The sequence below is a fragment of the Elgaria multicarinata genome, chromosome 3 (assembly GCF_023053635.1).
Source record: "Elgaria multicarinata webbii isolate HBS135686 ecotype San Diego chromosome 3, rElgMul1.1.pri, whole genome shotgun sequence".
NCBI lineage: Eukaryota > Metazoa > Chordata > Lepidosauria > Squamata > Anguidae > Elgaria > Elgaria multicarinata.
Genome location: NC_086173.1, coordinates 53,938,208 through 54,082,111, shown reverse-complemented (window position 1 = coordinate 54,082,111; position 143,904 = coordinate 53,938,208). Strand labels below are relative to the sequence as shown.

At 43.8% G+C, this 143,904-nt stretch overlaps 2 protein-coding genes across 4 annotated transcripts; both read left to right on the top strand.

Annotated features, from left to right (window-relative positions):
- The first annotated feature begins 22,396 nt into the window (after positions 1 to 22,396).
- Positions 22,397 to 60,287, top strand: PRPSAP1 (phosphoribosyl pyrophosphate synthetase associated protein 1). 3 transcript variants are annotated; one of them, XM_063120334.1, is made up of 11 exons: positions 22,397 to 22,554; positions 24,075 to 24,186; positions 28,826 to 28,878; positions 32,490 to 32,556; positions 37,526 to 37,698; positions 39,734 to 39,849; positions 41,456 to 41,511; positions 42,278 to 42,423; positions 46,786 to 46,856; positions 48,107 to 48,253; positions 50,399 to 51,768. In XM_063120334.1, exons 2-11 carry the CDS (start codon positions 24,104 to 24,106, stop codon positions 50,555 to 50,557), a joined length of 1,071 nt encoding a protein of 356 aa, XP_062976404.1. In that variant the 5' UTR covers positions 22,397 to 22,554; positions 24,075 to 24,103; the 3' UTR covers positions 50,558 to 51,768. The 3 variants fall into 3 exon arrangements, 2 of the variants coding, with proteins under 2 accessions (XP_062976404.1, XP_062976403.1); XR_010025193.1 differs by lacking the exon at positions 22,397 to 22,554 and adding an exon at positions 60,032 to 60,287 and having other exon boundaries at positions 22,659 to 24,186; positions 50,399 to 51,249; XM_063120333.1 differs by lacking the exon at positions 22,397 to 22,554 and having other exon boundaries at positions 22,659 to 24,186.
- A 19,582-nt stretch (positions 60,288 to 79,869) lies between these two features.
- Positions 79,870 to 119,442, top strand: QRICH2 (glutamine rich 2). The gene is made up of 21 exons (XM_063120339.1): positions 79,870 to 79,971; positions 80,551 to 80,622; positions 81,904 to 82,017; positions 87,418 to 87,725; positions 87,870 to 88,248; positions 88,363 to 89,518; positions 90,355 to 90,449; positions 92,602 to 92,705; positions 94,749 to 94,863; positions 95,869 to 96,117; positions 98,999 to 99,121; positions 101,020 to 101,094; positions 101,746 to 101,910; positions 103,410 to 103,531; positions 107,507 to 107,572; positions 107,850 to 107,951; positions 109,325 to 109,528; positions 112,052 to 112,220; positions 114,241 to 114,328; positions 114,898 to 115,023; positions 119,146 to 119,442. The coding sequence occupies exons 1-21, from the start codon at positions 79,870 to 79,872 to the stop codon at positions 119,262 to 119,264; spliced, it is 4,053 nt and encodes a 1,350-aa protein (XP_062976409.1). The 3' UTR covers positions 119,265 to 119,442.
- The last annotated feature ends 24,462 nt before the right edge of the window (positions 119,443 to 143,904 follow it).

Below are 143,904 nucleotides of genomic sequence, written 5' to 3'. Positions count from 1 at the left end.
GCTTCACAGTTACAACCTGTTTGTTCATTTGGCTTTTGTTCTGGCAGTGGTAATGAGAAGGAGGAGCAGTAGATGCCATTTCCTACTTGCTTGCTGGCTCTCTGCCTGTCAAGCAATCAAGTGGCAGCAATGGTGAGGAGGAGTAAGAACAGCCTGGTGACAATGACAGGGAGAAGGTGGACTCACTGAGGAAGGGGGGCCACTGAGGGTGTCTTGCCCAAGGAACCTCAAAAATCTGGAGTCGCCACTCGCTATTCTCACCTGTGAAGCTGGGTCCATTCACTAACTGATATTAATACTAATTTTGAGGACCTTATCCCCACCTCCATTCCTTGTACCGTTTGGGAGCTGACAAGGAACTGAGAGAGAGGCTGGATAACTAAGTGAAGCATGCACTTGAACTTTATTATCATCAAGGGAATAAAGGCTTTTTTTAGTGTCAGGAGAAGACCATGTTTTCCCAGGTCTTTTAACCACTGACATTGTTTTTATGCTATGGATCTGATGTGTTGTGGTGGTGGTGATGGTTTATATTTGTTGTTTTAAGATTTTATTGTTTTGTTTTGTTTTATTACATTTACTAATGTAAGCCACTCTGGAAACACTTGTATTGAAGTGCAAGGTATACACTTATAAAACACATAAAAAGGTTTCCATTCTTCCATTCAAACTCAACAAAAACAGAGAAACAAGTATAATAGAAAATATTCTCCCTGTCATAAAAGAATGAAAACAATTAGAACAATTGTTTATAGGTGCATTTTAAAAGTTTGAAGAAAGAATGCCAGAGAAGACTGGTGATAATGAAAACAGATGCAAGAAGGATATATTAGTGAGATTAAAGCAATTAGAACAAAATAAAGGTAAAATAATAGAAAGTATAAGAAATATTTTGGAAATAAAAATATCAGCTCAACCTACCTCACAGGGTTGTTGTGAGGACAAATGAAGAGGAGAAAGAGGATTACGTATGCTGCCTTGGGTTTCTTGGAGGGGAAAAAGGCAGGATATAAATAGAATGTAAGCCTATGCGGCAGGGTCTTGCTATTTACTGTTTTACTCTGTACAGCACCATGTACATTGATGGTGCTATATAAATAAATAATAATGATAATAATAATAATAATAATAATAATAATAAATAAATAAATAAAATAAATAACGAGATTTTAGAGAAGTTTGTCACTAGAAACCAATGCAAGAGTTAATGAGGTTGCATGTGTAAAAAAAAAAAAAAAAGAGTATGTGATCTTCTGGAAAATTAAATAGAAGACCTAGATAGTAAATGTCAGAAAGCTTATTTAAAGACAAGAGGATTAAATGAGACAACTTCCAGCTTGATTCTAAATATGTTTACTCTGAAGTGAAGTCCCACAATGTTCAGTGGTGCTTACTCTGAATAAGTGGGCACAGGATTACAAACTAAGTTACTTTAGGTGATGGATTTGGGGGTGGGGGGAAGGTTTCAATGAACAGATGTAAATTGATATAGGACATAGAATCAAATTAAAAATTGCTAGCATAAAATGATGTAAATATATTATTTTGTCTTGTGGTATGCATATTCATAATCTCATACATGATTTATAGAAATCCTGGCTTAAAGACAGAAAAAAAGAGAGAAAGAAATCCTGGTTTTTCTCAAGCTGTTTCTCTTTAAGTTATAGAACTAAAGAAATTTTTACAGTTGGAACAAGAAATGAAAATATGCAGTATGAATTAGGTGTTCCTTTTAAGCTAAGTGTCTGACATAGCAAGAAAAGCATTCCATTTCTTAGCCTTATTGTACTGCCAACATGGATAAATTAGATTACAGCTATCTATACATCCCTAAAACAAGACTTCTCATGAGCAGTTACACTTCATGTCACTAGATGTGACATGAATTATGTGAAAGTGACTAAAGTCCAGGCTTAAAAATATGCAAACCACAGATGCAGGTACTTCCAAACCGCTGTGTGTCATGTCCCACCACCTAAGCTTTATTCAACCATTCTTCTTGTGGGTAAACTCTACATGTGAAAGCTTCGGCTATTGGCCGATATAGAAATGCAATAAATAAATAAAATGTATGGAGGGGGAGCAGAGATGAGCATTAGATCTCTCCCGTCCCACCCACTGTTCTTGTCATTCTCTGTGTGGAGGGTGACCATCCGCAGAGAAGACCTTCCTTTATCCATGGAAACTCTCGCACGTCCCACTCCCCACTGCTTCAAGATTTTGGATCCCTGGAAAATCAGGATTCTCCAGGGTAAATTTCTCATTATATACATACTAGTGTAAAGCCCATGTCACCATGGGTACTAGTAGTCCTGCTCCTTTTCATGTCACTGGCAGAGGGGCTGCCCTGCCTGCTTGGCGTGGAGGAAATTAATTGCTATTAAAGTTCGAGCTTAGAACTTTTTCGAAGATTCAACATTTTCTGCACATCGTCTATACTGCTCAAGCATCAGTTTAAAACAAAAATGAGAAAAACCGTTCTGGTAGATCTCCAGTAATAAGTCTTATGCTACTGCATACAGATGATTTTCTATAACTTCAGTTTACAGTAGATACTTGATTGCCCTTGATGTCTCTGCATTGAGCAAGACTTCTGAAAAGGGAATCTACAGATATACAAATGGCACATAGGCACTCCGCGCTAATTGTGCTCTCAGTTGCTGAAGAGGTCTAAACCACGTTGAGTGCCTACATATGCTAAGGTGGCCACTTAGTGAATCGCCAAATGCATCGCCAAGAGACTAATTTGCGTAAAATTAGCATATACTAACTTATATGTAAAGATGCAATTTTGAAATAATTATAATTTAAATAGAAATACAGTAAATCAAAATGTCATGATAGTGTGGAAGACTGTAACCAGACTGTAACCTGTGTGTCTTGCTTTGTCTGCTGTCCAGGTGCTGTTGGTGAGCAACTTCAAGGCCCAGGTCTTCCTTCTGATGGTTCCTTACCTTTAAACTGGACAGCTCTTCAAACAGAGGATGCCTTCAAAATAGAAGGGAGACCTCTGGCAGCCCATCAAATAGAGGACTGTGCTTTGTAAAAGAGGACACCTGGCAATGTGTGCCTAAGTGCATAGGCACTCCTCTTCAGAAGTACTGCTGAAACACATTGCTTTTGGGGGGTGATGTTGAGGATGGAGCCAACTGGGTGTAATCCTGCCCCCGCCCTGCACACATTTAGTATACACATGAAGGCACATAAGCCAAGAGGGTTGTGGTCTCTCACCATTAGCTTCAGAACAGAGACACACAAGTTGGATCAGCATTTAGTTAGCTGTGAGTAAGCATAATATATATTGCTATGAAGATCTTATTCCCAGCAATGATGTCATCTCTTAGGAAGAGGCTATTCACTAAGAAGGGAGGAAATATCAATATTTTCAAAACTGCCATTTTCTGTACTTGGGAGGAAAAGCAATATTCTTAGAGAAGATAGAGGAATTGAAGTGCTTATAAATTCAGGCATTTGAAGGATTTATTATAGTTTGTTGCATATTGAATGTAAAAGTATTAAATCTTTATGGAGAACAAGTGTTCAGCATGGAATATCTCTGGAAGTTTGGGCTTCTATTTTAAAAAGTGTCTTTATTTTCAAATAGCTTCAGTATCAGAGAAAATCGCACAGTGATATCTCAGGACCTAACTATATATGACAGGGGAGATCCATGATCAGCCATCTTTCTCATTGGTTAACAGAAGCTCTCAGGACAAGGGGAATTTGGAGCATGACTATGATGCTGGGTCAGGTGTTGCAAGGTTCAAATGGAGTAGTATTTAATACCTGGATGATATTTTCATCACTGGGGAAAATATGGAATGTCTAGGAAATCTTGAAAATGCGTTGGACAGGTGACAGAAATAATGGGTTTAAGATAAATACAGAGCAGTGTGTGTTGTTTCTGAAGGAGGTTTCTTATATAGGGCATTGTATACATGGAGAATGTATACATCTCATAAAGAAAAAAAAATGGAAGCAATTGACAATGTTCTAGTGCCCCCAAAGTAATTGTTAGCTAGGCTCAATTATGTACAGTTCATTCCAAACTTGGCAAATTTAATCAGTCCGCTGACAGATTTACAATGCAAAAATATAAAATGGGCATGGACAGAAAGTGGTGCACTGTCATGCCATCCAAATGCTTTGAACTACAACTTCCATCAGCCCCAGCCAATATTTCTAATGCAGTGGTAATGCGAGTTAATGTCCAGACTGCACCACAGTGGGGAAGGTGGTGTTTACAGCAAAACAAGTGGCTCTGAAAATGCAAGAAGATCCTCTTTGGACCAAAGTAATGCAATGAAACTTTACAAGATGGCCTGTCCCCACACCACACCATGTGCCTGCTGTACAGTTTTGCCATATCTTTGTATTTCTTATTTTATTTAATACATTTATACTTTGCTTTTGGGGGTAAAAACCCTCTCAAAGTGGATCATAAGTGGAAAATTGAATTGTCTGTGGACAACGGGTGCCTCTTCTGGGGATTACAGGTGATCATTCCAAAATGTTTATGAGGCAGTCCCCTAGCACAGCTACATGAACAGCACTAAGGAATAGTGGAAATTAAAGATCTAGCTAGGTGTTATTTTTAGTAGCCAGGCCTTGATCAGGATGTAGAACTAGAATGTGAGATATGTAATTGCCACCAGAATATGCCAGAAAAGGCTTCATGTCAGTCATGGAAATGGTCTATGCAGCCTTGGCAAAGAACTACATCTATTTTTTGCTGAAAAGATCCAGCATATCTATCTGCTGGTGATTAATACATATTCCAGGTAGCCTGAAGTACTTTCTATAGCAAACTACCACAGCTTTCCATTCTGCTCCTTATGGGTTACCTATGGATATAGTTTTAGATAGTGGCCCAGAGTTCATTTCTGAGGACCTCCAATATTTTCTTGCCCAAATACTGTGCAGCACATTAAATCTGTGGCATAACACCCAGCTTCAAATAGGGTGGTGGAGCTTTTTGTCCGGACCCTGAAAAGACCCTTAGATAAAAATGATGGCAGGACTTTGTCAGATTGCCTTGATTTCCCCCCCTCACTGATCAGTCTACCCTGTATGCTGTCACACAGAAACAGCAGGGTTATTTTTAAGATACAGATTTGCCAGCTGCATACAGATGGTGGAGGATGGGCAGAGGCACTTCCCTACATCACACAAATAATCAGCCAAATAAGGCATAGCCTCCATGCAAGCTGCCACACTCACCTAGGTTATCTGCATGGTTCTTCCCCATGCTATTGGCTCCTGGTGTACATTTAAGCAGGGGCTTCATACTGGATCTCTGCACCTTGATCTCTGGCTTTTGGCTCTCTTTGATCATTCTGACATTTTTGTCTTTACCTCTCATAACTCTATGACACCCTTGGACTGATTCGTAGTGACATAATTGGCAGCAGTTCAGCAGGTGGAGTTTTTCTCACCACTGCAAATCTAGGCCTCAAATCCAGCCTGACTTGATGACATTGTTGGACTGATTAACAGTAACATAGTTGGCAGCAGTTCAACAGGTGCAGCTTTTCTCACCATTGCTGTCAAAGACTGCATCTCCCAGTATTGCCAATTGTACAGCAATTGAAAACACTGGGCTTCTGTCAGGAAAAAAAGTAGCAACCTTACAAAGGGTTGCTCTCTGGGTGTAACTATTATAAATGAGCTAGTATTGTGGAATCTGCCTCTATGATACATAGAAACATATTATTGACAGACTTTCTCCATACATTTGGTGAAGACAGAATTGTGTATCCAACACAGACTTCTATCACTTCTGCCTTCAGTTTCAATTTTTATTGATTATGTTGCTTGAGACAGAATAAATTTTAGGGGGTATAGAGAGTGAGCTTTAAAAACAAATAAAAAAACAAAACAAAACCCAACACATAATGAATGAGGCTAAATTGATTTATAGAAAAATATATAGGGTTTTCTTGTTTATCATGCCCATTTTGAATATGGAAATTACTATGCAGAATAATAATGACCAATGATTTAACTCTATATTTAATAATAAAAACAAAGCAACCCAAACTTCTGTAATTATATCATGACTGCTATACATTATTTTCTTTTTTGCCCCATTGGTGAGGTAAATTGCCAGCTCGTCCATAATTTACTAAGTTAAAAGGTGGTAACCCCAAAACCTACTCATGGCTCAGGCTGCTTCTTGGGAATTTCTTCTGTCCAGCTTGTACCATGAGCCAGCATCAGATAGAGGCTACAGTGTGGGTGGGGAATCTCACGGAAACATGTAAGTAAATAATGTTGTTACCTGCCTGCAACTGATATTAATGCAGAGGGACCTCCATGCAGCCACATGGTGTTATGAATCAGTCGGTTGGATGCTGTTAGCAGTCCTTTTCTGGAACATTCTAAAAGGCAATATCTGTTGAGTGGAGTGCTACTTCCTCACAATTCTGTATGACCTGGGAGTGCGACTGAAAAAAGAGATGCAACCACCTGTTTGGATTTGAAAACATGGGCAATACCAAAGTAAGGGAGTAAGTAGAATGTTATCACATCAGAGGTAATCAAAGGCTTCAATTTTTAAGCAAATGTAAATCTCAGTGATCTCAGTGGGACATTCCTCTGAATAAATATGCTTAAGAGTGTATTTTAGGATTAGTTTGACCCCAACAGTTGTAGAAAGTGATGTATGAAGATTATGTAGGTTTGTGAGAAATTACGGGTGTTAGGAGCATGTATTATCTGTGGTGCAGATAATTTAGATATGAAAACAGAACTATCAAGCAAATTTGTGGGTTGAACCCTAATTTCATGATACAAGAGATCACTTCTCTTCTCACAAAACATGAAACTAGAAACGTAAAATTAATACCAAAGCCAGAAACTCCACAATCACTCCTCATGGTGTAAATGTAGGTAAGTTTCATGCTATTTTCAAATTAGATTTTGTTCTTTGTTTTTGTATCATATATAAAATGCATAAATGCCTGAAGAAATAAACCCATTTTGTATCTGTTGAAGAAGGTGGTAAATATCAGGAGAGATGATGAAGAGACTAGGGAACTGATAGTATGGGGACACCATTTAGGCATTTACACTTTCCATATTAGGGACTACAAAGTCACAATTTTATACAGAATGTGTTTTAAAATGAATTTATTACCCCTCATTAAATTATAAAATCCAAAAGTTGTGAAAAACCTCAGTTCTGTCGTAGTGCAGAATCTGGATTACATTTTTCCTCTCAATTTCAGTTACAAATTGCTACTTAATTTCAGTTACATGTTGCTACTATGAAGTATTGCATAGAAAACTTTGTATTTGACATTTTATGTATTAAAAAAGGTTGCTGCATATAAAAATTGAATTTTAGATTTTGAACACATTTAATTCTAGCAAATTTTGCCTTTATGCTTTCTCCAAATTTGGCAGAAGTTATTGTTGCTATGATTATGTGTTCCTCCTAGATCATGAGGCCTTGAGTAATGAAATAAAGCTGGTAAAAGGAACAGAAAGATCAGCTTCTTCTCCTCAGTTATTAAATGGTTGTCTTTAAGCTAAAGATTCAGAACTACAGTATGCATGACACACTGAATAAAACAACTACCAGTAACCACAATGTTCCTTGATGAACATGATGATTTATAGGTCACTCTATGGTGAATAATTTTGGGGGTTAAGACTCACAATCCTCCATCAAGAAACAATGACTTTGCTTTAGCATTTTTAGTGACTGTGTCCTTTTATGGCACTTTACAAAAACCGAATGTAAGCTTTCTCATGCTGCTTTCCCAACCCACTCCTCTACTCATATTTCCAAAGAAAACAGCTCGAAGGAGGCATAATGAGGGTATGATACATCCCTAAGATGCAAAGCTCACTCTCTTTCCTGATCCCTATTTGTGTACTTAAAGTACCCCCAGTGGTATTCCTCTGATATATTCTGCTCTCTGCCTGTCAAGAGACTGGTGTGTGTGGCTTAGTACTGGACTCAGATCTGAGTAACTGCTAGATTTTAGATTTTTTTATATATATAAAAAAGGGCAAACATCTATTATTGTTTCTTTGTCCAAGCAGCCTTGATGCAACTTGAAATCTGTTTTACACCAAACTGGATCTAATCCAATTAAATCTGCTTAACACACTATGCACTCTATCTGAAGGCTGTTGCAAAATGCAGATTTGAGGGCTGTAATACTTGCATGTTTAAGGTTTAAAAGAAGGTTTAAAAATAGTGTGGTTATTCACAGCTGTGCAGTTTTGTAGGTACACAGTGAAAAATTGCCAGGGGGTGGGAATCATGGAGGAGGAGGAGGAGGAGGACAAGGACAAGGACAAGGACAAGGACAAGGACATGGGGGGAGGGGGAAAGAGGGTAGGTTGGTCATGGTACCATTTTTATAATTGTTTTTAAAGTCCAGTAATTGCATGTGTACCTTCATAGCTGCACAGAATGGATTAAAAATAAATTGTGTGGTTATTCACAGCTGCTCAGCTTTGTAGATGCACAGTGAAAAATAGCTGCCAAAAAATAATAATCACAGATTACCTGACCGCAAATTCCATGAAAATCAGTGCAAGGAAAGAGCAAGGGAATGAGAAGAGGATGACAACAAAGATATGGGAGGGAGGGAAGACAGAGTAAATGTTGCAAAATTAGTTCTACAGCTTTAAAAACACTCCCACCAGTAAGAGTAATATTACCACCTCATTTAAACGTGTTTTTTTTTAGCGCTTGGAAACCCCAAGCACCAATTTTTTTTTACAAAAATAGTTTGGGAAAATAGAGAATATTGAGAGTGACATAACGTTAGCGGAATGGATGGGGTATCATGTATTCTGCGCATGAGCCAGATGTTAAACTACCAGGATAACTGCTTAGAGATATCAAGTGGTATATAAGTAATTTCAATAAAATAATTTGCTAGTGTAGATCGGCTCTCTGGGTATGTATCTTCTCCAGTACTCATTGAATCTAAGACCAACTTTATTGGGCATTTTGCCCACAGAACACACAAACCTGCCTGAGAAACCAGGAAGCAATTTTACTATGCAGGCTGGCTCTACCATTAGGCAGAGTGAAGCAGCCACCTCAGGCAGGGAAATGACATAGCTGTCTGTGTTATATGGGTCACCCTTCACTCCCTAAAATCACTTGCTGTCCTCAGATATGTATATAAAGGACACTGCCCCATCACCAGTGTTGAAATAAGATTCAACTACCAGTCTGGTTGGGTTTTGTACCTGGATTGTGGGGGAAGATGCCATCTAGTCCATTGCTTCAGGTAGCAAAATGGTTTTGGCTAGCCCTGCCTGAACCCTGTGTTATTAAATTCCTACAGCCTGCTTTTCCTCTCCCTTCTGTTGTTCCTGTATCCAGGTCTACAGCTTTGTTCCTCTTTCATTTTGGTTCTTGTTTTAATGTAGTCTATCTTCCTGCTGCCCTCATACTGTTTTCATGTTTAATTTCCTCTGTGCACCTGATTTCACTTTCATCCTTACAATACTTCCTTACCCTGCTTCCTTTTGTCCACAGCCCCAGCTGTTTCCCTTGTCTTGGTAACCATATGAATTGCAAACATGCATGTGCTTTCACTTACAAATGAACTTGACTTTAGGACACTGGCATGTACCTCTGAGGCCCCATTTCTAGATAAAGACACATTTACATTTCTTTTCTAGATGAAGATAGTCTCCATGAGTGGAAAAAGATATGTCCAGCATATTGTTATTTTACTGTTGATATCACACCAGTAACTTACACAGTATTTTAAAGCATAGGAGAACGTCCCTGCCCCTAGGAGCTTAGTCTAAGCCTGTAATCCAATGCATTGGTATTAATAAAATATGTGTTGTACATGAAGCGAGGGCCTGCCCTCCCATAAAGTAGAGTGAGGCACCTGCATCAAGCAGCAGAGTGGGAGGAGTGTTGAAATGCACTGCTCCCCCCCTGACCCCCCTTCAAGAGGTCCCACTATTGCTACTGCCACCCCACCACTTCCAACAGCTGCTCTGGAGAGACCTGCCAGATGCTTCCCCACCATGGTATTTGCTGCAGCGAGAGAGCGGCCAGAGGGGTTCTCTAGACCAGCCGCCTGTCCTCTGTTTGCCTCATCATGCAGAGAGCTGCACAGCCAGAAGAAGCAATGGTGGCACTCTCGTGAGTGATTGCCTGGATCTCACAAGAGTTTGTCTGGGACTTGTGAGAACATTACAGCTATGCAGTTCTCCGTGTGATGAGGCAAACAGAGATTAAGCAACAGTGGCCAAGTTAAGAGGGGAGGGTGATGTGGCAGTGGGAAGGGTCATGATGGAAGGATGCATGTTCTCTCCTGCCTCAGGCAACAAGACAGCTTGCACCAGGGCTGTATGAGGCTGTCTTTGAAGAAGGTCTGGAAACTCCAGCTACTGCACAACATGGCCGTAATGGTTTTAACCAGGACCAGGCATTATGAAAATATTACAATAGTCCTGTCTTACCTTCCCTGGCTTCCAGTTCATTCCTGGGCCCAACTTAAAGTGCTAAAAGAGTTATATGATCATGTTGCAAGGACAAATGCTCACCTCCCATAATGCAATGGATTGAGAACTTAACGCTATCAACATTTGAATGGGTGTTTATTATTATTTATTTATTTATATAGCACCATTAATGTACATGGTGCTGTACAGAGTAAAACAATAAATAGCAAGACCCTGCCACGTAGGCTTACATTCTAATAAAATCATAATAAAGCAATAAGGAGGGGAAGAGAATGCACCAAACAGGCAGTATAAAAGTCAGAACAATTCAAGTTTTAAAAGCTTTCGGAAAAAGAAAAGTTTTTAGCTGTGCTTTAAAAGCTGTGATTGAACTTGTAGTTCTCAAATGTTCTGGAAGAGCGTTCCAGGCGTAAGGGGCAGCCGAAGAAAATGGATGAAGCCGAGCAAGGGAAGTGGAGACCCTTGGGCAGGTGAGAAACATGACATCAGAGGAGCGAAGAGCACGAGCGGGGCAATAGTGTGAGATGAGAGAGGAAAGATAGACAGTGAAAAGCTTTGTAGGTCAACAGGAGAAGTTTATATTGGATTCTGAAGTGAACTGGAAGCCAATGAAGAGATTTCAGAAGTGGAGTAACATGGTCAGAGCTGCGAGCCAAGAAGATGATCTTAGCAGCAGAGTGGTGTTATATAGCCATGACTTGCGAGTGGATAAGTACATGGATATTTGGTCTGTTTTTCTTGAAACCTTTGTATAACTCTCTCCCCTTTTTTTAATGAACGGTATACCTGATGGAAAATTTTATAATATTTTATATATGTAATATTTCTTTGTTTTTGTTTTTCATGATTTATTTTTTGTTCTGTTTTGTTAATATACACAATAAAAAAGAGGGGGGAATTATATAAAGTGCTGGTTTTGAAATATGAGGCTCTATACATCTAGGGATCTTGAACTCTTGAAGGAACACCTCCTTCCCTTTGTAGGGGCACCCATGGACCGGGGCCCAGCAGGGCTAGCCATGCACACCCAGCCTCTATTGGATACTAGTACCCATAGAGTTTAATCTCTCTGTGTAGAAAAACTTTGGAAGTATGAATTGGCCCTGAGTATCAGCCTGTAGCTGGATGCAGCTGAAATCCTGTGGTAGTTAATTAATTTAGAGCCATTCTGAAATTTTATCACAGAATTGGCACGTGTGAAGTTTGCCACAGTTTTCACATTTCTTTTTTTTTCCCTTGAAAAGAAGTCTTTATGCAATTGTGCAATCGCATCAGGATTCACTGAGATTTATTCAATGTGCATATGCCCAGGTACACATTGGTAACCCTATGAGAAAGAAAGAGGCAGACTGAAAACTGTGGCACGCTGGGCCTGCTTAGCTGATCAGAATAAAGTCCAGAAATCAAAAGAGGAATGACAGATCACTACAGAATTTCTGGGAGCAAATTGGTTTCAGCTCTGACTTCTTTCCACTGCCAAGAAAAAACGTTTCTATTTAGAATGGTGTTTCAGTGGTGATTAAGTTGTTACTTTGTTCTATTTATAGCCTACTGCGGCTGAGATGGTGATTTTTATTTAATGTTACATTAGGTTCCATTGCAGTTGTCATCCTTCGCTATGGAAGTTTGCATGGGGATATCAATGATTAAGACTGTAGTCCTGCTGACTAAAACTCAGGACCCTCTGATTTTATGGATTTTCTAGGATGCCCATCATGGATTCAATGGAATTTGATCAGCCATATCACAGTCGGCCAGGGGTCCCCACACCATGGCACCAGCAGGAACTTCTAACAGTGCCTGCAAAGCTCTCCACTCCCGGCCCCTTCAAAAAAAAAAATTGTTTCATAAAAAAACTTGGAAAATGTTAGGACACCAGGTTCTCCTTCCTGTTCCTGAACCTCCTGCTGATTAACTGTTGGCAGGAAGAGAAGGAAAGAGTTGCTTCCTGCCCCACTCAATCATCTTCAACCCACACAGGCTTTTCTCCTTTGTTCTCTCTCCATCTCTCCACTCCCAGCCCCCTGGCCTTGCTCTTTCTCGCCACCCAGCTCCTTTCTTCTCTCTTTCTCTCCTTTCCACCCCTGACCTTATTCTTTCTCTCTCTTCCTACCCCAAGCCTTGCTCTTTCTCTCTCGCTCACCCATTTGTCTTCCTGCTTCTCTCCACTCCCAGTCTTTAGCCTTGCTATTTCTCTCCCCCTGACACCATCTCTTTTACTTTGCTATTGCTTCTCCCTCCTAGCCTTGCTATATCTCTCCTCTCTATCCCTTTGCTTGCCATTCCCCCCCTTCCAGCCTCTAGCGTCACTGTTTCTCCCCGCCACCTCTTTTGACTAGCCAAGCCTCCACAGCAGCTATTACGGGACTAGACACATTCTCCACGGAAGCCATTTTGTGGTGACACCCACAGCAACTTCTCAAATTCCCCAGTGTGCCCACCCTTCCAAAAAGGTTGGGGACCTCTGCTGTAGGCCTTATTAACTATGGTTAAGAATCCATGGTAACTTAACTATGGTTAAGAATCCATGGTAACCAGCATGTGCCAGCAAACACTGCAACTTTTTTAAGGCTATTTAAGCCATGGTGGCTTGTTTCATCATGTGACCAGGCCGTTTGTAGGTTCAGATGTAATGGTAAACAATTGAAACAAAAGCCTCTGAATTCACTCAAAGCTGCGCTGAGAAGGGGTTATGCAAAAGACTGAGGCTTGCCTAGGCTCATTCCTAACCTGATAATCCATGGTTTATCCTGACATCTGAACACAGCCGTTGTCTCTTAGCATTCACTTTCTGAGTAGGGGGGATACAGGGCTGACATGATCACAAGCATGGTGTACTTGTGCCTATGCGTTTCATCTCGCACAGGCTTTGCGGCCTCAGGGAATGTTCCCTGGGCTGAGCCAGAAGAGGTCATTAGTGGGTCCCTCTGTCTCTTTCAAGCCCTGAATAATTATAGCAATGGTCATGGCATTGTTTTTGACCCAAATTCCCACAGCCATTGCGTCTCTCATTCTAGTAAAAAGAGCCAGAAAACAGCAGTGAAGCAAGTGAGGCATTCTCTACTTTTGGAGGGGCAGCATGTACATCCCCAGGTCAATCTGCTAATCAGCATGGCACACTTCCTCACACAGCTATTGATGGAGCTTTCATGTAGACCACACTTGAGTGGGAATAGGGCAGTGGGGAGATCTATTCCTTCCATTAAACCATCAAAAACAAAAGGCAACAGCAATTTGATCTGAGACACAGGCTGGCACCTCACCCTGTAGGTCTGACGCACAAATATAACTACAAGTTAATGATCTCCTTGCTTTATTTCTGAAACTAGGGAAAGGTTACTTCCTCCAACTAGCTGCCTTTCATAAATTAACCAGTTCTCCCATTTTCACTGAGCCTTATCAAGCTTGTGTGTGTGTTCAGTGGCTTAGTTTGGAGATATCTGCTGCCCCCTTGAGGAGGATCTCTCAGCCTGCAAGTTCAGGCACCCGGTTGGGCACTGAGATGTGAGAAGTAGTTTGCAGTACTGCTAACGACTGGACTCAGAGGAGGGGCTGCTGCATCCTTCAATGGGATGTGATCTTGCGCACATCTGGAAGAAGGCAGCTGTCTAAAAGAGGTCATGCACAAAACCTTCTTAGTCTTGTTTCTCATTTGCGTTGCTATAAATAACTTTTTCTCATCTCGCCCTCGGGCCTTTTTTCATTTGAAGGTCAAAAATTACAAGGCACACACATTCTTTAATGACAGTATCTCACACACAAGGAAAATCCCCAATAGCGGTAGGAGGAGAGAGCTCTGTTAAGTCGTAAAGGAACATGGATTTCTAGAGGGGGGGTTAATGAGGGCATTTGCTGCTATTGTAGAACGAATCCACAGAAGCTTCTCTGTTCCAAACAGGCGACAATGCTGGCGACAATGCTGAAGGATCTAGAGAGGACGGCAAGTGCTGTGAGCTGACAAGCTTAGAGCACAGCAATTCATGCTAGATGCAAGGGTTATCATTGCTTGTCGCCCTAAAGCCCCAATCAGTGTGGGATGCCTGGCTGCATTAGAAAAGTTATTATCCTGATTTCTCCTTCCAGGCAGCTGGCAAATATGGGCAGCTGATCCCATTGGTGTTTGCTTTTTCTTTAAAAAAACAAAACAAAAACCTAAAACAGATCAGCAAGTGCAGGGAGTTGAGTTTTTTCATGCCCCTGTGAAACAGATAAATACATGGGGAAATAAACAGGAAAAATATGAACCACTCAGATCAAGGAATGCATGCGTGAAGGAATGCATGAATAAAAACAAAACCTCCAAAGAATATGGGCATAGGAATAAAAAGGGGGCATTCCCTCTAAGTAAGCCAGGTCACACAAAAGCAGAAGCTCTGAAATTCTGTGCTGAAAATCCAAAGAAGTCTAAATCCTGTAATCCCAAAATCCCAAATCTGTGACTGGAATGGGTTATACAAACATATCATTTGTAAAGATTCACTATATTTGCATGTTTATTTATTTATTACATTTATATACTGCCCCACAGCCGAAGCTCTCTGGGCAGTTCACAAAGGTTAAAACAGTAAACATTAAAAAGTATACAAAATTTAAAAACCATCAGAAACATAATGTGGATTTCCATGTATTTTATCTAGTGGACCTGTTTCTAGGGGAAGAGAAAAGGAGAACGTCTGAAAATGGTTTCATGTTCGACCCCTCAATTACCGATTTGTCTCAAGTCCTAACATCATGTTTTCAGATTCTTTCCTGCCCCCGGGAACCATGAAGGATAAAATCATGCTTTAAACAAAAGCTAGATTGCAAATTTTCTCTTAAATCAGCTAAATGCTGCATTAAGATGCTGTATTGTCAAAGAATGGAATTAGCTGTGTCTTCTCATGAGCAGTACTGTTTAATATTCATTGTTATTGTAACTTGTATGGCTGGATAATTGTTTTTTCAATAGGCATCAACAGTAATCAAAGCAGTAAAAGGACAAAAAGTCCACAAGTGCATATTCTTACCCTTTTCTAAGAAATGCCTTGTGTAGCTCAAGCTTAGGCATGTTTTCTCAGAATTAAGTCCCACTAATTCAATGGGATTTACTCCTAGGTAAGTCTGCCAAAGATTGCAGTCTTCCCTAAAACGTCCTCTGAAAACCTGTAAAACGTGTTAGTAGCATACCTTTGAGAAACAGAGAGAGAAAACTGTTGACTTGTGACTGTTTATTTGTGCTCTGTAAAAATTTGGAGACATCCTGTTTCCTCCAAGAGGCTGGGACAGATACTGCCAACTGCTGGATATCACAATATGCAGCGTGATTGCACTCGGGGCATTCTCCAGACTCATCAAGTCATATATCATTAACAATTTGTACGTTTAGAATGCAACACTTCTCATTTAGAATACATTACTGATCATTCCTTGTCTTTTAATCATTTCCAAAATCAGTCACTTCACTCTGCAAGCCTTAAACGAGGGTCCCCTTTGGTGGTACCTTTCACCATTAATTTTTGTAAAACAAGAGGGAGTTTTTTTGTTTTTGTTATTTTATGTATTCATTATTTACATTTATAAGCTGCTTTATAATTAGAAAAAAATTCCTAAATGGTGAACAGTAATAAAAAATGGCAAAATACAAAAAAAATGGAAACACATAAAATACAATTGTGGTCTTTCAGAAAAGATTTGCTTAAAGATGAATGTCTTTAACAAATGTCAACAATGGAGCAGTGTCAGTACCTGCCTGACATCACTTGGCATGGAATTCCACAGAGAGGAAGCCAATACATTAAAAGCTCTACTATGAGTGGACTCTAAATGGACCTCAGTCCCATGCCGAACCAATATTCTGTTCCATCAGAGCATCTTATTGCACACTCGTTTCTGGGCACTCATGGATTTTTGTGGGTCCCTCTCACAGCGTTGTCTGCCTCCTGCCCCTTTTAGCCTTCTTCACGCCACAAAGAAACACCCTGGTAAGTCTGACTTATTTTTAAAGATGGAAGTTGCCACTACCTCCTGCTGAGTGCAGGAGAAGCAGCGGGATCAAAACAGCCTACTGCATGGGCTATGTGCAGATTGTTTACTTCCTCTTTCAAAAGAGGAAGTAATGAGGGACAAACGTGCAGGCAGAGAAGCAATGATAAGCAAACATGATTTCCCCCCATGCGATGACATTCATAAAATTGTTTGTTATATTGCCTTCTTGAGAGGATGTAAACTGGAATTGAGAAATCTCAGCAAAACAGCTGTTATAGTCAGATTCCAGCAGATGGCATTAAAAAACGAAAGACAGCACAGTCACCGTCCTTCCCTGTGGGAAAATGGCAAGAGGACAAAGTTTTGCCCTAAAGCTGTGGCTTTCCCTGCCAACCAAGACAATTTTCCTGAGTTGTCTGCTTGCACTCATCTGCTTATCAACTGTATGTTCATTCTAATACATGTCAATTAAAGTAAGGTTTTCTACCCTTTAAAATAAAATATTACCTGAATAAGAATTCTGCCTTCATTTTAAAGAATTGCTTCTTCAACTGAATGTTGTTTATCTCATGTGAACAAAATCTAAGCTATTATAAATAGGGACTGTTTAACTCAGCTTTCATCCACTGGAATTATCTCATACCGAGCAGCAGCAGCAGAGGACTCTGTAGTACTATAGCAAACTTGTACCATTTTGTGGTTGTGCCCCACAAAGCCAAATGCAGCTCACCCACCCATGCACTGTAGCCATACCGGTGTTTTAACAACCTTCTAGTTTTTGCAGTTTGCAGCACCAGAAATGTGGAAGGAGTGGTGGCAGCTATTGTGTTCCTGCTGGGCTGTCATATGCAATTCATGAGCCAAGTTCAGCTTGATGGATCACACAAATCATGCAGGCCTTCACTACAGGGATATTTTCCATTTACTGGTGATATCTATTTCAGTGTTATTTCAGCCTGGTGGTTCTTGCCCACACAGGAATTGCTAACTTGCCTACTTTATGAGACAGATTGCTAGATGGAGACAGTCTGTCCTATTTACTATGATCATATGGAAGACCCAAAACAAGTAGCGCTGTAAGTGAAGAGACAATTGGAATTCAGAGATGTATGTGGTATTCACTCCTAAAGTGTCACAAGATAGCCAAAGCTCTCCAAGCAGAGAGCCGGAGTAGTATAGTGGTTAACGTACCTGACCCAGATCAGGGAAGACATGGGTTCAAATCCTCATTCAGCTATGAGATTCACTGGGTGATTTTAGGCCAGTCACAATCTCTCAGTCTAACCTCCTTCGCAGGGTTGTTGTGAGGCTAAAAGGGCGACCATGTATGGCACCTATCTAAGGAAAGGACAGGATACAAATGTAATAAATTAACACTGTAGTATGTGCTTACTACAATGGACTAAATCTTAGAGTGCTTTTTTACAGCTTCAGTACTACATATATTATAGTAAGGAAGATAAACTTCCACTCTGCTAGTCTGGCCCTTTATTGCAGGACTTTCTAACTTTGCTGAGTTGGAGCAGATTCAGGATAAACTACCATTTCTTGAAGCCTTGCAGTGTCATCTTGTTGAGTATGAAACAGCTAGTCACTATTTCAGACATAATTTCCCCTATGGATCTTGGTTTCCCTTCTTCAAAGTATGGAGTAACAAGGACTCTTCACTGCAGTCTTTTTTCCCCTTTCTTTCTCAAGCAACGCAATTTTTTTTGTGTTCCCAGAATAAACAACACATGAAAAAATAATTACAAAAAATAGAAAAATAATTAAGCCCTTTATTTCAGGTTTGCAATAATAGTCTCCAAAGTACATAACCTTGCAGCAGTACAAACATGCTATGGTCAGCAATAGAGCAGAAATGAACACATTTTTTTAATAAATAAATCAGTGGGCAGTATCCAGTAGTGTCATTCCACAAACTCAAATAACACTGAATCCTTTCATTGTACAAGAGGTTGCCCATTACCCTTGTGCAACCACTTGCACAATGGATTGCACAAGAGTTATGCACAACTGATTGCACAAGCCTAATGCACAAGAGCCTGTGCAACCATGGGTTGCATAAAGCATAGCTATAGTTATATTCTTCTCTTACGCATAGTTCAGAACCTAGTTTCCACTAGCGCAACATTGTTTGCGCTAACAGAATGGCAGTTGGATACTGCCCAGTAGTTTCAGAGTTCAAATTCAACTTTACAATTCACCAAGTTGAATTTGAATTCTGAAATTACTGAATTTGAGACACCCAGATTTTGCATTTTAAACTTGACTTTAAAGGATCTTTTTTTTAAAAAAACTTAAGTCATGTTGACTCACACTATATTCTAAAACTACCTCATCTAACGCTATCCATAATTGTGATTTTTTTCAATTCAATTTTTTTGCAACAAAACTCAGTGCTTGAGAATTTTTACCCCACAACAGGTAGCCTATTCTCTAATTTCTGTCTCTGCAATTTAATCAGTGTTAAGGAGACTTTTTTGGTTCTTTGGCTTGCTGTTACTTCTTAGTGACTCTTCAGATTTGATGCTAAAAATTGATTTGGTGAGGGATTAATAATGAAATTTATTAGTCTATTAAATCAAGGCCACAAGTCATTTTTTTCAGCCGCCAGAGGTCAGAAGGAATAAAACTTGTTCTTCTGTCTAAAAATCCATAGGATTGCTCCCTTAAAAGACTAAAATGCAACAGAACAATTAAAAATATAAAATACAAATATTTAAAAAGATACAATACAATGTAAAACAAAAAATGTCAGGAATTGATAAAAGAACTATACCATCTATAACTAGGGGTAGTATGCAATGTCCTACCTAGAGTAAACCAACTGAAATGAATAATATTTAAGTTAGACATGACTAACTACAGCTCTATTAATTTCAATGGGCCTAGCCTCGTGTGGTGCAGAGCGGTAAAGCAGCAGTTTCTGCAGCTGAAACTCTCCCCACGGCCTGAGTTCGATCCCAGCGGAAGCTGGTTTCAGGCAGCCGGCTCGGGTCGACTCAGCCTTCCATCCTCCCGAGGTTGGTAAAATGAGTACCCAGCTAGTTGGGGGAAAGGTAATAATGGCCAGGGAAGGCAACGGCAAACCACCCCGCTATAAGGCCTGCCAAGAAAACGTCAGCGAAAGCTGGCGTCCCTCCAAGAGTCAGCAATGACTCAGTGCTTGCACGAGAGGTTCATTTCCTCCTACTCTACATAGAACTAACATTGGATACTACCACTAGGTGTCTAAAATGCCTGGGAGAAAAAAGAGGGTTTGCCTGGCGTTCAAAAGATAATGTACATTCCATAAGTGAGTTGCCACAACTGAGAAGGCCCTCTCTCTTGTAGCCACCCATCTTGCTTCCTTCAGTGGGGGCATTCGGAGGACCTCTGAAGATGACCTATGGGTCAAAGCAGGTGCATGTGGGAGGAGACATTCCTTTACATGTCAAGACTTGTCCAAACTAGAATTATGCTTTAACATGAAATAGAAATTTAAATTTTTAGGCCGTAGCTAGACCTAAGGTTTATCCCAGGATCAACCCAGGTTCATCCCTGCCTGAGCGCTGGATGCCCTGTGTGGCACTTAGATGAACAGGTTTGACCCCAGGACAATCCTGGGATAAGCCATAGGTCTAGCTACGACCTCAATGTATTGTATTTTCAGTCAACAATGTTTGATAGCACTCATTTTATGAATTCATGTTTTAATGTGCTGGTGTACTTTCCCTTTCTTCTCTGTCTTCATGAGGTCATAAAAAGAGTCAAGTACGCAGTGGTTTATCTATGATTTCTCCATACATTTAGGCCACATGAAGTAAATTTTATCTGCTCAGCTCTCCTCAGTTGTGAACAAGCATGTATGCCTTGTGGCAGGTGAAAAGTAGGCAGCTTACAATTCTGATGAAAGATATATTCTCTTTCATTTCCGGATTTCAGCCAGGATGTTTCTACATTTCTATGCAGTTCATGCACACAACTTTATTTGGATCAGCACCTGACATCCTCGGACACTTCTTTTTAAAAAAATAATAATTATGGCCCAGCACAAGGATCCCTAGTCACTATTTAAATTTTCCACAATATAGAGTAGCTCTAAGGAAGTGAGAAATTTAAATAGTGGCTTTTTGGGGAGCTGTTACCTGCTGTCTAATAAGCCAGCCAGGGCCCAGGGAGCCTACCAAAGAGCAGTTTGCCCAGGGACCCCTGTTGTCAGCAACCAAATCCCTTTCACACCTGTGATGTTAATAAAAAGATATATGGTTGTCATGAAGAAAGCACAGAATAGTATCTTCAGCCAAAAATAAAACTAATTGAGGCATTTGGTAAGCATTTAATGGATGCAACATGTTCAAATTGGAGTCCTGTGTGTCTAATGCTAAGGTGGATTGCCATCCTGGTCAGCTCATTCATTGCCTTTAATTCCAACATGTCCAGGAAGACAGATTAAGGAGACATTATCCAATAATTCTAGGTTATTTCACACACCAAGAAATAGAGCACATATTGGAAGACTGCAGGGGGCTCAATTTCAAGAAATGTGCAATCAGTAAACAAGGAGCAAGCTGGCAATGAAATAGGGGGAACTTGCACTTGACTTCCCAGAGTAAAGAGCCAAGAATACACTTTTCCAGTACTTGATATCCTGGTATCTGATTAAGAACACACACACACACACATCAGATTTTAATCCTCTTTGCTTGAAACAATTATTACAAGAGCAAGATTTTAGGATCACTTCTGTTCTTCCTGCTGCTTGAAATCCAACATTATGAGAAGTAAAAACTGTTCCCACTCGAGATTTCTATGCCTTGTTTCGGGAAGGGGAAAATATATCCCTAGGTTCTGTCCATTAGATTTGTTGTTTTATAGCTAAACGTTTAGTGTTCTTTGTTAGCCTGCTATTCCATTTTAGATAATGGAATGCTCTAAGAGTCTAAGACGTCTATAAATTGATACCCATATTTATTGACTTACAACTTCACCTATCTCAGAGACCAACAATTAGACTGCCACCCACTAAATACTTATAGTAATAGTTGAAAACTTTGCAATGCTACCAGGAGGAGGGCCTTCTTTGCTGCGGCACTCCAGCTGTGGAATGAGTTCCCTAAAGAGGTTCACCTCTTTTAGATGCCAGATGAAGACTTTTTTATTTTCTCAGCTTTTTAACAGTCTAGCAACTTAATTTTAACCTTGCTGTTTTAAATTTGTATTTTAAATCTGTATTAATTTCTGCATTGCTGCTTGATTTTATCCTGGCTGTGTTTTTATACTGTATTTTATATTATGCTTTTATACTGTTTTTTTTTTTAAAAAAAATTGAATGCTTTTCATGGTTTTAATTTTTGTAAACTGCCCAGAGAGCTTTGGCTATTGGGCAGTATAAAATGCAATAAAATAAATAAATAAATGCAGGGAGAGCAGTAGGGAGTAGGAAGAGGAAGAGGGGGTAGATAGTGCTGGAACATTCAAGGATTAGCTCAACCTCACTGTATAGCTGTAATTCCCATTATGAGGAAGTGCAAGAGAGCTACTACTGTTGCTCTCTTGCAGGCACCTGCTGGTTCATACAATGAAAGAGAATCAAATTGTATGCTCGAATTCAAAATATAGGACACGCCCTTCACTCCCAAACTCTTTCACCGGTTATATCAGCGTTCTCCAACCTGGTGCTCTCCAGTTACTTCGGACTACAATTCCCAGCAGCCCCAGCCAACTTGGCTAAGGAACAGGAATTATGGGATTTGTAGTCGAAACATTTGGAGGGCACCAGGCTGGAGATATATTTAAATAACACACACATATATACACATGCACACACAATATAATCCTGCATACTAGTGTTGAGGTGATCCCCCTTTTCTAACACATCCCTGCCACTTTCTGCTCGCGCCTTCTCCTGCCCTTCTCAATTCTGGCTCCGCCCATTTCCTTTGAAGCGGAGATTAGACTGATTCTAGAGCTTCCCACCTAACCGTTGGTTGGTCCTCCAAAGGAAGCAGCCATCTTTGTTCCGGGAAAAGAAACCTCCGCGATCTTAAGACGTGAAAGAAGTCGCCCGCTGAGTTGCATTAGGGTTTTTAAAAAGACATTCGACCAAAGTCTCCCCGTGTGTTAGCGGAAGGAAATAAGGGGAAAGCGGTAAGTAATGATAAAGCCAACCGTCTTCCCCGCTGCCCTCACTCAACATGTCTGCTCGATGCAGGCGAGGACTGCAGTCTTTCTACGAGCTGAGGGGGAGGTTGCTTGTACAAAATGGCCGCCGAGAGCAGAAGGTGGCGCTCTAGCGCGGCGTCTCTATGGCTACTCGCATGCTGGTGGAGCTGAGACTAGCTGAGTTGGGGGCTGGAGAGTGAGCGGGCCCGAAAGAGTCAAAACGAGGAGGAAAGGATCGGCGGCAGCTGCTGCAGCGCGACAGGCACGAGCGAAATCAGTGCAGTGGCCGCCTCGGTTACTCCTGCCCCGAGCCTCCTGCCCTGCCTCTTTAGGGGGGGGCTTCTGTTCTGATCTGTTCTGCTCATCCGTCCTCCTCTCACTTTCAATCTTACACTTTTCCTCCACCAGGATCCTCGTCCTGTTGCTCCTTCTCTGCTGCAACCCCTTCGCCCCGTCTCCATTCCTATTTCCTCAGATTCCTCCACCACTCCAGGCTACCCTGTTGCCCCTTTCCCTACCTTTCCATCCTCTAAATTTCTCTCCGGCCCGACGTCCCCTTATCCTAAAAGGCATCGTAGCACCCCACCCCACCCCACCCCGTGTACCCTCGTCTGCCAGCCCCTTGTGCTCCTCTCGGCTCTTTCACCTGCCCCTACCCCGTCTGCTGATTCCTTCAGCTCTAGGTGGAGATCGCAGGCACCCCTTCACCAGGTTTCTGAATCCTTATTCTGAACGTCCCGTCCTGTTTCCTCAGCTCCTTACATTTCAATCCTCCCTCCATTGATAGGTAGACTCTCGCCTCCCACTTCTTTTCCGTTCCCCACACGGATCCTCCGTCCCTTCCTCCCTCTCTGCCTCACACACACACACCGTTGCTTTATTCTTGGGAGTGTTCCTGAGCTGTGTTATTCCCTTCCCTGATTCTTCTCTTCTCGCTTTAACCTAGGAGGGCTCTGCCCTGCCTACCCCCCAACACAACTTTCTCTGCTGCTGATTCTCTGCCCCTAGGAGCGTTCAAGCCCCCCCTCTCTCTCTGGCTCCCCTTTCCCCCCTTGTACGTAAACAAGTTTCATTGTTTGCTTGCGCTTTCGTTTCTTGGGTGCCCTGCCTCCCTACTGCAGCCTGACTTAGCAATAATTCCCCCATCCCCTTGTAACAATTTCCTGGACACTTAAGTTTCCTTTTTCCCTCTTGCTTGCTTCTGATCCTTAACCCTCACGCTAAAGCTTTCTGGCTGCTTGCTTTTTGACCTCTTTAGGCAAACAGATAATATCTCTTCTCCTGCAGGCAGCTTTTTCTTTCTTTTAAGGAAACATGTAAAGCACTGAATCCAAGCTAACTTTTAATGCTTCTGTACTTCTTGTTGTTGCTGTTATAATTGGGTTTGGAAAGATCTGAGTGGTAAACTGCTCTGTAAGTGTGGAAATCGTATTTGGAGAGGCTGAAGAGGAGGATGCCAAGGAAACTGCTGTTACCTTATAAATCTGTGTTTTCTCACTCTCGAGTTCCAAGGGGTTTGCATGATTCCTTGGCAATGAATGCAGCCAGAAGTGGCTACCGAGTCTTCTCGGCAAATTCCACAGCAGCCTGCACAGAGCTGGCGAAGAGAATCACTGAGTGAGTGTCTCACACTTTTTTAAGCATTGTGTCTCTCTGTATTAATTACTTTCATCATTTGGTTGGTGCCCAGGCAGCAACTATATGCAGCATGTGATAGGGAAAATAAGTCATGTGTGTTCAAATACACTTCTGGCGAAGGGGGCGGTTTGCCACAGATTTGCAATGAATTAATTAACCTTGAGTGAGATATTTTTGTTAAGCCTAGTTCTAGAATGTATGACCCATCCAAGTGCTGTAGCATTACTTTTGAGAATTCATATTTTAAAAATCTTGATTATTTTACTTCAAATACTTGGGGCTTTAAGCAATGATTGACTGGTGCAATCAATGTTAGTAATCAGTTTTAAATATTTTAAATAGGATTTTACTAGGCCTTATGCAAAATGAGTGTTCATAATGTAGCATAAACAGTGTTTGCTCATGTCTTGATTCAAAGACATGAGCTACAGCTCCCATTAACCCTTATCATTGGCTATGCTGACTAGGGCTGATGGGATTTGTAGGCCAAAACTTTTGGAGGGCCACTGGAATTACATGAGTAATTCCACTGACCTCAATGGTACCTACCTGCTCCATCTGGACTGTGTGAGTGGCTCCTGGGTGACTTACAAATTTCCATTTGAAATAAGTAGCTGGAAGCTCCCCCCAGTTTGAAAAGGTTCCATTGATAAGCATTCTTTGAGTAAGATTTTGTAGCCAACTATGAATCCACCTAATAGTTGTTCCACCTAGCCCACTTAACAAACTAGTTAAAAGTGGGCTAGATGGAACAACTATTAGGTAGATCCACAGTTGGCTACAGAATCAGACTCAAAGAATGCTTATCAACAGTACCTTCTCAAACTGGGGGGAGGTAACGAGTCGGTACCGCTGGGCTCAGTCCTGGGCCCAGTGTTCTTCAACATTGTTATTAATGATTTGGGTGAGGAGGTGCAGGGAACGCTGATCAAATTTGCAGATGACACAAAATTGGGTGGGATAGCTAATACCCTGGAAGACAGAAACAAACTTAAAAGTGATCTCGGTAGGCTTGTGCGCTGGGCTGAAAACAGAATGAATATTATTATTATTATTATTATTATTATTATTATTATTATTATTATTATTATTGGATGGCCCTGTTCCCCTTCTCCTCAGCTTGCTGGACTTGTTTAATTAACATCTGAGTATTGTATTGAAAAGTTTTTCTAGGGCTGTATAAATAGATTTTTTAGAACAGGTCATAATCAGCTCAGCTGATTATGAATACAGTAATGGGATAATAGCAAAACTCTACCAGGCAAACAGTAAAAACAGGATAATTTCCCTGTCCCTAGGATGTACATAGTGTAGACTCATCGTGTTGTCTTGATTTGATTAAACTAGGGGTGGGCTGAGATATGTAACTATCTGGAATAAAATTCACTCTTCCGCATGCCTTCCCCTGATCTGTAGTCCTACTTTGAGGAAAATCAACTGTGGGTTGGCCGCATATGGCTCAAGTGTCCTGCAAAAGGTTACAAGTTGAAACTCTCGCGATATAATCATTGTATCAACTTTCAAAAGCACTCTTTGTTGGTGCTGTTGTTCTCTGGGACTGTGCTGTCTCTAGTGAGTGAAGCAGAACCAATTTATAACAGAATTCTCTGCTCTGTTGACCATACTGAAGTTTAATCCTGGTTTATTCCCCCCCCCCCCCCATGAGGGCCATAAACCCTTTTTCATTATCATAACTTCCCAAACTTTGCAATTGTCCTTTGTATTTATTTATTTATTACAATTGTATTCCACACACTTCCTCCAAAAAGAAAGTCAGGGTGGCATACATGGTTGCCCTCTTTTATCCTTAGAACCACCCTGTAAAGTGACCGGCCCTGAGTCACCCATAAATTTCATGGCAGATTAGGGACTTTAACCGCAATCCCAGTACAACACTCTAATCACTAACCACATTGGGACTCCTAGTGCATAAATGGTGCAAAAGGATTTGAAAAAAAACACGTTTGTCCAGCCACTCATTCTTTCCCCCTCCCACTTAGTTGTTAGTTTTAAAATAGTCATTTTAAATGTTTTAATATTGGAATATATTTAATATATTTTAATTTTCATATATTTCTATTTATAGGTTTTAAATGTATATGTTTTAAATTTTGCAATGCCGCCTTGAGGCTCAGCATTGGACAAAAGGCGAGATGATATCATCATCATCGTTGTCTCTCTGTGTTTTTCAATGTTCCATGCCACTGAATTATGATTAGGCTGTTTGGATTATTCATCCCCTGCTACAGTTTTTGGTTAAGAATTTTCATACCCCTGCAAACCTTGGGGTTACCCTGAGTCTGCTGACACCTCTCTTTTGTGTGTGGATGATGTACTTTGGGGATACATTTACAAAAATATAGGAAAACTTGAATAGGTATTAGAAGGAATGATGTAAACTAGCTTTCTCCAGATGTTTTTGACTCCAACTCCCATCAGACCCTGCTAGCATAGTCTGGGATTATGGGAGATTTAATCCGGAACATTTAGAGGGTACCACATTAGGGAAGGTTGATGTAAACCCTTCACATATCATACTTTATAAGTTGTCTACTGTGTGTTTGTTTATACTCTTGAAGAAAGTGGGCTAACCATGTCTGTCTATAAGGATCTATGATTGCTAAGCAAAGCACTGGATTGCTAGAGTGAGTATCCTTTTGTAAATGGACAACATGGGAAGCTTCTGGGTTTATCGAATTCACTTGCTGCTTCCCCTTGTTCCTAGTCAGCTAAAGTATAAACAAAAGGATTTGTCAAAACATAGAAAATACATGTGTTCTCACTGAAGTGTTCAGGATCAACAATTCCAAACAAGCTGTGAAAATGGGGCGAAAAACCAAAGCTGTTAAAGCCTTTTGATGTGTGAAGTAAATGTAAATCAAATAAATGAGTCGGGTTAATGCAGCAGTTCTGTGTTAAAAAATTAATGTTTATGTTCTAACAAATCTCTGAGCATAATGTCTTAGTGAGGGGTAGAGAGCTTTTCAGTGTGGTTTCAAAGAGCTTCTGAAGTTAGCTATATTCGATATCTGCTTATCTTATAATTAATGCATCGATATTTGTTTAGACTGGCTTCTAATTAATAGCTGGTTCTCATTTAATGTAATTGGCATCCAAAGTGTAATGTGGCAGGGAACTGAACTAGGGCTGAAGTGGCTTATTAGGTCAATGCAAGGTCACAAGGAACAGGCAATCTTTTAGGATCTCATGTGCATGGTCAGAATCTTAAGATAAAATGTGGGAGGAGGCTGCAGACCTTGAAATTAGGCTGTAGCAGGAGATGGAATGGTTTCAGCTTACTGCTGGGACTATCCCAGAGAGTTCTGGCATGAAGAACCAAACAATGGTTGTTCCCCCACACCCCCAACATTGTGCAAGTTTTCGAGATCTCCTGCAGCAAACATAAGAGCCGCATAAAATACGAAGAGACCCAGCATATCTGTGGGTGGCATTTAGTTTCAATGTTTACTTTCATCTCAAAATGTTTATACTCAGCACAGCTGCAGTATTCACTAAGGTCTGAAAAAAGAGGGAGTATTTCTTGTCTTCTCAAACTTCGCCAGGGCAGTTCAGCCCAGTAGTGCTCTTGATCTCCTGCCCTGTTATTTCAAGTGATTTGCTGGCATCCCGGGAAACCATTGTGTTCCCGAGGCGAGGCAATATGTTGCTTGCTTTATTTGGACAGATGTAAAACTAGACTGGGAGTCGAACTTGAATACACCTACCTATTAGATATTCTGATTCAGGGGTGGGCAACTTGTGGCCCTCCAGATGTTCTGGCATACAATTTCCATCAGCTCTAGTTAGTGCAGCCAATGGGGAGGGATCATGGGAGTTGTAGGACAAAACATCTTGAGGGCCATTAATTGCTCACCCCTGTTCTAGCTGATACAGAACAATTCAACATCTCATTTGTGAATTGCCCTCCCAAGAGAGGCCCACTTGGCATCTTTGCTGCTTGCCTTTCAGTGGCCAACTAAGGTCTGGCTATTCAGTGGATATTTGGATTTTCTGTAAGCTGAATTGACATGGAGATGTTTCCTTTATGATTTTTTCACTGTAGATTGTTGCTATTTGTGGGGGTATGGTAACTGCTTTGGGTGTCTCTTTTTAATAAAACGCAAGATTAAATTGCTTAAATAGTAAACGTTGTATAGTGCTCTGGTAGGGATCAGAAAGAAGAACCTCTGCCACACGTGGCATAGTCAAACTATGGAATTTGCTACCACGGTATGTACTAGTGATGATCACCAACTTTGATGGCTGTTAAAGCGGATTAGACAAATTCATGGAGAATACTGCTGTCGATGGCTATGAGTCATGGTGGCTATGTGCTATCTCCCGGATCAGAGGAGCATGTTTTTAAATACCTGGTGCTGGGGAGCAGGAGAACGCAATTGCATTCATGTTCTGCTATGGACTTTTCATAGGCAACTAGGGAAAAAGAATGCTGGACTAGATGGGCAAGGCTTTTCTTCTATTATGTTTTGAGTTCGTCATTGTCATGTCTTTTAGTGCTGAGCTTTGCTGTTCTAGAGATTGCAGGATGAACAATTCCATGCTGGTAAGGTCCTCTTGAAGATCTAAATCTCCTTGCATCTCTCGCTGTCTTCCTTAGGCGTCTTGGTGCTGAGCTTGGAAAATCTGTGGTGTATCAAGAAACCAATGGAGGTAAATCAGGTTTTTTAAAATTATTATTTATTTTTATTTATTGCATTTGTGTACCGCCCCATAGCTGAAGCTCTCTGGGCGGTTTTACTTTCATTTTTATTTTATTTGGAAGTATCTGTAGGCTCCTTTTCAGCAAATGGTCTCAGAAAGGCACAGCTGTCAAACTAGAAGCAGTCAATGTATTTGGGAGCAAAAATGGGGGTAGCATGTTGGGCACCCTTAAGAAGAGGTGCTGAGGACTGGGGCAAGCGGGGATTCTTCGCAGGGCATCCCCAAGAGTTCAGGCAACCCTTTGCACCCTGCTGAGTGGGTGATATACACCCTGTTTCCCCACCTGTCAGCTATGCAAAGCTGTCAAAACAGTTCAAACATACAAGAGCCCAGACAAGACAAGCCTTTATGTTCTGAATAGCCGCAGTTGCGCAAGGGCTCTACTGCAAATAACCGAATAAAAAAAGAGGGAATTCCTAGCCCCATGTTTGCATAAAAATAAATAAATAAATAAGGGCTCCAACTGCAATTGGGATCACAATCGGAGCTGGGTTGGGGGACTTGGCAGTAGACAAAATGGTTATGCTGCCGAATCCACTAGGATGCCAGGTGGAACCAACTGGAAGACTGAGTAAGGAGGAGGAGGGTGAAACAACTAATGATGAGGCCAATCATTTATTCGGTGCATCAACCACACGCTGTGGGTTGTTTGCGAAACAACCCACAGTGCACAGCTTGTCACCTATCATGGGTTGGTGTGTCATGTGACTATGCCCACTGTGTCTAAACCATATGCTCTGCCCCCACTAATCACAACTTAGATATGAAGACTCTCCCTTCCTTCTTCATCCCTCGGAATAACGGGCTCAAGTTACAGGAAACCAGATTCTGTCTGGACATCAGGAAAAACTTCCTGACTGTTAGAGCAGTATGACAATGGAACCAATTACCTAGGGAGATCGTGAGCTCTCCCTCCTCCTCCTCCTCCTCCTCCTCCTCCTTCTGCCTTTTGCCCTATACTGGGCCTCAAGGCGGCCTTACAAAATTTAAAACATATACATTTTAAAACCTATGAAAAGAAATATACAAATGTAAAAAATATATTAAATATACTACAATTTTAAAACATTAAATATTTAAAATACATGACAATTTTAAAAGTCCTTAGCATAGACGGAGGCCCAGATTATTCGCCAAAGGCCTGCCGGAAGATTTTGCCTGCTTCCAAAAGCACATCAAAGAGGGAGCCAGTCTAGTTTCCCTGGAAAGAGAGTTCCAGAGCATTGGAGCAGCCACCAAGAAGGCCCTCTCCCACCAGGCATGCCTGTGAAGATGGTGGGACTGAAAGAAGGGCTTCCCCAGAAGATCTCAAAGCACGGACAGGCTCATGAGGGAGAATATGGTCTTTCAGATAACCTGGGCCAGAGCCACATAGGGCTTTATAGGTCATAACCAGCACTTTGAATTGTGCTTGGAAACAGACTGGAAGCCAGTGGAGCTGTTCTAACAGGGGAGTTGTATGCTCTCTGTAACTAGCCCAAGTCAACAATCTGGCTGCAGCTCTTTGAACCAGCTGAAGTTTCTGAACACTCCAGACCCACGTAGAGTGCATTACAGTAATCCAATCAGGATATAACTAAGGCATGTGTCACTGTCTGACATCTCAAGGAATGGACACAGTTGGCACACTAGCTTTAGCTGTGCAAATGCACTCCTGGCTACCGCCGAAATCTGGGCATCCAGGCTCAGGACTGAATCTAGAAGTACACCCAAGCTGTGGACCTGTGTCTTCAGGGGGAGTGTAACCACATCCAGCACAAGCTGAATCCCTATTCCCTGCTCTGCCTTTTGACTGACCAGGAGCACCTCTGTCTTGTCTGGATTAAGCTTCAATTTGTTCACGCACAACTAATCCTTTACTGCCGACAGACACCGGTTTAGCACAGAAACAGCTTCCTTGAAATTGGGTGGATAGGAGTGGTAGAGTTGGGTGTCATCAGCATACTGGTGGCACTGCACCCCAAAACTCTGGATAACCTCTCCCAATGGTTTCATGTATATGTTAAATAGCATGGGGGACAAAACAGAACCCTGAGGGACTCCACAGGCCAACGGCCAAGGAATCGAACAGGAGTTCCCCAGCACCACCTTCTGGGTCCATCCCTCCAGGAGGGAATAGAGCCACTGTAAAACAGTGCCTCCAAGTCACATCCCAGCAAGGCGGCCAAGAAGGATACCACGGTCGATGGTATCGAACGTCACTGAGAGGTCCAGCAGAACCAACAGGGACATACTCCCCCTGTCCAATTCCTGGCGTAGGTCATCCACCAAGGCGACCAAAGCTGTTTCTGTCCCATAACCAGGCCTGAAGCCAGATTGAAATGGATCTAGATAATCCGTCTCATCCAAGAATCCCTGGCATTGGGAGGCCACCACATGCTCCAATACTTTCCCCAAAAATGGAATATTGGAGAGGCATTCAAGAGGCAGCTGGACCATCTGTCAGGTATGCTTTAAGGTAGGGTGACCATATGAAAAGGAGGACAGGACTCCTGTATCTTTAACAGTTGTACTGAAAAGGAAATTTCAGCTGGTATCATTTGTATATATGGGGAACCTGGTGAAATTTCCTCTTCATCACAACAGTTAAAGCTGCAGGTGCCCTGCCCTCCTTTAAATCTGGGAATTTCACCAGGTTCTCCATATATACAAATGATACCTGCTGAAGTTCCCTTTCCTATGCAACTATTAAAGATACAGGAGCCCTGTCCTCCTTTTCATATGGTCAGCCTATTTAAGGTGGATTCCTGCATTGAGCAGAGGGTTGGACTTGATAGCCTTATAGGCCCCTTCCAACTCTACTATTTGTTTATTTATTCATTTATTGCATTTCCACACCACCCAATAGCCAAAGCTCTCTAAGCGGTTCACAAAAATTTAAACCATGGAGACAATTCAAAGTATAAAACAGTATAAAACATAGTATAAAAGCACAACTGGGATAAAACCGAGCAGCAGTGCAGAGATTAATATAAATTTAAAATACAGATTTAAAACAGCAAAGTTAAAAAAAACTAAGATGATAAACTGTTAAAAAGTTGAGAAAATAAAAAGGTCTTCACCTGGCGTCAAAAAGAGTATCTATCTATTTATTTATTTATTTATTTATTTATTTATTGCAATTTTATTCCGCCCAACAGCGAAGCTCCCTGGGCGGTTCACAAAAACTAAATGTAGGTGCCAGTCAAACCTCTCATTCCACAGCTGAGGTGCCACAGTGGAGAAAGCCCGCCTCCTGCTAGCCACCTGCCTCACTTTTTTTGGCAGGGGCTAACGGAGAAGGACCCCTGAGGATGATCTTAGGTTGCAGGCAGGTACATATGGCAGGTGCAATTCTATGATTCTTCCTCCTGACAAAATTCAAGTTATAAATGTCTTTAGTGCAACTTGAACTTTGGTGTGCTGAATTTAAAAACAGCAACCATATGTGAGAAAGTCTCTCTAGATCTAAGGCCATTAATTTCAAATATTGTCTTAGGAGTTGTTTGTAATAGTTTAATTGGAAGTTCAGACACCATTAGACTATCTTTCATCTTTAAATATCTGTGCCTCCTCTACAGAAACAAGGGTTGAAATCAAAGAATCAGTCCGAGGCCAGGATGTATTCATTATTCAGACAATCCCCAGGTAAGTTTTGTTTTTTCTGAATTTGCTTTGAATTATTTATTTATTTACATTTCTATTCTGCTCCATAGCCAAAGCTCTCTGGGTGGTTTATATAAGAATTGGGAAAGTTAAAAGCCCAGCTTCTTGCATATGTAGTGTGTGGATTTTTTCTGTTCATTTACAAGTGTAAATACACTTCCACCAGCCCTGCTGCCAATTTCTCTTTCCTTATTGGTGATCTTAATAAGGCCAGATAATCTCTTGCATCAAGAGTAGGGACTTTAAATCAGAAAGCTTAATGTGGCACTGAAAGTGACAGTAAGTGAAACCTGATAAGAATCCCTGGTCTGTGGAGATCTCCTGAAGACTCTTCCTTAATTAGTCTCTTGTTTCCCTGCTTTTTTAGGGTTGTTTTTTTAGGACTGTTCCTCCTTTTTTCAGACCCTTCTTTATAGCAGAACTAATAAACGAATCATAGAATAGTAGAGTTGAAAGGGGCCTCTAAGGCTATTGAGTCCAACCCCTACTCAAGCCACCTTAAAGCATCCCTGACAGATGCATCTTGAATGCATCTAGGGTGGGAGAGCCCACAACCTCTGTAGGTCATTGGTCCCATTGTTGTACAGTCAGGAATTTTTTCCTGATGTCCAGCCAGAATCTGGCTTCCTGTAACTTGAGGTTGTTACTCCGTGTCCTGCACTCTGGGATGATCGAAAAGAGATCCTGGCCCTCCTCTGTGTGACGAATCATCCCGATTTGAAACTATCTTTGCTGGTTACCAATTTGATTCTGGCCTTGATCCCAAAGTGTTGCTTTTCACCTTGAAAGCTCTGACTGGCTTGACTTCTACCTGTAAACAGTAAAATCTGCTTGATAGCCTTTACTGCAGTTTAGTTACAATATTTCTGCAGAGGAGTTTTCTGCCTTCCTGATCCTGTGCTTTAGTTCAAAAAGTAGAACCACATTACCTGGGGCTTTGCTGTATGCTTTCCCTATGGCGGAATACACCAGCTGCACTGAATTTGTCTTTTTTTAAAAAATCTACTCTACAGACTACTGATGGGACAACGAGGGCAGTGTATGAGTCCTGCTTGGTTTGGGGTTAGAGGCTTCGGTTAATTGCTTGTGGCACAGAAACAGTGTTAAACAAAAAATGAAATCAACTCTCTTATAGCTCATGCAGACTTTTCTGCCTGGTTGTCTTGAAGACAGTGCTGAGTTGCCACAGAGGCATAAGCTATTAGCTATTTACAGGGTTGGTATGATGGCTGTTGAACTTGCTTTGCAGTATGCACGAGTGGTGAGTGGAAATAATCCTCCATTACCTGCACCCATGATGCAAGAAAGGAAGAAGGTTGTTGTATACCAAAAGTGGTCAAATTAGGTGGGGAGGCAGGGAGGGCACTTACCAAAAGAAACCAGCTGTTTGCCAACAAATGTGACCAAAATATTGCTATGGAGACTTCAAATGGACATATGTAGCCTGCTTTCAAGCTAAATCTGTCCCATTTTAAGCCTCCATATTGGTTTGCTATCAAAATTCAGCAGTAAATAACTATATATATTAAAAAATATGCTGCTACATAGCTAAATTTCAGCAGCACCAGAGGCCCGGCGGGGAGTGGGTGCTGTATGCAGCCCATGCTGTATACCTTCCTCTTCTCATTCCATCTCCTATTTTTATCTTTTAGGGTGTTATGTCTGGGTGGGGCATGCTGGGAGTTGTAGGAGTTTTTTTCTGTCTAAACAAGCATAAGATTATGCCCTTAATAACTTTAATCATTAACATATAGAGGTACATGAACACATTGATCGTAGTTGGTGGTTATGAATTTTAGTTTAAAAACATAAAGGAGAAGTGGTTAACTTGTGAAATGGATGTCTGTGAAATGCATAGTCCTGGCAAACAACGGTCGTCCTTCCATAGCCTCTGCCACCTTAAGCCACAGAAGGGGAAAATGGCACATTGTTAAATTTTTGTCTTAATTGCTTGGAGGTGGGGATGGTTTTATGTAATTCTTGGCTGCTTCCTTAGTTGTGAACAAAGCTTTCTTGTGTGCAAAACAGCATATCAGTGCAGCGTGATGGAGGTATAAGACAGAACAAACCAATTTGGAGAACATTGGCAAATGTCACCAGATAAATAGGGATTTATTTTCTAAGGGAAATTTACAGTGAAAGATCGGGATCAGCTAGCTAGAACAGAAGCTGAATCAATGGCAAATCTTTGAGGCCCAGAATCCTCCCAAGGATGTCATTCCAGGTGACTGGGGGAGATTGTAGGTCCCAGACTGGGGGAATCTCCTGCAAATGATAGAGGAGTTGTAGCTTGATAAACTCTGGTGTCTGAGTGTTTATCTGTAGTTGTTTCCAGGCATAGAGCACCCCAGAATGCCCTCAGCAGGTGTAGGCAAATGATGAAACTTGTTTAGGCAACGATACAGCTTGGATTGACCACTGCAAAAGCCTATTGCCATCATTCTTTACAGCCCTTTGAAATTTGGTAACCAACTATACTGACAGTCAGGGCTTATCTCAAGAGGCAGCTGGACAACCATCTGGCAGGGATGCTTTAGGGTGGATTCCTGCATTGAGCAGGGGGTTGGACTCGATGGCCTTGTAGGCCTCTTCCAACTCTGCTATTCTATGATTCTATGATATAATTGTTAAACACACCCTTAAAAATCATACTGTCCCTCCCCTGTCTGTTACGGTGATTTTAGATTGTAAGCCATATGGCAGATTGTCGTGTTTTGTTTTATTCTGTACAGTGCCTTGAAAATTGATGGCGCTTTATAAATAAATGTTATTAATAATAATAATACTGGAGGAGCATACCAGTTGGTTCATGTTAATTGGATGGATGTTGATTAGAATGACTTTTGACATTGCTAGGAGCTAGCTTCCTGCCTTCTAACATACACTGGACTATCTCAGGGGCCTCCACCCCAGTGCCCATGGCCTATCACAGTGCCTCACAGTGATAGGCTGAGGCGCCTGCCAAGCTATTTTCTCCCCTGTCCAAGTGAATGCAGTGATTCCTTCATTCACTTGTATGGGTGGGGGGTGGGGGCCTCCTTGTCAAAAAGCCCTCCTTGTCAACAACAACAAAAATGGCTGGAAGTGGTGTGAAGTCCTCCCCCCACCAAGGACTCTTAGGAAACAGGATCCTTGGGGGGTGGGGTGCCTTCATACACACAAACACACACACACACACACACACACACACACACACACACACTGTCCAGCCACTTTTGGACAGGGAGGCTTTCCCCCTCCCTATTCAAGCCAATGGAGCAATTCCTCCATTATCTTAACTGGGGAGAGAAAAAGCCTCCTGCCAAAAATGCCTGGCGGGGGTGCAAAGACCACCCTGCCCTGCCAAGGACCCTTGGAGAAACTTTTTTTTTTTTTTGGTCGGGGTGGTGGTGGTCCTCACTCTATGGAAATGAATGGAGAAATTGCTCCAGTCACTTGCATGAGGATGGGGAGAGGGTGTGAGAAAGGAAGAGAGAAGGAGGAGCCAGAAAAAGTGTGTGGGGGGGGGGATAGAAAGAGGTAACACAGAGATAAAGGAAGAGAGATGAATAAAGTGGTTCCAGAGAGAAAGAAGGAAGGAAAGAGGAGTCAGAGAGGGATGAATGGATGGAAGGAAGGAAGGAAGAGAAAAGAGAAAGAGGGGAGGAAGGAAGGAAGGAAAAAGATAGAGATGAAAAGAAAGAGGGAGAGAGAGAGAAACTGCAGAAATTAGCACACACACAGAACCCAGATAAGGGGTCACACCCAATATATATATATATATATATATATATATATATATTCTTGATCAGCTTCCCACCACCCTACAGCACCCAATTTGTGGTTGTGCCCAGGGCACTTTTTCAAAATGCCAAATGTGCCTGCAGGTCCAGAAAGGTTGGAGACCCCTATGGTGTTGTTAACTATAGTAGGTATATATGATCCTTCCAATAGATTCTAAAATATGCCTTTACCCTTACTCAGTTTAATCATCTTTATCATCAGAATAGAACCAGAAAGAGAGGTGGTGGTAGTTCTATTTGAGCAATTTTAGTTGCAAGCTGGAAGCAATTAATGAGGCTTTGTCTTCCCAGCACATTACTTTAATGTGGCAATGCTGGGGGAAGATTGTTATGGGCGGGGTTCCTTTTTTAAGAGCAACCACATATTTTGTAAGCTGGTGGATGAGGGCAGCCCGTGTAATTAAATTTAGTCCTCTCTTCTCATAAGTGCATGAAGAAAATGTACTCTAGATATGTTGAGGCGGAACCCTTTCCCATCATACAAATTCTCTTGTCTCCAAACAGTGCTGCTGCTATGATTGATGCAGCTGAAATAAGAGGGGTTGCATCCCCACTCCCTCATAACAGTATGGCCAGGTTGTTTGAGCCCTGTGCAAACTAAAAGTGTATCTTAGAACTTGTCTCAAACTCTCCTGTGGCTGCCCCTTACGCCTGGAACGCTCTTCCAGAACATTTGAGAACTACAAGTTCAATCGCAGCTTTTAAAGCTCAGCTCAAAACTTTTCTTTTTCCTAAAGCTTTTAAAACTTGATTTTGCTCTGACTTTTATACTGCCTGTTTGGTGCATTCTCTTCCCCTCCTTATTGTTTTATTATGATTTTATTAGAATGTAAGCCTATGCGGCAGGGTCCTGCTATTTATTGTTTTACTCTGTACAGCACCATGTACATTGATGGTGCTATATAAATTAATTAATTAATTAATTAATAATAATAAGCATTGTAGACTTTTGGTAATGTGTACTAATTTTTTCTGGGCAATTTTTTTTATCATTACTGAGCTTTGCATTTGTGAGCCTCTGTCGTGTTTCTGCAGAACCCTGAAATAATCATTTTTTAAAAAAATCTGGTTATGGTATTTGGGCTGACAGTTGTTTTCATCTTGGCGGAAACTGTGACTCAAGCTTCATTAGCAGACGGAGGACTTATTCATGTTTGCAACTGTTTCAGAGATGTGAATACTGCGGTGATGGAACTCCTGATTATGGCTTATGCACTGAAGACGTCCTGTGCCAAAAATATCATTGGGGTAATTCCCTACTTCCCCTACAGCAAACAAAGCAAAATGAGGAAGAGAGGTTCCATCGTCTGCAAACTCCTTGCTTCCATGCTGGCCAAAGCAGGTGAGTGGGCTGGTTAGAGGCAACAAGAAGACGTTTTAATTTCCATAGTTGCGCTCAGCAATAATTAATCTGACCCTGAAGAAACAAGTGGCAAATGTGGTTGTCATTTCAGTGATCCCTCTTCCCGCTATAACAATACATTTCTCTTTGCAGAAAGAAGTACCAAAAATCATTTATAAAGCAAGCAGCATATTTGTTTGATGCACATAACAATGGTTTCTAGTCAAAATCTGAAAATATAACAACGTCCATCCTTAAACTAGTAGAATGTCTACTAGGTGACCTTGTGCCAACTGCTATTTTTCTTCCTCCCTAGATTTGCTGTAAGGATAAAAATAGGGGGGTGAAAACCATATATTCCATCCTGAATTCCTTGGACGAAGGGTGGGATAAAAATGAAATCAATAAAAATACGGATTTTGCTCACCTATACACTGACAGTGATGGGGAATATTCAGCCTACAAGCTGAATTCGGCCAATCTGGCCTGTCCCTCTTCCAGATCCTGCCCACCCCCCTGACTTCATCTCTGCCCCCCTTTATATTTCTCTATAGAGAGCCACAGAGCTCTCTATAGAGAAAGGGACTCAGATGGCACTTGGACGGGGGCAGGTAAAGTTGGGAGGGGCCAGGGGCCACTCCCTCCCCTGATACCATTTGGCCATGTTAGATTCCAGTATCAGAGGCAGTAAGCCTGTGTACACTAGTAACTGGGGAACATGGGTGGGAGGGTGCTGTTGCACTGTGTCCCGCTTGTGGGAACCTGGTCGACAGCTGGTTGGCCACTGTGTATCCAGTGCGTTGGGCCAGATGGACCCTTATTCTGATCCAGCATGGCTCTTCTTATGTTCTTATGATTGGTCTGGAGGAACAGTCCATCCCCTAGAGCAGTGGTTCCCAAACTTTTTCAGGTCACCGCCCCCTTGGTTCCACAAACTCATGCTCAGTGCCCCCTACCCTACACTATGAAAGTCATTATTCAGAATAGCGGTTTTCAACGACCCACTAAGGAAGATAATAACAATAAAATTCAAAACAACAATTGAATATTTATTCAAAATCCAATTACATTTTTTTAGTTTATTCAATTAAACATAGTTGATGAACTTGATCCAGTGATATCATCTTTTCAAAGTCTGATAGTCATTTAGCAAGAATATTAGATACCACATTTAGTAACTAGGGTAGAGTACCTCACTATTCTGTAAATTCTTAATGTGATGGATGGGCTTGATGAAGTGATACCAGTTTCCCAATGTCTGGTTTAAAGTCACTTAACATGAGTCTTAAATCACCACGTTTAGTAATCTGGAGTCGATTTCTTTGCTTGGGGAGAAGTAGGCAGACCACACTGAAACCACATTCCACCAAATATGATGTTGGAAATGCAACCAGGAGCTTCTGAACCACTCTCCATAGTGCAGGATAGCGCTCAGAAATTTCCATCTGTAACCAAAACTCCTGGTATGGAAAAGACCACCTCGAGCGCCCCCCCTGCCACCCCTTTGCCTCTTAATGCCCCCCTATGCAATCCCACCGCCCCCAAGGGGGCGGTGCCACCCACTTTGGGAACCACTGCCCTAGAGCAAAAAAAATGATCCTCACCCGTGCACAAAGATAACAGAGTTCAAAGAAGAGTCTGGAGCCTTGGTACCAGTCCTGTCTTTCTGTCTGTCTCTTTTTAAGAAAGCAAAACAATACAACACATTTCCAAGTATTTTAAGAAACCATTGGCAAAAAGCAATTTGTTTAAAACTTGTGCTTGCTCTGTTTTTACCTGCAGTTTTAGTGACATTCAAAGTCAGACATGAGCCAATATCCTGTATGATTAAAGTTCACCAGCATCTGAAACATAATGCACAAAAATGTGTAGCAAACATTGTAATTATCTCAACCTGAGAGATCAGATATCCCTTAGGAATTAATGGCAGCCACTCTGTGGGTCAAATTCTTTAAGCTCATTGTGCCTAGGAGAGTGATTATCTGCTGTGTGATTGGTATTTCAATTCACATTCAGACTGTGTTCTTCTTTTTAGGTTTATCCCACATCATCACTATGGATCTTCATCAGAAAGAAATCCAAGGCTTTTTCAGCTTTCCTGTTGATAACTTGAGGGCATCACCTTTTTTGCTTCAGTATATACAGGAAGAGGTGAATTTCAATCCATTAATAATTCAGTCTGATCAGAAATTTGGCATTGCTTCTCCTCAGACTTATTTAAAGCAACCTAAACAATATACAACTAATTTCTGTAGTGCTGGAGAGGCCTCTTTGCTAGCAGTTTAGTGATCCGACTATGCTATCAGTTTGGCCTGCCAGGAAGCATTTTCTGACGGTTAGGTTAATGTTGGCATTAATTTACTTCATATCAAAAGTAACTGTATACTTTTTCAAAGTATTTTTTCCATTTTATTTTGCCATATAACCCACCCACCCACACATTTGGTTTATTTTTAATCGACCTCTTACAAATTCTGAAATGGGTAGTGAGGGGGGGAAATGGGGGTTTTAAGTCCAAAGAAAAGCACGAGGCTCTTGGACTCCCTCAGTAGCTCTGAGGAAGTACTAAGTTATTGTATTCTATCATCCAGGGCATTATTAAGGTCAAAATACTAAAGCCTTCTGAAGAAAATGTTGAAAGGGGGTATTTCTGTGATGCAATTAGAATGAACACTTCTTCTTGATCAAGCTGGAAAGCATTGAATTCCTTGAAGCAGAGTTTGATTTTACTCTTTAATTCGTGATGCTTGTTGAGGCAATCTTCTTTATTTCAAGAACGTTGTATTTAAAACACCCCCACCCCCAAGATTAAGAATAAGACTACACAGAAAGGTGCAGAGAAATTTGGGGTCTTCATAGTCAAAGTCTCAGGCCTCTTGGAATTTGTCATTCCTTTCCTGGACAAATGGAATGCTGTATGTAAGACATTTAGGTACACTATTGGACAGGTAGACTGTGGTTCTCTCTTGGAATTTGCAAGATTTTCTTCCTAAGTAACAGTTGCCCCCTCTGGACCATGACTCCACCCAGAAGTGATGCAGGCTATTTCTCATCTAGAAAGAGCGCATTTCATGATATCTAAGGGCCAAAACTAGAGGTGACACAGGAGATCCACACAAGGGATCTTTCTGGGATTTTAAAAATGTTAATAGCAGCTGCAGGCATGGAGTGATGCAATTCAACACCATAGTGCTGTGGGAGCAGGTAAACAAAATTTTCTCCTCCAGTTATTTTCTTGATTAATATTATCCCTCTTCCCAAAGCTGCTATATGCCCTGGGTGATTCCTTTATGTTTTGCCCCTTAAGGCAAAGATTATGGGCGAGGGGGACAACTCTTAATCAAAGAAAAAGATAGGAGGATAATTGTTAAATCTGTGTACCTCCCCCAGCACTATGTTCCTTATCCAAATCAGCCCACACCTCCCTGTAGCTGCCTGTTAATAGAACCTATTCATGGATCCTGCTTTAGTTTGGACCTGAGCTAAAAGTAACCAGTTACATAAATGAGGTATAGAAATGTAAATACCCTGCAGCAGTGAATTCAGCAACTGAACAGAAGTAATTAAAAATCCATTTACATTAAATAAGTGCTTCCCGGTATTTTGGGAATGGTGACAGTATTTTTCTCAACCCTCATTCTGCAGTAACAAAAGGTTAATCTTGTGTATAGAATACTGGTTTATTCAAACTGTAATAAGATCATCAATGTCGGAGCTGTAGTGCTTTAAAATCTCATACCTTTTCTCTTGACTCCAGATTCCTGATTACAGAAATGCAGTAATTGTAGCCAAGAGTCCTGATGCTGCTAAGAGGTAACTGCTTTTTAGTTTTTGGCATGAATAAATCGTACAGAATCTGCAAAATACAGCTAATATTCAGTGCATCAGGGCAGACAAATGAGGACCTTTTAGCTCTAGAAATTGTAAGTGGTTGGTATGTAACGATTTAGAAAACTGATACAAGAGGATTTTGGTCTTTGTTTAATTGCTGAGAAAAGTGTCATTGGGCAGTATCCAGTGGTGACTGTCCACAAGTGGCCAGTCCCACCAGTTCCCTTGTGCTAGCAGTACCCACCGCTTGCACAATGGAGCTTTAGTTCTTCCGGGGGCAACCTGAAACGAGCGGAAACACTCATTTCTGGAACGGGGCAGTTCATTGGAGCTCACATAAGGGATCAGCAGGGCTGGCCACTTGCTCTGCTTGTAGCCGATCACAATTGGATACTCTATGCTAGGAAAGAGTACTGACCAACGTTTGTCACTCTTCCGGAATAAGTAGCATCTGGCTTTCATGTTAAGGTGGCAAGAGCTGAATGTGCATCAGGACTCTTTTGCCGAACTATTTCATTTTTCACCCTTGTTTTTTGAACTTCCTTTTGCTCAAAGGAAGTTCAAAAACAATTGTGAAAAGCAAAATTAATGAGCATTAACTTATATTTTCTTGAAAAGTAAACAGGTCCAGAAACTCCTTTCCTAGGCTGAATCCTGTTTGAATGAAGCACGTGGAAATGAACCAAAACAAAAGGCTTTTCAACGAGAAGGTCCTGCATCCCACTAATATGCTACTATGTTCTTGTAGGGCCCAATCTTATGCTGAGCGGCTGCGGCTGGGACTGGCGGTTATTCATGGGGAGGCTCAGTGCACAGAGCAGGACATGGATGACGGACGGCACTCTCCTCCAACAGTAAAAAATGCTACGCTGCACACTGGACTGGAGCTGCCCTGTACGTTGTTTCATTTTTCTGTCTTTTTGTTTCTTGTTTGTTTTGTTGGGCAAGACATTCTAACATGAAAGCTCATTTGAATCTTCTACTGAAGAAACAAAATCAATAAATTGCTACAATGCACTTTGACAATCTAAAGAGAGCTCAGTAGCCAAGCAAGATCAGAGCTTCTAAATTAGAAATGATGTACATACCAAGAGATAATCTTCCAGACATCAGTTGATACCTTTCCTTGGATACAGCTGAGGTATCAAGCATACTAAGACCTAGTTTCCAGTGAAGCATCTGCATTGTACCATTTCACTGCAGATGGGAGATTATGTGATGGAAAAAGTCCCTGTACATAGAAAAGTCGAAAGTCAAGAAGGGGCCTAGTTAGGCTCCACCTTTGCATCTAGGTTTCTATGTTCAGGGATAAAAATTGTATAGGAAAATCTTTCAATCATGTGAGCGCTGCCTTCAGCCTTGTACAGCCCAGACACAGGTTTGCTGCCTCAGTAGGGACTAGGTCTAAGAGAAGAGGATTTGGAGATAGGAACACAGACAGGTCTGAAAAGCAGTCAATCTGGGGTGGGTGGGTCTGGTACTATAGGCAATTTTAAAGTTGGCCCTTTTTCCTCTGCACAGCATTTAATTCTGTCTAACTAGGAATTTATTTATTTATTTATTTACTACATTTTTATACAGCCCAATAGCCAAAGCTCTCTGGGTGGTTCACAAAAATTAAAACCACAATAAAACAACCAACAGGTTAAAAGCACAAATACAAAATACAGTATAAAAAGCACAACCAGGATAAAACCACGCAGCAAAATTGATATAAGATTAAAATACAGAGTTAAAACAGTAAAATTTAAATTTAAGTTAAAATTAAGTGTTAAAATACTGAGTGAATAAAAAGGTCTTCAGCTGGCGACGAAAGGAGTACAGTGTAGGTGTCAGGCAGACCTCTCTGGAATGAGATGCTAAGCCAGGCAAAATTGGTTCTTCGCTTCTTTTGTCCTGGGTTTCATTATATGGATAAATATCTCATTGCGAAGTATCTATTATTTTGCTAAAGCTGAGGCTGTAGATAAGCCATGCCATATTAAAAGAACAACAGCTTGTAAGTGCATGGCAAATTAAAAGGACTAGAGCTAAGAAAGATGCAGGTAATGGTATTACGTCTGATGTCCCTAACATACACACTGTGCAACCTTCCAGAGTTTTCCTTCATTTGTCAAGAATGTTCTGGACGTGAATTATGAAGACAAAAAACCTATGAAGAGCGGCCATGCAAACATTCACTCAGAGAGCAAAAGTTGCAAGGAAATGATCCTGTGATCCTCTTTCTTTCGCACTTTTGTTATAGTGCAAAGGCACATTATATATACTGTTTTGCTTTGCTATAAAAATAGCATGCTGGAAATGCAGTGTTAACTGTACTTGACAAGTCAGATCTTTTTCTCCTGTGTTAAAATGAAGCTACATTTAACAAAAAACAAGAATCATGTGGTTTTCTTTTGTATGCTTAGTTCGGTTGATTTGTATTGGTTTTAATAATGATGTATTTATTTTCTGGGATACAGTCACATTCTGTTTACTCAAGTCCACCTGTGACTTGGCTAACTCCAATAAAATGTCGCAATCCTACTTCTTACTTTAAAATCTTTAGATAACATCTTATATTTTGAAGGGGCTGACCAGTGATTGCCTTTCCTTATTATTTAAGGAATAATAAAATGAAGTGTTAGGTGAAGTGATCTGGCCTCACATAACTTGTCTGCTGATGAAATCTGGGGAGCAGCATTTTCTTGCAAGGGTTAATTCTACTGAATAGTGTATTTGTCCCCATGTTCTGTTCATAGATTTTCATATTTTTGTGTTCTACAACTTCCTTAGTACAAAATCGTCAGTAAACTTCAGAATTTCCTGTGAATCGTAGCGTTGCATAAAACTAACTTTTAATACAAGAATTTCACAATATGATAAAATAATGTGCCCTATAGATTTATACAATTGTATAATACAAGGATTTCACAATATGATAAAATAATAAATGGTTGTATACATTTTTTTTTAATCAAAATTTAAAATTACTGATTTCAAGCTGTATGTGCACAGGTTCCCCACTCTCTTGTGAGATTGCACTTCCCTGTTGCATGAAAAGCCTACAGCTCCCCTTTCAAACATGCAGGTATCTGAGGAGAAGCCCACAGGGTTTGTGGGATGGCCTCCGCTCACCTTGGAAGTTTTTTCAGCCTCTCAGTTTGTTGGTCTGTTACGATGGTGATCTTTTCTGTTGTGTTGCATTTTCTATGAATAATGCTATTTATGGATCTTATATGCCATCCTGGAATCCAGCTGGGAGGAGGGTGATTTAAAATGTTTAAAAATAGCTAAATTAAATAAAATGTTGGGGGCAGGGCTGTTGGGTACGCCCCTGCCCCTCCTCTTCACTTGAGGGATATATGTGTGGAGGAGATTGTTTGAACAACCCTATTGTGACCTGCCCTTGGTCACCTATTGTACTTCCTGGTCAAGCAGTTATCTGAATCCAGGTCATTCACATTCAAATTGAATGCTTTCCCCCCTGCAGTCATGACCTCCCGAAGTTTCCTTAAGGGAGGCTCTACCAAACTTTTCCTGACTTTTCTCTAATAATCAGCACATTGCTGCTTGAGCTAAACATCCTGCAAATGGAGGGAGAATTTAATTGGTCAGATTGTCACATTATATATTCGAATGACTAATGTGGGTACACCTTTGGTGTTTGTAATGGGAACTTCATGAAACGTTATAAAGAGTTTCCCATATAACTGTGGTTACAATCTTTTAACTAGGGTTCTCTGAGTAGTGTTAGTGAGTTCAATCCATTCAGATAGAATCCACATTCCTGTTTTTTTTACATAAAGTCAAGGGGTTTCTACAGCCAAGACTTTTTTTTTTAACACTATATTGAGACGACCCAGGGAGAAAGAAACTAGCCATGTTGTAACTGGGATTTACCTCCTATTAGAGCAATGTGATTTTTCTTCTTCTTAAATGTTAGGTGAACAAAGGCTTGTTTCTTTTTTCTTTAGAGAAAATTGTTCAAGTAAGAGAGAAACTTAAAACCTGGTAGGTCTACACCCTTGACTTCTATTCCATTTCTTAAAAAGCACACATTTTAATAAGTTGGAAGAAATGGGTGTACTGCTTCTAATACTGGTGTCATTTCCTTTATAATTAAAAGTTCAGATTTAACTGTAAATGCTTTGTCTCGGTTTGTGGTAATAAGAGATTATCAGTTGAAGTAGCATTTATCAGAAAAATCATGCTGAATTTCTGTTGTTCAGCTGAGCTCAGTGCCCCAAGTGGTGGTCTCTCTCTTGTCCTTTTGATGAAAGCAGAATTTCTGTCTGAGTTGCCAAGTTAAGCTAGAAGCCACAAATAACACTTTAGGTGTTGGATAGTTCAGTGTCTCAACCAAGAGGCTTTTACTACTATCTATAAAAAAGAAGAAGCTAAATCTATGCTGGTAGGTAATGAAATGTTTATCTTTCAGAGTCTGATTCTGCTTTGATTAAGTCTGCAATCTTAAACACTTACTGAGGAGTAAGGTCCATTGAACACAGTAGAGCTTACTTACAACTAGATGTTACAAGGGTTGTGCTGTTCTGCTTACATAGAAAAGACATCCCATGAGCTCAGGACATTGGCAAGATGGCAAAAGAGAATTCTCATCAAGGGGCTGCTGAATTGGGATTGTTACCTGCATAAACTCTAGATATGATAATATGCAACATTGTTGGGGCATTACAAAATCAATTCCTTTGCTGAATGTCTGGATTATTTTGGCAGATTTCTTCTTAATACTGTTTGATGGCATTTACTCCTAAATGTGTGTATAGCTTGTCCTAGTCTGAATATTTCCCTCCAGTCACTGATTTCACTCTTCTATTGCTTTTTATTATTATTATTATTATTAATAATAATAATAATAATAGATAATCAGCCAGCTAATCTTCAGCACATTTTAAACCTTAAATGCAAAGGTGTTTACTGATATGCTGACACTTGCCGAGAACTTGCAGTGCACCAGAGTATAAAACTTATCGTTTTAAAGGATAGGTAAAATCAGTGATGTGGGTCTTGTACAAAACCTTGTGCATTCATAACATACAATCAGAATTGCTTTTATTGGACAAGGGGTTGTGTAAGTATTTGTTAAAGAAAATACAAAAAAATAGCCTTAATTATTTTATCTTTCAGTTAGATGAGGTAAAATGAGCATCGTTAAGTCCAGTATGAAGTCTACATTAATTTACAAAGCATGGAAGAGACAATGTATACATAGTACAATAACCCTATAATTTTAAGATGTTGTTTCTTTTTCCTTAGTGATGATGGCCAAAGAGAAACCACCAATAACTGTAGTTGGAGATGTTGGAGGTAGAATTGCAATCATTGTGGTAAGGAACAAAAAGGCCAAGGGGGTGAATGGGATTTTCCTTGGTTACATCTCTTCTCAATTATTTATACCTGGATGTAGCTAAGATTTCAGTTCTGGGCTAGAAGCCATAAGTTGATTGTTTGTGCTGGGACACTAAACAGTTATGCTGTATCCTCTTGTTTCACTCCCCCCCCCCCCTTCTTAATTAAATAAGGATGTTGTACTCCAGTATCAAGTGTTTACTGTGGTGTGGGTTCCAGAAATTTTCCTATTTGATTAAATGTGTAAAGAAAATTCAACTCTGATGGACAGTCATGCTGTACTGAGTGCCTGCTTGTTAGGGTTATAGGTTGGGCCCCAGGAAAAGAGTGTGGATCCAGTTGTCTTCCCATTCGGAGGAGTGATTGTTTCAAGGTACAAAGGTAGACATCTTAGCTTTGCCAAGCTTGCATAGTGTGCATGTTGCCTCTGTGCCGTAGGATTCCATGTGAGCAAGTTGCAGGAGGGGGGAGCAGAGAGGATTTAGCCTGCTCTTCAGTCTAATAGTAATCCTAACAAGAATTGGGTATGCTGTTTCAGCATCTCACATCCTCTGAGCCAGATGTCTAAAGCACTGCAGCCTATGTTGGTTTCCCAGCAGTCTGCATGGCTGACATGAACTTGTGCATTATGTGCAGTCTATGTGGCCAGCATCCCACAATATGAAGGTGTCCTTGTGAAAACACGCCTGCTTTTCTACAGGCTGTTATTATTATTTATTGCATTTTTGTACTGCCCGACAGCCGATGCTCCCTGGGCGGTTCACGAAAACTTTCACAACCATTCACATCTTGTAGGTTATTTCCTACAAGTGTTCCCTACAGCAATTGCAACCAAAAGCAAAAGATTCTGAGCCTACTCTTGGGAGAGGGGTGTCTGATGCCAGCAGTGCATCCAAAGCCATTTTTGTGTTTTCAAAGGTCTCCCTAGCCATTGGCCACTTCTCGTGCCAGAGAAATGTTTTTCGTGACTATTTTAGGAACAACAGTCTTTCATCCATCTTTGAAAAAGTTTGCTTCAAGTATATATGTATTCATTGTAGCAACTGAGACCTAGTTTAGGATATGCTGGCAATGTACCAGATATTTTCACCCATAACTCTAAGTAGACACTGAAGCATCTTGGAATAATTCTGAATTTACGGAAGTGGTTATGGTCTGTGGGATAGGGGAGCAGTTCCAGCTTGTTAGTAATGTTCAGGTTTTAATTGGTATTTGCTTTGCTTCTCAGGATGACATCATTGATGATGTAGAAAGTTTTGTAGCAGCTGCAGAAATCCTGAAAGAGCGTGGTGCTTACAAGATCTTCATTATGGCCACTCATGGACTTTTGTCTGCAGATGCTCCCCGTCTAATTGAAGAGTCATCAATTGATGAGGCAGGTCTCTATAGGTTGTAGACATGGGCCTCTTGCCAAATAAGTGTATTTTTGTTTTGTTTTAAAATATACACTTATGGATTCAAACCCATCAGTAAGGGGCAGAGATTTGTGCGTGGAGTACAAGGCTGATGCATGTGTTTAACATGTAATTGAAGGCAAGGGTCATTTGGGTTACTATGCTGAGATTGGAGATCAATCTGGATTGTTACTCCAGGAAAAATAATGATTGGCTTAGAACCAAACTTTGGGGATTTCCCTGCGGTTTATTTTTCTTTTTAAGAAGCCCCTTTTCCCAGTGGGGCCTGAGGTCTATCTGCTGTCCTCCACATTCAGCAAAATTTATTCTCCCCACTGCCATAGTTCATCACTTTCCAGACTATGGAAATATAGAGCTGTGCTATGGCAGCTGTTTGTCTCAGAATTCTCACTCTTCTGGCCTTAATACTTTTTCCCACCAAGAGTAATGTTGTGTTTTAGTGTCTCCCAGTCCCGTCCCCCCTCTCTGAAAGTTAGGAAAGGAGGAAGAAGCACTGTGGGCACTCACAGACACAGAATCATGTCTGCATTTCTCCAGTTAAGAAAATGCAGCAGAGCACTAGAGTGGCAATCCTTGTGGTGCATTTTGTTTTTTGGCCTCAGGGGTTTAAGAGCCAAATCAAGATCTCCAAACTCACCTATACGAAGCACTGTGTTTTCTCCCCTAGCACCAAATACTATAGGAAATGTTAGGGTTGAGAGAGCCTTAACAGAATTTAGCCCTGTTTAAGTTTAGGTAAAATCAGAGAATACTAGAGTTGGAAGGGGCCTATAAGGCCATTGAGTCCAACCCCCTGCTCAATGCAGGAATCCACCTTAAAGCATACCTGACAGATGGTTGTCCAGCTGCCTCTTGAAGGCCTCTAGTGTGGGAGAGCCCATGACCTCCCTAGGTAATTGGTTCCATTGTTGTACTTCTCTAACAGTCAGGAAGTTTTGACTGATGTCCGACCAGAATCTGGCTTCCTGTAACTTGAGCCCATTATTCCGTGTCCTGCACTCTGGGCCTCCTCTGTGTGACAACCTTTCAAATATTTGAAGAGTGCTATCGTGTCTCCCCTCAATCTTCTCTTCTCCAAGCTAAACGTCTGCTGTGCCACTAGATTGTTCTTGAATCCTGCAGTATAAGCAGACAAGAATTGGAAGCCCTAGTTACCACTCTTTGGTCAATGTAAATTGTTGCCTTTTTTAAGTGAGTGAGTACTGGGGAGTTTATTACTCACTGTTGCTCAGCTTAGTTCTATTGGATTCTCACCATCGGTGCCATAGTCAGTGCTGGTTGGAGAGAAGCAGGTTGTCGGACTGTGCCTCTGGATTTCAAATACTGTGATGAAAGAAACTCCTCCCTTACTGTAAGATTCTTCACAAGCTAGTTAATGGTGGTCTGGTTTTGAGGGATTTGGATGGATGTACAAGTAGGTAGGGAAATGTCGAAAAGGATTTTTTTCAGGGTATCACTGACTAGATCTATGTTTAGCCATTACTTCTAGAAGAGAGGTGTTGAATTTCTTTTAGCCCAAGGGAGAAATTCAATTTTGGAGAAGCTCAAGGGGGGGGGGGGGGGCAAAATTCCAAAAATACCTGCATATTTTAGCTTAAAGCTTTTACTGTCAGTAACTAAGCTTAAGGAGAGGCATTTCAACCTTTTAAAATTGGGGAAAGGTGCAAAAGGTGGGAAACCACTAAGTGATCAGTGGTCAGGGGAAAGGAGGTGGTTATCTGGGGAACCCCTGTAAGGCTGGATTTGGGACCCCAGGTGGGCCAGATTTGACCCATGGGCCTGATATTCAATGCTCCTGTTCTAGAACATCTGTCAGTTTTAGTTTCTCTTGCAATAATTGTATTAGCTTCACCCCAATGTGCAATTAATACAATTGTATTACCTGCACATATTTGGATTGGACGCCCAACAAGACATCCAATACAAATAGTTTAAATCTGGCTGTAATCTCTCTTTATGTTACAGAATTTTAAATACACACACAATCTGGTGTCCCATGGAGACCACCAAAGAACATATGGTCAGATTTAGATTTTTGTTTTTCAAAGCCAGATTCATCCAAATAGATGTTGTCTTATGTTTTTTTCTTCTCCATGTATTGTTAGGTGGTGGTCACCAATACAGTTCCTCATGAAGTGCAGAAACTGCAGTGTCCCAAGATAAAGACTGTGGATATCAGTTTGATCCTCTCTGAAGCCATCCGCCGAATCCACAATGGGGAGTCCATGGCTTACCTTTTCCGCAACATTACCATGGATGATTAGATGCTTTTTGTCATTCCATTATCTGGTTTCCTCAACTAGAAGGGAGAAAGGAAATGTGCATGAAAAAGCAGTGCCATAAAGTTGATTGTACATCATTTAGGGGGTGGGGGGAGTTTTATAATGGGTCTGGGTATTGACTGATGCCGTGAGACCCGAGAAACTGAATTTTACTGGTCTAATAGTCCTCTGTCTGGAGGCTGTTCGATCAGGATGCAAAAAGGCATTGGAGTCTGTTTTAAATAGTTTGAATGATAACTCGTGGTTGCCTTTTGCTCTTGTTAAACAAACTCAGTGCGTGACACAGGGGCGATTGGGGTTGACCTGAGAGGCTTACTGAGATTTGATTTATTCCACAAATTCTCTAAGCCCACACACATCCTCAAGCTACTTAGAAGAAAGTGTGCTGCTTCTTGCACTGGTCGTATGTGCAATGCCCTCTTGTCATCTTGAACCATTCTTAATCTCATCGATGCAGCAGAACGTCCTTTTGTGAAATCATCTACAAATAGATTCATTTTATGGCAGCCTAGGTAATTTTGTCAGCAGTAACATAGCATGATGCTAAATGGTTCCAAAGTTGTGGTAGAAACTAGAATGTGCTACCTCTCCTCATTTATAGATCACTGGGTGCTAATCCTGCCTAGCTGGCATGTAAGAGGGGTGTAGGAGTTCTATGATTCCTGCTACAGTCTGTGAGTAAAGTGTGAGATTAAGCACAGTCTAAGGAGGTTTGCTTCTGGTGGTATTCTGTGTTCACACAAGGCCATAGATTGAGCTACATTCTCCAGGAAGTATGGAGAAATTCATGCAGTACCTTCCTGTGTCTTGCATAGCTGTATTCCCTGATGCAAAACAGTTAACCTAGTAAAATGGTACTTTGTGAATCTTTTGTGTTAGAAGAGATCAATCTATCTTGCTATCTGTTAACATTAAGGTCTTTCCTGGGGTGATTTAGCTTGCCTCTCAAAGCAGTGGCTGTTACACATTTTATTAAGAAGGCATATAGAATTTCATATTTGCTTAGGATTGTCTGTTAGATGCCAGCCTCTCGCTTAGGTATGGAGCCACCAATGCTTTGTGCTTCCTCCCTCCCCCCAACCCTTAACACCTGCTCCTAAGATCTAGTGTTCCACCCATAAGATTCCTGCAACTCTCTAGCAAATCCCCCACGATTTTTGGGAATCGCTAATCTAATTTCTATGGATCATCAAGTTCTTCTTCGTGGTCTCTATGCATCACACATATGGGCTTTGCGCCTGCGCAGAGACCAGACCGGAACCTTCTCTAGCTGAGTGGAACGTTTTTGGCGGGAACCCCTCCCCCACGCTACCGCGCATGTCCATGGGGTTCCCGCCCTTACCTCAGTTCTTCGTCGTCCGCCGTTGTGCCTAGACCGAAAAACTTTACCTCTAGCGTTTTCTCTGTTGATCTATTTAAAATACTTTTCTAACTTACCTTTTCTTCAGCTTTCTTCTTTTTCGTCCTTTTTCTCTTTATCTATATAAAAAAAAAAAAAAAAAAAAAAAAGATTTTTGTAGTTAGATTTCTCCTCAGCGACTTCGGTCGTGTGAGGCCTTTATGGCAATCAAAGCACCATTTAGAAAGTGCGTCAAGTGCGGAGCTAAGCTCCCTCCGTCTGACGGCCATTCTTTGTGCATTATCTGTTTGGGAGAGGGACATGTGGTAGAGACCTGCCACCATTGTATGTCTTTTACCAAACAAACCAGAAAACACCGAGCAGACCGACTCCGCTCCGTACTTTGGGAGAAGGCTCTCAAGGCCACAGAGGCCCCTTCGATGGAAAGAACGGCGGTTCATAAGTCTGTTGCCCGTAAAACGGCAGTTACAAAGACTGTTGCGGAGAAACCGTCAGACCATAGCACTGAAGTGCAGACCAGAGCAAATAGGGCTGAGATACCCCTCACGCCTGGTCGGTCTTTATCGAGTTCTATGGCTAAGACAATCCCTAAAACAGCCAGAACTCTGATATCTTCTTCTGAGCCGGAGAAGAAAAAGAAGAAGAAGAAAAAGAGGGATGTGGAGAAATCCACCGTACCGTCACCTCGACATCGGGAATCGGCCAAGAGCCATTCCACGCCTCCTGCCGTACCGACCACTTCGATACCGAGGTCACCTTCGGTACCGAGATCTATGTCAGTACCGACGGCCATGATACCGACATGTCCTCCAAGTTTATCAGAGGGTGAAATTCGGGATTCAGTGTCGGTAACGTCCGCTCGGCAACCTATGAGGCCGCAAGAACTCGTACAGCCTTCCCCGAGACGGACCTCAAGAACAGATTGGGACAGGGCATCGCAGTACTCTGATTCCCAGTCTAGATATTATGACTGGGAAAGATACCGTCCTCAACAATATTTTCAAGGGGATCAAGGTTACTACCAGCAGGAAGGTTATTATGCACAGCCTCCTCCAACAACAAGAGTCTGCCAGTTGCCTCTGCCTTCTCCATCCGCTCAGTTAATGTCGACGGTATCGACGCCTCGACACCGTGCACAGCAAGCAATACCTTCTGCTGCATCTGCTACTGTGCTGCCGCAAGATGATCAACATGGTCTGCAAGTGGTGACGTTATCCTCACCAGAGGATAACTATCCTTCCGATTCTGAATCTGAACATTCAGTTGCTCCAGCTGCCCCTTCACCTGACGATGCAATCGACGATACAGACCCGTCCTCTCCTTCGGACGATATGGTTCGTTTTTCGGACCATATGCTTAGGATGTCCAGAGCATTGGGACTTGACATACAGGAAACAGATGAATCGGTAGTCGACCCAATTTATGATGTCTTTCAGTCGACAACGAACCAACGTTTGGCCATTCCTGTTCCTCAAGCCTTGAAACAAACGGCTCAACTGTCATGGAAAACCCCTGCAGTGACACAGGCAACATCAAAGAGATTGGAGACACTCTATAAAGTTAAGGAAGAGGATGCACAATTTTTGCTTCAACATCCTAAGCCGAATTCCATTGTAGTGGAATCGGCACAGGGACAGTCACAAAAGACTCATTCTGCACCTGTCGATAGAGAGGGGAGGAAATTGGACCAAACTGGCAGGAGAGTTTACTCGTCCTCATCTTTGGGCATCAGAGCATCGGTGTACGAGGCAACGATGGCGAGATATCAGATTTTCCTTTGGGAAAAGATGGGTTCTCTATGCGAACATCTTCCGGAGGATAAGAAGGAGCTCGCAAGAGTATTCCAGAATGAAGCGACAGCCATAGCAAGGCAGCAATTGTCTACCGCTCGACATCAGGTGGATTGCCACTCAAAGTCGATGATGGGGGCCATTTCTTTGAGGAGGCACGCTTGGCTCAGATCAGCCAATCTTACTCAAGAAACGAAAGGGAGGATAGAGAGCATGCCATTCGATGGCGAAGGTCTATTTAATACAAAGACTGACGAGACGCTGGACTCTATTTACAAGGCGAGAACAACAGCCAAAAAGATGGGGTTTACTGCTCCTCCTCCACAGACTCAATACCGACAGAAGAGATGGATAAGACCTCCTCCACAACAACAACGGCCCCAATACCAGCAACCAAGGCAGCAGCAGCAACAACTTCAAAGGAAGCGGCCTTATCAGAGCCGTTTCCAACAGGAAAAGCGTCAGCCCGACTTCTCTAAGAAGCAGCGGGTTTGACTCCTCGGCTCCAGATCCACCCCCTTTTGCGAACCGCCTAGCACCCCATTACCATCAATGGGAGTTAATAACAACAGACTCCTGGGTGCTCACTATCATCAACTCGGGCTATGCCATCGAGCTCGATGCCCTCCCTCCCTTTTCCGGCGTGAAAGCAACGACTCCATCCCCTCCTCTGCTGCTCGAGGTACAGACCTTACTATCGAAGGGAGCCATCTCTCCCGTGCCTGCAGAGGAACTCAATCAGGGATTTTTCTCTCGTTACTTCACGGTCCCGAAGAAAGATGGAGGTCTTCGACCGATCATGGACTTAAGACAGCTGAACAAGTTCATCACCCCGAGGAAGTTCCGTATGACAACGGTTACTTCAATTCTGCAGCTTCTACAGAAAGGAGTTTGGTTTGCAGTGGTGGATCTGAAGGATGCGTACTTCCACATTTCCATCAGGAAGTCGCATCAAGCTTACCTTCGGTTTTCGATCGGAGTGTCCCAGTACCAGTTCACCGTTCTTCCGTTCGGATTGGCCACGGCGCCGAGGGTCTTCACGAAGGTTATGGCGGTGGTATGCGCCCACCTAAGGCAGAAAGGCATTTGTGTTTATCCGTACCTGGACGATTGGCTTCTCGTAGCGGACAGCAGCGAGGCGCTCCAGTCGGATATACTAACCACCCTCAACCTGTTGGACTCGTTGGGGCTGTGGGTCAACCACGAAAAGTCCATTTTGACTCCACAGCAGAGATTGGACTTCATAGGGGTAACCCTATCCTCTCGAGACGGGAGAGCATACTTACCTTCAACCAGGGCAAACACCTTGCAGCAGTTAGCCATCGACATCGAGAGCCGGCGGAAAGTATCGGCTTGGACAGTCCAGAGACTATTAGGCCTGATGGCAGCCACTACGGCAGTCATCAGGTTTGCAAGACTCAGAATGAGGGTATTGCAGGCCTGGTTTTTAAGAACTTTCGATCTCAGGCTCAATGCTCGACGAACTTACCTTTCGTTACCGAAGCAAGTCAGGGCATCGCTGAAATGGTGGTTCTCGATGTCGACTCTTCTCGAAGGCGTTCCATTCCAACAACAGGCGCCTTCGGTAACGATCACCACGGATGCATCCTTAGAAGGATGGGGAGCCCATTGCAGCTCCTTAACCTCTCAGGGTCGTTGGCCTCGATCACAGAGGGAGCATCACATCAACCATCTCGAACTCCTGGCAGTAGAAAATGCAGTAAAAGCATTTGCACAGATGATCGAGGGCAAGAATGTCTTGATCGCGACAGACAATACTACTGTAGTGGCATACATCAACAGGCAGGGTGGAACAAGATCACACCCCCTGAACCGTTCTGCACTCAGGATATGGAACTGGTGCATAAAGAGAAGGACTTACCTGACTGCGATCCATGTAGCCGGCAAGGAGAACGTCTTTGCGGACTCTCTCAGCAGATCCTTCCATGTCGACCACGAGTGGGAGCTCGACGTCGAAGTGCGGGAAAGCCTTTTTCGGTACTGGGGCCGCCCTGTTGTCGATGTCTTCGCTACCGAGGACAACGCAGTCTGCGCCAAGTTTTGCAGCAGGGCAGGAAGAGGAAAGCGCTCTCTAGGAGACGCTTTCACCAGAACTTGGAGAGGAAATCTCCTGTACATGTTTCCTCCTTTTCCACTGTTGACAAGAGTGATAGCCAAGATCCAGATGGACAATTCCGATTGCATTCTGATCACGCCGTGGTGGCCTCGACAGACGTGGTTCTCACACGCTCTTCGGTTATCGAGAGGGGATTACATCAGGCTCCCGTCGACACCGAAGCTACTGTCTCGACACCAGGGCAGGGTTCGACACGCAGATCTGTCGACCCTCAAGATGACTGCATGGAGGATAACAACAACTCCTCCTCTGCAACTAGAACTTTGACTGTGGATCACATTATATTGGCAGCACTAAAGCCTTCCACTAGGAAAACTTATGCAGCAAAGTGGCAAAGATTTCGGAACTTTGCTTCAGTACAAGATCAAACACCAGAATCTTGCCACTTACCCTTCATCCTTAATTATTTATTGACACTTTTCCAGCAGGGACTTAAGCTCGCATCCATCAGGGTTCACCTTGCTGCGATTACATCTTTTCACCGGGGTGTGGATGGTTTTACACCTTTTACCCATCCAACAACCAAGAAATTTCTGAAAGGTCTGAAGAACACGATACCGACTGTGAAGACTATCGTGCCGCCTTGGAGCCTGTCAGTTGTGCTGCAAGCATTGACACGCAAGCCCTTCGAGCCCATGGCTTCGACAGACCTTAGGCTGCTTACTTTAAAGACTGTCTTTTTAGTAGCCATCACATCAGCAAGACGTGCAAGTGAGCTTAAAGCTCTTAGGATAGATGTTCCATACACTATCTTTCATAAGGACAAGGTTGTGCTACGCACAGACCCAGCCTTCCTGCCTAAGGTAGTGTCTACTTTTCATCTGTCCCAGCATATTTCTTTACCTGCTTTCTTTCCTAATCCAACTACACCTCTTGAGTCTTCTTTGCATACTCTCGATGTAAGAAGGGCTCTTGCTTTTTACAAAGACAGGACAGAGACATTTAGAAAGACAAAGCAACTGTTTATTTGTTATGGTGAGCCTTCTAAGGGACTCCCTGTCTCTTGCCAACGACTGTCACGCTGGATAGTGGAGACAATAGAATTGGCCTACTCTATTTCTAAAATAGAGTTAGTGAAACCTGTGACGGCTCATTCCACCAGAGCTGTTTCAACATCGGTGGCCTTCACCAGAGGTGTTCCCTTGGCAGAAGTCTGTAGAGCCGCAACGTGGTCCACTCCATCCACGTTTGTCAAGCACTACAGTTTGGACACCCGTGCGAGGCAGGACTGCTCATTTGGGAGGACAGTGCTTTCAGAGATCTTCAGATGATGCACCAACCCACCTCCAAAGGTATGTCAGCTCGCTATTCGCCCATATGTGTGATGCATAGAGACCACGAAGAAGAAATGCAGGTTGCTTACCTGTAACTGTAGTTCTTCGAGTGGTCATCTATGCATTCACACAACCCACCCACCATCCCCACTTGGTGGTGTGAGACTTACAAATGACACTGTTTTATTGTGGAATGTACTTTATTTTATTTACTCTCATGTTTATGGGGGCACAACGTCGGACTCCTGTAAACTGAGGTAAGGGCGGGAACCCCATGGACATGCGCGGTAGCGTGGGGGAGGGGTTCCCGCCAAAAACGTTCCACTCAGCTAGAGAAGGTTCCGGTCTGGTCTCTGCGCAGGCGCAAAGCCCATATGTGTGAATGCATAGATGACCACTCGAAGAACTACAGTTACAGGTAAGCAACCTGCATTTTTTAATGCCTCAGGAGTAGATCTTGCTATCAAATCAATAAGAAGTTTTGGAAAGAAAAGGGGGAAAAACAGCCCTTAGTCATTTTATAAGAATGAACAACACATGTGTACAACAGCAAAAATGCTGCATATTTCCCCCCAGATAACTATAGAATATGACTTTGATCTTCTACAGTCTAAGGCTATTTCTAAATCACTAACATTTTAAAGGTCTGCTTTCTTCAAGACACTTCACAAAACCACATAGTATAATGCTATTTACTTGAACTATGGTTTATCTAAAAATCAAGGATGTAATATTTGCCAGTCCGTATGTAGTAGATGCCTAAAGGGGGCAAGGTAAGGCTAGTTTCAGGTCACGGTTCCTGCTTGATTTCCTGACTGATGGCAGCTGCTCAGAAAGGCAGAGCTACCATAGAGATGTGAGGCAAACGAAGTAAAGCCTGATGCCACCCACCATGCTGATCTGGCAGCGCCCTCTGAAGGAGCCTCTGCAGCATGGTGCATCCCTGGGTTTCTCTAGCTCCTTTACTCTGCAGTGGTTTTGATTGGTTCATTCAGTTCAGCCCTGCTTGCCTTAGGCCCAGCTGCTCCCTTAGGTTTTCTAGATCCATACTCTGTATCTTTTAACAGTTCAGCCGAAGGGAGGGTTTTATCTGGGGCATCTTCCTGCATGGTGAGGATGGAATGAAAGGAGAAAAACCACACCTGCCAAAATCTTGCCTCTAAGAGTTGACATGAAGGGGACAGGCGCCCTGACAACAAACCACACACCTCCTTGCTAGGACAATCTCTTTCCTCTAACAGCTCATAACCCCTCATGTTGCTGTGATAATGGTTTCCCCAAGCACTACTTTGTTCTTGATCTTTTCAGCGCCATCAGTTCTCCCCCCCCCCCCCATGCAGTGTGTAATCTGTCCCTTTCATTTAGCCAACCTCTGAGGGCTCAGGGCTCCTTAGTCTCCCTGTTTCCTGCTGAGAGTGGCTTGGCCGTTAGAAGAAGTACCTAAAAGAGAATGCGTGACTCGGGCATGCTCCTTGCGCAATGTAATGAGTTCCATGTACTCGTTTCTACTAAGGACACTGTATTGAAAACAGAAAAAGGAGTTATGTCCTGACCTCTTGGCACTCTTTGGAACAGCCAAAGCTACTTAGGACGCAATCCTATCGGGAGGCGTGTGGAGGTAATCTTCACCTCCATGCTCCTCCTGCTTTGCATTTTTGCTAGATGGGCTTTTCTGCTCCTCTCACTGGGTCTTTGTGGAGTGGGAGGGAAGGAGGCCAGAGGATTCTTTATAAGCTGGCCTCTTCAGTCCCCTCCATACTGACAGAACTGCCCCCTTTACCTCCTCTCCATGATCAGCTTTGCAACCTCAGTGAGCCAGCTAACATGGTTCTCTCCACACTGGAGTGAGGGGCTGGGGAGCTTGGACTCCTGGGTCAGAGGGCTGTCTCCAGCCTTGGCTTCAGGAATCTGAACTATCCTATGCCCCCTACTCAAGCCCCAAATGCTATCTATGGGCCATAGGATTGCTCTCCCCCTTGCTTATATAGTTCTTCCAATCTCAGCCATCACAATAGGACCTAGTTGCCAAATGGACCTTATTGAAGCTCAATACTCTGTTCTGCACGTTGGAATTTTTACAGCGTAAGTTATCTGTTCTGAGCATTCAGTATTGGGAAAGCCATGAGCTAGAACACTTAATAGGCATTCTATGACATCATAGAAGTTTAACCAATTGCTGCTGAAGGCTTCAATATCATGGATTTTTTTTTAGTGCATTACAACATTGACAACAGGCTCTTGAGAGCTCCCAAACACCTGCACTAAAAGGTGGGGAGAGATTCTGCTATGGTCTAACCCATTCCAAAATTGTACGAGCAAATAATGGGGCTAAAGTCTGTTAGTTAACTAATCTGTATCAACAGTCACATTTTAAGGGGTGTTGCACCGAAGCAAAACTACCAATAGTCATGGCAATGGTATGTTAAAACTGCCTCAGCGTCACCCCTATCACCGGTTTCACGTACACAGGCACTAGGGTTTAAGTGCCTTAAGTGTGGAATGGTAATTCTAATCCACACTAGTGATTGTAAGAACGAAACTGGACATGGTGTACCTTTCAGATTGATTAACTGGGAACTTGTGATGTTGATACTCTTTAGACTATCACCCCTAACTGCTTGAAAACATAGATGAGGATGTCAAAAGAGACCATGCAGACTTTTTTTCTCTGCTTATCCTTGGGAATGGGGAGTTGTCCTTCAGCTTTCCCCTACATATTTTTCTCCCGCTCCAGCACATTTAAATACATTTCAATGCATATTGAAGGACAAGCAAGGCGACTGCAAGTCCAAGGAAGGTCTTGACTGTTCAGCAAGTGAAGGCTTCTCTGTTTATGTATGCAAAAATGCACATTACACAACTTAACTACCTTTCTGTCTCATATTGATTCCATAGGTATATATGTCTAGACACAAGGACACCTTGTTGAATTTCTAGTTTTACACCCTCTCAGATGACTCTCAACATCTCTTGGAAGAAGCTCACAATGGTTTTACTGTAAATGCTGAGTGTTAGAGAAAGAGTTACCATACCTGGTCCATTGTTATGGTTTTTATGCACTTGAGTTCAAAGTTTGAGATATTTCTAATGTTAACAGAATGTACTTCTAAGGTATTAATGGCATTGCCTAAAGTGTGGGAAAAATCTGAAATGTTGTGACGTCTCCTTTGTTCTCAAGCCGTTTCAGGTTTATGCTGGTTATTAGTTGCCAGTTTTACAACAATCAAAACTATCCATATACATGGTGGAGAGTAAAAAGTTCATCTATGCATTATCCGTACTGCTTTGTTCAAACACTATATTGGGGTTTAATCTTTGTAAACAATTTGGCAGAGGCAATCTATTCATGAGACCCAGGAGTACAGCAAGACGGGTGGCGGATTAGGATTAAAGTGATATGAGGGTGTTATGCATGGCACCTGCAGTCCACGTGATGAGTAGTCATGGTATCAATCTGCCCATGCTAATCCTAGGGATTTTTCTTCGCATAATCCAGTTACTGGGGCATTCATTCTTTAATCATATTGGTCTTCAAAAGAGATAAGTCAGGAGAGCCTCTGCCATTCCATCACCATGAGCTTTGGGGAAAGATTCTACTCCTTGTAAACAGTTACCTTGAACTGATGATTTTTTTAAAAAAAATTGCTAGTTTTGCGGGAGCTTACTTTGAATGTCATAATTCTGTAAGTATTGGGAGAGCGCCTTCAACCTGTGGCTGCTGCTTTTCCTTTTTTAATGACTCCATCCTTGCTACCGCCCTTCTTGCTTTTGATGATCTTCAAAACCGAGTATAAAAGCAGTGCCACGTCCTATTTTAAATTATCAAATCTGCAATAGCAAGGCCCAAGATAGGTTTAATAATAATAATAATAATAATAAATTTCTTACCTGCCTCTCCAATTGGATCGAGGCGGGGAACAACAGCAAGCATAAAATACATAAAATACTAATTAAAAACATAGTATACACTGTTAAAAAACATCCTAAAAGCATCCTAAAATTCTACTGGATAGGCCTGCCGGAAGAGATCAGTCTTTGATCAGTTTACAATCAAAGCTCCTCTATCTGGTGATGTAATAATAATGATGATGCTTTTAAGGGGAATACTTGGCTTTTTAAAAGTCAGATATTTAAATAGTTTTGTTCAGATTTTTAACTATATTCAAATTTTTTTGAATTGCTTTGCTATTTTAACATTTAATACGATGAGCAAATTCTCTTATTCTTCATCCTTGCTTTGCTGTGCTTCATGTCTATAAAGATGACAGGGTGGTGCCACAAACCCATTTCTTCATGCAATTGCTACCCTCCCTCTAAGCTGGTCAGCATCCCCACAAGCTGAAGCTCTAGGGGAAGGGAAGATAATTCACACTTTCTGAGATACAAAAGGTGTTCAACCCCATAGAACAGCACAACATGGAGTGGGCAAAACCATGCGGCCACAAATAATTGTGACATGAGCAAATATCCAGCCTTTCTGCATGCGCTCACAATGCATGCCCCAACTGCAATTTATTTATCCTTTGCAAATGTCCATGATAATAATCTAGTCTTTATCTGTTGACAACAATGCAGTTTCCTGTATTGACCTATTTTGGGGTAGAAGGTAAAAATGTTGTTTGCTCCCCATTTCCCATTCAAAAAAGAGTGGGTGTTTGTACCACATTGTAGACATGAGGTGGTGTGGCTGTATTATTAACTTCATGGGGACTCTCCATTGGTAACAGCATTCCATTATAGGAAAGATAATTTATTTACTTATTTATTTATTTATTTATTTATTTATTTATTACATTTCTATACCGCCCAATAGCCGGAGCTCTCTGGGCGGTTCACCGCAATTGACAGTCTGTCTTTCCTAAGTGCAAAATGCTCAGAAAATGCAGTATCTCCACAATTGAAGTGCTAACTTGAAGGAAAGTGTGTGAACTGCACATGGAAGATGAATGCATGTCCAAGTGAAATTCAGATCCTTCCAAAATCAGAAGGAATTTTGTCTCTGGCTATGGATTACATCCCCTTCATTACAACAGCAAAAAAGTGAATAATGCAGAAAGTCCTTCGATGTGCTCTAGAGAAACAGCTGGATCTGATTCCCATCTAACTCACTGTCGAATAGAACCCAGACACCTCTTTGCCAGACCAAAATGCAGTTCAGTTGGCACCTATTTTACAACATGTGAAAATGAAATGTGTTAGTTTATACAGCTTATCCCATGATACCAACTCTGGATTCAAAGACTGCTCAATGTCTCCTTTGTGCACACCCTTGCCTTCTTCCAGCACTAGTTTTCATAATGATCTGAAACGGGTGTGGTGTGATGTATTCAGCGTATTCCTGTAGGGCTTAACCTCCATGAAAATATTGTGCCTTTCTTGGACCTGCTGCTGATGCTTAATCCTTTCTTTGCTGGCTGCTGCTAGTTGTTTAGGCTCAAAATTGTTTGAGCCAAAACAAATATGCAGCTTTTTTGTTGCAGGGTTCCAGAAGTGCATGGAATCTATGCTAGCTAAAGGGCCTTGAGGAAGACGCAGAGGGTTAATCATTCCATTTAATCCAAAGCGGTTTATCATTATTATAATTTGGTTTGATGTAGTAACTAAAACCGGATTTAGCAGCACCAGGTCTTATGGTCTTTTTGACTGCCAGCAAGCCTTAGCCTAGTGAAAGAGAAATTGCCATTCCTCCCCTACATGACCTGGGATTGCTTATGGAAGCATCTTGTGACTGCAAAAGGCCATAAGGGACAGCCAGTGAGGCAAAACTGCAATTGCAGTTTTGAAAAGATTGTTACAGATTCTTCGGAATACCTTGAGAGCTGCTACTACTTATCTCAAATTGTAAATAGTACAAATGTCATCAAACTAATTTCAGTTGTGTCAGCAATTATGGCGAGTTTATTGCTGTCCTGCAAATTATGTATGAACAGCAGACAAATCAGCTGCAGCCCCTCTGTCTTGTTATACATTATTAGAGAGTAGAGATCTCCACTGAGCAAGTTCACTGTGACCTATGTTTCTGTGAAGAGTTTGGCAAGGAGTTTAACTGAAGCTGTGCGTCAAAAGGTTGAAGTCCACTGAATACAGAGCGTACAGAGGGCACAAGAAAAAGAGAATGACTTCAAGAGGGTTGCTGTGTTAAAGTCTATTGCAGCAACACCAACATGGGCAAAATGGGGCAAAGCTACCTTACCTCTCACTATAACCAGGCCTTAGAAGCCTCCTCTGCCCCACCCTCTTGTTTTCTCTTTTATCGGCCAAGTGCTCTCTGTTTCCTCTCCCAGCTGTTCACAACTCACAGGTATTGTCCTGTCTTTAGTCCTCTTGGGGAATGGACCAGAGCCCAGAAAATGCATACCCCCTCTTTCATTGGCACAAGATCAGCAACTGAACAAAGCCACATGTGGCTCCCAAGCTACCGTTTGACCACCCTGGTGCATAATGGCCACATTCAGAAGACACTTTAAATCACGACTTTAACCACGGTGGTTAAGCCAAAAAGCCAGGCTGTGTTCAGAAGACACCTTTAACCACAGCGACTAAGGCAAAAAGCCTTAGTCACTGTGGTTAAAGCCGTGGTTTAAGGTGTCCTCTGAACACAGCCCGGATAAAGACGTGGTTTAAGGTGTCTTCTGAATGGGCCCTATGTCTTTAGTAGCCTCTGCCCCAGCTAGAGTTTCAAATAAAACCCTTGCAGCAAATTTGGTTTGTTAACCTGTATTATGAAGGTGAACGGTGCAAGTAGAGTTCAACAAAGTGTTGGTGTTAAATCATTTGTTAGTGTATATGCCTTCATATTATGGTGTAGTCTCTGGCTGAAATAGTATATGGCATACTATATGCTTACTTAACAGGGAATAGCCTCCATTTAACACATTTGGATTTGCTTCTAAGTAAACAGAGATTGTGCTATAAGCAATTAAGGCTGTGATCCTATTCAGTCTTAGGAGTAAGTTGCTTCTTTAAACTATGGAAAACAGCTGCATATCAGTGGATTAGAAGAAATCCTGTCATCAAGTGTCATCCAGTTCTGGAATTTTCTTTCCCCATCCCAGGTCTGTTACTGACAGGAAGAAGTGAGCACTGCTCTTTAGGGGTGGGCAGCTGGGGGACTTCCTAATGTTTTGGCCTACAACTCCCATAAGCCCCATCTAGCATAGTCAATGGTGAGGGATCCAGAAAGCTGTAGGTCAAAACATCTGGTGACCCACAAGTTGCCTAATAGATAGGGGATAATACAGTAAAGTGCTCTGAGTATTGAAAAGTGCATTTCCTTCAAATAATCACAGGTGCACAACCACGGGTCAGGCAGGGGATTCACACTACTTTTTCCTTCTCCACCCACCCTCCCTGACACACTGAAGCTGTCCTTGTCACACACACACTAGAGCTGGAGAGTGGATTCTGTGAGGGAAAATCCTATGCTGACAAACTTTCTTGTACTGTGGGGTGATATACAACCTATCTGACCCCAGTTCATCAAAGCTACTCATTTTGTCCATAAACATCCCTCAGAACTCCCCCACCCCTTTCAACAATAGTGTTGTTGCACTTTCACTATAACTAGGCTGTGTTGCCTGGGTCAAAAGGAGGATACACAGGATACCATGACATTGTTTATGATGCCTCTCTGGTCTGGATGGTAGGGGCATTCTTCAAACCTGAAATGCAGAGCACATCTACCCCAGAACAAGCAAGGCCTCTGTTCTATTTCAGGTGTTGTGCTGCCATCTGCAGGATGTTTGTTTATCTGATTATCTTCATACTGATGGCTTGCAGATCTTAGAGTCAGGGTACAACCATTGGTTCGTAGAACCTTCTAGTTCAGTGGTTCCTAAACTTTTTTCAGGTAACCGCCCCCTTGGTTCCACAAACTCATGCCCAGTGCCCCCTGCACGCGGCTCCTTTAAATGGGAATCACCCACCGCAGGCTTGCCGAGGGAGGGAAAAGAGAGCAAACGCCTCTGTTTTGCAGCCAGCGTGGCGGGGCACACCAAGCAGGGTATGTCTCTTCATTAGCATTTTGGTGCTTTTGAAACATTTCAATTCACCGTTAAAAGGACTCTTCTTAAATGGTATTAATACATGTGCGGTTTCTTCCCCTATATGGCTTGGGACCAAACTACCTTCTCCCATAAAAATGTCCCTGGGTTTTAAGACCTTCTGGAGAGGCGCTTCAGGGGAAAAAACACCTTGAGCGCCCCCCCTGCCACCTCTTTGCCTCTTAACGCCCCCCTAGGCAATCCCACCACCCCCAAGGGGGTGGTACCGCCCACTTTGGGAACTACTGTTCTAGTTCATAGAAGGTAAACCTCTGCTTGCAGCTCCGTCCTGCGCATTTTCCTCCTTGAAAGTACGTGTACATAAGGAGTGAGAGGTGAAAATCACTTTCAGGCTGCATCGCAATATGCAGTGGTGGTTCTGACCCTTGAGATAATGTCGTCCATCCCCCCATTTTTTTATTGTGACTATTAACAAAACAGAACAAAAATAAATCATGAAAAAGAAAAGAAAAGAAAAACATTACATATATAGGAATATCATTTTTTCCCATCATACTGTTCATTTAAAAAAAAAGATGGGGGAGAGTTTATTACAGGTTTCAAGAAAAGCAGACCACATATCCATGCATTTATCCACTTGCAAGTTGCACCTATATAACACCTGTTCAAATGTTGATAGTGTTGTTAAGTCCTCAATGCATTGCATTATGGGAGGTGACCCTTGAGACAATGTTGATAAAACTCACAATCTTTATGGGGGGCAGAGACCATGTGTAGTTAGGATGCTGGCCAGGGCTGGGAAGCAAATCAGGTTGCCAGTATCTTTGGACCTGGCTCAACTTTTAAGACTTTGAAGGTGTGCATGTGTCTGCTTTTAACCTTATTTCAAATGCAATTAAAACCTTGACTTTGGTCTAGGCTAGGGTGTAGAACCTAAGGCCCAGAGGCCATGTCCCAATCCAGCTGCCTGGGATTCCCCAGCTAGTCATGCCCGGGATTTCCCAGCTAGTCATGCCCTCTTCCCATAGCATCCCCTTTCTCCTGACCACCGGTAGTTTGGTGTTTCCCCTGCTTTTGTGCAGTCATTCCCCTTCCCCATTCTAAAGGGCTGAAATGCTTCTCCTATGGCATAGTTACTGGCCATAAGAGCTTTAAGCTGCAACAGGCTGAAATTTGGGCCCTGTTCCTTCTGCCTTTAGCTCTGCATACCAAGGGAATGTGGCCCCCAACAGCTTCTCTGGAATGGAATTTGGTCCCTGGGCTCAAAGAGGTTTAGCACTTCTGGTCTAAGCCATCTCCTCTCCTTTGGTGTGGATAATGGGGGTAGAAATAGGGAATTGGGATTTAGTTCCATTACCGTATTTCTTCAGTTGTAAGACGCACACTAATTTCAGTACCACCAACAGAAAAAAAGCTTTGATTCTAAGAAATAATAAACGCACCTGCGATTCTAAGATGCACCCCGTTTTTAGAGATGTTTATATGGGGAGAAAAGTGTGTCTTAGAATCAAAGAAATAGGGTAAGTTTAAGATACACTTCAAGGGTGCTTCCTCTTCCTGCTGATGGACAAATCTGTATGTTTGGAAACAAATGGAGCAGCCAGGTTGGACACAACCATGTCTTATGGTTCAATGTGATAAATGCTTTGGAAACTGTGTTAGACTGATTTTCTTGCTCTTTGATTAATAGAATTGCCACTAAGATGAACACAGAATCACAGAATAGTAGAATTGGAAGGGGCCTATAAGGTCAGTGAGTCCAACCCCTTTGCTTAGTGCAAGAATCCATGGACAGTTCCATTCCAGTGAAAAAATGATACTGGGGTGGGGGCAGCAGAATAGGAAAAGGAAGTAAAGGTCAGTGGTTTCTCTTTTTTGGGTCACTCACAAATACAAGAGTATAACCAGTATATTGCTGCCCATAATTTTTGGATGCCCTACTCTTATTACACAATAAATGGGGCCTGAAATTTCCTACCCAGTTTGGAAAAGAGGACAAACTGCTTATATGTCTACCCTCTTTCTTGATATTTCCCAGAGAAAGCTGTATAACCACATGCTTCTTGTTCCGTTTGCATCTTAGCTCCAAGAGTATCACAGTAGCTATCTGTGCAGTGCACTTTTAAAAGTGGTCCCTGAGCACTTTACAGACTATATATAGAACATCATTTCACCTCTGCTGCAATGCAGTCAGGGCAGAAATGGAACACAGCTATCTAGCTGAACACTTTGGAGAGGCAGAGAATACTGCAAAGAGATTCTTTTGATCGGAAGGTAGAGCATGATTTTGGAGATGTCATCAAATTCATCCAAGATTTCTTGAATTTATTAAACAAATCCTTAGCATTCATTACATAAGTTAAGATCTATGGGAATTACTGTCCTTGATGTACATCTACTGACTATATACTAGTGTACAGTTACCAGCCTTCATCATCACAGGATCAGGACATCTAATCATAAATCAGAAATTCTGTGCAGAACCTGACATTTCTTTTCCAGTATCAAGGTGCTGACCCTCATGAAAATATGGACTATATACAATTCAAGGATACTTACACTTTTAATAAACAACCATAGTGGTACTCTGAACTGATTTGGTGCTATAGGAAAGTTCAGGTTCATTAGTCAATATGCAGTGTATACATGGTCAGTCTTGCAAAGTTATCCCACATTTTTTTCTGGAAGAGCTAAGAAATGTGCAGACTGATCCTATGCACATTTATTCATAATTAATCCCAACTAGGTTCAGTGATGGGTTACTCCTGAGTAAGTGGGCAGAGGAACTTTAGCATTAATGACAGGAAAAGCTTTGCTGGCTAAATAAGTCAGGCTGCTGTTAAAAGAAGAGAGTAAAAGTCCAGACAAAAGATAGAAAAGATGTGTCAACTCTACCCATGACATACAAAACTGTAGGACTGGATGGAAATCAATCATCAGCTAATCCTGCAGCACCATTACAGGATCTTGCAAACTCAAACATTTGTAACATATTGATCTATATAATGGAGATGGAAACAATGGGAAAATATGAGCTTGAACTCTGTTTAAAAATCACAAATCTCACCTTTCACTACTTAAAGATGAATGGATGTGGAGCCATTTGCCCAAGTTCAAATGAAAGTGACTATTTTAATGTGAGTGATTTATTAAATTTTATATTTGGGCCTTTTTTCATTGTGGGATTATCAGATAATTCAATATGGTTTGGGATAATCTGTTCTGGGTGACCATATACCAAGGAGAACAGGACTCTTAGAACTTTTGCAGAGGCAGCTTTTCTCACCCTGGTGTGATAACTCACCTCCTGAATTCTTCCTGGTGTACAACTATTGAAAGGACAAGAGCCCCACCCCCCTCTCCTTCAGACCAAATGCCTGCATCATCCACTTTGACCCTCAATGAACACTAATAGTCCGTGGGCAATACATAGATGATAAATTCCTGAAGAGAGATTTTTGTTCACACTTCACCAACCCCTCTCATCAGAGCTATTTCTGAGAAAGAAGGAGTTAATCCCAAACCCACGATCTCTAGGGGAAAGCATTTTCTTCTTGAACCAAATTGTTCAGCACTAAAGCAGTCAACAGTTTAGAAGTCAGTCACACATTTCTCGTTCGTATTTTCTAGCTCCACTTTAAATCTTAAAAATGACCCTTGCTTTATCGTTCTCATGGACATTTTTTCTAATTTCCAACTAAATTATTCAGAAAGCGCCTACGTATATTTCTCTTGCGCCCCTTTTCTCAATATGCTCCTCCTCCAGTTATTTCTAGAGTACTGCTCCATTGAGCAGGCCTTCCTCTTTTTTTGTGAACCGCCCAGAGAGCTTTGGCTATTGGGCAGTATAGAAATGTAATAAATAAATAAAATGCTGACAATAATGATGGTGGGGAATCTATCCTGGATGGGACACAGGAGCTTGCAACAAATGCTGAACAGAAGGAACTAAATACCACTTTTCTGTCTTAGTAGTTGTGAAAGAAGTAAATTTTGATCATGCAATCAAGATGTCAGACAAAAATGGTAAGGCAGACATATAATATTAAAACAATACTGCAACCAGAAGCCAGTGTGGTGTTGTGTTCTTCACTAACATGGTACCCTCCAGATGTTCTGGACTATAACCTCCATCATCCATAATCCTTGGCCATGCTTGCTGGGGCTGATGGAAGTTGTAGTCAAAACATCAGAGGGCATCACATTGAGGAAGGTGGGGTCAAGTGTTGGACTAGTAAGACCCCAAGTTTAAATCTCTATTCAGTAACCTGGGGGTCATCTTGACGATGGCTCTTTGGTGCTGCGAGCTCCCAAATCCCCGCATTTGAGCTCCTTCGCTTTATCCCCATGTGAAGGAATGAGAGCGGGGGGGTGGGGGGTTTGCTTGTGATGTGAGGAGGAATGCCTGTGCACCGGACGCCCGCACCTCCTCGGGTCCCAGGTTTTTTAAAACCTTTTCTTTGTTTTGCTCCTTTTTTTGGCTTCTCCCCATGCTAGAGAAGTGCAAAGGTGGGCTAGCGGCCATTCAGCTCGCTGGCCCTCCCCTCCACCCATCCCAGTTGGGCAACCAATCAGGGCTTGCCATCAGCTGGGGCACACCTCCGACGTAGCTCTGAAGCAAAGCGACAGATGCTGTCATCGCCTCGCTGCAAGAGAAAAAAGTCATGGTAAGTCCCCAACTTTTTAAACCAGAGCTTTGGGGGTTTGCCCCTTGATAGCTTCGCAATGGCAGCTGCTTCATGTAGGTGACCTGCTGCCATTGCAGATCCACCCTGGGGCAAACCCCTCGTCAAGACAGGCCCCTGGACCTAGTGATTTAAAAAGTAATAATGTAAAAACACCCTCAAAAAGTAGGTTCAGGCATTGGTTTCTACCCTATATATTCCACAATTAAAGATGAGGCAATTGCAGAGAAGCTGAATGAAATCATATTTTCATATGATTGGGTTGGTCAAATAATGATATTACACTTATATGGATTTTGGTGTTTTTCTTATGCCCAACACAACTACCTATGCTTTTTATGTGACATATTGATTAGTTCCTGTGACATCGCAACATATGAGACTCTCTCTCTCTCTCACTCTCACACACACACTTCTGCCATTTGGGAGCTCTTTTTAGAGGAGATACACTTATGATGTAAATTAGAATACAGACCCTAGCACACCCTTCCCCAACCTGGTATCCTTCAGATGTGTTGAACTATAACTCCTGGGGGATTCTGGGAGCATACTCCAACACATCTGGAGGGCATCAGGTTAGAGAAGGCTGCCTATCAAAACAAATGTAAGTTGACAATACCTTAAGCAGAAAAAGAATGCGAGGACGGTATTGATAAAAAAAATCACAATCAACGACAGACATTTCTTTAAATACATTGGAAGTAGGAAACTAGCCAGGGAGGGAGGTGGTTGGATTGTAAGATGCTCTTTCTGTCCTCACCAGGTAGAAGAAAGCATTCCCTGCCCAGGGAAGAGGCAGGGAGGCAGGTTTGTGGGAGGCACCAGGCTACATGTAGCCAGTAGGTTTTACCAGGCCCTCTTCCCCTACTCCTGCCGCCTTACCCACGCGCCCTCAAAATCTGCTCCAGAGCATCTGTGGGAGAGGAGAGGAGAGGAAAGTCCACATGTGGGCCACTCTTTCCTTAGGCCAGAAGCAGTTGGGTGTTGCCCTCAACTACTTCCTGTCTTCTCCCAGGAATAGGGTGACCACCATATGGAACAGAGGACAGGGCTCCTGTATCTTTAACAGTTGTATAGAAAGGGGAATTTCATCAGGTGTCATTTGTATGCATAGAGCACCTGGTGATATTCCCTCTTCATCCCAACAATTAAGGCATTTGGTGGCCCTGTCCTCTTTTGTATCTGGTCACTCTAGTATAGCTCCTGCAGCTTTCTGTTGTGATAAAGAGGGAAATTCACTAGGTGCTGCATGCATACAAATGATGACACCTGCTGAAATTCCCTCTTCTATACAACTGTTAAAGACACAGGAGCCCTGTCCTTTTCATATGGTCACCCTATCAAGGCCAAATCCAGCAGCTTTCATATTGTTATATCCAGGCACTTATTAAGCCCTGCTGGAAGCAAGAGGCTTGTCTAGAGAACCTCATGGGGTGACTTCCTGGCATATATGGAAACAAGTCTATTACTAGGGAGCTTATAGATTTTGATAGGATTCCGTTTCCCAGGAAGAGATGTGTTCTGTAATGCGTCAGTCAGTACCAATGAAAAGAAGCCCCCTTGAGGGTTTTCTATGATGGAAAACCAGTATATATTTTAAATATAAATGGATTTACAATGCAGTTCTATTCATGTTTACTCAGAAGTCCGATTGAGTTCAATGGGGCTTACTTCCAGGTAAGTAGGTATGGGGTTGCAGCTCTCTCTGTAAGCGTGAATACTTTCTAAAAAGCACAATGGAAGAAAATTATAGTCAATTATTTTGATTTAATATTTATTTTAAAAATGTGTAAACTTCCGAAAAAAGGAATTTACCAAAACGGGGTGCAATTCCATTAGTATCTTTGCAGAGCCATCAGTATGTTGATTGCGTCTGAATTTTGTTTTATACTTTTTTGAATCTGTTGCTCAGAAACGATTGCTATTTCTACGGAAGGAAAACGGCGTGTGATAGGTGAACCTCTCTATACATTAAAGTGGATCACACCCATCCCACGCACGGCACGCGCGCATCAGAATTCTGGATCTTACTCGGTTCCATCGTCTTCCCGGTTCTCTCTTCTTTTCCCCAGGGCCAGGGGAGGCACTATTTCTCGTGGCGCAGCAAATTGTGGCTCCGAACGCGGGAGGTGTTGCATTCGCCGCCTAGCAACCACAAACGCCGAAATGTATCAATCAAGCGGCCCGTGATGTAAACAAAAGCACATGGGCAGCTGTAGCGACGAATCCTGGAGCGGGGAGGGTTGTGCGGTAACCAATGGCATGTCAGGATTCGCACTCGAGCTCGATTGTGACGGTGGAGAGATGGCTCCCTTCGGAACGCGGCAGAAAGGCGCTTGCTCACTTGCGTGTCGGTCTTCTTCGACGGGGGTATGGGGCAGCCGCCTCTCCGCGAGAGGAAAGGAGCGAGCTCACGATTGCTTAGGTCGACAGGAGCCCTTTAAACAAGGGCCGATCGTTTGGAAAGATAAGGGCAGGAAATGGAGCAAAATAAAATAAAATTAAAATAATCTGGAGGAACTGCTATTCAGTGAAATCTTTATGATGTGAACCTGCTCGCTTTTAGGGCTGGCTTTTATGCTCCAAAGGGGTGTTTTTGGGTGAACGAGGAAAAGCTTATATTTGTGGAACTATATTTTCTGAGAGTTACTATATGAGCTATATATCTCTTAAAAGCAGATTTCATTTATTTTTTGAATAAGACAAGCGTTTGCTACATAGTGAGGAAATTGTTCTGAAAGGGGTGCAGAAATGTCTGTCAAAGTCAGCTTGTATGAGTTGGCAGACCTCTCCATTGGGACTCCGGAGATTGGCGTGGTCAATTTTAATGCCCTCCATACTCTCCTCCATGCCATCCTGAGACATCTCAACATTCAGGATATCAAAGCCGAGGTCAAGATGGACAGGGGCCCACCGCCCAAGCCAGAAGTGCTGGCTGCTGCTGTTGGGGATTTACTAGCCCAGGAGGCATTGCGGAAAGTGAAGGAGGACAAGGGAGAAGGAGGCCTGTTGGGCGAAGATGCAGATTCTAGACTTGCTGACTTGGAAAAGAAACTGTTTCTGTTGGACACTGATCTCCATGGGATGGAAGATAAAGTCAATGGGGTGCAAGACCAGGTTCAGGGGGTGCAAGACCAGGTTCAGGGGGTGCAAGACCAGGTTCAGGGGGTGCAAGACCAGGTTCAGGGGGTGCAAGACCAGGTTCAGGGAGTGCAAGACAAAATGAAAGGGGTGAAGAAACAGCTCAAAGGGGTGGAACAGCAAATCTTTGGCCTGGACAGGCTGCCTTCTGGAACTGACTTGTTGGAAAAGGCCAAGAGCGGTTCTGGCACTGCTGTGGCTGACATGTGGCAAATGATGCAGATGCAGAAGAAGGTGGAAGCCAATGAGAACGGTGTCAACCAGGTATGTGAACTTCAAAATCAGTAGTTGGAGTTTCAGCAATGTGCAATTTGTTATAGAACTTTGCCAAGATTAGATGGAGTGTTTGTTGTAGTTGTTGTTACTCTTTTACATTAAAATTGTTGCCATCCATTTGCATTTTAATCTAGTTTTTGAGGGATGCATGGTGGCATAGGGAGAGGCCTTTAAGAAAAGGCCTCTCACTGTGTTTCAGAACTTATATCACGGGCAGGCAACTTGTGGCCCTCTAGGTTTTTTGGCCTACCCACTCCCATTAGCTCTAGGCAGCATAGCCAATGATGAGGAATCAGGTGTAGGCCAAAACATCTGGAAGGCAACAAGTTGCCCACCCCTGCCATATATGATTATTCCTCATGGGCACTTCCAGATCACCTCTGAGATATAATACAGTAATCAAACTAATTGTTATCAGAATAGAGTGCTTTAATAGAAAAAACAAAACCTAGAGCAGGTCACTGAACGTGGCGGTGAATCTTGCCTCCCCAACTTTCTGATACAGCATCCCTTCATGGTTGATATTCACTTCATAGCAAGAGTATATTCCCTTGTTAGCAACTGTGGATTGAAACACTAGTGGATTTGTTTCCCATCCTCCTGTAGCACTCTTAGTTTGCTTTTTCAGTCCCTGGGAAAACACGCACAATGTGCCATTGGAGAATCTCACAGTGACATCACATCTCTAGATACCCAAATGGAAGAAGCTGTGCTGATCTCGCTGTGGTCCTCTTTCTGCTAGGCAAGCAGGTGAGAAGCCAATATGGACTTGTTGACACTGACTTAACACAGCCATTGTATCCAGTCCTGACACCAAAGCCTTCTAACTTGCCTCTCACCTTCACTCCCCTGCCTGTAAATGAAAACATTAATGGCCAGCCACACATGGTTGTTGTGAAGATGAGTAAAATAAGTTTTATAATGTATATTCAAAATGATCGTGATGATAGGAATCATCACCTGAGCTAGGAACTGTTTGGGAGGAACCCAAGAAGCCAGAAGCCATTGTACCCATCCAGTGAGAATCCAGTGATACTAGGGCAGGACTGTATTTGAATACCAGGTATCAGAGAAAAAGTTGTTTCACCTAGTGCTTATTACAGGCTTGTCTTGTATGAATTTTGCATCAGTTGCTTTAAAGGCAAGAGGTAGATCAAGTCCTCATTCCTATTACCCATTCAATTAGCAGATGAGTAGGTGATGGAAGCCCAGATCACCTGTGTTTCTCTGATTTGAACTCAAAAAGGAAGTGTTTGTTTTCAACTTGCTTAAGAGGCAATTATGCCTTTCTTTCATTCTCCTCTGTAAGTGATCTGGCTAGACATTCCTAACATCAGCACTCTTTCTGGTTCTACCATTCTGCATTTATTTAAATTCTGCAGACTATGATTCTAGAACTTTTGTGGAAGCCTTGGAAAGACTTGAATCCTTACTTGTTTCTCCCTTGGAGATTATACCTCCTGGAATAATGAGCATACATAAACAGTTTCCCCTGTGGAATGACTTAGCAAAATTCACATCGGAATTTAGAACAAGATGAACTTTTAATATTGTGAATTAGCTGAAAATTGTCCATGCTTTGCTCTGAAGATGTATTAAGGTTTGAAAGGAGAAAGCAATATGGCTATAGTTAATTTAACAAAAAACAACATAGAGTCTTTCTGGCACCTTAAAGACAAATGTATTAGGGCATAAGCTTTTGTAGTCTAGCGTCCACATCATCAGATACATGAAATGTCATCCTGAGTTGCATGTATATATGCATTCATGTACATCTGTATGTGTGCACACATACACACATTTGGGATGAGTGGGTAGTAAATGGTACTGTCAGAGGGAAATGAAATGAAAACAGTTTAGTCAGTGACAATTACAGTATGAGCAGTGGATGTTCACAAAACAATTGATAAAAGTGTCAACAATATATGAAAAGCTCCCCTGTTACTTGAGATATATTCTTGGCATCTTTATCATTAGATTCATTGACTGGTGGCACTTCAGAAGTCCTATCTGTCTTTAAGTTTCCACAAGACACTCTGTTGTGCTTGCTGCAACAGCCTAACACGGTGTGCCCTCTGGAAATTGTTAATTTCACATTCATTGAAACTCAGTGGTGCAGAATTTACTCAGTCTATTCTATATCTCCTTTAGATCCAGTTCAACATGATATTATTGAAACTGTACTCTTATTTATTTTATTATGGTGTTTTGAACACTTCCCAGGTCATTTGACTAAATTAAATTTATGGTAATTGACTTGTATTAATATTTCCTCAAAGCTTTGAACTAATTTATAAATGTGTTACATTTACCTATTATCCATAAATTGTTACATCTGACTTGCAGAATGATTTAAAAAAATAAAACGCCTTTACCTGGAGTCTTGTGTTAATAAGCTTATCAATGCCAGGATATCTGTGTTTTCACCAACAACTATTTTGTGTGTGGCTATGTTAATAACATAATTATCATTGGCTGTACTTCCTGCATTTCATTGCCCTCTGATGCCACTGTTTATTTCATAAGGATCAATCCCAGGATAGTTGACAGCAGTACAAAGGAACAAGCACAGGGCTGAAACATTAAAACAAACCAAAAATAAAATAGATTTTTTAAAAAGCCAAAAGAACATTTCTTAAACTATCAAGGTGAATAAAAAGGGTTTTGCCTGGCATGTAAAAGTTAACATTGGTGCCACATGAGCCCCCTAAGGGATTCTATGGGCTTCTCCACACCAGACTTTTTATCCTGCAGTTTTACTGGGGCTTCTGCTTCCAGGTTCTTTGTGGGATTAAAATTGGCCCTTTAAGCACACTTCCCCTGGTGTGTTTTTCCTTCTGGGGAGTTCCTTTATCTGCAAGTTCTATATGTTTCATTATACAGCCACTAGCTAGTGCTATGGTTATAGCACAATTCCATCATTACATGTTGAGATTCAATTGGATTCATTTTTTTAATAGCTCAGCATCCCCGTCACAAATAAAGCTGTGGAAATAGTTATAAAGCATGGGAGACGCTGTGGAGGGTGACAAACTCATGCAAGGGGCCTACAAACTTCTGTGAGTAACCAATCTCAATTGCAGGATAAAATTTTGCCCAATGAAGAGAAGCCCTCGACTGGGTCACCACAGCCAAAAACCCCACCATTCTGTGGTCGATATCCATGTCACTCCTGATGGAGGAGGCACTTGGAGAAGGGCATTGTCAGATGGCCTTAGAGTACAGGCAGGTTGATAAAGGAGTAGATGCTCCTTTGGGATGTTAATAGGCTGGATTGTCCTCTTTTAAACTAATTAAGCTAAGAGGGGAATCCTATGCATACTAGACAGACAAAAGTCCTACAACTTCCAGCATTCCCCATCCAGCAAACATGCACAGGATTGTACCTTAAGTTGTTTAGGGGAGTTTTTAATTGAACAGCATACTTACTGATGACAAACTTGTGATTTAAATTTGATTTATCGCTTCATTTCTGTACAAATTACCAAAATTAGAATGAAAATTGATTCATTTTCCCTCTATTTGACTTAACACGGGCCCGCAAGAGTACAAACTGAGTTTGAACAGGCATGCCGGCAGCTGGTTATTCAGATTTGACCCCTACATTTGAAAAACCGTTTGTGCTAGCTCTGTTGTTTCTTGTATGACTCCTTAAAGCCCTTGGTAGCTGGGAAGTGATTGTTTTGCTGGCGTTCTGGGAAATCCATAGAATTTCTTAGTTACATCAGGTAGGAGTTGATCCGCCTAAGTTAAAGGAGCATTAGGACTGGCTAAAGTGGAAAACTGGATAGATGTTGGTAATATTGTGCCCCCAGCCCGCCCCCTGCCTTCTTTCCCTTTATTAGAGCTGGTGGCCCAAAGAGAGCTGAACTGGTGAACTGTGAGGTATGCCAAGAATGGCTCCCAGCAGAGATAAGCTTTGCAAAAGGCATCTGCTGGAACAGTTGCAATACCTTACATTCCTTAAGAAGTTTCCATTAGTTGTAGCGAGCCCTGCCTTGCATGGATGCACTGGTGAACTGGGCAGGTGCTTGTGCTGAGATTCCAGCATGGCACCCTGAATGGGTAGGAGGGAGTTCCCTTGATATGTGTTTACAGGGCCGACCCTGCCATTAGGCAGAGCAAGGCAGCTTCCCCCCACTCGCAGCTGTTCTTTTTTAGCTTCTCCAGCTGCCTCCCTTTCTTGGTGGGCAGACCCCTGTGAACCACACAATGTGCCCGGCACCTCCTAAGCGTGTGTGATGCCCTCAGGCACAGTGGCAGATGCTTTCCTCTTGCCAGGGCTGAAGTAAATTCCAACTGCCGTTCCAGTCAGCTTTTCTGTGTGGAATGGGGAGGAGGGCATATTATCCTTCACTTCAAGCAGCTTTACGTCTTGGTCCGGCCCTGCCTGTTGTTAAGTAGCCATCTCCTGATCCACCTCACAGGGTTGTTGTTGTGAGGATAAAATGGAGAAGAGGAGGATTATGTATGCCGCCTTGGGTTCCTTGCAGGAAAAAAGGCGGGATATAAATGCAATAATAAATAAATAGAAGGATGTCAGAATCAGTCTTTCACTTAGCTGTATCTAGTCATTGTCGTGTTCATGCCTGTTTGCTCTGGCATTCACATGTGCTGGCAAGCTGACACGAAACACTCACATTAGTGAGACATCTTTTATTGAGGAAATCACACGGTAGACAAGCTTAATGATTACAGAGTTTCCTTAAAGCTGAACGATGGTTAGAAAGCTTTAGGCTCGGAGAGGGTGGGGTGAATAGGGTACGCCAATAACAGCTTTGAGCTTCTCCAGATGCCACATATGCTGGTGCCTCAAAGGGACATGGCCAAGCTCCTAAAACAAAGTCCTAGGAAAGGTTGCTCTGAGCCACCAGAGCCAGGGAGAGAGATCCGTCATGCACTTGTCAATCTCAGCCTACCACTACTGATCTGACCCTGTTACCACAACTTCAGGAAAGGTTAAGCCTCAGGCCCAGGAGTCCCATCTTTCTGCTAAGGATTGGGAATGCCCTGCCACCTAAGTCTGGGCATGAACACAGAATCCACAGCATATGCAAGTTTAAGTCTATGAAAAGCCTCACTGCTTTTCATGGCACAGTTCTTAGAAATCCAAAGTCCAGATAGCAACGCACCCATGTGCAGAGTGCTTTCAAAGTCCCAAGCAGAGATGGAATCCAAAGCAGAAAGGTCAGGCATTGCGTCGAGAGATGAAACCTAGCAAAGCTTTTTCAGCTTTGCACCAGCATTTAAGGCCTATTCAAAGCTACTTGACATACAGGTCCTCTGACCTGTAAGCCATGCTCACGGGCCAAGAGGGCGGGATGTTACAACCAACTTCCAAGAGTGGCCCCCACCTTTTCCAAAACACTCTGAAGTTCCCAGAGAACCAGCAGCTTCAAGGCCGAGAGAAAGGAGTGAACAAGCTACTCCCATGGGAACTTCTTACAGAGATAAGCTTGCAAAGAACACCTGACATTCTCAAACAATTTCCTAATAAATCTAACCACTATGTACAAGGTCGGCCTTGTACCTACACCTGACAGTCATCTCCTGTGTAGTATGCCTAGGACAGTCGTGGAATTAATTAATATTGTTGTAGTAGGAGAAGGCGTGTGTGTGTTTGTAGGGCAGCCTCTCCCAACCTTGTGCTTAGATGTTGTGGACATCAACTCCTATCAACCCCCAGGCAGCATGGCCAACATCCAAGAAGGCCAGGAGAGCTGTAAACTGTAGTCTAAAATACCTGGGGGACACCAGGTTGGGAAAGACCAGTGTAGAGTTTTGGACATGAGATTGTGTGAACTGGTTAAAATCCTTGCTTGTGTGAAGAATGAGGCAACTGTGGGCAAGTCACCATCCTTAACCTTACACGCATCTACTCAGAAGTAAATCCTACTGAGTTCAATGGGACTTACTCCCAGGTAAGCAGGAATGGGATTGCAGCCTGAGTCTTGGTTCCCAGTTTGTAAGGTGAATGTAACAATGACCTCCTTCGCAAGTGGGCAAACAAAATACATACTGAAAACGTTCTTTGCTAAGGGGAAAGCTATAGTAAAAAATACTTGTACATATTGAAAAGTACTTCCAATTCTGGGGTGGGTGGGTTTGATGACGGGGCAGAATCCGTTCAAAACAGCCTGTGGGTTAATGAGTGGAGAATGCTCATGGCCCCCAGCCTCCATCAAAAGCCTGAGAGGGCAAGTCTGCACTTGATTTCTCAGTGAGGTACCTGGTGCTCTGATTTTTAACTAACTCCAGGGTGAGAAGTGCACTGAAGAGGGAGATGGGAAACAATTGTTTAACCTTTTAGATCAGCCGTCTCCAAGTTGATGCCTTCCAGATGTGTTAGACTAAAACTCCCAGCATCCCCTAGCCAGCAAAGACCCCCTCCTATAGGGCAGTTCCTGCTTTCACAGCTGCATTGCAGTAAAGTGGGCGGATGGGAGAGTTGTGAGATGTGATCATGGGGTTCACAGGGCATCTCTGTTTTGTACTGGCCCTCAGAGACATTAGAAAAGCAAATGGCTTCTGTAAACTGGGAATCATCTTTAAGCCAATATTTAGATGAGTCCATAAATTAATACCCTCATTAATCTCTCTCTCTCTCTCTCTCCTTCCTTTGTAGGCCATGTCTGTGCTGCAGGATCTATTGGATGAGGCCAGCAACATGAAGTCGGCCACAACCAACTTGGTGGATGACGTACAAAAAATCAAGGATCACTTAGCCATGGTAAACTACTCCATGCCTCTTGTTTCTCTACATTTAACTGCTTCCCATTGAGTTCACCTAACCCGTGAGAGGTTGCTGGCCTTTTTGTTTTAAAAGATACGGTTGTTTTGCTTTTTACTTTGTTCTTATATTTCATCTATATCATATCCCTCTTGGTTTCTATACAATAGAATTAATTGATTTGAGTGTGTGTGTTTTCTCTTAGACAACACGCTAAGACATGGTTAGGCCGCTAACTCTTTTCCAACAAATGATTAGTGAGTGTGTTTAAACCGTGGTTATGTAGCCACTATAGTTAGGAATGATTCACATGACACACTAAGCCACACTTTAGCTCAAAATGTTTAATCACCATGACTTAGTGCATCATCTGAACAGGAGCACAGTGCCTTTTTATGGTATATTTTTGAGTACAAATCAACGAGCAGCTTGGTCTGATCCAGTGTGACTCTTTTAATGTTCTTGTGGATTCTGAAAGTGTGTGAAAACAGACTCACCTTAACCACACAGAATCTGTTTGCACTCACATCTTATCCCTGAGCAGACTGACATAATCCTAATTTGTCCTTCATTTCGCAGATAGATCCCTGTGGGTTTGACGATCGGCTACGGACTTGCTTAAGTGACCAGCTGAGTTTGGATCATGATGTGGTATGTTTCCGCACTGCTCCTCTGCAGAAGAACAATCTGTGTGCCAATCGCAAACAACTCCACTCTCCCCTTTGACTAACCGTTAAGGCACATCAGCACAGTGCTTTTGTGGGGGAACAGGATCACATACATGATCTCATCCAAGTGTCACTGTTGACATGCACCAGCACCGTCCATCCACACCGGTCAGTACAAACTAGCTTGGAGCATTGTGGAGGAAGCCAGCCATTCACCGGCACCCATTTTGTTTATTTTTTGCACTCCTGGCTTTTTGCTGATCCATCAGATAGGTCGCTTAGGAAGCTGGTGTGCAGTTGCGCCTTCAGTGGGTTGTTCAAACAGTGCCCACCAGTGCCTCTCATGGAGGATAAGGCTATTGGTGGCTACCAGTCTTGTTTGCCACTGTGGGAATGGAATGCCGGACCAGTGCGGCCTTTGGTCTGTTTCAGCGTGGCTCTTCTTATGTTCTTATGACCCAACCCATGTGTGGCTTGCGAGATACTGCATAGAACAAGTTCATTTGGTTCCCCCACACAGAGCCTTTCCACACTGGGCCTAAAATAACATGGATGTCTCCTGCTTCAATGTACTTTCCAAATATTCTACAGAAAATTTCTGAACTCCCTCAGAGTCTAGGCTGAAGAATGAATAAAGGTGAAGAAAAATGAAGAATTACACCAGTCTTAAAATCTCTTCACTGGCTACCAATTAGTTTCTGGGTGAAATATAAAGTGTTGGTTATCACCTTTAAAGCCCTACATGGTTTGGGTTCAGGCTACCTGCAGGATCGCCTTTTCCCATACAATCCACCCCACACACTCAGGTCCTCTGGGAAGAATCTACTTCAGTCAACAAAAACTAGGTTGACAACTGTTACCCAGAGGACCTTCTCTTTTGCTGCTCCCAGACTGTGGAATGGCTTGCCGGAGGAGACTCATCAACTTAACAGTCTACCAGAATTTAAGAAAGCTATTAAGACTGATCTCTTCCAGCAAGTCTATCCAGTGTAATTTTAGGATGTTTTAAAATGATTTTAGGATGTTTTAACAATGTATATTATGTTTTAATTCAGTTTTATGTATTTTATATTTACTGTTGTTCCCTGCCTCGATCAGAATGGAGAGGCGGGTAAGAAATAAATTTATTTGTATTATTATTATTATTATTATTATTATTATTATTATTATTATTATGAATGAATAAGAGTGAGTGCAATGGTTTCATTGGCACTTTGTAAGGAGAAGAAGTGGTAACCTTCTGTTGTATTTTGTTTCTCCCCAGAAAGACTTAGAAAAGAGACTAAGCCTATTTCCTTCTCCGGAAGAAATGAACAATATGGTACGGTGGGAAGTCCTTGAGGATGTCCTTGTAAAAGGCAAGAGAAGCCCAAGTCCTGTGAGTAGGATTCTTTAAACAAAATGAAGATTGCTAGAGAAAAAGCTTTGCATATAGTAGTTTAATTTATATGCTGCTTTTCTACAGTGCACCGTGCCCAAAGTGGTTCACAATAAATATCAACTTATTAAAAAATCCGTCACTTTTGGGGAAAGGATTTAACAAAACTTATGACATATTTTATTATTTCTTTTTATTTATTTATTTGGTATTTTCTTGAGGATTGATGGACATCTAAAGGACTGCCCATCTCGCTATGAATGAAACCACTTTTTCTTCTAATGCTCCCAAACTATGGAATGGGTTCCCTCAAGAACTACAATTGACCCCTACTCTCTTGACATTTAGAAAGGATGTAAAAAGGCACCTTTTGAATTTAAAATGTGTAGTTTTTAATCTTTTAAGATTTTTGTTTTTAATGTTCTTGGGTAGTGTCCAGTGGTGACCGTCCACGTGCAATTCTGTTATGAGTCACATAAGGGAGCTCCGCCAACGTGCCCCCTTCCAGAAATGAGCATTTTCACTTGTTTTGAGACTTGTGTCATACCTTACCTAGAGGAAGATTCATCTGACAAGGAAGAGGAGGGGAAGAGCCAACACAGCGGGCCCCAGCCAGAGCTAGGCAGGGAGCTGGACGTTTCGGCCGACAGCACTCCCCTGGGACCACTGGAAGAGCATCCTGGCACCTCTAGTGCCATTCCTGGACTCCCCCAAATGCAGGAGGCAGAACTGGAGATAATTCATCCCTCTGAATGACGTAGGATCAAACATGAGCAGCAGAGAGGCAATAAGAGGCCACAGCATGCGGCCTCCCTTAAGACCACTACGCTGACCTAATTAGCCAGCTGTGTGATTAACGGCCAGCTGTAAATCAGTACAGCCAGGGCTGACTTTCTGCTGCTTGCGTTTGATCCTACAGGTAAATCTGCAGGTAGAACATTATGTCTGACAAGCATAAAGGCTCCACGGGCATGTGCATTGTTTCAAACAAACAAGTACCATAATGAGATAGAATTCCATTAGCCATGGGGGAAACGAGTTCTATGCACCAGAGGATATGCTGTAGATTTTGTCTTTCAGTATCATATCGTCTTTGTTAATACCCTTTTGCTCCCAGTACAGCTCTCAGACACCCATTTAGCATCAGCATAAGCATCATTAATGTTTTCCTTTCCATAGAATCACAGTATAGCTAGTGCCCCATGAGGCTAGTTAGGGTAAAATCTATGCGCTCGTTAAGTACCCACAAAGCCAGCTTTTGGATATACAGCCAGCCATCTACAAAATAATTAACTGTTGTAAGGTGGTACGATAGTTTCATCACTTTGGGTCACCTGTGCAGGTACAAACACAGATATGAAAACCATCACTGTATTCTTAGAATTGGCTGTAGATTGGCTTCCCAGTCTTTATTGATTAGTTTGGGGACAGGGCCTTTGCTGCCCTTTTGTGGCCCGTGGCATTCACCCCAATGGCCTCTTAGCTCTGGGCTGTTTCATAACGCATCACAGAATTCACTAAACAGCAAACTGAAATGTCCAGGATCCCTGCTAGAGGTTCAGTGGCAGGACTCATACAAAACCTGCCTGGTAACCAGTAACGTCAGCCTTGTATTGAAGCACTAGCCTGGTAGCCGTTAGCAACCAGGAAGTGCATCAAGGTCACTGTAGGGAACATAAGAACAGCCATGCGGAATCAGACTAAGGGTCCATCTAGTCCAGTATTCTGTTCTCACAGTAGCCAACCAGCTGCCCTAATGGGAAACCTGCAGGCAAGATACAAGCATAATAGCACCCTCCTGTTTGTCTCCCCCAGCAACTAGGATACATAGGCATACTGTCTCCGAAACGGGTCATAGCATACAGCCATCAGGACTAGTAACTGTCATCCATGAATTTTCCAATTCTCTTTTTAAAGGCATCCAAATTGGTGACCATCACTACACCTTGTAGTAGGGAATTCTGTAGTTTAACTATGTTCTGTGTGACGAAGTGCTTCCTTTTATCTGTCCTGAATCTCCCACCAATCAGCTTCATTCGATGACCTCAAGTTTTCTAGTATTATGAGAGGTCCCTCCTTATTTGCCGTGCATGGAGGGATGGAGCACTCTGTCCCACCTCTTTGCCTAGCATAGAAACCAAGCAGGCTGCTGGCGGGGTGTGTGTGAATTTACGCCTCCGTGCCCAGCATAGAAATATCCTCCATCCCCCTTCCGCCAGCCCCAGCAGGCCAGTAAAAAAAAGATGGCATGTTAGTAACTTGCTGTTTGCTTATTTACAAAGCTGAGTGGTTTGATCATGAGGGAGATTAAGCTCCTCTGTGGGCTAGTCTGAGATGTACATAGAAAAGAATAAGTACAGGGAATGTTTGCAATAAGGTGTGATTCTTTTTTTCTACATCGGAGTCTCAACGAAAGGAAATAATTGCTCTCCTTTGGCAGGTGGATTCTGATTTTATGAATCAGTGTCATTCCAATCTCTTACTACCTTTGTATAGTTGTGCCGTGTTGGGCAGTAGCAAAGCAGAGTGTTATTTTCCAGGGTGGTGTCTATGCTTTAAATAAAACAGGACTTCGTGACTGAGCTGTAAATCTGAGGTCCCCAATGAGATGCCCGCGGACCCCAGTGTGCCTGCAGAAACTTTTTAACCTGTAAAGCCTTACATGGCTTGGGACCACAGTACCTGTTGGAACACCTTTCCCAACATGAACCTACCTGAACACTACACTCAACATCTAAGGTCCTTCCCTGGGTGCCTACTCCGAGGGAAGCTCTGAGGACGGCAACAAGGGAGAGGGCCTTTTCTGTGGTGGCCCCCCAATTATAGAATGATCTCCCCAATAAGGCCCACCTGGCACCAACTGATATCTTTTCGGTGCCGGGTTAAAACTTTTCTCTTTTCCCAGGCATTTAGCAATATGTGACAAGCTTTACTGATCCTAGCTTTGTTTTTTAAAGCTGTTTATAGTTTGTTTCTGTGTATGTTGTATGTTTTTGTAGTTTTAAATTTTGTATATTGTTTTTAAGTGTTTAAATCTTATGTAAACCACCCAGAGAGCTTTGGCTGTGGGGTGGCATATTATTATTATTATTATTATTATTATTATTATTATTATTATTATTATTAGTCATCATCATCATCATCATCCAGGCTTCCCATCCCTCCTGATTTTTATTTCATTTCTTAAGATTTCTTTTTAATTAAAAAAGTTTTTGGATTGGGAAGCTGGCATGCTGCAAAATGAAGTACTGCCCTTCAGCATCATCTTTATTTGGGTTCAAAGGAGTGGTTATGTTACTTGGAGCTCAGATCCCACCGCTGCCTAGTAATTTGTTGGTTGAGCAAGTTACTTTTCTTTTTGTCTCCCTGTTTGCTTTCTGGGCAATAACTGTTTTGTGACAGGGTCATGCCCATTATGGCAGATGGGGGGGGCAAACCCCCCCCATCCATGGCAGCCATATTGTGAGAGCACCCATGGCACAGCATTCCAAATGTGCCAATTGACCCCAAAAAAGTTGGGGCGGGAAGGAAGGGGCTTGCAGTAAATCAAGTACTCCTGTTTTTGGTTTTTAAGTGCAGGATTGGGTGACTGTTTCTGAGTAATTATCCACTTTTTAAATAAAGGGCAACAGCGTTTCCCTCACAAAGAAAGCTATGGATGAGTTAGTGCGTGGTTCCCCTGCATAACTTAACTTCAGATGCTAGATATTGAAGGCTTGGGAAACAGGAGAATTGGCCAGGGATTTTAAGAATTTAGGGTACTTGAACAAAACTCCAAAGGAGACTTTACTGGGCTCCAGGTCCGTTCTACTCTGGAACCTATTTTCAGTGCCAGCCCAGGGCATGGGGAATGAGAATAAAGAGAAAGGTAGCCTCTGAGAATGTGCAGACTGTCCTTTCACCACTGAGGAACCACAAGCATTCCCCTGCAGCTCAATAATAAGTGTGCAAGTTAATGTGCGAAAATCCCTAACTACTGCTCATGAATTTATATATATATATATATATATATATATATATATATATATATATATATATTTACAATTACTTTTAGGTTGCCTTGAAGGGTAAAACCCTCTCAAGGTAGCATACAAGATAAAAACTATACAAAATAGATGCAATAAAAATTCATTGAAAAATTTCATAAAAGCAGAGAATACGAATAAAAATGGAATAAAATCACAATTTTTATCAATAAAACCAACAGCCCAAGAACTATGGAAAGGCCAGTGAAAACAAGTGGGCCTTCACAGCTTTCCTGAAGACCTGTAAAGAAGAGGCCTGATGAAGCCCTGATGAAACTGATTAGAAAGGTTCAGGGCCACCACTGAAAAGGCCCTTTCCCTTGTACCTGCCACTCTAGCCACCCTTGGCAGTGGGACAGTTAATGGTTTTTTGTTTTGTTTTGGGGTGTTTTTTAAAAAAATTATGCTAAAACTGCCTATTTGTCTTAAATAAGCTTGTTTTCTGAAGGCTTATGTGGTACAGAAAATAAGGAAGCACACTTTTAAAATCAAATATATGCTTTGATTAATGGGGCATTTCTATTTGATTTTGTATAGATGTGGGAAACGTAAACACATTTCTAGAGAAACTTCCTTATTTCATTTATTTATTATATTCTTTTTTCACTGTTCCTCCAAAGAGCTCATGGCAGCTGTGTACCTACCTCATCTCTACACCCCCACCCTTTATCCACACAACAACCCTGTCAGGGTCCTTCTTCACACAGCGCATAGTTAAATTATGGAACTCGCTGCCACAAGATGTAGTGATGGCCACCAATTTGGATGGCTTTAAAAGCGGGTTGGATACATTCCTGGAGGAGAAGGCTATCAATGGCTACTGACCCTGATGGTTGTGTGCTACCTCCAGTATCCGAGGCAATAAGCCTATTGCTGGGGAACGTGGGTGGGAGGGTGCTGTTGCACCATGTCCTGCTTTGTTGGTCCCTGCTTGACCGCTGGTCAGCCGCTGTGTGAACAGAGTGCTGGACTAGATGGGCCCTTGGTCCAGCAGGGCTCTCATCTTCTTAGTGTCACTGGCCCCATAAGCTTTAAGGCCGAGCTCAGCTGAACAGGGTCTTTGAAGGTGCGCTTCCTTGGTCTTGAGTCCATCACTTCTTCTGCTGTGTCACAAGAATGCTCCATAAATGCCAGGAGCCAAAAGCCAGTCTGTCACCCATTCCATCTAAAACAGCTGGCATTCGCAGATCATTTCAGAGGCCTCCAATAATCCCGTCTGTCCCAAGCTGGGGTTGATGGAAGACGCCTTTTCAACATTACGCATTTGCCCTTTATCCTCCCTGCCTCCCCTGCCACCTGCCCAATCCTTTTCCTTTCCAATTCATCCTGTTATTTTGTCCATCACTAAATCTGTTTCCTTTCCATTTATTCCCAGGAGACAAGTCCGGTCCAGCACTCTCCAACTGGCTCTACTTCCTCTCCTGAAAGCAGAACCCTGGGATCTCCAGGCATGCAGCCTCCTGGCTCTCACAGGAGAGAAGGGCCTCCAGGCACACAGGCCGGTGCACCCGGGGCTCCGAGAGGAGCAGGCGTCCCTGGAGCCCAGCCAGGAGGTCCCGGAGCCCGAGGCCAGCCAGGAGGTGCTCCTGGAGCACAAGCAGCCTACCTTGGGGGTCAACCAGGAGCTCCTGGGGCCTATCCAGGTGTGCCAGGAGCACAGCCTGGAGCTCCTGGGGTCCAGGCGCCCTATCCTGGGGCTCCCGGAGCCCAGGCACCCTATCCCGGAGCACCTGGGGCCTACCCTGGAGCTCCTGGAGTACAGGCACCCTATCCTGGGGCTCCTGGGGCCCAGGCACCCTATCCCGGAGCACCTGGGGCCTATCCTGGGGCTCCTGGAACCTTCCCTGGAGCTCCTGGAGCACAGGCACCATATCCTGGGGCTCCTGGAGCCCAGGCACCTTTTCCTGGGGCCTATCCTGGGGCTCCTGGAGCCTACCCTGGAGCTCCCGGAGCACAGGCACCATATCCTGGGGCTCCTGGAGCCCAGGCACCTTTTCCTGGGGCCTATCCTGGGGCTCCTGGAGCCTACCCTGGAGCTCCCGGAGCACAGGCACCCTATCCTGGAGCTCCTGGGGCCCAGCCTGGGGCTCCAGGGGCCCACCCTGGGCCCCAGATGCCCTTTCCTGGGGCCTATCCTGGGGCTCCTGGAGCCCAGGCACCTTATCCTGGGGCTCCTGGGGCCTATCCTGGGGCTCCCGGAGCCTATGCTGGAGCTCCGGGAGCACAGGCACCCTATCCTGGGGCCCAGCCTGGGGCTTCCGCAGCCTACCCTGGAGCTCCAGGAGCACAGGCACCCTATCCTGGGGCTCCTGGGGCCCAGCCTGGGGCTCCCGGGGCCTACCCTGGAGCTCCAGGAGCACAGGCACCCTATCCTGGGGCTCCCGGCGCCCAGCCTGGGGCTCCCGGCGCCCAGCCTGGGGCTCCCGGCGCCCAGCCTGGGGCTCCCGGCGCCCAGCCTGGGGCTCCCGGCGCCCAGCCTGGGGCTCCTGGGGCCCAGCCTGGGGCTCCCGGGGCCTACCCTGGAGCTCCAGGAGCACAGGCACCCTATCCTGGGGCTCCTGGGGCCCAGCCTGGGGCTCCCGGGGCCTACCCTGGAGCTCCAGGAGCACAGGCACCCTATCCTGGGGCTCCCGGCGTCCAGCCTGGGGCTCCCGGGGCCCAGCCTGGGGCCCAGGCGCCTTATCCCGGAGCACCTGGGGCATATCCTGGGGCTCCTGGAGCCCAGGCACCTTATCCTGGAGCTCCTGGGGCTTATCCTGGAGCTCCTGGGGCCCAGGCACCCTATCCTGGGTTTTATCCTGGAGCTCAGGCACCTTATCCTGGGGCCCCTGGGGCCCAAGCACTCTATCCTGGAGCCCCGGGGGCCCAGCCCGGAGTTTCCGGAGCCCCCGGGGCCCAGCCTGGAGCCCCCGGGACCCAACCAACTTATCTTGAGGCCCAGCCTGGAGTTCCTGGGGCTGAGGCAGGCTATCCTGGAGCTCCTGGGGTTCAGCAAGGTGTTCCTGGGGACCAGGGAGTTTATCCTGGAGCTGCGACTGGAGTTCCTGGGGCGCAACCTGGATTTCCTGGGCCCCCTGCATTCTATTTTGGAGCCCAGCCTGGACCTCCTGATGCCCAAGCCGATTATTTTGGACAGCCTGTGCTTCCCTGGGCCGTGCCTCCTGGATTTGCGCCTGCTGCATCGCTTGTTTTGCCCGGAGCAGGCCAACTCGTGCTCCCACCTGGACCCGCACTTGGCGCTACGCCCCCAGCATCTCCGCTGTTCCCTTCCACAACCCCTCTGCAGGATTCCGAGACCCCCTCCTCCGCAACCACGTTGGCCCCAGCCCGCTACGCCGACACCCTGGATGCCCTGCGCTCCCTCGCGCAGCTGACCGACCTCTGCTATACGCTGAGAGACCAGATCGGCCTGCTGGATCAGTACAAGTGTAACCACAGCGACCTTCGCAGGCTGCAAGACTTCCTCACGGATGCAAGTACGCACTGCAGATGCTCTTCCCAATGTTTCCTCTTTGGCAAACGGCGAAAGTTGTTTGAGCAGATTTCCAGCTATGCTGGCCCACGAATGTTTTTTTGGTAGGCCCAACCAAACGTGTCAGGCTTTGGGGTGCTGCTCCTACTGTTTGGGGGTGAGGCTGAGTTAAGCCATGTAAACAGTGATACACACTGAACAGTGAGCTCCTCTTTTTGTAGCAAAACCCCCAAAACCAAAACAGCACCACTTATCCCAAAGAGGGAGGCCTCAGCAAGCTTGGGGGAACCCCATGTGTTGCAGAAATACACAAAGCGCTTTAGGGAAAATAATCTCTAAAGGTAGGAACCCCAAAACAGCCCAATTAGGACTGAGTATGCTCAGTAGGTGTGGAATGCTGGCTGACCGTAATGGGCGGAAGGAAAACCAAAGAGAAGTGGGGTAATGGAATGTCCTAAAGAAAAGAGCCTGGTTGGCTGGTATCCTGAACAGGAGTGCTCTGCACTGCGACATTTTGTTGCAGGCCCCACTTGCCTGAACTCTAATAGCAAACTCATTCTACAAGTGCCAGGCCTTCTGGAGCCAAAAATCCTCTCAAAAGGGAAAGAAATCTGTAGGCTTAGGTGAATCCCGAGACTTGCAGAATTACCCTGCCACCACCCCAAGTTTAGGGGGGAAAGCCCTGAGGGTGATGCTGACGGGAACAAACAAAACAACGCAATGAAGTCTGAGCATGTGGGGGTGGGCTGGGCTAGGCTGGGGTGAACTCCACACTGCAACATTTTGCAGCAAGTCCCAGTTAAATGTATTTATAATTTCCCCCTCTTTGTTTCTGGATAGTTTATAGGAGCCTTGCCCTCATCCCACCTGACCTTCCAGACAAGCTTGCTGCAATGAAGTCTATGGAAGAAGACCTGAAAACTGAGAAAGCGAAGGTGAGGCAGCCCAAATGACTGCACTTAGGTTTTCTCAGAGGGTGTTTGCTCACCCCCCAGAAACACCATGTCCATGGAAGCCATTCTTGCGTGTCTGTTTTTCTAAATATTTACATGTCTTGCTGTCGAATTTTTCAGTGCTTCCTGTAAGGATCCCTGACCCAGCTTATAGGGTGAAACAAAATATATCTCAACCCGGTATATCTCCACACTTGATGAAGTGGGGAGTGCGTAACTCTGTGTGTGGGTTATATAGTTCTGTGCTCTACACTTCCTTGAGCTCTGAGGAATTCCAGAGGGAGTGCTACCCTGGCTGGCTAGGGCATACGGGCTTCTCCAGACGAGTGATTTATTGCCCACTCGTGATTGGTCACTCACGGAAGTTAGCGGGGCTTTTACACAACATCACCAGCTTCTTTCAGCTTTCAGAATCGCAGGAGATAAGGCAAAAAGGGGCGTTATTCCGATCGATCAGCTATGTGAAATGCCGGCATTGCATTATAATTCAGCCACTAGATGGCACTTATGTAATGGAGAAGATAGAAAAATAAAGTATTCAATTCAACTCAAACCATGTCCGCCGTGTAAAACAGCCCATCATAATCCCGGAAATAAACCAGAAGCATAAAACCTCAGTAAGAATGTGGACTTTTGCTTAATGTAGAGAAGCTCTCTGTGTGCATAGAATTGCAACCAGAGGACCAGATTGGAACCCTCAGGTTCTGAACCCTGCCTTAAAGGAGCATTAAGGGCTTCTCCACATTTAACAAAAATCCTGCAGCCTTACCGGGGCTTTGACTTACGGAGTCTTCACAGGTTTAACGATTGGCACAATACATGTGCTCTCCGCCCTTGTTTTTGCTGATTCTTTCCTATGTTTCCATTTTACCACCAGCAAATGGAGCTGCTTTATAGTGTGATTTCCATTTATTTCTGCATTTTGGGGTTTTTATAAAATGGTGGATTTCCACTTGAAAATGACAGGAGAGGAATCAGATGTTGACAACGTCATGAAAAGGACTCACAAACTTCCATGAGTGACCAGTCACAAGCGTGCCATAAATTGCTTGTGTGAAGAAGCTCTAAGCCTCTTTGGTCAAATCCCTGATTCCCATATGGAGCGACTTTCAGCAAAACCAGAGTGATAGATCCATTTGCAGCAACATTGCTTCATTGCTGCGTCCTCAAATTGTTACCTGTTTGAAAATTTCAAGGATAAGGTGTTTTAATAAGGCATCAGCAGGGAGTACTAAGTCACACTGGTTACCCAGCTTCAACAAGCTTCACTTGATCCCACGTACTATGGCTGTGTCATCTCTTTGAGTCTTTCCCTGCACCTTGGTTCATTCTTGTCTTTTTTGACCTCCTAACCCAGTTTAGTTTCCTGATGCTAAACATGAAGCTCAGCGGTTACAGGCAAGGGTGATGCTCCTCTCGTCAGTGAATCCCACACTTTATATTCACCCTAGGAAAGACTCCCGTAACCTCTAGAACAGGGCTGAGAAACCTGGCGCTCTCCTGATGTTTTTGGACTACAAATTCCATTATTCCTGGCCATTGGCCATGCTGGCTGTGGCTGATGGGAGTTGGAGTCCGACACCATCTGGCAGGCCACTGGATCCCTACCCCTGGTCTAAACCTAAGCTCAGTTCTGATATACAAGGATGTAAACATAGCAGTAGCCATATTTGCAGCAGGGAGGGGTGGGGCTCTTTTCTCCCAGGCAACCTCTTGAGCTTTTCTATGCTGAGGCATTTATTGTGTGGCTGTGATTCCTTGCTTCTTTAGATGTCGCTGTGGTCCTCCACTTTCCCCCCCCCCCCCCCAGATCACTTTCATGTGTTTTTTTAGAATAAGGAAAATGGGGCATTCTTTCTGAAAGCGCTGTTTCCACATGTGTATTTGCACTATTGCGCTATAGCACAGCTCCACCTAGAGGCTATGTAGCTGAAAAGCAAGAAGGAAAAAGTTGTTTGTTTAGAATTCAGATCTCAGTTCTGTGACATAACCAGAAGTAGATACAGTGATTAACAGCCTCGTGCAAAAAAGCTCTTTGTATTCTATGCAGAGAAGTTTGAGTTCTGTGTGACCATAGCTCTTTAAGGCAAACATGAATTTTGATCTCCCCCCACTCCCCCAATTGTGGTTCTAGTTAAGTAGGATTGAGAAGGTCATGGAAGGAGAGCTGGAAGCAGAAGGTGCAGATGAGAAAGTCGAAGGAGCTGGACAAATCAACATGCAGATAGGTTATCTCAGGTAAAAGATTACTAGGCATGAGTGCAGCGGTGGGTAACTTCCGGGAGGCCCCTAAAATCACTGGTTTGCCACCAAAATTCAGTGACAAACCACTCTGTAATGCTAAGGAGCCCTAAAATGGTTAAATTTGGTTAGTTTCCAAGCAAAATCTAACCCTTTTGATGCTCCGTAGCTGTTGCGGATGGCTTTTTTTGTTTGTTTTTTTGGAGAAAACTTTTGAAAACTTTTTTTGCGAGGGCAATGGGTGACAACATGAGGGTGGCGCTGCGTCAACAGTGGGCAGCAGGCACTACATGTGGTCGATGGGCCATATGTTGCCCATCTCTGCACTAGAGGAAGGCCCCAATAGACAAATCTGATCTCGGTTTCATTGGTTAACAATACATGGGTCTGTGATGGCGGGAGGCCCCATCAAGTTCAACACAGCAGGCATATCATGGAGTTGCTGTAGGCTTGCTGTAGGATGGAAAGCTAAAACAGGATCTGTATCCCAGAAGATCTTTCATCATTCCAAAACTAGGATTCTATCTCAAGAAGAAAACCTTCACAGGGAGTTGGAGGAGGTCTAGGGAATGAACAAGCTAAGATTAGAGCAGCCTCCCACAACTGGGTGCCCCCCCCCCAAAAATGCTTTGGATCACAACTCCTAGCACTCCTGACTATTGGCCCTACCAGCTGGGCCTGATGGGAGAGCCAATGTGGCATAGGAGAGCCAGTGTGGCATAGTGGTTAGAGTGTTGGACTGGGAGTCAGGAGATCCGGGTTCTAGTTCCCACTCAGCCATGGAAACTCAGTGGGTGACGTTGGGCCAGTTCACGGACTCTTAGCCCAACCTACCTTACAGGGTTATTGTGAGGGTAAAATAGAGAGGAGAAGGAGGATTATGTATATTGCCTTGAGTTCCTTGGAGGGAAAAAAGGCGGGATATAAATGTAATAAATAAAATTACAACATCTGGAGAGCCCCAGAATAGGGAAGTCTGGACTAGAGCAAGAGGCAGTTGGGCACCCTTCCTGTAATGTGCCCCAAACAACACGTTTCAGGGTGATTCATGGACACTACTTTTGTCCCCCCACCCAAGGAGACATTAGCATGAAGATGGGGGTTGGCAGCACCCATGGGCCTCCTTATAATGGATAGCTTGGGCCTGAGCAGAGTCCCTTCACCTCTCCTGAGCACTAGATGGGAAGGACTCACATGGTGGGACTTGCCAGTGTGGCTCCTATAATCACACTAGTGTGCGGCCCTTCCACACTTACAGCATTAGAGGCATGTGAGCCATATTGCTAAGCGTGAACGGGCTGAAGAACCAAACGTTGTCGGATCAAAACCTCTGAGAGAAGGGACACCGTAAAGACACCATGTAGATGTTTCAGATTTAGATGGATCTGCCAGGTTCTGAAACAGAGAAGGCGCTTTATGTTTTATTGACTAGAAGAAATTACATTCCCATCAAAGAGGGGACACCTGACACCCCTAGAATATTGCTTCGGACATCATTTGTATAGACTGAGAGAGATTTTTAAGCCCCCATCACCACCACCAAACCTAGAAGTCTCTAATCCAACCCTCCCCAACCTGATGCCTCCAGATGTTTTGGATTTCAAGTCCCATCAGCCCCACCTGGCATGACCAGGGGTCAGGACAGTTGGAGTTGTCGTCCAAAGCATCTAGAGGGCACCAGGTTGGGGAAGGCTGCTCTGTTCCATTGCCATGCAGGCCCAACTTATGCCCCTGCCTTCTTCATTGCTGGGGAAAGCTGCTGGAGGTTGAATTTGCCAGAATGATTTCCCCCTTCCCGTGGGGCATTTTGTTGGCCAACAAATAACCCAAAGCAAAGCACCATCTCAGGCAGAAAGACCCTGGGGAAGGTGGCCTTGGGAAACACATTTAGGCACCTGGTGGGCTGGTTGCCCCAATTTGCCCCACAACTGCCTTTGGGGTGTGGGTGTGTCCAGTGATTTTCTGTAATAGACAAAGGACACAAACTCCAAAATGAATATCTTTCTGTTTGACGAATGACTCCTCTGTATTGTGGTGCAGAGCAACAGTGCAGGATATAGAGAAAGAGCTAAAGGAGCTCAGAGCCAAGCAGGATCTGGGCAAAGCCACGCTGGAACAGTCGGTGACCGACACTGCCGTTTACCTCCAAGAACAGGTCAGCAAGTGAAATTGGGCCGGTAAGGTTCCCCACCACCACCTCCACTCCCACCCTGGTTGGTTGGTAAGCTGAATTACTGCCTACAGCAGTAGGTGTGAGCAAGTTGTGGCTCTCAAGTTGCTGTTGGACTGCAATTCCCATCAGCCCTACTCAGCATAGCCAGTGGTCATGGGAGTTGCTGTCCGACAACCTCTGGAGGGCTGCAAGTTGCCCCCCCCCAGGCCTACTGCCATTCAGCTCAGTCTGGCTGGACTGCCCTCTTTCCACCATACTATGTGGATTTTTAGGGGAAGTCCCACCCCCATTGGCAGTCATGCACACATGAGGGACATGGCTTTTGACCATTCAGCACCAGAGGCAATTAGATGCTTACAGAGCAGCCTCAGGAAGCTGTACCAAGTGAAAAGGTGCCCCTCCTTGACCACCAATAGCTGCTGCTCAAGGGGAGGGGAGATTTTCATCGGGACCATGGGCACAGAGAGGGATGATTTCACCCTTTCCTTTCCCACTGCAATCCTGACAAAAATCGCCCTTCTGAAGCTGCCATTAGTTGAATCGGTGGTGGAGCAGAGGGGACAGTCCTATCAACACTAATGGAAGCTTTCCTTCTGGAGCTAATAGTGATTGGTGGGGTGTGGCACATTTGCTTGGCCCTGAGATTTTAGCAGACAACATTCTCTAAGGCTTTTCAATTTAGTCATGAGTTCTAGAAACTTTATTTTAAAAAATGAAAACAAAGATAGCTGTGCTGAGAAGAAAAGAACTCAACCTTAGAGGAGTGTTGATAAATTCTGCCATACTTTGTACATATGTACAAGGTTGTACATATCCTTTAGATTTCCCCTGCCTTTGCCTAAAGGGAGCAGCCCAGATAGAACCCAGTGGCTTTGATCAGCCTGATCCTGCCATCCTCCCCCCAAGGCTTTGTGGGAAATAAGAGACATTTTGTGGCCAATTTCCTGCCTCCGAAACTGAGCTCCGCCTTCTCTCCCTTGCCCACAGTTAGACAAGCTTAGAACTGTCATAGAGAACATGATGGCCTCGTCGTCCACCTTACTGTCCATGAGCATGCCACCCACCCCGGAGCCGGGGCTGGCTCAGGTCCAGGGCACATGCGCAGCTTGCAGCTTAGATGTCAGTGAGAAGGTTAGCCAGCTGTTCAAGCGCTATGAGCAGCTGCAGGACTTGATCAACAACTTCATGTTGAGGCAGGCGGAAGGCAAACTAGCCAAGAAACCCAAGCAGCACCAGGTAAGGCCAGCACAAGACCATGGCTTCAGGTCTTAACCTCAGCTTCTCCAACGCATAGGTGAGAATACAAGAGTCCCATGGGCAGATGTAGGTCTCCAGGGCCACTGTGTGGATATCGAGGCCTGTTTTGAGATCACTGGAGAGGCTGGAAGAGGGCTCCTTTGTGTCCCATGTGGGGAGATGCAGCCCATCATCCACAGAATTGTTTGTATCAGGGGTAGGGAACTTTTTGGGATCTGGGGGCACATTTTGGCAATTTGAGGAACTGTCCTGGGCACCACCACAAAATGGGCACACTGCAGGTGGAAGCAGCCGCCCGCTCTCTTCATGTGCTAAGAATGTCTCTGCCCCTTTGTGGCCCAGAGGCATTCATGGGAAAAATAAATGGGAGCAGCTAGAGGCCCTCGCTCTGCTTTGAAGTGACCCCGGCTGCAGTTAAGAAATTCTGTTATTTTTTTGAAAAGAAAAGTAGGAGGGGTAAGGAACCTTGGGGGATGCAAGAAAGATGTCTGCAGGCACACTGGAGCCCACGGGTACCATATTGCCTACCCTGGTCTATACTGACTGACGGTGGCTCTCTAGAGGTTCAGATAGAGGTCTTTCCCAGGGTTTGGACCTTGGACTTCCTCCATAGCAAGCCTGTGTTCTACCGAGTAAATTACAACTTAAGGCCGTGTGAAGCCCCACCCACCCACCTTTGTTGGACTTTTCTTCCCAATGAAGATGGGCTCATGGAGGCAGCCATCTCTCCTCCCCCCCTGCCCATACCTTATCCCTGGCTGCTGCTGCCTATGTCCCTTGCCTATGTCCCTTGCCTTTTAAAGTTCCCAAAGGGAGTGGGGGAACCTCCAGACCACCGAGAACAACAGTAAGTACTATAACACACACACCCAATCTAAACCCTGAACCTTTGCCCTCCCCTTCCAACCTTTGAGAGGATCTTCACCTTCAGCCCCCAAACCTAGTGCTGAACATTTGGCCCTATTACAGCCTTCCCTGATACTTTTCCAAAGGATAGTTTCCAGGCTGTAATTAATATACTTGAACCATCGTAGCTGGATCTGCAGCTCATGCCTCCACCAACCCCGGCCATTTCACAAGTCAAAATGTGCAACGTCCAAGGACCGCGTCTGCGTGCAGGATCCAAACTCGGTTTGCTTTTTGCTGCCCCTTGTTCCTGCCTAGGCAGCTGCTCATCTTTCTTCCTGCTTCAGCACTCCTTTAGTCGGATGTTAGCTGACTTAACCGTGTGCAGGGATCAGGCCCAAATATGGCAAATATGTGGAATTCATACAACCATGCCTAGAGAACTTTGGTGCTGGAACCGAGAGCCAGGAACTCCTGCCTTCTGTGCGTTGCTCTACTTCTGTTGAGTTCCTTTGGCTTCTGTTTTATCTTTGTTTTAAAATAGCTGAAGGAATTGCGGCAGTAGACTGTTTCTTTCTTTTTGGTAAAAAGACCCTTGGGGGATGAGAACCATCTACTGAGCAGCCGAGCATCTGTGTGTTTTCCTGATATTCTTTTCTAGCTACCTGCTGATCCCAATACCAGGATACAGTGTTTGAGTCCTATGGCTGGATTGTCCTTTATTTTCTCTACTAGATCTCTGTTTTGTTGTAAAAGATCATGGGAACCCAATTGTCTGATGGGAATGTGCTTAAAAAAGGGGGGGGAAGTGTTCTATCTCCCAAAGGATGGAGATAATGAGGTTTCTGTTAGAGACCACATATGTTTTGGGATCTTGGCTGCTGCTGTCCTACTTTTGGATGCTCCACCAGTGGTGCCTGCAAAAGCTGAGGCTGTGATTCGACGCAGTTCAAGTATGCTTCTATGCTTATTGATTTTGTTTACCTTAAATGTGTTGAACCCTCTGTGGATTGTGGCCAGGGTTTAAAGTGCACTTTTTCGTAGTCAGATTTAACCAGGCTTTGAGGCGGTTGGCATAAAAATCCAAGCCAAAGGCGATCTAGGCGTGTAATGTGAGTGCTCATAATACCCAAGGGGGCACCTCACATATTGAGAGTTTGGATCCCTCTTATCCCGCTATGTCACGATTACTCCATTCTCATGTTTTTCCAGATCTCCTGCTCTTGGTGGGCGGTCTGTGTGTCCTACATTGCAAGACCATTTTGAACAATCTTAAATTAGCAGTAGGACCAAGAACTGGAGTGGGGGCTGTATGTGCGTGTGCATGCATGAATGAATGGCTGTTGTGCATCCCTTGCCTAGCTTGTGAAGAGATTCTTTCTCAAGGTAACTTAAGTAAAGAATGAGAGGACTTAACAGGCTTCAGAAGTCAACCACTGGAAGCAAATCATCCTTTGCAAAATTCCAAAGTCTCCTTTACCTGTATTCGACTTCCACTCCCACCTTTGATCGCTTTTCTGCAAACACACATGATGAAAAATGTCTCCTGCAGCCCCTTTTCCTTGAACATCTTCTCATGTGGTTGTTCTATACCTGCTGCACCCAACCTGGGGCTCTCCAGATGTGTTGCACTACAACTTCTATCATCCCTAACCAGTGGCTGGGAATGATGGCAGTTGTAGTCCAAAACTTCTGGAGCCTCCAGGTTGGGTGCAGCTGTTTTAGACAATGGCCTATTTACCTTGTATTCCCCCTCTCTCTGGATGCTGTTCACCAGGAGTTTCTCTCTGAAATTAATGGGAGTTGTGTACTAAAGGCTGTGACTAGTTCATTACCAAGGTGGTATCCAATTAACTCCCCACACACACACACCCCGGTTGCTATGAAGGGGATCGATCTATCATTTGCTCTTGGCTTTCCACAGTCAGGATGTTTGGGCTTCCAGGAGCAGGATTTGAAAGCTAACGCTGTTTTCATGGTTGTCCTCCGTTAACATATTGCCTTCATACATCAGGATGAAGAGTTGCTCAGCCACATCCAGAGCACCATCCTGCAAGTTCAGGATGACTGTGAGAAGCTGAACACCACCACGGGCAATCTCTTAGAAGACCATCGCCAGAAGCAGAAGGAGATCAGTGTAAGTGACCTTGAGGCAAGGTCAGCTAGGCAGGGTCGAAGATTAGGGGACCCTCTTGGAAGCTGTCGTGAGCATGCCGAACCTCCGTTCTGTTGCCTGACGAGGAGCGCAGTGCTTTCTGCAAAGGGAAGCTGTTGGCCCTCCTCCCTTCCCTTATTGTGATTTATGAAAGCAGTCGGCTCATTTCTCTCTTGTAGCAGCAGCAGCATTGAAGACCTCTCTGATTTTGTTGATTTGTAGGCCAAGCAGCTGTCGTGACGTCTCCTCTTAGCGCAGATACGGCAGCGAACTCGGTTCTCACGGGCTGCCCTGTTCTCCAGACAGTGGGGCAGGGGCACGTAGGGTTTGTTCCCTACCATCCCATATATTCCTTATCAGTGAACAGGCATCATAATAGGCCAACAAATTGCTGTCAGCCAGGATGACTTCTATAGAAAACCCAAAGAAAGATTACAGACTCTTGGGACATCTTAAAGACAAACATCTTTATTCCGGCATAATCTTTTGTGGACTACAGTGCATCTGACCAAGTGGGCTCTAGTCCATGAAAGCTTCTGCCAGAATAAATTTCTTTGTCTTTAAGGTGTCACAAGACTCTTTGTTGTTTTCGCTGCAGTAGACTAACGTGGCTAACCCCTGGAAATTGTTCCAAAGAAAGATGGAATATTAAATTGCTAAACATTTTACGATATTGGAAATCACTTTTATTTTTATGAACAGACACTTTGGGCAAGTTTTCTGTCAAATCTTGGCTAATGTTTGATAGGATTGTCACACCCCCCCCCCCCATCAAATCAATCTGTTGGCCGCTTTCGCAAGTGGACATCTAATTTTAATGGCACTGATTCTCCAAAATTTGACTTCGTAGATATGAAATCTCATGTTCTTAACACTTGGAGGCAGTAAGGCAGGGGTGTGCAACTTGTAGTTCTCTAGATTTTGGGGTCGGTAGCACCCATCATCCTTTGCCACTCGGTATGCTGGCTAGATCTGATGGGAATTGTAGACCAAAACATCTGGAAGCCCGTAAGTTGCCCACCCCTGCAGTAAAGCCTCACCTGCATTTATCATAGTGTGACCAGATGCAAGAGAGCACAGGGCTCCTAGGTGTCTTCAACAGTTGGTAGGAGAGGGAATTTCAGCAGGTGGCACTTGCAGGACAACTGTTAAAGGTACAGGGTCTATTTCCGATGCGTGTCAGGTTCTCATGTATTTAATCTTAAATCTGTTCCATCCATTTAAAACAAAATGCACAAAAAATCGCATTGGTTTTCATATGGAACTTTCCTTAATATACTTTTTGGGGGTTATGCAATGTTTTTGTACTTTCCCTAAAATATGCATTTTGCTACACAATTTTTGAGCTGAGAGCTGCACCAAACTGCACAATACAAAGACTACCTGAGTTCTAATTAGTTCAGGAAGTGCAAATTAAGTAGGTTCACTTAAAAATGCAGACTAAAGGAAATTCTCCTCCTCCCTAACAGGAGCCCTGTCCACTTTTACATCTGGCCATCCTGTATGGGTTACATTGCAAGGAAGAGTGGCAAGGAGTGCTTTCATTCCCTTCTACCGATTTCTTTCCCCTTCCTTCCTCTGGGAAGCAGTATAGCAGGTGGCTCAGCCCATGCAAATCATCTTTATTTCATAAATTGGCACTCGGATGTATACAAGCCTACAATCTGTTCTAATAAGATGGGATTTGAAGTACATGAGGACCCAGTTTGGAATGTGGCTGTGTGTTTTGCCATATCTGGGTCCAATGAGACATAGGAGAGCATTGTGTACAGACTCACTATTGGGAGTGGGGAGGGAAATGAAGATGGTATTATAGAAATTTGAGTCTATGTGTTTAATCAGCTTTGAACTCTTTGCTTTTTTTTTTGTTCTTCTTAAAGTTGTTGTTCAAGTCTCTGGAGAAGCTAGATAACAAGAAGGCCGACAAAGACCACATAGTGACAGAAATTGACGTGGTAAGGAGTTGTACTTGTTGGTGCACCGTACTTATGCATGTAGAAGCTCTTGGATTCTGCTCCCAGCTCTGCAGACCTGTCATGAATTACTTGCTTCCTCTGCCTTCATTTGTTTTTGAATAGGGATCCCGATATGTGCCATCCTTTGGGGGCCAGGGCAAAGGAGGGAGAGATACTGTTTGGCCATTTACACACTGTGATTACTGGAGGGAAAGCAAGAAGGGGGATTCATAGAGCTTCTCTACATGAGCAATTTATTGCACGCTCATGATTGGCCACTCATGGAGATTTGTGGATCCTTTACATGATGCCGTCAACCTTCAGGACGTCTCCCATGCCTTCCCCCAGTAAATTTCGCTTTTAGAAAGATTGGAGATAATGCACTATTTAAAATTATTACAGGATATAATACAGACACTAGATGGTGATGTTTCACTGAACTTTATGGAGAAGAGAAGTTTTCAATTACAAATCACGTGATCACAGTTTGTCTCCAATTGAAGGAGCCATAGTCAATGCAGACAAACCCCAGAAGAAGAAGAAATTGTAAGGGTGTGGTTTCCCTCCCTATTGTAGAGACCCTCTTAGTGATCTAGATTGGACCCAAGATCTAACCCACCCTTCCTCCTCCTCCTCCCCTTCCCCTTCCAGAAAGCAGACAAGACCGCCCTTGCTGCGAAGGTCAGCCGCACCCAATTTGATGCCACCACTGAACAGCTGCACAAGATGATGCAGGAACTGTTAAACAAGATGGCCGGCCAAGAGCAAGACTGGCAGAAAATGCTCGACAAGCTCTTGATTGAAATGGACTCCAAGGTAAGTGAGGCTTGGGCATCTGTGACTGACAAGTTGGAGAGTGAGTTCTTCCCTTGCTCACGGTTCAGTGTTGTGGTTTGCAACTGGAGCTACCGAATCCCTCCAGCAAATGTACACCCGTTTCTCCCTGCTCTCGACAACGGAGTGTTCGCTGCAGCAAGCCAGTCATGCGCATTGCGTGGCTTGCATTTGTCCCTGCCAACCAGGGGAGCTTGAATCACATTTTAAAAAATAAATATGAAGGAAACTGGATGTGCAGGACTGATGCCTGTGTCACTCTCCATCTCTCCTACTGCTAACCTGAAGCTGCCAGGAATGAGCAAGTAGCAGGCAGGAGAAGGCTTGAAATCAGGGATGAGGAACGTGAGGTCCTCCAGATGTTGTTGGACTGAAACTCCCATCTTCCATCACCACAGGCTGTGCAGGTTAGGGCTTATGAATGTTGCAGTCCAAACAACTTCTGGGGGACCACGCATCCCCACGCCTGCTCTAAATGACATCCCCTTCAGGCCCCAAACGTCTCCAGTGAAATGATCCATCTTGTTTTGGGCAAATCCCGCCCATGCTAGCAGAGAGGAAGTGAGCTGACAAAGTGGGGTGTGGAGTTACAAAGGCTGTTGGGACACAGCAATGGATTGTCATTGGGTTGTGACGTAATACAAAGAAAACACGAAACGGGGTCCCCCAAATTGTTTCCTTTGGCCAAATTTTGTTTGCATTACTTCGGTTGATCTCCACCCCCATGTCCCTATTACCCACCACGCCATGGTATGTGCCCAGTGGCCACTGCTGGCCCAATCTCTTTTAGACAGATGGCGAGTGCTAGGATCCAGTGGCTGCTTTCGGCTCTCAGCAAATGCTGTGGCTAAGAGAGTCCAGAGGCGCAAAAGCTTGGGGTGCCTGGAAGCCCGTTCCCAAAACCCCTTTTTGCTTCCAGTTGGCTTAAAGCAGGTGGCACATTGAACTGTGTGATGGTGTCCAACGTGGCCTTCTGTTCATAAATCTTTGCCCACGCGTGCAGGTGAATTCACATATGTCATGGGTAAGCAAATCTGGTCCTGTCCAGATGCGTGGGGCTACAATCCCCCACATGGTCAGCATGGCCAATGGTCAGGGGTTATGGGTGTTGTGCTCCAAAGCATCTGGAAGGTGGTGGAGTACCCCTGACATATATGAAAGTGGGAGGGCAAACATACAACCCTCCTCCCATTCTGCTGCATGCTGGAAATCTGTCACAGCACGGCAAATAAAGCTGCTCTGTTTCTCATGTTGAGCAAGTGACTGGATGAAATGTTGTTTTCACATCTGATGTGCTGAGCTGCAGGGAACTCGTTGCAGGAAGCAGAAGAGGCCCATTTCTCTCCCTGGAGCCCTCCCTGAAGCCAACTCCGCTAGGTGCCTGCGCTGTACCGTATTTAGCGTGGCGGTTTATCCAGCATGACATCTCAGTGCCTCGAAAATGTCGTTCGCTTCAGAACCCTTGTGTCCCCTCTGTGCAGCTGGACCGCTTAGAACTGGATCCATTCAGACAGCAGCTGGAGGAGCGCTGGAAGGATATTCGGAAGCAGCTGAAGCAGAGGGTGCCACAAGATTTAGGAGATGAAGCTGCCGGGATCAGAAGGTAAGGAGTCTGAAGGAGGACAGCTATCACTTGAAAGAGGTGTAATATAATAGCAGGCTGAAATTTTGTGGTAACGTCCCTCAGAACTGGCTTCTCTTTATAACTTTCTCACATTTGTGGCAAGATAAAAGGGGGGGGGAGAAAAGGGGTGGGCCCTCCAGGTGTTTTCACCTATCAGTCTCATTATCCCTCACTATGGCCCATGCTGGCTGGGGCTGATGGGAGCTGGAGGCCCACAAATTGTCCATCCTTGCAATATACTCTGCCTTGATTCTTAGGCCCGAAGTTAAACCCTGAGTTTTTCAATGGAAGTATCTGAGGTAAAACGCCTCAGCCTGAGACCCAGGAGAGTTGCTGCCAGTCGGATGCTGAGCTGTGGACCACTGGTCTGACCTGATACAAGCTAGCTTTATATATCCAGTGTAGGGATGTGGACCCTCTTTCAGACCCACAGCCCAATTCCTTAAAGCTCTTCCTGACAGGCCTGAAGCCATAGGAGACGCATTGCTGCCTTTTAGACTAGAGAAACCCCCACAAAAAGCTGGGAAACTGCCAGGGAAAAGTGGTGGGGCTCGAGGCAGGCAGCATGGCAATCAGGGGGACCTGGAGAGCCGGGTTTGTCCCCTGGGCCTGGGGTTCTGCACCCCTGAACTCGTGTGAGTGGCTGAAAGGAAGACCTTTGACTTCGGTTTCAGTCAGTTTGTACCCCCACATAGCACTTTGAGAACACTTCCTCTCCAGCCTTCCCTTCAGTAAACCTGGGCCCACACTTCATTCCCATTGAACTCTTTAGGCTCCTGGCTATTTTTTTTTATACTTGTGCTAGGAACCATGTGCTCTGCTCCAGCACTGGAGACAGGGTTTCATTGCCAGGTTTGCTTCTGTCTGCACCATCGTTGGCTTTTCTTGGTTCTTGCCCCTCCTTTCATAAACATTTGCTCCTTCACAATTTGTGATGCAGTTATCCTTTAGCACCTCCTCCTCCTCCTGTTCTTCTTCCTCCTCCTCCTCCTCATATGACTACTACATTTATATCCTGCCTTTTTTCCTCTTGCAAGGAACGCAAGGGAGCTTATATAGCCCATTCCCTCTCCGTTTTATTCTCACAACAGACCTGTGAGAGAGGTTAGGCCAAGAGTCAGTGACTGGCTCAGCATGACCCACTGAGCTTCACGGCCATGTGGGGACTAGAACCCGGATCTCTTGAGTCCCAGTCCAACACTCTAACCCCTATGACACACTGGCCCTATTTAAATGGATGGGTTGCATTTTCTGCTTGAAAGGGTGCTCAAACTGATGTACGGTAGTGTCAAACCACAGAAGAGAAACTGAATTTAAATACAGAAAACGCAACAGTCTAAAATGAGAAGACAGCAATCCGTAAGAATTACACATCAGCAGAACACCATAGCCAACAAATACCTCTGAGAACAGATATGTCTCGAGTTGACAGCAGAAGGACAAAGCAGGTAGCCTGGCAGATCTGCTGATGGTGTTTCCATAAAATGTGTGGTGGCATTACTCTTCTTGTCTTTTTATTTATTTATAATTGGTGCCAGGAGGGTTGGATACACTAGCAGGAGTGGGCTGAGAAGGCAGGGAGAGAATTGTGTTTCTCCAAAAGCCCCACTTTGTGCTTTGCATGGCCACCCTGCGCAGCCATGGTTAATTCGCCCTATTCAGCGTGGGCTTACATAGCCTCCCTTGCAATGTTTCAGTCCCTCTGTAGGCCCAGCTGGCCTTGGCCACTGTCAGGGCTGCAGCGGCCCAGCAGGGCTGATGGCTGACACCTGCCTGGAGCCCCCTTTCCTGGAGCTCCTACAATGCCCCACAGCAACCCCAGCAAAGTGTGTCTGGCCCCATTCAGAAGACACCTTAAAGCATGGCTTTAACCATAGTGGTTAAGCCAGAAAGCTAGGTTGTATTCAGAAGACACCTTAAACCACATCTTTAACCATGGTGTATAAAGCAAAAAGCCTTATTCACTGTGATTAAAGCCATGGTTTAAAGTGTCTTCTGAACGGGCCCACTGTGTATTGTGGGAAATTTAAATGGCAACACTATGCTGGAGGGCTCTGGGGTATTGTGGGAAATTTCAATAAACCGCCCAGAGAGCTTCGCCTATTGGGCGGTATGAAAATGTAATAAATGAATCTCCTGACCAATGCCATGCGTGATTGGACTGCTGGTGCAGGTGCCCACTCCCCATCAGGTAAGCCCACCAGAGCTCCATGTATGAGGGGAGGCCCACCAATGTAAGAGGGCGCCAGACAGAGGGTGCCCTCAAACCTGAAGCTGACTGACTGTAGGCATCCCAACCCCTCTCTAGTGGTTGGTTGCGTCTGCTACTTCTCTGAAGTCTGTTGCAAGTAACGGCCCAGCGACTGGCTCTCCCACCCTTTTGCGTTAGTAATAGAAGTTACGTCCTCCTCCACTATTGCAAGCTGTGTGCCCTGTGTGCCACCGGCAGAGGGTGCTGGTGTTTGGGCACGTGAGGCACAGCTTACCCACCTGCGAGGGGAGGGGGGAAGCCTTCGCAATGCAAACCGGCAATTCTTGCTGCATCCTGTTGGGCGGATGGCACAGTAAGCAGTGCTACGCTAGAAGATGCAGACGGGATCCGACAGCCAGGCCTTCGCCCAGGCCTGGTCCCGCAGGCTACCTTGCCCGTTGCTGTTTTCCTCCCCGCCTTTAATTGAATCAAACATTGACTGCATTTGAAGGAATGGAGAACTGAGGTGCAATCAAACCCTGGCTGACAAGAAGCAAGGTTCCCCAGGCAAAGTTGTGTGTGTGTGGGGTGTGTGTGTGCGCGCACTGTTAATTCCTGCTCTGCTTCCAGGGAAATCTTGAAAGAACGGGAAACCTCGTGGATGCTGCTCCTCGCACCCTGCCCCACGTGGGGGTGGGACTTTCCCAGCACTAGCTGGTGGGGGTGGCACCAACTCCTGACTCACAACCCCCTCAGCCCAGTTTTGTTAACGTCATTAGGGATTAGGCGAAGGCGTGTCATGTTTGGATCGCCATAGCTACCCCATTTCCACAGGTGGAATATGGGGATACTTTTAAAAACACCATTAGAGTGTTTAAATTGTAGGGTTTATAGCCCGCCCCCCTTTAAAAAAAACAACGCCTGAGTGGGTACAATTAGAAATACAGTACAAAGTGCAGCTGATGCATAATTTTCAGAGGGGAAGGTTTTTTACGTTTTTATTTTAAAAGCAAGTTTTAAATTGGGTGGACAACCTGTGGCCCTCCTGACGGTTTAGCCTACAACTCCCATCAGCCCTACCCAGCACAGCCAATGATGAGGGATCATGGGATTTATGGACCAAAACTTCCAGAGGGCTGTGATGCTCACCCCTGCTTTCAGTGTCATTTTTAAAAATGTAACAAAACATGGCTTTTAACAAGATTGATGGAACATGGAATTTGACATTTTAGATTTGGAAATCTGTTATTCCAAAATAGCAGGTGGTCAGTTTAAATGTGCAATGGCCTCCGTGTCAATGTCAGAAGCTGAAAACACAGCATCTGTTATTGCTAGCCAGGTTCCCTGCCTCAGAGCTGGTTGAGACACAACAGAGAAGTGGGGCAAAAAGGTGAGTGGGGTCTTTCGCTGCTTCTGCTGCTGTGGGGGGAAAAAATGCCTCCTGTATCTCACCCATGGAGAGATTTGTGAATCAGGGGAATCCCTGTACAGACAAACCTCTCAACAGCAGGCCATCTCTCCTTTTATGAAACACATACACAAACTGTACTAGTTGCCCGTGCTTGGAATATGCTAATTTAGCTGCAGCTCTGCGGCTCTGGCTGTATTGCCAAGAGTCAGCGTGCAGTGCTGACCTCAGGCCTTTTTTGTGTAACCTTCATTTTATTCTCCTCACAGTGACCGTATAGCCAGGCATTTGTGCCTCCTTGCGTCCCTCGCCCCCACCCCTTGATTTGGGATTATCTCTTTTCTCCCCCAAACAGGAGACTACTGGCTCATTTCCACTGCATTTCCTGTGACCGACCCTTGGAAATGGTGGTGCCTGGCCCGTAAGTTCTTGCATGGTCTCTTACATTGCTAATGTGCTTCTACTCATATAGGTGTGGCGTAATTAAATAGGCGCCATATGGGAGTGGAAGCCGGGTGACGTAGATCTTGGTCCCTGCTCAGCCATGGGGTAAGTTGCTGCCTCTGACAGGTAGCTTGGGTAGAAGTGCATGAGGTTCATTGTCTGCCAATCATTGAGAAAAACAGAGCTAAACCAGGGACCTCCTTATCTTGTGCTGTTTTCCCTTGGCTTATCCTGTCTGTTTATTGTCTTGACAGGCACATCACAACACTCCCCGCTGTGCCAGGTTTACCTGCTCACCAGTCCCTCCGGCCGTACATGGTTTATGAATTGGAACAAATCAGGCAGCTGAACCGCAGGTACGGAGAGGAGAGCCTTCTCCTTCTAATTTATATGTATTCAAAACGGCAGGTGGGAATTGGATGGAGCAAAAATTCGGAGAAGGGGCCTATAAAAGAGAACTAATCTGAACAAACCCCTAGGGTAGTATCCAATGTTAGCCCTACTTCGAGTAGACCCATTGAAATGAATGAGATATAAGTTATTAATGACTGATGTAGATCTCATTCATTTCAGTGGGTCTACTGTAAGTAGGATTATTATTATTAATTTCCTTTCTATGCTGCTCCATAGCCGAAACTCTCTGGGCGGTTTACAACTATTCATAAAAATACAACATAATAAAAGTAATCGAAACATTTTAACACAGAAAACATTCTGTGGGGTGTGGAGGCAGGAGGTTAATCCCTCCTTTCCTTCAATGCTTTAAAAAAAATGGCTGAAAGTTCTGCTCGAGCACATTTTGGCCCAACTTGAGATGAAAGTGCAGTTGGATGGGTACAACCCTGACAACCCTTTCATATATTTGTAGGATCTTCTGTAGAAAATGTGTCCAGTTGAATGTGAGAGTGCCCTTTGGCCTTGTAAACTCTTCATAGCTGTTTGAGGGAGCCTGATTAACTCCTCCTGGAGTGCATAGCCTCCTGCAAATCAGGGGTGCGGGACCCCAAGGTTTCCCCATCCAGCCCACATCCTCTCCTCCTGGCCCAGCCTGCATCCTCCCTTCTGCATAGCAATGAGGCACATTTTTAAAGGGAGGCACTTTTTAAAGAGTCTAATTGCTGCACAGAGGGTGGCAGTGGGAGCTGGAAAAGATTAACCCTTCCTTTCCACTGTGCCACAAAGATTTTGGCTCATCTTTAGTTAAAAGTGGCCCCAATAGTAGGAATTTTTAAAGCCTCATTCCTCTGTGTGTGTGTATGAGAGAGAGAGAGAGAGAGAGAGAGAGAGAAATATACATATATACTGATACATTCTCACACACATATCTATACCTATATGAGAGTAGGTGGCTGTATTAATTGTGGATGTTTATGAAGGTGTGTGTGTGTGTGTGAGAGAGAGAGAGAGAGAGAGAGAGAGAGAGTGAGTTTGGGTGTGGGGAGGGGGATGCTCCCTGCTGGCATGTGGCTCTCAGAAAGTGAGCCATGGGCAATGTGAGCCTTGGGCGGGAAAAGGTTCCCCTCCCGTGAGGTAAACGACCTTGCTAGCTCCTGCTACACTTTCTCACAAAAGGGGCATGGCTATGAGCAAGGCATGCTGGGAGCGACAGCCCTGCTTAACAGTGTGGGTTTCTCCTTTCCCTTCCCCTCCCTCCTCTGGCTGCTCTCTGTCGTCTTGCTCTGGCTCGGCCGCTGTGTCCATTTCCCCACCCTATTCCACCCCACCCCAGCCTGAAGTTAGGACCCGGTGCTCGTTTTGATGCACTGGAGAAGAGCGCGAGTCTCAACAAGCTCCGTCGCATCCACTCCAAGATGCTCATGGACATTCAGAAGGTGCAGAGCCATTATGGCGGTGGAGCAGCAAAAGTCAACGCTCAGATGATCAGGGAGATCCTGCAGTCCCAATGTCTTGGCTCAAGCCCGTACGGCAGACGGTAGGAGAAGAAGAGGTCTTAAGCGGGACGCTCATATTTCCAAAGAGATGGGAAGCAAAGCAGAACCCCTGGGCAAGCTGCCCTCTGCTACCCTGGTTTCCACCACCAGTGAAATTAAGATAGTGGGGGCTGCTGCAGTTGCCTCACTTGGCATTTCTCAACCTGCAGCCTACCCCCCAAATAAGCTGAGCAGGGCAGCTCACTAGAGGAGCACCACATGACATGGTGCATTGGGGCCCAGAGACACTTGGCGGTAATAAAGATGGCAGTGGCTGCAACCACTTCAGCCAATGCTTCTGTGGTGAGCACCACACTGGGAAGAAGAAAAAAAAGCATTTTTAAAATGTTTTACAAAAGGAGAGAGCTGAAGGTGTTGCTCCTGATGGGCCCCCGGGGTCCCATGGGGTCCAGCATTTGTATCTACATGCCTGGGTGCTGACACCAGGCCTGAAGCATAGCTACATCAAGAAGCTCTCCCAAGAAGCTTAGGGCATGGACACAACTGAACAGCAGCTCTGTTTGCTGAATTTAAGAAACAGTGGTTTCTGCTCAGAGAGTCCTCAAGGTTGAAAATTAGTATGCAGGCAGGCATTTGAAACAGGGTAAGCATTTGCAAGAGGTCAGCTGCAAGCCAGGTATTTGAAACGCGGTGAACATTTGCAAGAGGTCAGCTGGAAATCAGTTACAAACCAAGCCAGAAGTGCAGGGAGGCTTATTTGAGCCTTCTTTCCCATTATGAAGATTCTTCACATGTTAAAAATTCCAGCACACAGAAGTCACTTCTATGAACATATTGAGTAAAATCCAACATAAGCCCTACTTGTAATAGACACATTGAAATAAATAGTCGTGACTTACTGAAGCCCCATTCATTTCAATAGGTCTGCTCCAAGTAGGGCTTACGTTGGATTTTAACCATTTATCTGAACCTTTTGCATAGATCATTCCTGTGGTGGGAAGCCTCAAATTCTTTGTTTGCTCCTATCATCATTACAGGTGGAAATCTGCAGGCAGGATTCCTGCAAATTCCTGCACTGAATTAATTTCCATGTAGAAATCTCGTCATGCCCGAAGCAATCCCTTCAAGTGCTTTCCTTTAACATATTTACAGCTCTGTGATCAGAACAAATGCAAAGATTGAGTGGTCTGACTTGTTGCATGGGTAATAAAATCTGGAATTCCAAAACCAGCTCAGAACTTCTCCATTCTGCCGAACGAGTCAGACCTGATTGTTATCACTTTGCAATATGTTTAACGAGGTCTCTGCAGACTGACTCCTGCCCCTGCGAAAACAAAAACAAAAACATACTGTGCACATTTACATTAACTTACACTGCTGGCCAAGAATGGCACATTGTTTACCAACAACAAGATGCAACCAAGACTCCCATGCCATCAAAACTTGTGATTCAGCTTGCGTTTCTATTTTGCCCCATGGCTTTCTGCTTCTGTTGCTTCAGCTCTTGCTTCCCTGCCTGAAATTCCACTTTCTGACTAGGAAGCTGCCTCTGTGTTTGGATGGTGCCTTGTGAAATGATCTTTTGCTCTTTCCATCTGCTTTACGTGCGTGTGTGTTTGGGTGTGTTTACCGTCTAATGAAGTGCAGGCAAGGGAGACAAAAGTTAACAACTTAAGAACAGTGCTGGGTCAGAATAAAAGGCTACGTAGTCCAGCATTCTGTTCCCACTGTGGACAACCAGATGCCTGTGGGAATCCCACAAGGAGGACATGAGTGCAACAGCACCCTCCCCTCCCCCCATCCCCATGTTCCCCAGCAATTGGTATACAAAGGTATACTGCCTCCCATCCTGGAGGTAATATATAGCCATCATGGCTTTACTACTCCAGCTCATACTAGATTGCATTTATATCTAATTTTAATAGAACACAATTGGTTCATTTAGCCTACTGCCTGCTTTGTGCTGATCTTGCCTGTTTGGATCTCCTGGGCTGCAAAATTTTGGTTTCTGACTTGTAAGCCGAGGTCCTGGTGATTGATCCACTAGCTGCCTGCGAGGACAAGCCATTGGCACAGGCAGCAAGGGATAGAGGTTTGGATAAATGCCGAGATGCAGAGCTTGGAGCAGTCAAGGGCAGAAATGGACAATCCTTGTGTTTCAGAATGGAGGAGCTGGATGAAATCCTCTCCCTTCTCTTTCCTCCGACGGAGAAGCTTGAGGGATTTGCCCACCTCCCCTTCCCCTGCCCCAATGGAAAACTGGGGCACTGTATCCTATGCAGGAGGGCTCCCCCCACTTCTGCCGCCAGTGATGACATGACATTGCCCATTCAAAGGGGTTTGGGAAGCGAATCGGGCACAGGGGGAAGTAAAGCCAGTTCTGGCACATGCAGGTGAGGACAAGGACTTTGCCGCAGTCCCCTCTGATGCATCTGCAGCATGTGAGTGTTGCTCTTTATAGACCAGGCCAGTGGGGACCGCTGAACCTCAGGGCTTGCTAGGTTTGCCCTCTGGGCTCCTTGACTTGGCCAAGTGTGAAATGTTGGCCCTTGATCCACTAACAGTGACCGACTTCCTGAGATGGCCGACTACAGCTACGTCAGTGTCCCTCGGCACTGTGGAGGCAGCCACACCCTCACGTACCCCTACAGGCGCTATGGGAAACTGCAGCAGCTTGCCCAATGTATGCCTCCCGTCCAAACGGACGAAAATGCCATGCTGGCAATGATGAAGGTAAGGAGGAGTGGGCTGAATGGGGGAAGGCTTTGAAATCGGGGTGAGCCCTTCCCTGGGTGGCTGGCCTTGTAGCCTACGAAGTATACAGAGGCCTGCAATTGCTTTGCATGATCCAATACCCCACAAAAAACACCTGACGGGGAAAAGTATAGTCTGCACCACAGAGCAAGCATTTTGTCATCTTCTGCTCCTTTTTAGCACTCCACTTCCAGGTGGTGGTTGTTTTTTTACCAAATGAAGCTTGTTCCTCATCAGATTTGTTTTATTTTTAAAATCCTAACCTACCTTTTAGTTAAACAAATACTCTTAAGGCAGCTTACAAATAAAGACTTTTTAAAAAATAAAAAAAATATTCTGGTAAACAAAACTATACAAAAATGCGGTCTATAGGACACTGAAAACATCACAGCAGGCTAAATGAGTGTTGAACTGGGAGTCGGGAGATCCGGGTTCTAGTCCCCATTCGGCCATGGAAACCCACTGGGTGACTTTGGGCCAGTCACAGACTCTCAGCCCAACCTGCTTCACAGGACTGTTGGTGTGAAGATAAAATGGAGAGGAGAAGGATTATGTATGCTGCCTTGGATTCCTTGGAGGAAAAAAGGCAGGATCTAAATGCAATGATAAATAAATAAAAGACAGAAAGACACGCTGAGCATTGAGAAAGGAAATGTGCACAGGAAATGTATAAAGCGTAACGGGAGAAATGCAATCAAAAGCAACAAAACTGTTGGGTCTGGTCATGCTTGTCTCCCTCTAGCTTCACTTGACCACCTGTAAAGTGGAAATAGGGAATAATGTATTAGCAGCACACAATGATAACAGCATCACCATTTTTAGGGGTAGGGGAATCCCTTTCTAGATGGCTTTTACCAAGTTCTCTTAACAGCAGGACTGATACCTTAGTATTGTCCCCATGACAGAGGACACAGTTTACCTGCGACCATCTCCTCTACGATGTATGTTAACATAAAGGCAGCTGAAAAATATATTTCCTTTGGCCTCACTTTCCTTTGTAAATTCTTTTTACCATTATCAAAAAGAAGATACAGTTTTGTTTTGTTTTTTGAACAGCCTCACTAGGTCAAATCTAGTTCTAGTCCTAGCCTAGTTTTTGGACTTCGACAGTGCCAGAAGCCACAGTAGAAATGCAACAACCAATTATTTAGGAATAACTTGAACATCAGGGTTGTGTTGGTTAAAAATAATTGATATTCGAATCCCTGATGTCCATTTATTTGTCTCATTCTTTTTTTTTTTATTCCTAAACATCTTCCCTAGGCTGTTGAACTCCAGTACCCATCATGTTCCAAACTATGACCACCATCTTGGTTTCTACATCCTCTCCCCCACCCCATACCTCCTGTGCCCTTCACTTAACACCTGAAATATTTGCATGCCACCTTCCTCCCATGAACAGTTAACAACGAGAGGTTAAAACAATCGCAAAGTCAAAATATCATGCCAGCAGAAAACAAACAGCACGGAGCCATGTTGCGGATGTGACAAATGACTGCAAATGAAAACAGTTCCAGCAGCCTATCTGCCAAACCAAAAGGTGCACCAAGTTAAACAACTAAACAGAGCAATACACATGAACTAAGCATCAAAAGCTTGGATAAAAACAGCAGACTTTGGCAGGTACCCTAAAGAAAAATAAAGAAGGTACCAAATGAGTCTCAGGATGCAACCACAGAAAGAAACACACACACACCCTGGTTCAGGGCACAATTCAGTTGCTGGTCATGGACCATCAATTGCAACCCTCTGTTGTTGCTCTGGTGGTGATGGCAGGGGAGCCTGAGACTTGTTAGCCTCTCTTTTCTAGGGACTAAGAACACAGGCAGCGGTGTTGGTTCCCTCGCCACTGGCGATCATTAAAACGTTAAGACGAGCCAGGCTGTTTTTAAGATCGACTATATATATGTTGAGCTTGATGGGATGAAACTTTTGGACTGGTTGCCAATGAATTTTTAATGTCTGCCTCCACCTGCCTTGCATTTGTGTTTATTCCTAGCATGAAGAGGTAGATATCCTGGGTCTGGATGGTCATATTTACAAAGGACGGATGGACATGCAGCTCCCTTCCATCACCGGAAAGGACAGTGAGTTTGCAGATGCTTCGGGTGACTTTGCATCCAAGTAAAAGGGAAGTGGGGAGGATGCTGGCTGGGGAATGCTGGGAATTGTAGGCCTTTCCCCCTTCTAAACATGCATAGGATTGTGCCTGAAGTATTTAAGCCTTATAATGTGAACCTGGCAGAGCAGCCTTGACCACGAAGCAACATGAAGCATTTGCCTCAGGCTACAGAATGCAGAGCATGTACCATTTTTTCAGCTTGCTGCCAATCTCTATCATTTGGGGCGGGGGGGGGGGGGTGATTTTAAAAGGAGAGGTGCAGTCCAGTGATTGTAAGCCTGCAGAATACACGGACCCCCTATTTGTATTTTTACTGGCAATGATTCTGGGATAGCTGGCTTTTACTCTAGAGACCGGTTGCTGAGAAATATACGGCAATTGCCATGGCTTTCTAAATAATCAACTCTGTCAGGCTCAATGCACCCCAAATGGTGCCCTTGCTTGGCTTCTTTACAAGGCTGTGGGGGATGATTTGTTCATGCACAGCAGAAGCACTGGCGCGCGCCCTTCCACCCTTTCTTCTTTTCCCACCAGCTCCTTTTAGATCAAGAAACAAGCTCATTCGGTCCTCCTCACAAAGGCACCAGCCTACACTCAGTGACCTGGCTAATCTCCCGGCTCGTCCCCACACCGCTAAAGTCTCTTTGCGCAGCTTGTCAGGTATGTTCAGGACTCCGGCTTGGCTGGGAATAGTGTGATTGGTTAGGAAGTACATCCAAAGAGGAGTTGGGGTTTCCTCAGCTTGCTACTCTCTCTACAGTGGTTTCTGAATGGAGCAGGACAGTTATTCTCCACAAAGGGAGCTCATGAGAGACAAACTGCTACCTTATTATTGGCTTAAAAGTGCATGTTTAAATAGAAGAAAAGTCCTACAATTCCCAGCATTCCGCAGCCAGCAATGTTGGGAGTCACAGGACAATTGTTTTGGTCTAAACATGGATAGGATTGCACCCTTAAGCCATTAAAACTGCAATGGATTCACCTAAAGATCCTACAAATTGTAGTTTAGAGAGACATTTGCTAAGAATGCTGTTAGGTTGACCTGGCCCACCATTCTTTTCACAGAACTGCATTTCCCAAGACTAGGGTGACCATATTTTGGAAACCAAAAAGGAGGACAACATGGCTGCCCCAAGGGGGCATGCTCACCAACATGCCCAACCCACAAAGGGGCTTGCCAACCAAAATTAGGCCTACCAAAATATAAGCACACCAACATCCAAAAAGCAGTCATACATAAAACATGTTCAATAGTCAGGGAATTTCTGAATCAGTAAAAGACACCATCACTTGGCAAAGCCCATCATATTCACCTACGAAAACCACCACAAACAAGAAAAGAGAGATAAATAATGATAATAATAATGGCAACCCTGTTGATTTTTTAAAAGATTTTTTAAGAAGGATGAACAATTATCAGCAATTTTTACAAAATATACGTCATGCCAATTATATCAGACAAATTGGATAGTAAGGTCTATGGGTAAAAATGCATTATTTAATAAGAATATCACCTCCAAATCATCCCCCAACATGCAGAAAACTACGGCCCTCCCACACTGCCAGCACACATACTGCCAACACACACACACACATCCATTCAACCAGGCACCCTATTCACCCATACACTTTCACTCACACACACCTTTGTCTTACCTTCTACTTGCTTCTTCTCTTGCCACTGCTGCTGCTTCCTCAACACGAGGGGGGGGGCACTGGAGGACGCATCCCCAGAAGTGCGGCCCTCAGCCCATCGCCTCACGATCTGGGGCTCTCCCCAATTGCTGCAGTGATCAGGGAGAGCCCCGCCGGATGGAAGCAGGGGCAGTCCTTAAGCCACGCGCTTCCAAGACGCGCGGCTTAAGGACCGCCCCTGCTTCCATCCGGTGGGGCTCTCCCTGGTCGCTGCAGTGATGTCATGTTTGGGTCCCCCATTGAACATGTTTGGGCCCCCCATTTCCGGTCATGTCTGGGCAAAACTGGACATATGGTCACCCAACAAGATTCCTTGATCGGAAGATATGGCTATTAAACCAGTTTGTGTCTGTAGAGTGGATGTTCCCTTTGTACAGACTACAGGCTGGTTCGATTGTGCATCTTCATAGGTTTTGTGCTATGGAGAAGTAGCCTCAGCTCAAAAACCTCCTCAGCAACACACACACACACACACACACACACACACACACACACACACACATCCTCTGAGATATCACGCTCACATTTTAAAGTCAAGCTTTTTACAGTCCTCTCTTTAAAAAACAAAACAAAACACAGGAAAAGAAGCACACTTGAGATACCCAGAATAGGGAACTCTGGTCCTAGTCACAATCCGTCTTTCTGCGGAATTCCATTCAGCCCTGCCTTTAACTTAGCAGACCATATTTCCCAAGCTGCAGTTGGCTATTTTTTTTCATTGGCTTGTATTGGAAATTTTGTTGTTTTTTTCTTCATTTCCCAGGGGCAGTGATGTTGGTTAAAACAACTTATTTACTGGCACCCTGTCCCAAACTCTGTATTTCTCCCAGGAAACTGCAACACCCTGTCTAAACACTGTGCCTGTGCCCCTCCACAGGAACACTATTATTTTTATGTGATCAGTGTTGACACTGAAACCCAAAGGTAGTAAAGCAGGTGGGGAGCATCTATTTGACCATGGAGCTACATTTCTGTAGCTCCATTCTGGCTACATTTTATTACCCTCTCTGCTACATGTGAGAGCTGCAGATGATAAGGAGGAGGAGGAGGGAAGGACACTGTTATGTATTTTGTAAGCTCTGGGGGATGGAGAATGTAGTCAGTGCTTTCTTTGCAAGTGGCCTTGTAGGCACACAGGTTGTCACACAGAGGAGGGGCAGGCTCTCCTCTCGATCCTCCTAGAGTGCAGGACGCGGAATAACGGGCTCAAGATAAAGGAAGCCAGATTCCAGCTGAACATCAGGAAAAACTTCCTGACAAAGCAGTACGACAATGGAACCAATGATCTAGGGAGGTCGTGGTCTCTCCCACACTAGAGGCATTCAAGAGAAGCTGGACAACCATCTGTCAGGGATGCTTTAGGGTGGATTCCTGCATTGAGCAGGGGGTTGGACTCGATGGCCTTGTAGGCCCCTTCCAACTCTGCTATTATATGATTCTATGATTCTAGGCATCATCATCATTATTATTATCATCATCATCATCATCTCTCTTTTCTCACTCTTGGCAGCTTTTCTAGACAGACATGATGGACTTTGCCAAGTCATGCTGTCTTTTACTGATTCAGGAATTTCCTGACAATTGAGCATGTTTTAATTATGACTGCTTTCTGGATGTTGGTGTGGATGTATTTTGGTAGGCCTCTGGATGTTGCTGCAGATGTATTTATTAAGTATTACTACTACTACTAATATTACTACAAAGCCTTTTAGTGAGATTGCTGTTCCTGGTTGACTGATTCTAGGTCTGCTTGCAATTTCTGTGCCTGCCAATCCATCTGTCCATGATAGAGAACTCCCTTCTGGTAGCACTGAGGTGCTGAATGATAACATCTGAGATGTAATTGCAAACACAGTCAGTTAGAACAATTGGACTGCATGCCAGACTGATTGAAGAGCACTGCAGGAAATCATGGAGCCGCTTAACTTAGCCCAAAAGCACCGTTTACTTAACAGTGCCTAACCTAGGAAATGTACTGAACCGGCCAAGGAACTTTGCCTGCCCTGCACAGAGTATAGGGGGGAAGAGATTGTAAACAGGAAGGGGAGCGGGCAGGGGAGAAAGAGAGATCCATCAATAGATGGAAAAAATTAAATCACCCTGATAACATTAACTTTCTGTATAAAGCTGGCAGGAATGGGTCAGTCAGGTTCCCCTATCAGTTTGCATATGGATGGCAAGAGAGGATTGGTACTCATAGGCCAATTACAGCTTGGCCTGAGGGCAGCTTTACACATTGCAAAATTAGCAGGGCGCTGACTATACCGGTGATGTACCCTCTAATGCCATCAGAAGCAAATGCACCTTTCCCTTTTTAAATTCCACCCCCCCAGAAGGTTAGTTTGTTGAAGTTTGTTAAATTTCCAGCCGTGTTAGTTTGTTACACCAATAACAACAAAGATTTTTGTGGCATTTTAAAGGCTAACAAATTTATTATGGCATAAGCTTTCATGGACACTGTCCACTTTGTGCAATGTATAAAGGTTTAAGCTCAAATGCTGGGTGGGCGAGGGTGGAGATATATAAACCACCATTGTCAGAAAGAATTGAAATGCAAAAAGCACAGAGATAAGAGTGATAATTACCTTAACAGTTGCCATTCACAAAACTTTGTTGGGAGATAACACAGACATCATTGCAATGGTGATGGGTTTTTTAAAAAAGACCCCAAACAAACCTTTGTCCTTATTGAAACCACAGGAAATAGAGTTGAATCAATGATGACTTCTCCTTTATCAATTTTGCATTGGAATCTGTTTTTGAAATTCTTGAATAAAGAATACTTCGTGCATCTAATGGTGGCCAGGGTCCCCAAAAGCTTATGTCAGAATCAAGGGTCCATCTAGTCCAGCACTCTGTTCACACAGGGGTGAACCAGGAACCCACAAGTAGGACATGAGTGCAACACTCCACAGCACCCTCCTGCCCATGTTCCCCAGCAATTGGGGGTACGTAGGCTTACTGCCTCTGATAAAGGAGGTAGCAGGACTAGAAAGAGGAGCGAAAATAGTTTAGTTGTACAAAAGATAAAACTATTTGTTGAGCTGTTTCTTAGACTCTGGGCATGGCTGTTCTTGTGTGTTGCAGCTAAGTCAATAGGGGACAAGTCCATGGCTCGTGTAAGGGTCAATGAAGATGGCAGAGAAGCTCTCGAGCTGCGCATGGAAGTTCCTTCAAGACAACGGGCTGATGAGCAATCCACCTAAGCAGAGCGACCCTCGCCTTATGCTTCAATGAGAACATGGCTCTCACCGCTGAAAGCCAGACAATAAAGAGTGAACAAAACAGGAAGAAAACTGTACAGACCTACTGCTGCCACAGGAACACGGCCCACAGCAGGGGCAGCCTCTAGTGCTTCCATATAGTGTTCGTGGGGGAAAGAAGGTGGGGTGGGGAGGGAGGGACAAAAGGTGGTGGGCGGTGGTGGTAGGCAATGCTTCCTTCTCCAGAGACCACCGCATTCATTTTATTTGTCCAAGAAAACATATTCTTCAATACAAAATCCTATGTTTAAACCCAACAGAGAGAGACAGCTGATTTCAAGTGTCAACATCCTCAGCTTCCCCCTCTTTTCCAACTGTTATTCCATACCTGACATACTCTGACCATGTAGAGGAAGGCCCTCACAAAAAAGAGTGAACCGTTTTGTGGTCCAGCAAATTCCTGCCCTTTTGCCACTAGGGGAAAGGAGGCAGAGAGAACACAGGGCTGTTGGAAACAATATCTCTCAGCAATGGCTGGGATGTATATTATTTAACTGCTGCAACTTTTATCGTGTCAAGATTAGGGCTTGTTATTTTGGGGCTCGACAGGTACAACTCACAACAAAATGTCTCACCCTGCTCTTTATAATGAATTTGGAATTCACAATATTCAGCAATTCAGATCTGCTTCCAAACGTGACCTATTTACGATTCCAAATCTGGATGGTGATGCTTTTTGTTTTGACGTAGTGCACACCAGGTAGGTTTCCTTTGGGTAGCGACTTTACTTGGAGCAAAAGCTGGTCCCCATCTGGCATTGAAAATATTGAGCAAGTTGCCATTTAGTGTCTGTCCCTTACGCTAGTCAAGTTGATTTTGCAGCAATGCATGAAAGTTTGCAGTATGAAAGGGTAACATGTACCTGACGATTTGGTAACTTAAGTAACATTGAAAAGGGCTTGGTTGGCTACCTCCCATCATCTTAGTCACATGATATGACACTGAGTGAAGCCCAAAATAGCAGCAGGACCCAGGGAAAATATTTGTGGGCTTCACACAGTGGACATTTACTCCCTTGATCTCAGCTGTGTATTTAAACTGATCAGAGTGTTTCAGCTGGGCAAGAAACTGATTCCACTTTTGTGTGGCCAAAACTTTTAACTCCCTTGTGAATCTTAAATCATTGCTTTAGAATTTCAAAAGCTTTCCAAACCAAACAAGCCTTGGGTGGAAAATACAACATTTGGTTTCCCAATATGGCTGTGGATCTTTCAGTGCCTAGTTACATCATACAGAATGCAGTCAGACTAGACAAATATCACAGGCTGTCTCATAATGCAACAGAAGGCTTCTATTGCCTTTTTCATGCGGAGGTGCATTTGCACTGTAGCTTTAACTAAATTGTTCCTGGAGGTCGGAATGGACAACTTTTCAAGAACGTGTTATGGCAACTTCGATAGCCCCGCTGCTGTCCTCTAATGGCATAGCTGGCAGCCAGGACTGCCAACGTCAGGCATTTGCCAGGGCCCAGAGACTAGCAAAGGGATTAGTGTGCCAGCACTGCTGCCATCTTCATTTTAGGCAGGACACCGAAGAAGCTTAAAGGGCACGGAGAGAGAGACTGGCTCAGCCTCTCTCCTTCCCAGACACCCAACACAAAGCAAGATACCATGCACAGATTTCTCCAAACTTCTCTGAATGTCCTAGAAAGAAGCAGGATTGGTCTTTGTCACACTGAGGTGTGCCATGCCTCGTCTGCCCACTCTTTGCACAGTACAGTAAAATCTGAAGGATTGCAGTCATTCATGCTTGTGTAGTGCTTCATGTGGACTAAGTACTTGCACGTCTGTGCATGTAGCAGGTAGGTGCTTTCTCAGTCTATATTCAACAGGAAGAGGATCTAGTTTAAGAATCCTCCCAGCTCCTTGCCTGCTGATTAGCATTCCACTAGAGCATATTGGGATACCAGTAACTCCTGGCTGTGTCACTTTTTCTTGCAGTTAATATTCACACAGCTATTAATCCACACTATCCACCATATCAGAACCATAGTAATGACACATATCCTCTCCCCAAACCCATTAATTCTACATGTGGCAGTTCTAACACCAGAATAATTCCTGGTGGGTGGGTAGGAGTCAGGATTTTGCAGCTGCTTAGAGTTCAAAAACACACTTTTCAAAATAAAGAATAGTAAAAGTTTATTGTGCTCCCCCCTCATTTATGAACTTAATTCCATGGCAAAGCAAGACCTGGACACAATTGGGAAGAATTAGGTGTAAACTTAAACAGAAATTGTTGGTATACTACTGGCTTCTCTGTAGGAAGGTGAAAAGAAGATAATGTATTGGACTGGAGAACATAGAGGAGGGTTTTGGCAGCACTCAGTGGGTTCTAGGATTTGATATTTTAAAGGGCGAGTATATTTAGGAGATGATCCAGAATTTTGCAACAACAAAATGCTTCTTTACCCAACACATACGTAACTTCTGAAATTTGTAACTTCTGAAATTCGTAAATACAGATAAATACATTAGCTTAGACAGCTTCACAAACTGACAATTTGCCATTTGTCATGCAATTGCTAAAGGCTTAAGAGGCTGGCCCAAAGAATAAAGAGGTTCCCTAGTAATGGGATCACTCTGGGTAGTACAATAAGCTTTTTTCCACCATCCTCTGGGGGGAAATTAACTTAAGGGCTTTTGAACAAACACAACAAAATTGTATCTGATTTGAGCAAGAGGTCATCAGATGGCTGAAGCTGTGGATGAATCGAACAGAATTAAAATACGATCTAGTCAACAGGAAACAAACAAACAAAAAAGGTGAGTTGGGAGTTGATCCTATTCCAAAGTGATGTGTTTTTCACATAGTTGTACAGTAAACATGGGAGGGGATCAGTACCTGTACTTGGTGCCACATCCTTCTCTGTCCAGCAGGATTTGTCTTTTGCCAAAAACTTCTACCAAAACATTGCCTGGGTCAGTTAGTTCCTGGCTAGGAAGGTACGTTCCACACAGATCTTTAGTTGTCATAGAATCTTCCAGGCTCTTAATTGCAGCAGCCGTGCTGTTGCATTTGTAATTCAAGAAACTGTTGGCATTTGGTTGCCAACAACAGATAATGCATGCTACCATTCCTGGAGCCCTGGACCCAAAGAACATTGCATCCACTTTAGCTCCCTGTACCCCCCACAATAACTGGTAATAGTTGTTTGCATTAAGTATGCTAAGATTAACCGTGATGGCTACATATGGACGACCTCACTCTCCAAGTATTGTGAGACCAGATTTATAGTTTGGTAAAAGATAGGTAGAATTTACTGGGAAAATAATATGAAATCACACTTCTCAGTCTACTATAATTTTTTTTCATAAGCAGACATGGGGCAATTCTTGAGCTGTTATATTTTAGGATTTTCATAGGCATTGTAAACATGCAAATCTGTATTTATAGCATATTCGCCATTCAGTCAGCACATCACACTGTTATACCTGAATTCTATAGAAATGCTTCCTGCGCATCCCCCAAGCACCTCACGTTTCCCTGTTTCCAAAGCATTGCATCCTGCTTGCTTTTCTCTCCTAAGAAAATGCCCCCAAGTACTCCTTATGTTCATTTGCTGCCCTCACAAGTCACAATGGAGAGAGAAATGGAATCCTGCGTCACTCTCTGCACAGTTTTGGATTCATATTGGGTTTTTCTACATGAAGCTTTTAACCTGCTACTTTACCAAGGCTTCTGTTCCCGGATTCTTTGCAATATCAAGACGGACTCCTTTGCACAAGTTTTTTTTTTTCCTTACATTACACAAACACTAGGTGGAATTGCGCAATTACATTAAGCTTTATCCTGCCATTCACAAATAATACCAGACTTTTCTTGTTAGAACAATGGTCGCAAAGCATGGGAAAGGCCCTGGAGGATGCTGTCATCATGTAAAGGACCCACAAAGTGCACAATAAACACCTCATGTAGAAAGGCTCATCTGCCACGCCCAGTTCCATTCAACCTGGTCGTCAAGTAGAGCAGATGCCCATAATAGAAAACGACCCTCCCAGCATACAACGGGTGACAACTGCACCTTGGCCTTGCAGAAATGAGTTTGTAGTGAGGCAAAATGTCCAAGGAATTTTTGGTCCTCAGTGATCTGCAATCCCAGGTGAAACCCTCCTTGCGTATGCACATATACTCAACACAAATCCCCACTGCAATCCCTCTTTTTCCAATATATCCATTTCATTACAATGAAGGCATGATCCAAGAAAAGAGGGGAACACCCACATTTCTTCTCCAGCAGATGGAGGTGAAGGAGCAAAATTAATGGAGCCCAGCAATGCAATCCCATCCATGTCTAATCACTGGATTCACTGCCAAGTAAGTGTGGATTGAAGCCCAAGTGGGGCAAGGAATGCTGTGACCAAGCAGAGGAAAGGAGAGCAAAAGAATGGCAGTCAGCACAAAGTGTGTATATATATTTGCCAGTCTTGGAAAGTGTCAAACACTGTACTGTAAAACTTCTAGAATCCTCGGGATTTATTTACAGAAATGCAACTTTGGAATCTGGAAGCATTTTCTCTCTCCCCACCCCCCTCTCTGTCTTACACATACACACATTCATGCATGATTTATGCCAGTCAAATTGCCCTTCCTATTTATTTGCTAGCTCCTCGATGGAGAAGCACAGTTAAAATTCCAAGGGGGATTTTTCACCCCTGATGTTGAAGACATCTTTTAGTTTCTATGATACATGATTTCCGAGTGGTGTGAACAAGGCTTGCCTTTTGACCCTTTCCATTCAATTTCAGGACACAGGAAACACCATCCACAGAGTTACTTAGGAAAGCACTCCGAAACCAGGTGAATGAATAGGATGTAGGAACTTCCAGCAATCTTCCCGAACAGCATTAACCTCAGCAACATAGAACATCACTTCTGTACGCATGGCCACTTGGGTGAGGAATAAATGACTGGCATTCCTCTTCCACTTTGTTCACACACTATGGAAAGAGGAGCAGCTTTCCCATTGTCCCTTGTATTGATGGCAGTTTGGCAGATGCTCAGTTTTAATGGGCCACCCTGCATATTCCTTTCTGCCCAGAAGGAACCATGTGAGCAACTTGAAGCTCCAGCCCCATTGGTAGAATGCCTTAGCCCTAGATCCCTTGAGAATCATCCTTGGTGCTGAGCAACCCAGCTACTACAGGGCAAACAAGAATTCAATAACTGTCAGTGAATGCCTAATAAACTACTGGTGCAAAACGCATTGGAAGTAGTTGATTCTGCTCACTTCCACTCAAATGTCAAGATGTCCATAAGCGAGGATTACAAAGAAGAGCTTGAAAGCTCTGGTCAAAGCTTGCCACTGAATGTGTGTGAGCATGCATGCATCTCTCTATCTTTCTCCCACCCTTCCACTACTTGAGTGAGCAAATAAAGAATAGAGTTTGTCAGTGTTGCAGGTGCAACTACACTTCATTTGCCATATATCTCCTCCCTCCTCCCTCTGAGGAATGAGAGCACTGGAGGAGTAAGTCCTATAGGGTTGGATCTAATGGTGCCGTCCACCAGCAATAGGGTGGAACAGATTGTCCTTGCCCCACTGGCCCCTAAACCTGCTGCAGAGTCGGGGAAGCAGATTCAAGAGGCTCCCAGGGCTGCAGAAGACAGCGAAGTCCTGTGCATTGGTAGACTTTGGATCCAACCCATAGTCTACCTGTCTTCTAAGCTCAGTTAGCAGTTCATAAACATCAAGCAGAAAAGGAAAGTTACAGATTGCTTCCTGAAGTTAGAACAGAGGAGGGAAAGGTCAAATGCTCGCGACAGGAAAGCCCAGTGATAAGCTCCACTGTTTTGACTATAATGGCTGCATAGTCAAATTTTAACATCTAACCTTCTCCACCCTAATGCTCAAAGTGGAATTTGACATGGGAAAATCGAAACAGGCATGGACTGAAAATTGGCCTGCAAACGAGTAATGACTACATTCTTTAGGAGAGGTCGCACTCCTAGGTTTGATGTTGTTTTTAGGACAATTCCGGTTCTTTTCTCATTTCTGGCATCTTAAGGTTCATTAAATGTGTTCCATATACACACTCTGGATTTATATAATATAATGAAATAACTTTCCTTGATTTGCAGCTGCTCTCTTGCAAAGACCATCCCAATTGAAAAGCTTGTAATCAGCAGCTGAACTCTAGCAAAGTTTATCTCAACTGACTTTATATCCTAAACCATGCTGATAGCAAATAATATGCAGCATTTTTTAAGATGACCACACACACACACCCCAAACAAAGAACATATTCGGAGAGCAGCTTCCTGCATAACTGGTTTGGTGGTTTATATTTGCCACCCCTAGAGGAAAGCTACTTGTACAGACCACAGACCACATGACTTGTGCAGCTACTGGACTCAACACAACCCCAGTACATTAAATCTGTCACAAAATCCTTGAATCAGTCCTAATAGCAGCAGTGTCATCCAAAGAGGAAGCAGGAGATGCCACAGCAGCATCACCAATGTTCTCCCCCTTCATGAACTACTTAGCTCAAGATAGCAACTCCAGTTGAGAATGACCCAGCTAAATGAACCGGCCCATTGGAGACAAAGCATGCTAGAGCAATTGAGGGGCATGCATGTTGAAACAGTTGGTCCCTATTGGGGATTCAAGAAGGGAAACACAAGGAGGAAATATTTCACACAAAATTGCCATCTTTAATTTGCACCCATCTCTTGATATAGCAAAGAAACTCCTATTTCACGTTCAAATAATTTGCCCGAACGTAATATGACTTTTAAGTCATGGTAGCCAGCCAACTTGTCATCATGTTTTAATGGCCGCTATAGAGATTTAAGCTTCAATCCAACTTTTCCTTCAGAACAGAGAAAGTTGGTCACAATTAAGTCCTTTAGAAAATCAGTCAGACAAGCTACTTGGGACTAACGTAGGTTTTGTCAGTTGCAATGGGACTCAGACTTGACTTTGGCTACAAATGTGTACACATTTAACCCCAGGGGCCTTATTTACAAGCAAACGTGCCCAGAGTATGGCTGCATACTCATTACACACACATGTACACTAAACCGCATTCAAATCAGTGAGACTACTGAGGAAAAATGGGTAGAATCAAGCTGCACCTTTCTTTGACTGGGGCTTGGCATCATACATGTTCCAGCTGAGTTGCAGGACCCTGAAATAAGAGGTCTCCGTTTGATGTTCTACAGGGAGGGGATTCAAGGGCGAGTTTTCAAATGCTGCAGCTGGCAAAAGCAAAAACAATACATAGACAGGCATGGCTGGCCTTAGCCAGCACAGCCAATGGTGAGCGAAGTTGTGAGTGGCAGTCCAACAACAGCTACATCCCACTGCCGGAGAGGGTCAAACTGAAAAAGTGAGAAACCAGTAAGAGCACTTCTTACTACTTTCAGTCGCAAATTGAAACCCCTCTATTTTGGAGGGCCTATAGTTACTCTTTAAGTATCAAGCAATTGCAAGCTCTCTTCTCCCCTGTCACCCTCCCCCTGCTGTGGTAGCTATAAGCAGAAGCTCCTCTAGTTTCAGAAGAGCCGTTATCTCTCTTTTCCTATTGACCAGGCCTGTGGCCTACAAAACCAGCTGCCTTTCTCAACATTATTTCCCGTTTTTGGAAACAGTCACAACCTCACCCCCTCCTCGGTCTATTCTCGGGTGACTAGAGCTAGTGCCTCTAGGCCTTACTGCTGCTGTCAAGTATATATCATCCTTCTTACCAACCCCCACCATCCCAAACAACCTCTTCCACTCATTTCAAAAGAGGTCTTTGGCCCATCATGGGATGTTGCAACACTCAAACTGTAACACCATGTCACTGATGGGAAACCGCAGACACTTTTTGGCTCCTTTGCACATTACAGGAAGTGGCAAAAGCAACTCGTGCTTTCATCTAAAGCATGTGTGAAGGGGGGAACTCCCACATCTCCCCCAACTCTGCACAGAAAGGTGTATGAGCTCATTCCACACCTGGAACTGTGGGGGAAGAGAACGCTAGTTCCCTCTTTGCATGTCGCTATGCATCACATCTTCCCTTCAAGGACTTCAGGGTGATACGATAAATGGGCAGACATAGGATAGGTTACAGCGTTTGTCTTTAACATTCTGTTGTTTTGAATGTCACTGTAATAAAGTGCAAATTGTGCCTATCTTTGTATACGCCTATAAATATAACTAAAAATACAAGGGTAAGGGGGACAGAAATACTATCCTCATAACTGTTCCCAGGGTAAATTAAGGTTATTATCAGAATTATTTATATCCTGCCTTTCAGAATACAAATCCTCCGAAGGTGGCTTACAAATAACATCAAATATATTAACATATAAGTCATTCTGATCAAGAGGCAGCTGGACAGCCACCTGTCCAGTATGTTTTAAGCCACCTGTCCAGTATGTTTTAATTTATATAGTACCATCAATGTACATTGATGGTGCTATATAAATAAATAATAATAATAATAAGGTGATTCCAGCATTGAGCAGGATGTTGGACTCGGTGGCCTTATAGGCCCCTTCTAACTCTACTCTTCTATGATTCTATTATCCTTCCCACAGGGCAGCTGGCAGTACGTGGGCCTGTGTGGGGCAGGGAGAATCCAACTGGAATGGAGCAGCCACCTGGTGCTATCCTTGTGGTGTCTGCCTACCTCTACTACCCTCCCTCTCCTGGAATTTTCTCCCCAGGGCAGTTGAAGGTAAATGTTCCTGTGGGTTAAAGATCAGGACTTACTCAAAGCAACCCTATCAACTATGCGGCTGGACAAGGATTTCAACCCATGTCCCCCTGGGCCACGTCCAACATGCTGTCAACTACACTGCAAATTATAGCGAGGCACAAGTCATGCTTCATCTTTCATCTTGTTCCACTACGTGCGACAGAGTTCTAGAAAGAATGTGAAGACAGAGGAGAATCCCATCTTGATGCTAGCATTGCCCTGCCTCTCACAGTGAAGACCCCGTAAAAGAAGAGAGCCAGTGCACATGATTCAGTTGCACTTTCTAAGACAGTGGTTCTCAACCATTCCCCCCTTTCACCATTGTTCAGAATATAATTCCCCCCTTCTCAAGATAGTCTAACTCAAAAGGTGCATTCCAAATAATATGCATATAATATTGAAAATCTTTATTTTTTTCTATATTTGTCCCATTTAAAGGGGCCATGCAAAGCATGGCCCCTTTTACATTCTCAGCTCCCACGCTTTGCATTGCCCCTTTAAATGGGAAGCTTGAAACTTCTAGGATTGTGAGGGAGGGAAAAGAGAGCAAAGGCCTGGCTTTTGCAGACGACATGACACTTTTCTGGGATGTATTTAATAACATGTGTAGGAAGACATAATCTACAGGACATCATACTTTGCTGAATAGTGGTCCCAATTCCCCCCCCCGAACCCTAAAATCCCCCCCCTAGGATTGAAAACCCATGTTCTAAGAGATGACTGAAGGGAAAGCAGCTATACTTGTATAACTTTCAGTCACAAGTGGTGTAGTGGAGTCAGGACTTACAGGATCAAAATGCCAGGACTTTTTGATTGGCAGGGATGATGATGGCATCTGCCACCCCACCCTTCTACTTTCCTGTTCCCTCTGAGCTTAGCTGCAATGCAATCTTCACAATAGCTGAGAAAGGTGAGAGGAGAGATGTTTACTGCAACATTATATGGTTATGAGCTACCCCTGTTGTAGTGCAGAATATTTTGGAGCGGCTTGGTCTTTAAGGCCCATTGGCTTTACAAAAACCTGTTTCAGGTGGAGACAGAAATGGTTAGAATTAGGTTGTTCATATGGATTAGCATAGCTACCTACTTTTTTCAACTCTCATTGCGAGCGCTACTAGGTAGTGTCATAATGAGCACCTGTACTTCAAAATGTACTACTATACTACTGCCTGTTACATAGAACATTAAAAACAACAACACAATTTTTGACTGGATTGAATAGATCTCCTACTCCCAAGACCCTGTCACAAGCCAGGATATACTATAAGGGCCAGCCACTTTTGATAATACAAAAAATAAGTTGTTGCAGAGTAGCTACCATGGATCTTGCTTCCTGAATATTGTAATATAAAGATTACACAAGTCTCAAAGATGCAGTAAATATGCTTCTTGGCATATGGTGTACCTTACGTTTGCACACATGCTTCCTTCAAAAACATTGGTGTTTACTGTGGAGGCCATGCTGCAAGTCACTTGTCTTTCCACTTTCCTTCCAATCTAGAAACAACATTTTAATGTCAAATTCACACATTTTGGTGCCACACGTCTCACTAACTTATTAGAATATCAACATCCGGTACACAAACCTGTGAAATAATGCTAGGAACCTCAGTTCTGGGATGGGGGAACCAGAGTACTTGATAGTAAAAAGCGAACATCAATCAAAGTGTGAATATCTGAAAAATGGTGGAATGGTAACCAGGGAGATACCATCATTCCTGGATATAATGTCTACATAAAGGACAAGGATGGCCCTAGAATTGGGAAGAATGAGGCAGCAGTTTGTGGGTGTCATGAAAGGAAAGCAAATTGTTACTTATTTAATTTATTATGATTGAATTTTTACTGCCTGGAAGGCGAGGGACACTTATATGATTTTCTGCCTTAGTTGCCAAAATAACTGACTGGTTTAGGTTATTGAGATTAGAAATCAGCTCACTTTCCTTCCTGTGAAATTTAAATAAATCCTTGTAATTTTTTTCTAAATTTGCATATGTAGATATTAAGTAGCATATACAGATTTTACGCAGATTTGTGTCCCATGAGCCTGGCCTCAAATCTTTTAATAACCTAAAAACACCTCTGCTTTTTAAGTGTTGCAGAACTGATTAAGAAAAAATGAACACAATGCTACCAAATTCAACATTTATATGAGTGGCAAGTTACCCAGAAAGTCCAATACAGTCACACTTCAATTTCAAAAGAAGAAATGTCTCAAAAGATGAGAACATTAGTTCAACGGAAGTTTAAAAGGAGAAGCAAAAGGGTCAGATCTCTTCAGAACGCCTAGAGATTATTTAAAACTATTATAATAGAAGCCGAATGAAATAGAATGTATACCTCAGACAAGGAAAGGTATCACTCACACACACACACACACACAGAGCCAATAGAGGATACCAGTGTGGTAAATGAGCTGTGTCAAGGATGCTATGAAAAAGCAAGAAAACTTCCTTTAAAAGTGGAACTCTTGCCTCTGTAGGAGGCATAGGCATGCGCAGCACATTTCATTAGGGTGTGCACCCAGGGATTTTTTTTTTAAAAAAATGCAAATATTTTTTGAATACTCAGTCATAAAGGACATTTATTTTTATTCATTTATTTATTAAACACTGTAGACACTGACACCCTATTCTGCTTTCGGCTTGCCTGATAACAGGCCATTGTAGTTGGGAGGGAGATGAGGAGACGCTCCTCAAGCCCCAGCATTGGTGGGGCGTTGTGGTGACACTGGCCAGAGGAGGGGCTTAAAGGGTGATATTCAGGGCCCCTCCCTCCTTACCTCTTTGAAGCATGACTCCCAGTGGAGACGCTCCCAGCAGAGCAATTCCTTTTCGCTCCTACAGCTGGGAGCAACAGTGCTCTCTCGGAGGTAGCGGTTCTTTGGCATGGTGGCAGAGCAACCAGAGGGCAGACGGAAGACTGTTCCTGCTATGTCTGGATCCCTCAAGGCCTCCTCAATTTGGCACTTATTGCTTGAGACATTAGGGTGTGCCTGGGCACACCCGGCACACTGCTTGCGCACACCTGTGATATGAGGACAATATTAAAGACCATTGATCTTGGCAAAGCAAAAGATAAGTTGATAAGAAATGCAAACAAAAGAAGATGTTCATTAAAGCCAAATTGGGTTGATATTTAGAAGGTTAAGTCTTGCTGAGAAAGTATCAGCATGACTTCTGCAAAGGGAAGTCCGAACTTGTCAAACACATAGACAAACTCAGGGAAGAAGGGGCTATATCAATGAACATTATCCTAGAGGCAGTATTTTTCCAAATACCAGTGGCTGAGAGAGCTGTTGCCTTCCTGCCCTGCTGCAGGGTCCTCAGAAGCATCTGGCTGGATATTTCACTGGTGGAAACAAGACAACCTGCAACCCTAGAGATGAGTGCAGTTTCCAGCCTAATTTCAAAATCCCCTTGCAGGTGATAAGTTCAGAACTCTGAGAAATGGCCAGCCCTTTCCCCACCAACCCACTGGGCAGGGTGGGAGAGAAAGACAGGGAAGGTGTGTGGGAGAGTGGAGGGAGAGATGGAAAGGGGGTAGCAGAGAAAGACAGAGCCAACATCGAGCCTTACAACAGACTGCCTCCAAGAGAATGTAACCTTCAACAAGAAAAAGCTTCCCAATTCTTGGTCTGATTTAGCAAGGGTGTGTTTGTTTCTTATTCATTCCACTTCCCAAGAGGTTGTGCTTTGCTGGCATCTAGCCCCATACAAGTTTAGCAGATAGAACGAAATGACACAGTAATGAGAAATAAGGTAATCAGCACATATTAAAAATGTTCAGCCAATTGTCTCCCTTCACATAACGTCAAAATAAGCTCTCAGGGAAGCTTTGGAAGACAGGTGCTCATGCTGTAAGATTTGCAGTATTGGTGCAAACCAATCCCTTGTTAAAAAAAAAAATCACTTGATCATAATTGACATCAGCCTTGTGTCCTCCCGATATGTTGAACTACACCTCCTATCATCCACAGCCAGCACAGCTAGGCTAAGGAAGTCAGGTTTAGATGAAAGACACAAATAAAGTGAGCTTGCTTTAATATCAGTTAGTGACTGCCCAGAGATGGAGAAGCAGAAAGCTGCTTAATATGGGTCAGAGAGAATGAATTTGCACACCGTTCTGGTGTTTCGCAGCTGTTGCTATTTATTAAACGACGAACAAATGCAACTGGGACACTAGAGGCCTGAGTTACAACTATGCTATGCTGTTTTTTTGTGTAACTGGTGGCAAGAAAAAGGAACTTGGTTCCTCTTAATCCTACTTCTGGCAATACAGAGTGAAATTTCTCTCTTCCCTCCTGCAGACCGCCACATTTCGCGTCTCATTTTTTCAATCCTAAACAATGCAGAAAGATTGGGCACAAATATGGCAGGAGTATGACAATAAAGAGGAAACACCTCTTACCCACAATTCCTACACCGGCAGCACAGCCAAAAGAAACAGATATTCATTCCAAAAGCCAAACCACTTACTTGCCTTGTGGGTGAAAGGTGATAAGAAGCTTCCTTGAAGCCATTCACTTAAGTAACACTTATGGGAACACTGCATTGGCTCCCCCTACGTCTTCCCTGCCTTTAACTGGCCTCTGTCCAAGAACATGCTTTAGTGTTAAAATAACCCATTGCAAAAGAATGTGTATGTTTGAATACACACATCGGGGACCTTTGGAGGGGAAGTTTAGAGGGTGTAAAACGCCTCCATCCTAGATGAAGCAAGAATTTGCTTGTACTCCTACACCAAGAGCTCGTATAGCCTCATGGTCAATGTACAGTTAACATGTAGTGAGTTTAACTTCTATTTTGCTGCCTTAGGTTCTCTGGGGTTCTCGTTTTTTATCCTGATAGAAGAATATGGGGAAACAAGAGATAGTGCTGTATGTTACATTACATCTAATATTTGCACACTGAAATAATAAAGAATTAGTGCTCAAAACTATGTGATACAGACAGAGCAGTCTTCTCTAACCTGGTACTCTCCAGATGTGTTGGACTACAACTTCTAGTATCCCTAGCTCCTACTTGGCCACAGCTCCCTATTATGTGCACCCATATCAAGAAAACTCATAGGAGCATGAACGAAACCTGAATTTGGAGTTCCTTAAGGAATTAAATTGGCTTTGTAGTGTTTACTGTTCTTTCCTTGGCTGTGTTGCCAAAATGCAGCTTTAACCAGGGGAGAAATGGCAAGTTCAGGTGGCTACCGAGTGCATGACCAGATTGATTTTCAGTTTGCAATGAGTAACTTTTTACACACCGCTCATTGAAGGCTGAAATTTGATCTGGCCATACAATGGAGCAATCATACAATTTGCCTTACAGTCAGCTGTAATGCGTATCTGGGTTCTAGGCTCAGAACACCAATAGCCTGTTGAAACTATGCAGAATCCCTATTTCATCCATAAGAAAGCTCAGAAAGGGGTGGGAAGGAAGTCCAGTCTAACTATCTGACAGAATACTACAAGGTGACTCAGGGGCAATTCATCTGTGTTGGATTGCTTTAACTCCTTTAAAAATTTCTAGAGGGGTAGCCATATTAGTTTGATGCAGCAAAACAAAAACAACCTCTCTCCCCAATATTCTTAGGAGCATAGGAAATTGCCTTATACAGAATCAGACCCTTGGTCCATCTAGCCCAGTATTGTCAACACTGACTGGCAGTGGCTCTCCAGGGTTTCTAGCAGGATTCTTCCCTAACGCTACCTGGAGATGCCAAGGACTGAACCTGGGACATGCTGAATGCAAACCGTGTGTTGTACCACTGAGCTCACTCCTTTATGGTACCACACCTTAAGAACTAAGGCTGCAATCCTATACCAACTTGAACTCAATGGAGCTTACTTTTGACTAGACATTTATAGGACTGTAGTCCACTTTATCAGATCCATGAAGTGCTATGTTCAGGGTATATGGATTTGCCACCTGAAAACAACAATTCATATACCTGATGAAGTTGACTCCAATCCACAAAAGCTGATGCTATAAAATACTTGTTAATCATAAAGGTGCCACAAGAACTCTTTAGGTCCTTTAATACAGAAGAGACTGAAACTGAAGAGACTGAAACTGCCTATAAACTATAAGCAGCTGCATCCCAGTCATTGACTAATGTAACTAGTTCCCTAAAAAGAAAGCAACAAAGTAACTAATTAATGCTAATTTAGTGTTTGGGGAGGATTTGTCATTTTTGTTTGCTTTAAGTATTGAACAGATTACTGCTGCCGGTGAAGATAAGGGTGAGACAAGACATTGATCTTATAAAAATGTGTAGCCCTTTCATAAATAAACATATGGTGACTCCTTTGTCCTGTGTCACCCTTGGAAAGCTTTCCGTTAATTCAACAGTAGATGCCTGTTCACAGGACTGCTAGAAGCCATGATGGCACCACGGTTCAGACCACCTCTGCTTACTTTTAATCACAGAGCCAGGTGGTCATGTGACTCACAATAGACACACAGAGAGCTCTGCCTGCATCTAATGCTTTACCTCAGGGGTGAGCAAACGCAAGCCTGGTGGGCCAAATCCAGCCCTTTAGTGCTCCCCAGATGACAATACCCCTTTCCCTACCCCCTTTCCGCCAACCACCAATTGTTTAGTGTTTTCCTGGCTTTTTCCCCTTGCTAAATAGTTGAGATGGCCAAGACTGTATTTCTTCAATTCTAAGACACTTCCCCCCCCCCATATAAACATCTCTAAAACGGGGTGCGTCTTAGAATCGCGGGTGCGTTTATTATTTCTTAGAATCAAAGCTTTTTTTCTGTTGGTGGTACTGAAATTAGTGTGCGTCTTACAATCGATGGTGCCTTACAATCGAAGAAATATGGGTAGCTGCTGGTGGTAAGAGCTTTATACTAAAATACGTGAGGGCACGTTTCTGATGGTTCCACGTGAACCTATGGTCTGACTGGAGTCAACCAGGAGACAAGCCTTCAGTGTGGTGACCCCCATCCTATGGAATTCCCTGCCTTTGGAGGTCAGTAACCACCTATTACCACACTCTGATCCATGCAGAGTACTGCAGCTGCCACACGGAGGGCATCAGCCTGTGTCAGTGCTGCTACAATTCATCACAAGACACTGAAGACGTTTGGGTGCCATGGCTTGAAAGACTGATGTGAATTAATCCTAACTGAATGTCTATTTATTGACTTACAGCATTTATACCCTGCCATTTTAGCAAAAAAAAAAAAAAAAGGCTCCCAGAACAACTAGTGGCTCCTCCTAGTTACCCACCCGTCACAGCTTTTATGTTTTATATCTAAAAGTGGCTCTCAGAACACAGCAGGGCTGAGAATGTAAGGGAGCAAACTCCATTAAGAGTTAGGTAGGCCCAATAAAATTGCCACAAGGGTGGGAGAGAGGCGTGGAATCAACAGTGTAAGGGTTAGTCTGTGGCCAAACAGCCCCAGCTTACAAAGGAGCAAGGCATTTTGGTTCTTCTTGCTGTCAGCCTCCATTGCTCTCTGAACAGAGCAAGCATTCAGCATGTTGAGGGTGGAAAAGCGGCAACGCAGCCCTGTGAACTGGCCTATTCATTGCAGCTCTCCATATTCCCCACAGTGCCGGTACATTAAATACCTGAGCACAGCCAGTCCTGAAGCGAGAGAAAAGAATAGGCTGCGTGGAATCAAAACAAATTCTAGCCAATGGAAGGCCAGCAGGCAGCCCCAGCGCCATTAAGACTTCCCTATGAAGAAAACAGCAAACTCTTTCGTGTGTGTGTGTGTGTGTGTGTGTGTGTGTTCATTTATTTCTTGGCAGTGTGGATGAATGGCTGCATTTCCCCCACTCTACTCCTGCATTTCCAGGCATCTTAGTTTACAGTCTATGGGCACATCCAGACAATCAGTGAATGCAATGTCCCGAACGCATTTCAGCATTCATGCCATAGTCCTCCAATTCTCCACTTAAAGATGAAAGCCTAGCATTTAGAAGGGGTGGGTGGAGAGTTTTCGTTTTGTTTGTTTTTATGAGGGGAGCTGGTTTTATAAAATGCCTTGAATGTGTTGCTGGAGAAAAGGCAAATGTACAGCTTCAAAAAAAAAAAATACAAATTAAAAAGGGGGAAAGGTTGCTGAGTGGTAAAGTGCTGTTGTTCCAGAAAGGGGGTTGTAAGTAAGATGAAGCTATCAGAGGCCGAGGAAGCAGCAGCCAGGCACCTCTCAACTGTGCCTGAATACTGCTCCAGGTGAGAGCACCCTTCCATTCTGCTACCAACAGTCGCTGCTGAGATCATCAGAGGGAAGCGACAGCAGTCCTTCCACTGTGCCCAAGAACTGCTGAATTTTGCAACTAAGAATCTAGTGCCTGAATTGGCTTCTTTTCCTCCTCCCTCCTAATCCCCTTTTCTTTTGTGTCACCTTTTTTAAGACTGTAAGCCTGTGGGTAGAGAATGTCTTAAGAAATCTCTTTGCAAGTTGTCATGGGAGCTTTTTTGGCTAAAGGGCAGGATAAAAAGGCTAGAAATAAATAAGATGAGCGCTCCTATGCTAGAGTTGTATGGAGTACGCGCCTTACTACTACAGTAGTGAAGTAAACCATTTAAAGATGCAATCCTATGCATATATAGACAGGAAAAAAGTCCTACAGCTCCCAGCATCCCACCAGCCAGCCATGCTGGCTGTGGCATGCTAGAATTGAAGGACCTTTTCCTGTCTAAACATGCATACGGTTGCGCCTTTATGACACGATAATAATAATAATAATAATAATAATAATAATAATAATAATAATAATAATTTTGTACCTGCCTCTCCGTTTGGATCGAGGCGGGGAACAACAAGTATAAAATACATAAAACTGAATTAAAACATAGTATACATTATTAAAACATCCTAAAATTCCACTGGATAGGCCTGCTGGAATAGATCAGTCTTTATAGCTTTCTTAAATGTTAAAAGACTATTAATAATAATAATAAATGTGTTTGTGGGTGGAAGAGAGCTGTGTCACTGCTAGAAATGGTGCAGGCACTCTCATATCTGGGGCCATGATTTTTAATCACATTCTAAGTAGCACTCTTTTCCCATTGATAATGAGTTGGGTAGTGGGGAGTGAACCACCATTCATGCCAGTACCGTATCCCCCATTTGCAAACGCAAGAATAGATGAGGCGCCAGGAATCTTACAGGCAAGAGCCAGCAACAGCGTAAGAGACCACTTGGGTTACAGCACCATTTGGATCCTGCCAGCTGCCTTCACTCTAAACATTAAAGGAGCAAAATTCTTTTTGTTGTTGTAGTAGGGATTCTGAAAGAACACACACACACACACACACGAGTTTAAAAAACCCTCACAAATAAGGCACAAACTTTCCAAGTTATGACTACGGCAAAGTCCACAGTGACTGTATAAGACAGCCAGTTGTCTGGTGACACTGAGGCATCAAAATATGCCTTAGGATAAACCGTCTCATCAGATTTCAATTAATCAAAGGGATGATACTCACATGCCAGAGGCTCACTGGATTTGTCGATGACTTACAGCTGAATGTGTGTACAAGTTCACTGCAAGGCATTGTGTTTGAGGAGATAAGGGTGTGGAGTCTGCAGAGTTTGAGTCTGGAGCTTATTCCACACATGCAAGTTGCCAAGTGACATACTTGAAAGTATGAACCAAAGCCAAATGTGCGTGTGGGGTGGGTGGGAGCCACAACACCTCCATTTTGGATCCTAATGAATAGTTCCCACAGATGTAGGCGTCAGAGGCATTTGTATTACCTCAGACAAGAGGCCAGGTTTCCCTTCAGGAAAGGAGCCTGGAACACACAGAACAATGACCTACCTTCAGAGCTTGGTGTATTGAGAACCTTCACGGCTGCATTGTGCAAAGTGCAAAATCTGGTACGAGGCATATAATACATTTCCCTCATAGTAGTATGCTGACTTCATGTGCAGTAGAAGCAGCTATATGCTAAGTGTTCAGTGTATGACTGCTGCTTCCAGCCCTCAGTATACAAGGCTGCACACTTATCACTTCATGTGGAAACACAGTATATTGGCCTTACTGTCCTATAACATGCACCTCTAGTGTACACATGATGAGCAGGAGATTTCAAGCTGCTTTGACCCTTACTTAGAAGTAGCAGGGGCTGTTTAACGTGTACCTGTTTCTACTGCAATACATGAGGCAGCCCTTATTTTGTCAATTTTCTCAGCTGTTCTTTTTTAAAGGCCCTTATGGCTAAAAACATGGAGGCAGAGTGAAATGCCTTGCAGTGCTCAGTGAAGGTGAAGATTCTGTGCTTTGCACAGCTTTCCTGGAATCCGCCATGGCATAGTCTGGGATAGAAGTTCAAACTAAGGATCCCTTTGTCTCATGGCAAAAAGGCAAACTCATGCACACTTCCTGGAATCCGCCATGTGAAGCAAGAGCAGCAGTAATGCAATGGGAAGCAGCAGGCTTACGCAACTTGACAACTCGCAACCATATAAAGGCATGGGCAGCAGCACTTGCCAAACACTCAAGCAGGTGTGACACCAGATCCCTGGCCTACAACAGCCAACTGGGGCTGGGTTTCGAGGTCCTATGGAAGAGGATAGCATTTAGTGACAAGAGTTGAAGATGTCACCAGCTCCATCGTTTAAGTCACTGGTTGCTTCACACTTCTCCAGCTTCTCATTGGTTGACATTCTGCAATGCTATTTTCAGACTTGTTCCCAAAGCACAGCCAAGATGCTAGCTTATTATTTTTCAGCTTCTTTCTCTCCCTCCCTTTGTACATGAGTTACTAAGCAAGTACACAGCCAAGGTTTTCATAACATTATGGCATGCAAGACAGCTTCATGAACAGCGAGGTTCAACCAAGCACCTTTTCTCCAAAAGAGGAAGCTATCAAGCTAACTGCACCTATGTTCAGGTGTTCCAGATATAATCTCTTATCACCTGCTTGTGCCACACCAACATAACCCACACAGCACTTCCACAACTGTGGCATGAAAAAATAAACCCACCCCAACCCTATTTGTATTGGGGGGTTTCTTTTCTTTTAACTGTTTATAATCTGCTCACAATTTGTTATTGGGTGAATTAAAAACACAATAAAATAAATAATTAAATAAAATGCAGTACCACACAGAAATGAGTGGTCTGCCCAAGAAGACAAAAACAAGAAGGGAATGAAACAAACACAGCAACTATATAGAATTATAAAGTTTCTAAAGCACTTTTTATATTTTCTCAAGAAACCTGACAACAACCCTGTAAGGTAGGTTAGCATTATCATTCCTGACCTGCAGGTAGAATGAGCAGGGGAGGATTAGAGGGAGAAAGTAGCTTGCCAAAAGACTCCTAGTGAGGTCATGGCAGAGGAGAGACCTCAACTGAATGTCCTGGTTCATGACTGAATCACTTAAGGCGCAATCCTGTGTATGTTTAGACAGAAGAAAGTCCTACAACTCCCAGCATCCCCCAGTAGCCATGTAGGAATTGTAGGACTTTGTTCTGTCTAAACATGCATAGGATTGCACCCTTAATTACTGTACTGCACTAGCTCTTTGGGCACAGAGACCATCTTCCCCCAAAGTACCTACTACAACAAGGGACAACAAATCTAGAAAACTGGCCATTTTTGTGTTGCAAGTTCTAGTTGCAAGCAATTTTTTTTTTTAAGTACAGAGTCAGTCCAGATTATGAATCCCAAAGCATACAGCACACGCTTTTTATACCTTTGTTTCAGCACATAACGTCCGCCAGGTCAAGCTGCATAACATGCCCCGGATCCTTATCTATACTGACAATGCCTGAAAATGTGGCGCCATCAGCAAACTTAATTAAAACACTCCTATTGCCATTACCCCGTTACCAGCCAAACGATTTCCTAACATGGGTCCCATGACTAACCCTCGAGGAATGCCACTTGCTGCTTATCTGCAACGTGAAAGTGCTTTGTTCTACCAATTCTGCACCCCTTGCACAATACCTGCACAAAATGTCCACATTTCCAAGAGTAAACAGTAATAGTAGTTTTCCGTGCCTTATTGGGTCTGTGGCTTGCTGAATTAGGGAGGCAAGGGTTTTTACTTAACCAATGTGCAAGATGCTGGCCATGTGCTTTGATTTACTAAAATCAGAGAAGAACTGGATCAACCCACATTTGTTTCATTAAGAGAAACCAACCACCATTTTAAAAATAAGATACCAGATTAGACTGGCATGATCCAACTTTAATGAGACCATTCCACATTCTATTACCTACCATAAGCATTTCACATTTATATAACATCTATTCTCCTTGTCACATTAACAATTCTCTCTACTGGGTCTCTAGGCCTTGCCTCCCTCTGAAGTTAAGCTAACAGGTCTGTGGTTACCTAGGCAACTTATTCACTCTCTTACATATAGGCACAATAATCACCTTTTGGCAATCCACAGGTTCCATGTCAAGCATGTAACTGGGCCTTCTACTCCATGTATCAGCTCCTCTCACATGCTGATTATCAAGATCTGAGCTCATAGGATGCAATTCTAAACATAACTAGAAATAAGTCTCACTGAAATCAATGGGACTTTAACGGCTTGAAATTTTTGCACAACCACTATTAGAGGGTTTAGAACTTAGAGAAGGATCCAATGTTGCTTTAGTGCCATTGCTCTTGCACTACTGGAAACGGACAGGTTTCCCAAGATACCCATTGCACTAGCACTTAGTAAACAACCCCCATAATATTAAAAACAAAACAAAAAACAGTTATAAAGGGAGAAAGGCAGCAGGGCTGTGGGAGTTATTCAGTGTTTTGCACTGAGTGCCAAATGTATTGACTATCTGCAGGGTGGACAGAAGTTGTGGGTGGGTGTTTGGTGTAATGAGCTCCCGGCTCTCAGGGAAAAGGTTTGTTGCCTTGAAGTCAAGGTTGCTGACTTGGAGATCATACCCCTTTTTTACAAATCTATGGTGGAACCGCAGTTCAGTTCTGGCCACCACTTAAAAAAGGATTTCGTACAGTTGGAAAAAGTTCAGAAAAGAGTAACTGAAAAGAGGGCTGGAGCATCTCCCTTGTGAGGGAAGGTTACAGCAGCTGGGATTGCTTAGCTTAGAAAAGGGGGGGATATGATAGAGGTGTACAAGATTATGTATGGTGTTGTGAAAGTGGGTAGTGAGATATTTTTCTCTGTCTCCTGTAATACTAGAACCTGTGGTCATCCCATGAAGCTGATTGGTGGGAGATTCCAGACAGATAAAAGGAAGTACATCTTCGCCCGGAGCATAGATAAACCTTGGAATTCACTTCCACAAGATGTAGTGATGGCCACCAGTTTGGAAGGCTTTAAAAGGGGATTGGACAAATTTGTGGAGAAGACTAGATGGCTACTAATCCTGATAGCTCTATGCTACCTCCAGTATCAGAGGCAGTATGTCTATGTACAACAGTTGCTGGGGACTATAGGTGAGAAGGTGCTGTTGTACTCAGGTCCTGTTTGTGGGTTTCCCATGGACAAATGGTTGGCCACTGTATGAGCGGAATGTTGGACTGGATGGATCTTTCATCTGATCCACCAGGGGTCTCATGTTCTTAGCATTATTGACACTAGAAATTGTCAAGTTTCCACTAGTGCAATGTCAATAGTTGTAGTGATACCACACCATTGGACCCTTCCAGTTTCTAACAAACCTCTGTACAAAACAGACAATCTATGGCCAATATCATTATCATGACTAGGGGCACTGGATATTTATGCTAGACCTAGTTTTTCTCTCACCCACTAATGGCAAGAGAAGAACATAGAAGGATGTGACAGTACCATTTAAGTGCAGTAAATTCAGGAAGCAATAAATCCTACATACTAATAGGGAATTCATTCTTCGAGTGTGGATCCTTGTATGCAGCCAAATGGAACCATCCATGCTTGAGGGAGGATCAGCAGGCTTAGGCAAGCCTCAAAGTTTGCAGCAGTACAAAAATTGTATGGGGGGAGGGGAACTCCTAAGGGGACAATAACCCCAAAACAGCCCAAGGAAGACTGAGAATGCTCAGTGGCCACAGAATCTGGAGTGTCTTTGAGAGAGGAAAACCAGGATCAGAACACTGAATGGAATGGAGTAACCTGGAAAAGGGCATGGCTGGCAGGCATTCTGAAGAGGAGCACTCCAAACTACCACATACCCACATGTTTACTACATAGTGTTTACAGGTCCCACATGTTTACTATGTTCTACGATGTTTCTGAAGTATTATGTGCAGCTACACAATTCCTAATGCTTTTATCGTTTTTGCTTTTAAAGGTTTAATGTGCATTTTTGCAGCATAAAACTTCATGCATGAAGCTTTCCAACCTTCATGCAGAGTTAAACAAAACACCTTGATGAACAGCAAAAGACAGAAAGCAAATTTCCTAGAATGCAACAGCAGACTCCATTCCCCTTCTGAATCAATTTCCCCCACATCTGCCAAGTTGCTCATGGCTGATTTCAGGAAGTAGTAAGTGGGGCATCAGCAGCAGCTGCCTGGAGTTAAACCTTGTTTACATGCAATGCTTCACTGTAATTTCTCAGTAGACATGGAGACAAGCAGGTGGGAAACATCTCCTGTGACAAGCAGTTGGTCAAAGGAACTCACCTCTTTAGAGGTCAATCTTATCTACTAGCTGAACAATGGAGGGCGCTAGTGGGGAAAGTGTTAATGCCTCTAAAATTATAGCAGTCACTAGTTGTACATGGCACCCAATCATTTCCCCATAGTACAATTTATGCACTCAAGTTACTCAAACCAATTATGTGTAAGATTATTTTCACACACTTCATTCTGTTTGTAAAATGTGTGTCCTTGTAAAAATCAAGCTATTGTGTAGATGGCATATTAAATAAAACAGTGAGGACTAGGAACACGGCCATTTAAACATGGGCAAAAAAACTGGAGCTTCCCTAATAGCCTAATCAGGCGGGATACCAAATGTGGCACATATGCTTTTACATGCTGAACAAACACAGCTTTACTACAGCCCAGGCTTCCCCAACCCAATGTGGACTATAAACCCCATCATCTCCATCCAACATGGCAATCATGTTGGCTGGAGTTTACAGTCCAAATCTGATGGAAATTGTATGTCAACACATCTGGATGGCAGGGCCAAGATTGGCTGCTGAAGTCCTATTCACTTATTCCATTCCTCGTGCCATTAGAACCATGTGTGCACAACAGAAATGCATTGGCGGGTCCCACCCTCTCTGTCGGGTCCCCATTGCCCACCATGTATTTGGGAAGAAGGTTTGTGGCTGGGGGATTTCTCTACTCATGTAGGGTCTTCTGCACAATTTAGAACACTGCACAACCAGGCTTCTAAAAGGGGCAGGGGGAAGAAAAGCCCACAGAAGGACAGCAGCCTCCCCTTTGCAAAACTTCAGCTCCAACACGTGGGGACACAACAGATGGCACATCTCCGCTTCTCCCTTGCACAACTCAGATTGCACGAGAGATAGTACAAGAGAGCAGCTGTCCTAATACTAACTAACTAACACACACACACACACACACACACACACACACACACACACACACACACACACACGTTTTCCCCCAATTGTTTGATGGTTTCCTGCTTTTGCAAAGCCCCCCACCCCGCTTTCTAAGTTTGAAATGCTCTTGTAAGGCTTACTTGTGGCAGTAAGAGTGTTAAGCTAAAATAAGCTGGTATCTTGGTCCTGCCCTTTTGCCTTCAACCCTAGGGTGACCCTATGGAAAAGAGGACAGGGCTCCTGTATCTTTAACAGTTCTATTGAAAAGGGAATTTCAGCAGGTGTCATTGTTATCCATGCAGCCCCTGGTGAAATTCCCTCTTCTTCCCAAAGCTGCAGGAGCCCTGCCCTCTTTTGTATCTGGTCAAAGCAGCTGATTTGTCCAAACCCTATAAAGCACTTGTAAGGTTCAGGTCAGCCTTCCACCTAGGATCCCACT

Coding starts and splice junctions, on each gene's coding strand:
- QRICH2 (XM_063120339.1), top strand. CDS start 79,870: ATGTCTGTGCTGCAGGATCTATTGGATGAGGCCAGCAACATGAAGTCG. Junction 79,972..80,550: donor TCAAGGATCACTTAGCCATG/GTAAACTACTCC, acceptor TTCATTTCGCAG/ATAGATCCCTGTGGGTTTGA. Junction 114,329..114,897: donor TTCCATCACCGGAAAGGACA/GTGAGTTTGCAG, acceptor TTTTCCCACCAG/CTCCTTTTAGATCAAGAAAC.
- PRPSAP1 (XM_063120333.1), top strand. CDS start 24,023: ATGCCAAGGAAACTGCTGTTACCTTATAAATCTGTGTTTTCTCACTCT. Junction 32,557..37,525: donor ATTATTCAGACAATCCCCAG/GTAAGTTTTGTT, acceptor CAACTGTTTCAG/AGATGTGAATACTGCGGTGA. Junction 48,254..50,398: donor AAGAGTCATCAATTGATGAG/GCAGGTCTCTAT, acceptor ATGTATTGTTAG/GTGGTGGTCACCAATACAGT.